Raw genomic sequence first — 122910 nt, forward strand, 5'->3', positions numbered from 1 at the left:
ATTATCAAACTCCGTAAACATCTGAGTCTGCCAATAATGGTGTCACAGAAGTCAGCTAAGTACAGAATGTAAACACTTCGGTTACTGAAAGGTGACAAACTCATATTCTTATCATTATTCTTGTTTTGAATACAATTTATTTGTAGATAATTCCAATCCAAATATTTTGATACTGTGAATCATTCATATTTCGCGTGGGATTTATTTTCACGTTAATACGCGAGGAGAGTCAATCGCAAATTCAAATCCCTCGCGATTATTTGTCCTGTTACCGATGAGTCTTGGAGAGCTAAAATCAGTAGATGACATCATTCAGTGATTCTATACAATGTTTATATATATATAATCTTTCTATGTAGGCATCTTGACCTTCGATAACTCGAAACTAGCTTATGTGCATTGCATGGAACAACGTAGCGAGAAACCAGTGCCCAGGACTCTTGATATACAGTCTACATCAGCACCTGGAAACTTTTACATTTATTAAAGTTTAACTAATCTGTCGCACAAATAACAATAATATAGCATAATCATAACCAAAACCAAAAAGATAGAGTGTTCCGGAAGAGTGAGCATCTTATGCTTCATCAGCGAGACATCTGTCATGTAAACCTAAACCTTGGTAAATCCAAGTAAGTAATGTCACGTTCTGGTATGAGAAAAAGGAAAAAGAAGAGATCGCTATGACAACCATAAAATTTCCCAAAATTTACATCAATCTGCATATTCTTAAATTTTGTCCATCAGTTTATAAGTTCTTGCATGAAAATCGTGACACTAGAAACAAGCCCTTGAATAACGAATCAACTGCGATATGTAAACACCATAGGTTGGGGATGCATGGATATTGCTATCTAGAAATGGAAAAATTACACGATAGGAAAATTGAAATTTTCATGTTAATTGTGGTAGAAAGCTGTCCATGTTATGACTACTCTAATGTGTATAGATTTAAGTAAACGTTGACTTAGGGATATATATATATCTATTTTTCATAACTTAAGAAATCAGTCGTACTTTACTCTAGATTTGTGAAGACAGTTTATCAGATATCAAGCGGTTCATTGCCAAATTTGGGTCACCAAGCCATTTTTATAACTTGTGGTCAACCTGGGTCTGCCAATGCAAATAAGACATGATACTGTCACAAGTTGATATCATAGACCAATCAAATATTGTGTTACATCTAGAATGATTAAGAATATTCTTTTTACTTTGTTCGTCATTGTTTCCTTAAAATTTCTTATTTTTCTTTACAATGTGTTCATTGTTCACGCTTTATATCATATCTTGTCTAACTATCATTATTTTTGTTTTCATCAGCTATTTGTGATCTGGATTAATTGGTCAAATTAACACTATTTTCAAAGTAAAACCAGCCATAATACTTTAAATAACTACCACACGACTTTAAGGTTTTAGTACATCAGAATTTGTTCTGATATACGAATTAATCAAATTGACAAAGTGATAAGATGCTTAGGAAGGGTGTCTGAAAAAATACTGGCGTTCGCAGCTGCCACCACACGACGCAATTGTTCACCCTGTTCTCAACACGCCTACAGATATAAAATGACGCGGTACCAATATCGTATCTAATTCCACGCAACAGACTAACGGTGATGACATCAAATGTTAAAGGTCAGTAACACCAGCCGTTCTATTGAATGTCCGTCGTTCCTATTTACCGTCTGGTCGCACATTGTCCATCATATTCTTTGCAGTTGCAATAGAGCAATAGATATCACTTCAGAGGACGATATGATACATTTGTTAGAACAGACTCCATATTAGTTACACATCTCAAGGCAAAAATCCATATGATACAGCAGCATTGAAGCAAACGAGTTTTAACTAATAATATTAACAGGCCAACGAAATACCGAAGGGCGTGTTCTAGCATACACCGTATAACGGCGCGGTAACATAATCAATTGGGCGGTAAAAAGGTTTCCTAGTTTAATTAAGAGACTGGTCTTGACGGATACGTAAAGGACAGCACTATTGCGTTATAATCCTATTATGTCTAGCGCTGATACTTATCCGCGTGGATAATTAAATTAAAAAAGGCGGATGCAGTTTCATTGTATTACCTCAATAACAAATTACAAATATCCTTTTGGATCGGTCACGGTCGTCTTTGTTGTGTAGTTATCGAATCATAATAAAATATGACTCTGTATATCTTCAAAGGTTTCACTGAAATGTCAATGCGTTGCGTAGGCAGGCGTCTTATGAAAGGAAGAGTTCTTTTATCCTAACATTGAGGGCAAGACGGTTAACCTTGGTTCGATCTGGGTTGGTAGACATCAGGCTCAAAATTGTATGAAAACATCTTCTTAATGATACACGTAATGAACATATATCTGATTTTCGGTGTAATATTATGAAAATACCTTCTGTATGAAATCTTTTTCCTTTTAAATGGACTAGAAACGACGAAACTTTTATTAACGGAAGCATAAGAATGACAACAAAATTTTGTTTCCTCCATAATTCTATCACTGTCGATATATAGAGAATCTTACACAAAAATATTTTTTGGATATAGAAAAGCAACAGAAAAATACAAACATGTAAATATAATCATAATCCGAACCCAAATTCAAAAATAGGGCAACATATGAACAAATGAAAGATCCACAAGGAGACTCCTGTAAAAGTACAAGGATAATAAGACCGTGTGTTCCGGAAGAGTAAGCGCCTTCTGCCTCATCGAGTAATGTAATATAATGTCACGTTCTCAAATTAAAACAAGGCAGACAACAACGGAACCAGCAGGCAAACACCATCAAACACGTCTAGCTTCATATCGCACAAAGAAATGGACGATTTCTTAATGTAATCACTGTGACGACTGTGTAACATCACTATAATTTTCATCAACCTGCATCTGTAGGTGACAAGATTTTGCACGAAAATCGTGATATTAGATACAGACCTTGGAATATCGGATCAAAAACAACATGTAAACTCCATAGGTTGAGGATGCATGGAAATTGCTATACAAAAATCACAATAGGAATATTGAAATCACCTCGCTTATCATACAGCATGGTGGAAAGGTGTCCATGATGGTCTCGTTGTAGGAAAAGATCGAGATAAGTGGCTGATGTGGTAAATTTTGTCGTGTGCTTGCATGATTTACAATTCTGATGGATCTACACTATGGACATAGTAAATAAATATCTTGCTATTTATAAACAAGAAGTGTTCAATATATATGAAAGTGAATTGGACTTTGCAAGATCCTTGTGACCGGATTTGATAAGAACTTCGATAAATTCAGCCTCGTATGAAAACATAAACAAGTCAGTCAATAGAGTGGGGAAATCTAATATTCTTATTATAGAAATGTCTTAAGGAGAGGATCAGCATCACATTAAGTCTATAACCACATTTGACAGTATGAATGGAAGTAATACGTTTGGACAAAGGTTAGGTTGAAAAGCTAGACAAGCCAGCAATAAAGTGCTGTTTACATAGAAATGTTATCTAAAAGAAAACTATGACCAAGGATTTATGTGTTATTCAACACATTATTAGCCTGTTGTCCAGTGAAATTGCCAGGAAAATATTTTTGCAGTTGGCACTAGAGTTATAAACAATGGGACATTTTGCATTGGCTGAGTCAGTCAGAGGTCGGACGTTACGTCTGGAACTGAAAATGATACAACAGAATGGCTGTATGCATTGCAACTCTGAAGAGTAGAACATAACAGGATGTGTTTATGAAAAAACTGTGCCCCCAGTTGCGACAAAATGAAGATCATGTGGTCAAAAATGTTGGTACCGCCAAAATGATCTTTCACAAGAAACACGCATGCCAATTATGAAAGCCGTACCTCTTATACAACAGTTATGGGCAAGGTTAAAGTTGACCAACAAACAGACAGCACAAAACCAATATGTCCCCGATCATAAAAAGACGAATGGGTAAGGGAGATTGAAGATACGTTACGTTAAGCATAACTTATATTTTCACTAATAAGAGGTAATTACAGTTTAAGATGTCAGGAGTTAATATGTTAAGCATCTTATTTATAAAAAAAATGATGTTGTAACCGATTTCTACGGTTATAAAGAGTTTCTATGCCTGATACAGAAATGGGCATATGATGGAACACCTGTAATAATACGGGCAGTTTCTCTTTGCTCCTTTCTCTAACTTTTCAGATTCAAGTCTAAAACACTCACCCAAAGACACACAAACATATTCGAGGACTGCAAAATCATGGATAAAAATAAAAAACAATAGCGGATTAATGATAGATCGAAGTGCCTCTATGAAGATAATGAATTCTCCTAAAAAATGTTTCAATCTTTTAATTCTAGAAAACAGATACATACAGGAGACGTTGGTCAGTCATAAACACATGAAGTTCACCAGTATTGTAAACACGTGACCAGAGATTGGCTGGACAGGAAATGGGATATCGCTGGAATAACCTGGATGTATGAATAACCCGGATGTATAGTCCGTTGGAGTGATATTTTTTGCGACAGGAATTATACCAATCAGTAGGAAATAATGAAATGAAAGAACAAAATCAACATCTGATGACCTGAGAATGTAATGAAAGATAGGACCATGCTTCTGCTTATCAGTCAACAAGCAAAATGGGATTAAATCAATGTCCTAGTTGTATTGCTGCCAACCGTACGATGTCTTCTTCTGACGAGCACGAGACCATCAGGCGTTCGGGTCATGCTTTCTCCTTAAAATGGTTTCTCCTGAGTTCCCTTGTCTACATGCAATATTGCAAACAGTATATCGATAGAAATATACGCCTGGCTTATTTGTATGAAACACAATCGTTGATATATTGATTAATCTAGCCCACGTGGCCGTTTTATTGATTCCGTGTCATTACCACGCTTGATTATTGAAATACCATTTTGAGTAATGTCTGAAACATGACAATAATCACTTGGTTCGGTATTTACGATTCTAAGAAATTGATTAAACCTAACCTTACTGCACTCGTTTTTCCCGTTATTTTTCTGATGTACACCATCTTTCAGACAACAACACCGCATGCTTATCAAGGTCCATTCTGATTTCGTCGCAGACTTTACAAAACATGGCGCTTTATTTGCCTTGCACTACATAACATTCCCCGAGGTCAATATGCACTGTCTGATAACGATAAATAGATGTCTGTATACTTACAGTTCTGTATTTGGAAGCGAAATGATAGTTTGCTAATGTTTCAACGATTTATTCAATCTGGAAGTTATCTAAACTTGTCTTCAGTTTTGCAGCCACGTCAGTACATTATTCAGACTATCTTTTATCAAAGAAGCAGCATATTGACAAAATTGGTCAATATTTGGTTATCATAACGAGCAATAAAAGGAATATTTGAAATGAAAGGTTTAAAGGGAATTAAATATTTATCATTACATGCATTGTGTATTCTGCATCAATCACTATCTAAACCGAATCGATATCTCCACAAGTTCAATAATTACAACCGTTATTATATTAAACGTTTTAATTACGTTGTCAATAATAGACTACTTTAGAAGAACTTTCTGTATTTTGTAGTACACCATGAGGACTATTAACACTGCAATGAAACGTTGAATTGTCGTTTTACTTACACAGAGTGTTTCATGTGTTTTAGGAAGAGTTTATTCAATATTTTTATTAGCGAGCTGAAATAAAAAAAAATAGTGAAGATTGACTTAACTCAAACATGAAACCGAAATTAATTTCAAATCCTTTTTATGACATGTTAAATAGTTTGGTAAACTTTACATAAAATATACTGTTTAAGTTTAGATAACGTACTCTTGATTCTATACATTGTATCAATGGTTTCCATGGTGACATGGCGATTGCGTCATCACAAGTTATATTACGCAAATATATCACCAGTGTATATTCAAGGGGGGCATGGCAATTATGTGATAAATGTGTCTCCGAGAAAGATCTCATGTTGACGGTCTCCTTAAATGTGTACAGCGGGAACGAGAGAAAACGAGCAGTTCCAGTCAGCTGCAACCAAACTCATGTTTTCGTTGCTATAGAAACAGTAAAAACAGACAGTTTACTTCTGTGCAGCATTAAATAAAACTGTTCATCATCATTTAGATAAATTTGATTTATTTTCTTTTGATCTAACCAGCAGTACCGAGTGGGAAACTTAAATACCGCTTAGTATAGAAGACTGTTGACTCGCACTGTCAAAAATAATGAAGTTGGTCCCTTTTTTTTTTGGGAACGGGGGGATAAGTCTAGGAATTGCAAAACTTGTGAAATACAGCATAGTTGTATAATGCTACAAAATGAATTATCGCAGTTTTATCAGATAGCATGGAGTTTGTACGTCTTGAAAGAATCTTGGAACAGCTTGCACGGATAACAGAAATGCAGACTACTGCTTCGCTATCTGTCACCGAATATGATACCGCATTACCTGTTATAAAACGCTATTGAGTGATTTAATATACATTTTGAAAATTTACGCAGGAAATTTTAACAAAGATTGTTGTGTATTTTCAATAATCCTTTCCTTGAGTTTAGTTCATGGGCAATGTAGTACATGACGCCTAGAGGTAACCTTAATGAATAATGAAAACAAGTTGAAAGACTGTCACTGTTTGATGTATCACAGGAACACTGGTGGCAATGAACACCAGCGTATTTACTGGAAAATGCACTTATAGTTATGACAGAAACTCAAGCGAAATGATAAAACATTGCAAGATTATTTGATAAGTATGAACTATCAGATATCATTTTATTGTAGTATTTCATTAAAATTCATGATCAATTTCAATTCATATTATAATTAATGTTTCATCGAATTTGAAACATTACTTCCATCATTTTAAAACATTTTACTGTTATTTAATATATAAAAAGGTTACAACGTATATTGTTCATTAATGTTGTGCATGTGTCATCAAACGGTTTGAATTATTTTCTTTGCTCTGTACTAACAAAACACAGGTATAATACGGAGATATTTTTTTATGTTGAATCTTAAGCAAGTTCCATCGTGCTCCATCTTAATTATCACAGTGAGTGTGATAAGGTGAAGGTCATCTGAAAGCAGAAATCAAAACAGAAAAAAGAAAAACTCAAACCAGAAAGACGGGTATAAGTATATATAATGATCTGACATTACTTACCTGAATCGACCAAGACTCACATAGCGGGTGTTGTAGATAAAGAAGACGCTTACTCTTCCGGAACACCTGGTCTTATTCTCCTTTTACTTTTATTTTCAATCATTTCTTTGTTCATATTTCGTTCTAGTTTTAATGAATTTGAGTTTGGATTATATTGATGTTGACATTTTTTTTCTTAGGAATCATAAGAATCAACTGATGACAAATTGATCAAAGCTTTAAAAATTATGTTAAACATTCATGACCTACAACTTGGACCCATTTAATTGGAAGTTCTTTATGTGTCATAACGTGAAATTCAAACTCTTTGATTTTACACGCACAAGATATATATCGAATTAATTCTCGTAATTGAGGAATTGGGCTAGATGTCACTTCTTCATAATGCTTTCCTAATGCAAATGATTTTCGTCGACTATAAGAAGCATAGCTCTGTTTGTTTATTCACGTGATGTAGTAACTGTTACATTGATTCATGTTGATTAAGTTTAAATATTAATACTAAAAAGGGATATTTCCACAAGATAGTATTACAGGAAGTACGATTTCCAATATGCTAGTTTGTTCACATAAGTAAAGTATAATGAGCAAAGTAGATACAATACCACGGAAGGTCATTATTTTCTATGAAATGTTCTGGAATTATACTCATATATGTTAGGGAAATCAGTGCTACAGATCAACTTTTAATATTTCTAATCGCCTATATGTTGTTGTGTTTTCGTTTTGTTATGTTTGGCTTTTTTCTCCAAAATTTATGTTCTTAGAATCATTGACGAATCTAAGAGGGATGAAACAGCTCTATGATTTAGCATCACTGACGAGTCCTAGAAGGACGAAACAGCTGTATGCTGTACCATCACTGATGAGTCCTAAAAGGACGAAACAGCTGTATGATGTAGCATCGCTGACGAGTCCTAGAAGGGCGAAACAGCTGTATGCTGTACCATCACTGATGAGTCCTAGAAGGACGAAACAGCTGTATGATATAGCATCACTAACGAGTCCTAGAAGGACGAAACTGCTATATCATACAACATCACTGACGAGTCATAGAAGGACGAAACAGCTGTATGAAGTAACATCACTGACAAGACCTAGAAGGACGAAACAGCTGTATGATGTAGTATTAATGACGAGTCTTAGACGGACGAAACAGCTGTATGATGTAGCATTAATGACGAGTCCTAGAAGGACGGAAAAGCTGTATGCTGTACCATCACTGACGAGTCATAGAAGGAAGAAACAGCTGTATGATGTAGTATTAATGACGAGTCTTAAACGGACGAAACAGCTGTATGATGTAGTATTACTGACGAGTCCTAGAAGGACGGAAAAGCTGCATGATGTAGCATCACTAACGAGTCCTAGAAGGATGAAACTGCTATATCATACAACATCACTGACGAGTCCTAGACTGACGAAACAGCTGTATGATATAGCATCACTGACGAGTCAAAGTAGGACGAAACAGCTGTATAATGTAATATCACTGACGAGTCCTAGAAGGACGAAACAGTTGTGTGATGTAACATTACTGACGAGTCCTAGAAGGACGAAACAGCTGTATGATGTAGCATCGCTGACGAGTCCTAGAAGGGCGAAACAGCTGTATGTTGTACCATCACTGACGAGTCCTAGAAGGAAGAAACAGCTGTATGATGTAGTATTAATGACGAGTCTTAGACGGACGAAACAGCTGTATGATGTAGCATTAATGACGAGTCCTAGAAGGACGGAAAAGCTGTATGCTGTACCATCACTGACGAGTCATAGAAGGAAGAAACAGCTGTATGATGTAGTATTAATGACGAGTCTTAAACGGACGAAACAGCTGTATGATGTAGTATTACTGACGAGTCCTAGAAGGACGGAAAAGCTGCATGATGTAGCATCACTAACGAGTCCTAGAAGGATGAAACTGCTATATCATACAACATCACTGACGAGTCCTAGACTGACGAAACAGCTGTATGATATAGCATCACTGACGAGTCAAAGTAGGACGAAACAGCTGTATAATGTAATATCACTGACGAGTCCTAGAAGGACGAAACAGTTGTGTGATGTAACATTACTGACGAGTCCTAGAAGGACGAAACAGCTGTATGATGTAGCATCGCTGACGAGTCCTAGAAGGGCGAAACAGCTGTATGTTGTACCATCACTGACGAGTCCTAGAAGGAAGAAGCAGCTGTATGATGTAGTATTAATGACGAGTCTTAGACGGACGAAACAGCTCTATGCTGTAGCATCGCTGACGAGTTCTAGAAGGGCGAAACAGCTGTATGTTGTACCATCACTGACGAGTCCTAGAAGGAAGAAACAGCTGTATGATGTAGTATTAATGACGAGTCTTAGACGGACGAAACAGCTGTATGATGTAGCATCACTGACGAGTCAAAGTAGGACGAAACAGCTGTATGACGTAGGATCACTGACGAGCCCTAGAAGGACGAAACAGCTGTATGATGTAGCATTAATGACGATTTCTAGAAGGACGAAACAGCTGTATGATGTAGCATTAATAACGCGTCCTAGAAGGACGAAACAGCTCTGTGATTTAGCATCACTAACCAGTCCTAGAAGGACGAAACAGCTGTATGATGTAGCATTAATAACGCGTCCTAGAAGGACGAAACAGCTGTATGATGTAGCATTAGTAACGCGTCCTAGAAGGACGGACCAGTTGTATGATGTAGGATCACTGACGAGTCCTAGAAGGACGAAACAGCTGTATGATGTAGTTCATTCATTTGCTGCTTCTACTATATTTTCAAACAAAGATGCTATTTACTTTTGTGTCTTTGGTATAATCCTTGTCCATACCTTTATATTGGAGTGATAGTAAGAGCAACATCAGACACATTTGGAAAGGTTGTCATGGTATCCAGACAATCTGCGAGATAATTCAGGTGCTCAAGTGTATTGTAAATAACACAATTATTTCAAGATTAAGTGTCAATTTTCTGATATTTCTCCTAAGTCTTCTATATATAGAACAAATCGAAACAACTAATTCAGAAACTAAGCAATGCCAACCCTCTTCTTTACGTGAATCATTTATAGATGTGTTTATTGCATACATATACAAACACAGGGTTTGTAAATAAAATAGGGCACATGTTTCATATACTAGTACCGACTGACATACTTCATACTTGTTCTATTTCGGGTTTTTTTTCGAATATTGTTTTCGTTTGAACGAAATACTACTTCATTAAAACGAAATGACATATTCTTAAAACAAATTTATATTTCGATAAAGCGAATCAATATTTCGAAAAAACTAATTATTATTTTTTAAAAAAACGAAATAAAATAAGTATGTGAAGCATGTCAGTAAACGGACTCCTTCGACTAGGCTCACTGCGTTTAAATCAACTCTACTTTCCTCTTCGCTAGCATAACATTGTAAATATTATTCTTCATAAAACTCCTTTTTTGAAAAACGAAACAGAAGATGCTGACCACCAGTTATGATAATAAGGATGATACGACCATTCTGTAGCCACTTATCAACTAATATGTCACGTAACACTAAGTTTCCAAAATAGCTTTCGGAAATGTGAACAGTTATATTTAAAACTTACATATACCTAGAGAGTTATTGAAAATTTACATCGCGTAATTCACTTTCTTAATTGAAATGGAAAGTTGATTTCTGAAATTTGACGGAAATATTCTGAAGCATATAGATTGTTTAATAAAGATTTGTAACAAAATGGCCGCTAAAGGATTTCTATCAAGCGATGCAAAAACCAAACACACAGCAAGTGTAATTCTTAAACAGTTTTGTGATACAATAGTGTATGCACGCATGCGCAAACAGATAGTTCCTTTAAATTTTCTCAATCGCAAGTAAGTTAGAATATTACAGCATGATATCAGTAAAGAAATGATATTGTAATAACAGAGAGTTTATCCCGCTCTGATTGATATCTTACAAGGATAGAAAAACACATTTTGTGGGATATATTCATTAATATACATCTTTGGATAAAAAGAAGAAAAGCGCAAGTCAGTAAAGATGGTTGTTTGCAGCATATTCCTATTCCTAGATGCCGCGCGACGGCGCATGTGACGTGTCTAGCGGTCAGCCATCTTGGGAAGGTATTGTACAAGCTGTCAAGTTACTACCATGTACAAATTGATGTTCTACAGAATGTGTACCTTATCCGATTTACCTTTGTATATGATAGGGCCTATTCGTTTTGACTTGTAAACATATATATAGTGTTGAGTAGTAGATGTCATTGTAACAGGCAGTGTTTCGAGTAATGATGAAAAGGGGTTTTGAAGCACTATCATTAAGTATTTGAGCAGCTATACTAAGAGATAGTCACTCGCCTGATGTAAGGAGTAGTTTTTTTATTTTGCTGTAACATGCTGTTGTGCACTGACATGTTTGCAAAGTAGTGTGATTGATTACAGTTACCTTTTGTGTTTGACAGTAGTTTTATTTTGGTAACAAAATAAGCAACTAGCCTATAACTTGTACAATACATGGGCTTATTAGTGATGAATACAAAACATGTAGACAGAAGACATGATTTGTTGACTGGTTTATGGTATCAGTGCTGCATATGAAGAGAGTGTATACTTTGTATTTGACTGGTGCAACATAGGACTTAAGATAAAGTAGTTTGCACTTCAAGCAAGGTCACACTGTACTTGTTTTCATTATTGTCATGAATGGTGCGATTGTTGTTGCATAAATTTCAAACAGTTATTGGATTATAGGTTTACCTTCTCTACACATGTATGTGAATGTTCAATGTGAAGGCAAACAACATGCTGCACTTCATTAGAATCGCCTGTAAGAGAGATCCGATTGTATATTACCTTACATTGTTTGGCTGTCGTCTCCTCATTCCTAATGCACCAAAATTCAAGAAAGAAGCCAGTGGGATTATATTATTTATAAATTACTCGTGTAAATATCAAGGCATACTGTTATTGTTTCATGTTTTTACTAAGACTCCCACAGTCACACTGCACGTGACTATATATATTATCAATTAGTTCATCTCATGGTCAGAGGCTGTTAGCTGCAATGTGGTACTTTGCATTCAGTGTTCTGCATGCTGATATAACCTTTAATAGATTGGCAATATGTATTCACACATATTGTTCACTCTACAAATTAAGTGCGTAAATCCTGGGGTGCATTGTTCATTTTTAGTGGGATTTCTAGCATGAGGCCCACTGTGTATCTGGTTTGGCGCTAGCGGCAATACCTTCCCAAGATGGAGGCGCTGCAGACTCGTTGCGTCAACAGTCGCAGATAGGCCGTGCGGCGTCTAGGTTAGATATCTATTGTTTGCAGAGTGACAGGTTTACTTTTGCACCTCCAACTGTAAGGCAATTGAAGAGGTCAAGCTTATTCTGCTGGCCCTATTGCAGTAATGTAATAATCGTTTTTCTGAAGAATGTTTTCTTCTTTTTCCTGGAATGGAATAAAACCAAGAAAACAAAACTAAGTCAAACAAAATCCGTTCCCTATTGTCAACTCTCTTCATGTTTTTTTCTTCATTCGGTCTGGATGTTCGCGCGCCAGGGGTCTTATTGTGACAGGAAACCGCAGTGCTCTAAGAAAGCCCAGGTGTTCCGACATTAACGCCCTACTTTTTCACCCCGCACGGCAAGGTGAAAGGCGATTGGGTTACTGCGGCGCCACACGAGTTTATCTTTTATTATAGTAACCGGTCAATGAAAAGACGTTTTCTGACTTTGTTTATTTACGTCGCTTGTTCTGTTTACACCAGTTTACAGATGTCAGAGCTGTGTTTAAGTAAACAGCTGACGTCATTGACGTCATATGACGTCATTTCAAATTTCAAACAATTCACTTTGGTATATCAAATTGTTAGATGATCTCTGAATTTCCAAGCTGGAAGCTGATGTTGAAAGCTGGAGAACGAGTCAAATTTAATAAATTGTATTTCTTCGTTACAATCGTGTTCATACCATTATTTTACCAATAAACAATGGTATGGACACACTTGTGAATGCTGATCTGAAAAAACAACTACCTTGGATATGAAAACAAAATTAATCGACTTGTCGTTCTCTTTTAAATAGCATTGCATAGACTCACCTAATTGTCTTAAGTTCGCGATGTTTACTTTAGTCGTGTAAATCAATAATGACACGGTTCCGAGAATATACATTTTTTCTCGACTTTGTTAATCTTCCAATATCAAAATTTATGAATATCGGATGACAAAATAAGTGCATCTCACCCCTCTAAATGTTGACAATCATTTGCTTACTTTTCATTTCCAATATCAATTAAAAAAATCACGAAATTGACCTGCCACCAAAATTTCTAAATATATAGGAAATTTTACCGTCAGAATATCACCTTTCACATTCAGGAAAGTACACAGTAATATGCATTCTAATCTCACAGAGTTACCGCCTTCGTTTCACTGTAGTATAGAGACGAGCTTGAAGGCCGATAAGGTGGGGTGCGTGGGGGGAAGCGTAATGGCAAAACTAAGAAAGATATTCCTTTCTGATTTTTATCGGTCTAATGGCAACTCAAACCTACTGACTAACATCCACGAATAATCGGATTTGTCGTCATTTTGTTGTTTTTTATCTGGAAATATTGAATGTTCGCGTTTTGTTTAGAATGTTTATCTTCTATAGGGATTACATAGAGATTTCGCAACGAGTTATTCAACTATTCGGTATTTTGTTTACTCATTTTTTTTTTCAAATAACTAACGAGTTTTTTATATATAATGAATTAAAAACACAATTTTTGGGTGACCTGTTTCTATTACAATAACAAGTATATTTCGAAGTTCATGCGGAATTATATGACCTTTAGTGAAATGCCGCTGAGTAATATATAAAACAGAAAATTACAGAAACGCATGGAGATGTTGTACCATATTACAAATTATGCTAGAAGATTTTTATCTCTCAATCAAAAGAAAAAAAAGAAGAAATTTCCATGATTTTTTTTACATAAGCCTTCGAATTTGAATAACACTGACCTTTTAAGGTAGAAAATATTTTACACTCTGCCTCTCGTGTTGTATATGTACATGGTATTTAACTGTTTGAGAGGAGATTTGACAGTTAACCTATGCGTCTTCAGTTTTACCTGTCGTTGAAACTTTGCTGCAATATACGAACTATGATTTTTTTTAGTATCATAATCATTTAGTTAAAAAAATTATATTAAAATATTAAAACCCACAAGACAAGATCAATGCTAATTTCTTTGCCTCTCATATTATCGTAATTTTAAAACTGACGCTTGGAATGATATTTTTTAATCAGATCGTTCCCGCAGGACAATGAAAGAGCTTAACAATCTGTCTGCAGCACAAACAAAGTGATTAGCTCGGGACAACCAATTAAATCTATTGTTTGACAACAAAGTGGCTTTGTTACGAGTACATCAATTACAGAAAGCAAGATCAATCATTGATAAAAGGCAATGACACGTTAAACAGAACAATCGCCTAGATAGGAACAGCAATTTTACCTCAAGCACTAAACCAACAAAATGCTGAGTTTTTAATTACGTTTTACAGATACCATTATCCTTATAATATATATATATATATCTATTGTCTGTCTTTACTAGGTCAGTGGGCTGTGCTTGCATGTACTCAATATACAGACACACGATAACAGAAAGATTTATTATCCTTATAAAAGAAGAAATCCGATCCATGGATTGACTAACCCACGATCTATGGATTAACTGACCCACTATCCATGGATTAACGGACTCTCGATCCATGGATTAACTGAACCTTGATCCATGGATTAGCGGACTCTCGATCTGTGGATGAACTGACCATCGATCTATGGAATAATTGACCCTCGATCTTTGAATTAACTGACCCTCGACCTATGGATTAACTGACCCTTGCTCCATGGAATAACGGACCCTCGATCTATGGATTAACTGACCCTTGATCCATGGATTAGCGGACTCTCGATCTGTGGATGAACTGACCATCGATCTATGGAATAATTGACCCTCGATCTTTGGATTAACTGACCTTCGATCCATGGATTAACTGGCCCTCGATCCATGGAATAACTGACCCTCGATCTATAGAATAACTAACCCTCGATCTTTGAATTAACTGACCCTCGATCTATGGATTAACGGACCCTCGATCTATGAATTAACTGACCCTTGATCCATGGTTTAGCGGACTCTCGATCTGTGGATGAACTGACCATCGATCTATGGAATAATTGACCCTCGATCTTTGGATTAACTGACCCTCAATCTATGGAATAACTTACTCTCGATCTGTGGATTAACGGACCCTCGATCTATGGATTAACTGACCCTTGCTCCATGGATTAACGGACCCTTGATCTATAGAATAACTGACCCTCGATCTATGGATTTACTGACCCTCGATCTATGGATTAACTGACCCTTCCTCCATGGATTAACGGACCCTCGATCTATGAATTAACTGACCCTTGATCCATGGTTTAGCGGACTCTCGATCTGTGGATGAACTGACCATCGATCTATGGAATAATTGACCCTCGATCTTTGGATCAACTGACCCTCGATCTATGGAATAACTTACCCTCGATCTGTGGATTAACTGACCCTCGATCTATGGATTAACTGACCCTTGCTCCATGGATTAACGGACCCTTGATCTATAGAATAACTGACCCTCGATCTATGGATTAACTGACCCTCGATCTATGGATTAACTGACCCTTCCTCCATGGATTAACGGACCCTCGATCTATGAATTAACTGACCCTTGATCCATGGTTTAGCGGACTCTCGATCTGTGGATGAACTGACCATCGATCTATGGAATAATTGACCCTCGATCTTTGGATCAACTGACCCTCGATCTATGGAATAACTTACCCTCGATCTGTGGATTAACTGACCCTCGATCTATGGATTAACTGACCCTTGCTCCATGGATTAACGGACCCTTGATCTATAGAATAACTTACCCTCGATCTATGGATTAACTGACCCTCGATCTATGGATTAACTGACCCTTCCTCCATGGATTAACGGACCCTCGATCTATGAATTAACTGACCCTTGATCCATAGTTTAGCGGACTCTCGATCTGTGGATGAACTGACCATCGATCTATAGAATAATTGACCCTCGATCTTTGGATTAACTGACCCTCGATCTATGGAATAACTTACTCTCGATCTGTGGATTAACGGACCCTCGATCCATGGATTAACTGACCCTAGATCTATGGATTAAATGACCCTCGATCTATGGATTAACGGACCCTCGATCTATGGATTAACTGACCCTCGATCTATGGATTAACTGACCCTTGCTCCATGGATTAACGGACCCTCGATCCATGGAATAACTGACCCTCGATCTATAGAATAACTAACCCTCAATCCATGGATTAACGGACCCTCGATCTATGGATTAACTGACCCTCGATCTATGGATTAACTGACCCTCGATCTATGGATTAACTGACCCTTGCTCCATGGATTAACGGACCCTCGATCCATGGAATAACTGACCCTCGATCTATAGAATAACTAACCCTCAATCCATGGATTAACTGACCCTCGATCTATGGATTAACTGACCCTCGATCTATGGATTAACGGACCCTCGATCTATGGATTAACTGACCCTCGATCTATGGATTAACGGACCCTCGATCTGTGGATTAACTGACCCTCGATCTATGGATTAACCGACCCTTGCTCCATGGATTAACTGACCCTCGATCTATGGATTAACGGACCCTCGATCTATGGATTAACTGACCCTCGATCTATGGATTAACGGACCCTCGATCTGTGGATTAACTGACCCTCGATCTATGGATTAACCGACCCTTGCTCCATGGATTAACGGACCCTCGATCCATGGATTAACTGACCCTCGATCTATGGATTAACGGACCCTCGATCTGTGGATTAACTGACCCTCGATCTATGGTTTAACTGACCCTTGCTCCATGGATTAGCGGACCCTCGATCCATGGATTAACTGACACTCGATCCATGGATTAACGGACCCTCGATCTATGGATTAACTGACCCTCTATCTATGGATAAACGGACCCTCGATCTATGGATTAACTGACCCTCGATCCATGGATTAACTGGCCCTCGATCCATGGAATAACTGACCCTTGCTCCATGAATTAACGGACCCTCGATCTATGGATTAACTGACCCTCGATCTATGGATTAACTGACCCTTGCTCCATGGATTAGCGGACCCTCGATCCATGGATTAACTGACCCCCGATCCATGGATTAACGGACCCTCGATCTATGGATTAACTGACCCTCGATCTATGGATTAACGGACTCTCGATCCATGGATTAACTGACCCTTGATCTATAGAATAACTGACCCTGGATCTTTGGATTAACTGACCCTCGATCTATGGATTAACTGACCCTCGATTCATGGATTAACGGACTCTCGATCTATGGATTAACTGACCCTCGATCTATGGATTAACTGACCCTCGATCTATGGATTAATTTACCATTTATCTATGGATTGAATCACTCTTGATCTTTGAGAATGAGAAACTTCCTGGAAATTTAATTGCCCTCCTGGACAGGAATTTTGGTGCGGGTTCAAAAAAGATGTCCTTCAGAAACGTCTCAACATTTCTTTTATTTTGATTTCTTTTTCTTACTACAAAAAACCGAATATTTTCAAACAAAAAAAACAACACCTACAAACACAGCCATCAACACTGTTATATATTTTTACAAAATTCTAAGACGTTCATGCTATTTGCCCCACATTACGTTTGTCGATTTCCATACCATTTTCCATACTGTATGTCCCACATGTATCAGATTTGAGTTCCTAGAATCCCTGATTTGAAACGCGACTTACAATTATCATTTTTAAATTCGAGGCGTCTCACATATACCTGTACCAATAATTTCTTCCTGCTTTGTAACATCAGTACTTTTTTAACTGATGTTAATGTAATTTTTCAACTTGTCCTTTTTTGTCTTCCGGGACATCTGGTCTTAATCTCCTTGTACTTTATCAGTCGTCTCCATGTAAATATTTCTTGTTTATTTTTGTTATCGTTTAATCGATTTTGCGTTTGAATATAGATTTCGTAAATAATTTTATCGCGTTGTCTTCACATGCTGTAATTATTAAACAATACTAATATACACTAATATGAAGATAATCGAATAAAATCGATTAATTAATAGTTTGATCTCATCTTATGCGATAATCGGTTGTTTTTTTCGTAATCAATTATCGATACTTTCTTTTGTTTTAGCAAAATACCTAAATTCATAATAAGCGTAATAGAGATGCCATATGCCAATGATATTCATTTTTAAATATGCAAATAATAAATAATGAGGTATTTTAGGTTAAAATTACAAAAAAAGAAAGTTTTACCACAATGAAGAATGCATGAATTTTAAATGAATATTGAACACACAGTCAGTCGATTATGTAACCGATTAACTACATAGGAAAGCCTATCAGATTATAATCGATAATCGATTATGGAGTTAAATCGATTTCCCATCCCTATCATTGCATATATGTATATGTACATACCTATATATTTTATGTATATGTGTGTGTGTGTGTGTGTGTGTGTGTGTGTGTGTGGGTGTGGGTGTGTATCCATACACCTTTATTGTGTGTGTGTGTGTGTGTGTGTGTGTGTGTGTGTGTGTGTATCCATACACCTTTATTGTGTGTGTGTGTGTGTGTGTATCCATACACCTTTATTGTAACTTCTTTTAAATACTACCAAGAGTTCTCCGTCTTATTGAAGTTTATTTGACTTTAAAAAAGAATTATTTACATTTTTATATAAAAATCAGCCTTTTTCTGTGGAATATCTGTAACCCACAACCATGGTTTCCTGTTTCAGTTGATGAAGTAATGTGCTGTACCTGCAGTGCTAGGCCGAGTTTCGTTTTTGCTCGATCTCCGAGTACCGGGTATTGTTCTGACATAAGTAAGATACCTCACACAGTAAGGCCATCCCCTGAAACAAAACGATAATTATACATAGACCACCCAATGGAGGGAGTAAAAAAACTCTCAAAGCTCAAAACAACGTTGGGCCTAAGTTAAATTTATAGTGTACTTTGTCCTAGATACTACGTAATGGGTGTGGGGTTCTTTCTGTTTAACTTTTGATGTAAGACTTTCATAACAGATCATGCCAGAAGCAATACGTTTGAGAAATATCATCAAATCTGTCACCATAAACAATTTTTAAACGGTAACCACCCGAAATTAATTCTTTGAGTAAGGATCGAAATATTTATCAAAACGTCAAAACGGAGGAAAAAACTTATATTAATTGCCTCGTTTTATGTGCAGTATAGATATAAATTTCGTGCCAAATACCTACTGAAAAAAAATATAATCTTCGGTGATAATCAGCTGCGAAATGATGACGTCATACGGTCAACACGATCCACCAAACATCATGATGTAGTGTAGAGTGAGTTATATTGCTTTCAGCTGAAACGAGCGGGCAATTCTATGACGCACGTAAAATATGATATTCAAGCCGAGCATAGCAAGATTATGTTACTGTAATTATTTCTTGTCATATTCATCAATAAAAAAAAACGGAAGTTGATACATAATCGTATAATTATTTCGGAATGAATAGTTCTCTAAGGGGATATTTTTTGTGTTTAAAACGTGACTAAGCATATAAAAATTATCAAAACTGACGTAATACTCACGGCCGCTTTAATATAAAAATGTAGAAATAAACTGCATTTTTAACAAAACAGCTATTCCCTAATATCACATTAATCAGGGTAGATCAAATTCTCATTTATCATCTCCACATCGTATAGAAATGACACAGCACCATGCAGATAATCGTCTTTACGAGACGGAGACGGATTAATATAACCAGAAATACTTGATTCCGAATCCAATTTTAATAATTGTTCTCGTATTGTTAAATGTATATATAAATATGAAGTAAAGTTCAAATGAATCGCCTTTCATCTATATTAGTTTGCCTGGCTGCGTCAGATCAACAAAATATGGCTATACTGGTGATATCGGAACAAAGTATTAATTTATTCAACAATATATATATATATCAGTGAAATGTCTTGTCCCCTTTATGACAGTTTGTAGAGAGTGACAAGACCATTAACTTAAGTACGTTTAGGCAACAGTTCAGTAACCTTGTTTCCGCCATACTCGTGATAACTTATCTGAATAACAGAGGTCCTTATATGACCTAGTTGTCCGCACGAACTCATATATAACAACATATAATCAAATGAAGCTTAATATTGCGATGTTATTTCCAGGAAGTAGGCCATTTGTGTGGACATATATTTTATTGTTCTATGTCCTAGAATGATGTACGAGAGTATTGTAAATACTTCGTCTTCTAATGGCTGGTAATATCCAATGCACAGCTTACTTTAGTCAATAAGCAGAAATATAATTAGGATGAATTATTGTTTGGGTTGGTTTCTTGTGACACATCTTCCTATTAAAAGCCATGGTCATTTAAGGACTTGGCAGGTTTGGATGGTGGAGGAAAGCCGGAGTTCCGCAGAAAAACAAACGACCAGCGTAGGCCTCGAACTCGCGACCTAGAGGTGGAGGGCTAGTGATAAAGACGGCTGGACGCCGAAACCATCCGAACTAGTGACAAAGAGATGGAGGGCTAGTGCTAAAGACGGTCAGACGCCGTAACCACTCGAACCCGAGACCCAGAGGTGGAGGGCTAGTGATAAAAACGGCCAGATGCTGTAACCACTCGAACTCGCGACCCAAAGGTGGAGGGCTAGTGATAAAAACGGTCAGACGCCGTAACCATTCGAACTCGCGACCCAGAAGAGGAGGGTTAATGATTAAGACGGTCAGAGGCCGTAATCATTCGAACTCGCGACCCAGAAGAGAAGGGTTAATGATAAAGACGGTCAGACGCCGTAACCACTCGAACCCACGACCCAGAAGAGAAGGGTTAATGATAAAGACGGTCAGACGCCGTAACCACTCGAACCCAGGTCCCAGAAGAGGAAGGTTAATGATAAAGAGGGTCAGACGCCGTAACCACTCGAACCCACGACCTATCCGACTTGGAATATTTTTGAAAAGTATCCTTAATTTAAAAAAAACAGGAAAGATTCCGTGTCTTTGAAACATCATTTTCCTTCCAAATTGTTTGACTTCCACTTCAAAATCAAAGAAGTGTATTATCACTCGATTTACGAACTCTCGAACATAAAACATTATCACTCAACACATGAACTCTTGAACATTGATATAAAACAGAAAGATTTTGTATCAGAAGATAGATGTATTAGACTCTTGTCAGTAGGCTTTCCTATTGTGTTATTGTTTCTACGTTGTTCACACTTTTGAGAACAAGCTTACTTAGATTAAAAGAGAACCGCTTACTCTTCAGGAACATCTGGTCTTATTCTCCTTGCTTTGTTTCAGATGTTTCCGTGTTTTTGTTGGTTTTTTTTTTTTTTTTGTTTTTTGTTGGTTTTTTTTTCTTTTTTTGTTGTTGTGTTTTTTTTGTTTCATAGATTTTGAAACTAAATTGATACTCCCTGACATGTCGTTATTTTTGTGTTGTTTTGTCACGTGGAATAACATCATGAAATATTTTATCTCAGTTTAATGGTAGTTATAACAGTTTTATCCTCTGTACACATGAAACAAAACCATACATCACCTAATGAAGCTTCAAATACACTGATTCTCTTAATGTATTATTGAACTTTAATTTCAACGTGCATTTAAGGATTAAAATGTGTTCAGTTAATCATTAATAATCAGGATTCTGATCCAAAGTAAGCCGATCATACTTCTTTTATCAGGTACTATGTGCACTCATGGTTTTCTACAAAATCTTTCTAGTCGATAAAGGTCTTCGAAATCACTATACACGAGAACGGCCTACTGTTTCTCGAAAGTAACTCAACAGGAGAACCGTCTTCTCCAAAATTGTTATAGTAGAGAACGGTCTTCTCCAAATCGCCCAGGTACAGAACGGTCTTCTCCAAAATTGTTATAGTAGAAAATGATCTTCTCCAAATCGCCCAGGTACAGAACGGTCTTCTCCAAAATTGCTCTAGTAGAGAACGGTCTTCTCCAAAATGGCTCTAGTTAGAACGGTCTTCTCCAAAATAGCTCTAGTTAGAACGGTCTTCTCCAAAATCGTTCTAGTAGAGAACAGTCTTTCCAAAACCTTCCTAGTAGAGAACGGTCTTCTCCAAATCTCTCTAGTTGAGATGGACAAAACACCAACATAAATACCTCTAACGATATTCTAGGTGACAGTAAAAGAGACATTTGGAACTTTATGTACAAAAAGGTTACCTTTAAATAGTCACCTAAGTATATCGATCGTAACAAACACTGATGGAGCAAATGCATCGACGCATTCTACAGACGGATAAATGTCTGCTTCTTCATGTCATTTTAACATTGAATTGACAAATGATACTTCATGACATCGTTTTAGGCAAGCGATATTGCACTTACGAACTATTTGTGTTTATACATATCCCATCTACTCGTTAGATAAAAAGTTACTTGTCGAGTTAAAACTACAGTTTTAATTATCATTTGCTATTTGGCATTTCATAGAATTAGGTGTAATACATCACATTAACCATATGTTCTAAGATTGAAAATTGACGTTTGTACGTTCACTTCATTCTATTCCTAGATCAGAACAAAATATACACGAGTGTTAATGTAAGCATGCATACATCAGACTTGCTCTCGCCAACAGATGGTACGACTTCTAGTGCCATTGTGTTTTAGTGTATGTGACAACCAAAAACCAGTTTACGTCAAAGTTTAAGAGCCAGGAACGGTAACTCGCTTGTATTGTTTTTCTGTTTTTCGTTTACTAAATAATCTCTCAATACGACATTGCAATTAAGAAATACCTTTAGTGTGTTGCTTGTGTATTGTACTAAAAAACTGCAACTGCTATTTTCAATAAAAGGATGATCCTTTGGTGATTTATAGCGCTATAACTAGCGAACACGATATACAACCGAGCTCTGCGTACTTTAGATGTGAGCTAAATGTGTTACATATGGCCGCCATACGGTGAATTAAACTCGATATCATTATAAACAAACGCTTATTCTGTGTATAATAACAAACAATGTTATTGACGTCATGACAGGTCCTTTATCACAGGTGTAGTTGTAACCTTTACAGATTTTGATATTCGAAACGCTTTTAAAACATGGTGAATCACCAAACATCAAAGCTGAAGTTTTTTGTATTTTGGTCACACTTCTTCTTGCCAAAAGTGTCAGGTTGATGGGAACCACCTTCTGGATAGCATCTTCATGCAATAATAACAATGGATCTTTCAAGGTCGATTTCTTAAGTGTTTTGATTCTCAAACAAATGTTGCGGTGGCTGAACAAAACGGATGCCATAGTTTGTAAACCTGTTTAATTTGCTATTTTCATAACCGTTTCGGATAGCAAAAACGACAACCCTGTGTTCCGTTTTATGTGAAATTTTCATCTTCAAATATTCTTGTTTTCATATGATTTCCCAGAAATTAATATGATGACTTGACATTTTGTTGACTTGCCAAACATTATTTTTATGTATAAATATTTCACAATGACTTCCGTTTTTGTCACCGAATGACGAGACAGATTTTGTTATGTAATAAGCGACCTCCCCGTCTTTACAAATGACGAGAAAGATTTTGTTATTGTGATAAGCGACCCCCTCATCGATACAAATGACGAGGCAGATTTTATTATTGTAATAAGCGACCTAATCATCTATACAAAACCATGGTACATTGTACTATAACACAGATATAAAATAGAGCAAGTCGACTTATAGCGATGCTGCAATATAAAAAGACGTTGATTTAAACAGACCGGAAGCCCTACAAAAAACCTGCTTGATATTGTCCAGACTGTATTTATGTTCTTACGACATTTTGTAACAAGAGGGCTGCACGAATCACATTAAATCATTAAATGAAGTTATGACAGGGCATGACATCTAGTTACATAACGCCTCCTTGCAGTATCTGTGTATTTCATGATTACCTTATCTGTGCAACCTTTACCATATGCTTAATGTGATTCTCGTTTAACTTGTACGCTCTGCTTTCCTCTCGTGAGATTGGACCTGTACAACGCTAGGCTGTTTCACTATCCCCCATAACCCGCCATTATAAGCAATCTTTCATTGCTTGTTCCGGTAATACCACGGATGTAAAGAGCCGATCAGGGAATTTATGACATAAATGTAGTGAAGATAAAAACGAGGAATTTCGAAGTTTCCACCAAGAAGAATGGTTAAGGGGAAATGTTCATATGCAATGGTAGAAATTAAATAAAGATAGCACAGAGACATCGGCCATAAAATACAAATACCGCCATACATGTAAAGAAGATATCATTTTAAGTGCTGATTCAGGGCATCTAGTGCAGAAATATAAGATCACTAGGTTCAAAACGAGTAAAATGTTCTCCGAATCCTCGATGACTGATATGCACGTGCATAGCCTTCTTCCGGTCAGTTGCGATGTTTATGAAGACAGTTGGAGATATTGAATTAGGAACCGCCAAACTCGAGAACTCACAAATATTATTGTTCATGGTTTTCATTGCCGTATGGAGAATACAACAATGAAAATACCGATATGTGAACAGAATCATGATCAAAACCCAAATTCGATAAAACTGGGGCAAAGTATAAACAAAAGAATAATTTACTTTGAAAGTCCTGAAAAAGTACTCGGAGAGTGAAACCAGATGTTCTGAAACGATAAGGGTAAATCTTAGTCAATCCAAGTAAGTAATGTCACGTTCCTAAATAAGAACAATGTTAACAACAAGGCTACCATCAGGCCACGTTTCCTCAAAAGTTGGTTACAGTTAACCAGCGGTTAGTGAAATTGCTGAAAGAACAAGCAAGAGTGTTGAATGAAAAATTAACACTCAAAATATATCAATCTGACCTTTCTAAACGAAACTACAGCCATGAAATGATTAAAAAGCCTTGAAAATTTTAGTATAGTTTATCCAGCCTTTGTGCAACTTGGGCCAGGCATACATACGAAAATCAAAAATGGCTATCTTGATATGCACGAGGAAATAGAACAGTTCTTTATGAGATCATTATGAAGCCGTGAGATTTCCCCATGATCTACATCATCTGTTGAAACCCTCTGCTGTAATTTTGTTTGTCAGTTGCCGACATCTTGCACGAAAACTCATGATATTGGGAACAAGGCATTGAATATTGAATCAAGTGCGACATGTAAACACCATGTGTTAAGGAAGCTTAGATGCCGGTAGTAAAGATACATTAAGAGTCATTATTGCTGGGAAGAATAAAGATATTGGCTGCACAAATACCGATATACGTAGTCTGCATGGCATATTTCAATTCATACCTTTTATTTAAGTAGCAGGTTCAGAATATACTCATGTAATGTTCAAATTATTCTATAATATCAAATATTTCGGAATTTATCATTTTTTTTAGTTTAGTTCACCTCCCAAACCTGTTGTTCTCATGTCCTCCCTTACTTTAATGTATAAATGTTTCTATACTTTCTTATTTAGTCAGGGAAACATTCCTTAAGACAGCGTGGGAAATGGGGAACTTCTAGTCATAGACATCAATCTATTTACGTCTGAAAATATCTTAACATTAACCCTTTATCTTAACATTTACCCCCTTATCTTAACATTTAGCCTTTATCTTAACATGTCATCTTATTTAGACTTCATGTTCACATCTTATCTTATGTAGCCTTCATGTTCACATCTTATCTTATTTAGCCGTCATGTTCACATCTTATCTTATTTAGCCTTCATGTTCACATCTTATCTTATTTAGACTTCATGTTCACATCTTATCTCATTCAGCTTCATGTTCACATCTTATCTTATTTAGCCGTCATGTTCACATCTCAACTTATTTAGCCTTTATGTTAACATATTATCTTATTTAGCCTTCATGTTAACATCTTATCTCATTTAGCCTTCATGTTCACATCTTATCATATTTAGCCGTCATGTTCACATCTTATCTCATTCAGCCTTCATGTTCACATCTTATCTTATTTAGCCTTCATGTTCACATCTTATCATATTTCATATTTAGCCTTCATGTTCACATCTTATCTTATTTAGCCTTCATGTTCACATTTTATCTTATCATGTTCATCTTATCAGCCTTCATTTAGCCTTCATGTTCACATTTTATCTTATTTAGCCTTCATGTTCACATTATTATCTTTACGTTCACATTTAGCCTTCATGTTCACATCTTATCATATTTAGCCTTCATGTTCACATCTTATCTTATTTAGCCTTCATGTTCACATCTTATCATATTTAGCCTTCATGTTCACATCTTATCATATTTAGCCTTTACGTTCACATCTTATCATATTTAGCCTTCATGTTCACATCTCATCTCATTTAGCCTTCATGTTCACATTTTATCATATTTAGCCTTCATGTTCACATCTTATCTCATTTAGCCTTCATGTTCACATCTTATCATATTTAGCCTTCATGTTCACATCTTATCATATTTAGCCTTCATGTTCACATCTTATCATATTTAGCCTTCATGTTCACATCTTATCATATTTAGCCTTTACGTTCACATCTTATCTCATTCAGCCTTCATGTTCACATCTTATCTTATTTAGCCTTCATGTTCACATCTTATCTTATTTAGCCTTCATGTTCACATCTTATCTTATTTAGCCTTCATGTTCACATCTTATCTTATTTAGCCTTCATGTTCACATTCATGTTCACATCTTATCTATTCAGCTTCATGTTCACATCTTATCTTATAGTTAACATATTATCTATTTTAGCCTTCATTCACATCTCATCTTATTTAGCCTTTATGTTCACATCTTATCTTATTTAGCCTTCATGTTCACATCTTATCTTATTTAGCCTTCATGTTCACATCTTATCTTATTTAGCCTTTATGTTCACATCTTATCTCATTTAGCCTTCATGTTCACATCTTATCTTATTTAGCCTTCATGTTAACATCTTATCTTATTTAGCCGTCATGTTCACATCTTATCTCATTTAGCTTCATGTTCACATCTTATCTTATTTAGCTTCATGTTCACGTCTTATCTTATTTAGCCTTCATGTTCACATCTTATCTTATTTAGCCTTCATGTTCACATCTTATCTCATTTAGCTTCATGTTCACATCTTATCTTATTTAGCTTCATGTTCACATCTTATCATATTTAGCCTCCATGTTCACATCTTATCATATTTAGCCTTTACGTTCACATCTTATCATATTTAGCCTTCATGTTCACATCTTATCTCATTTAGCCTTCATGTTCACATTTTATCATATTTAGCCTTCATGTTCACATCTTATCTCATTTAGCCTCCATGTTCACATCTTATCATATTTAGCCTTTACGTTCACATCTTATCATATTTAGCCTTCATGTTCACATCTTATCTCATTTAGCCTTCATGTTCACATCTTATCATATTTAGCCTTCATGTTCACATCTTATCATATTTAGCCTTCATGTTCACATCTTATCATATTTAGCCTTCATGTTCACATCTTATCATATTTAGCCTTCATGTTCACATCTTATCATATTTAGCCTTCATGTTCACATCTTATCTCATTTAGCCTTCATGTTCACATTTTATCATATTTAGCCTTCATGTTCACATCTTATCTCATTTAGCCTCCATGTTCACATCTTATCTTATTTAGCCTTCATGTTCACATCTTATCTTATTTAGCCGTCATGTTCACATCTTATCTCATTTAGCCGTCATCTTAACATTTTATCTTATCATTCAGCCTCTATCATTGTTTCTCCATTTCGAGTGTGATCTTATCGTTAATTTCCTTAGCCACGTTTTGTTTTGTACAATTGTATATATACATATATATAGACTTTATAATTTGATGACCTTATGGTACTAACTGCTTTATGTTTTATTTCCAAGCTGCACGTCACTTTTTTGTACTTCAACACCCCAAAGAACTAAAACTTGGGAAATTGAAAATCATTTTTTTTATATTTATTTTATTTTTCAAAGCATTTTAAACATACAGATAAACAACCTTGCACACCCCACACATCATAGCACTTGTACACCTCATGCATCCTATCATTGTACAGTCATCATCATCATCATCATCATCATCATCATCATCACCATCCCTTGTACAATCAACAACATCATCATCATCTTCCTCATCATCATCTCATGTACAAACATCATCAGAAATTGAAAATCATAACCATCAAAAACTTCACTGAAATAGTCATAATTTATTGCTGGGGAAAAAAAGCAAAAATATGTTGTAGAAAATTTAAAGGAACGATAGAAAATTCAACCAAATTAATACATTTTATAAACGGGCAGTTGCGTATAATCGAGACAGTACAATGAAAATTCGGATTCAAATAGATTGTAATTTCAATATAACATATCACTAATTATTAGATTATTTATTATAACCGACAAAGCAAAGGAAGATAAGGCATTTTACCAAATCATAGGCAAACTCGCTAAAAAATCAAAAACAAAACTTGCAAATAAAGATGTAAAATTGGCTAAAATATATGATAGAAACTGAAAGGCTCCAAATGACATAGAGCTTTGCGCATTAAACATTAAAATAAAGATTCTAGGTAGAATGAAATCGGCATGGTCTTGAAGCAAGGGCATTCAAATCCATACCACGCACAGATGCATGAACTAAATAACGAACAGTTAAGCCTACCAACGTGGTAGTGACAACGATATGATATTGCAGCTAGCAACAGATCAGCCCTTCAGATAATTAAGATTTAAAAATAAAACTGAATATATTCTATCTATGATATATGTTTATCGTAACGCAACAGAAACAGTTGTTTACTTAAAATGTCCGTACTGCGAATTCTGGACGGAAGTTTCATTTCAATTACGCGTGCAAAACACAAAAATAAAGTGCTGGGCGATGCTGATAGCACACGACAAGAGCGCGTGCAGTCCTTGATTTTACTATGTCAGAAAAAGTAAAAGAAGTACATATGTGACTCTTTGAAGATTTAACGTTGTCATGATAAAATAAAACATGGTGTGTTTTAATCTTTCTAAAGGTGGCTGTTTTTAAAAAGTCTCTGCTCAATATTGGTAACTTGTTTATCCTCCGATTTAATACCTTTCAGAAATATCTTCTATCTTTTTTTTTTTTTTTGTTCTATTACATGTATTATGTTTTTCTTTAATTTACAATTATCTGAAGTAGAACCATACAACGAATTAAACTGCATCATGCAGCACGTTCGTCCTTCTAGGACTTGTTAGTCATGTTAAAGGCCTACATTTCGAATTCGAAGCCAAGGAGGAGACTAACAGCATCATGCAGCACGTTCGTCCTTCTAGGACTTGTTAGTCATGTTAAAGGCCTACATTTCGAATTCGAAGCCAAGGAGGAGACTAACAGCATCATACAGCACGTTCGTCCTTCTAGGACTTGTTATTCATGTTAAAGGCCTACATTTCGAATTCGAAGCCAAGGAGGAGACTAACAGCATCATACAGCACTTTCATCCTTCTAGGACTTGTCAGTCATGTTAAGGGTCTACATTTCGAAGCCTAGGAGGAGACTGAGGAAAATCTAAAGTGATCGAAAGAAGTAAAAATCTAGATGTGCACTTAGTTCAACAGTTAAATAAACGTCTTAAAGTTCATGTCTCTGATAATTTTAGAACAACACAAAATGCATGTGTATATTCAGAACAGCGGAACTATTCGAATGTAATTTTCAACAACGATAGAAACGTGTTAAGTTACAATTGATTTGTATTTTGTCCTGCATTGAATCTCTGTTATCAGAGTTGTTTCATTATACCATTCATGTGGAACTCGACTTAGCCGTAGAGAAGGACTGTTAAAAATAGGGTTAATGGATGAAAAGTTTCATACAGGTTTAATTGGTAAAATGTATACGATTACGTGTAGGTTTTACAAGGTTTCCATACTAGCGTCAACGTGCGGAATGTTTATGGTGCGAGTAGGCTTGTTGCAATGGTTTTATACACGTTTAATGGTTGAAATGTTCCTATTGTGAGTACGCTTGTTAAGATAAAAAGTTCTTCTCTCGCGTCAAATCTGTAACAAACTGAAAGAGATTTTCTGACGTGCTGGAGTGCACCATTGGAAGCTATTACCCTACAATATGTTATAAATATCAAGCCTTCAAGACGTGATCTCGATGCGTAATGAATGTAAAGCACTTCTACCTCACGAAATGGCGACAACTGTGACTGAAAGACACCGAGTTTAGTTGGTTCAAGCATGATCAAATGTTCGCGATAAGACAGCATGCAGACAATTGCAAAGACCTTCCATGACACACGGATGTGGTAAGTGTACTAACCCCGACTGTTGACACGCCAGTTTCTTTCCAATCACACGTATAAAGAATGGTTGAAGAGGATGTGCTTACAACAACGATACATGTCACGTGTCGTTACACTGCTTCGTACGACTTCACCGAAAAAAACATTAGCTTTTAAAATCCTTTCGCTTCAGAGTGATTGTTATTTATTTGGGTATCTGATATTTACAAAATAAGTTGATTTTTTTCTTTTGACATCTCAGATTTACAGAATAAGCTGACTTTCAGTGAAACCTTTGATATGTGAAAGCAGTTGTTTTGAACCCTATTTGAGTAAAGTAAACCAAAGACACAAACAATAATTTGTGATGACGTCATAGATCTCGATACCTAACTTTTATTGAATATATGACTTGAAGGATAAAGTTTTTCGTGGTAACCATTATCGTTTTGATTTCTTCGTGTATTAGAGAAGTTTGTAGGTTATCAACCTCTTAGTCGTCATAGCTTAGCACTTTCTCTATATTTTGCCCTAGTTTAATTGAATTTGAATTTGTAGTATGACTCTATTTGCATGTTGTTGTTTTTCTTTTGTGTGTGTGTGTATTTTTTTTAATCTTTACCTACGTCTGTTAAGGGCCGTATAGACATTGTCACGAGTCTGTCAATCATTTCTGTAATCATGGGTGATACGTCTGATGACCAAATAACCTGAAATTGGTTTGTGTGATTATCACTTTGCTAAATAAGCGTTGATTTTCATTCATGTTATGTTCTGACCTCAAATGAGCGAGTGGAGTTTGAACTATGTAAGCCATTTTTACCGTCACCTGTTTGAGCTCAGTATTTGCTTCTTACCGCAGAAAATAATGTGATAATGCATCGGTTTGTCTTGTCTCGGTTGTGGCTTATTCTCAGTGATTGAATTTTGCACTACTTCGGATGTATTTACATTGCTTATTTTTGTTAGTATCTACTTCTACGCTTTCTTTCACGTCAGGAAAAACAGCGAAATTGACCCTTCTCCTTCCAAGAAATTCTATAATTAGTTATGCTGCCAAATATAACGGATAGCGGTTGATGGATGTAATGAACCTGCTAATGCCAAGTACAGTGTAAAAGTGATCATCACGTCACATCTACGCGGCACGAGCTTTTCTTCCATGCGGCACGAGCTTTTGTTCTTATCCAATGTATGAATTCATCGCCAGACATGTGAAATTTTTTCACGTGCTGCGACATCACGTCACATCGGTGTTGATCTAAACAGAAGGTGAACTCTTCATCTCCATGATACTATGTTATGCAAGTGTTTTTGATAAAAGATAGAGTTGGCAGAGAGATAAGAAAAACATTTTGTGTAAACATAGTTGTTATTTGTCGTAAGAAACGAGTAGCTTCAAGGCGGATTTATATATATGTATTAAAAACATCAAAATCATACAACCATACTTTATATTACCCTTTTGTTAAAAAGTCGTCTTGTTTGAAATTTAGTAGTATTTCATATCGCTGTCGTTCTCATATGTTGTGATTGGAAAGCTAGCTAATTGAAAATCGAATCACAAATATATAGGACTTAAAAATCATGAATAAATGATAAAATTGGATGACGTCTGCTGATCACGTGACTTTAAAATTAATGTCCCTGTTTCCTCGAACAGAATTACTCCGCGTGCTCTTCTATTAGCCTCAACAAGAGTTATGAATAAAAAAGTCATAATCTGGGTAATTTGATTTGCAATAATTGATTTTATTTTATTTTTCAATTATTTTATATGTATATTTATATACAATAATGTATATATATAAGATATTTCTAAAGATGATGATTTACAAGCACATTCCTGTTAATTTCTTCTAAACGTAACCAGAGCATGACCAACGCATTGGTATGTTAATTATTCTACTAAATATAAGAATTGTTCCTAAAGGATTTTTTTTTTATCAACCTCGCACGTTCTTCTGACGACAATTTTGATTAAAATAAGCGTTGTTTACAGCGTATGTTGTCGCCATAACTGTTAAAGTTGTTTATCACAGTAGTCATTTCAGTTTTCCTTTGATTCTCAAAATTTAATCAAGGTCTGGCATTTTCTTGTTACGAGTACATAAATTTCGCTGTGCCACAAAAAAAATTGTTTATCAGAAATTCATATACTGAATTGGCAAGAATTAGCGGTATCTTGTAGCGTTGTTTAATGTATGGAAGAGCTCCAACTATTGATAACAAAGGTAAACAGCTGTTGGCTAAGCTAAGTACTAAGGATATTGCGCAAGGATCGACAATATGCGACAATGTGCAGCTTATTTTATCCAATAATTGATAACTGGAATATATTTCTAGAAATATTTCTTTCAAGCGATCATTACTTATAAATATGTCTGCCAAAACTGATGGCGTTGATAGTATTCATATGCACCTTTATTCATTTTGACCTTTTCTTGAAACTATAAGATATATGAAAACCAATAGATTAATAGATCGATTTAATTATGGGTTCGTTAGTTCTGTTTCAAATTGTTTTCGGTCGTCTCTTAGGTTTCAAATTTAAGGCTTTCAGCGTATGATAAATCCTCAAATGACCATACAGGTGTTCTGTACTTTAATTCATTATTTGGCACTGTCGTATCTAATTTTGAATTACCAGATACCTTACTTTTTTTAAGCCTTCACAAACATACAAATCATTTTTAAAAGGCTATCAAGTTACCTTGCCGTACACCAAACTTTGGTTGACAATACAGATACAAAGATTGACTCCTATAACAAAACAAATCCCTTCACGTCACTCGAAATTTCTTAGACAATTTTCGTAAAATGCTTTATGTACTATCTAAAAAAAACTTTATCTCTTGAAAAACCACCTTTTGTGTTGTTTTGAATTGCATAGTCATACCTCGTCCGTTGAAAAAAGAGAGTGAAAGGGATATTGGCATGCTCCAAGATGGCGAAACGCAACACTAGGTTGCACGATTGTTCGGGTGAAGCCAAAAGATGTCATTGATAGCACCATTTTAATGCAAACAGCTTCCACACACGACTGTCCTAAGAACGGCCTACCAAGAGTTACCGCCCCGTGATCGGTTTCGTCCTGCCACCATAACAGCAAGGACTTTGCTTGGTCGACGGGTAATCAGCCAGACACAATCGCACAGATTACCTGGATCGAGGTTGACGAGATCGTCGACGGCTCTTACGACGGTGGAACAATGTCTTGTTCACGGATGAGTTTTGCATGATGTATTGTTTTTGTGTTTAGTCAACCATAAACTTCGTACTCGCTATTCGATATGAACATGTACCCGGTAAACCCTTTTCGTAATCTACGCTTTATGCTATTCTCTTTATTTTACGGCCTACTAGAAAGGTTCCCCTATGGCCCAATAGAATGGTTCCCTTCTGGCCCATCAGAATGGTTCACTAATGGCCCAACAGAATGGTGCTCTTTACTTTATGGCCCATCAGAATGGTTCTCTTATGACCCAGCAGGAGTGGTGCTCTTTATTTTATGGACCATCAGAATGGTTTTCTTATGGCCCAACAGAATGGTGGTCTTTACATAATAGCCAACCAGAATAGTTTCCTTATGGCTCAACAGAATTGTTCTCTTTATTCAATGGCCCATCAAAATGGTTTTCTTATGTCCACCAGAATGGTGGATTTTACTTAATAGCCTACCAGAATAGTTCCCTTATGGCCCACCAGAATGGTGCTTTTTACTTTATTGCCCAACAGCATATACCATTAGGGCCTAAATTTACTATGATGAAATCCTTAATGGTTGCATGTCCGACAAATCACTGGTGATATCAGCTCAAACTTTGTCCCTGTAGAGAGTAACAATGGGCCACATAGATCTAGAGCATGACACAATTCAACAAATATATTGGCAAGCCGGGTCGCCGGATCTATATCCCATTTAGGCATGTGTGGCCATGTTGCGAAAAGCTTTCTAACTCTGCAAAAAACTTTCATTCAATAAAATTGGAGTAAAATATGAACACGAGATTGATTTACACGTAGACTGCTGAAAAAGTACAAGATAATGAGAGTAGCTGTTCCGGAAAAGTAAGCGACTTTTGCTTCATAGACGACTTCCGTCACGTAAATTCTGGTCAATCCAAGGAATCAATGCCACGTTCTCAAATGAGACCAAATTATACAACAACGGAACCAACTTACGAGCATCAAACATGTCCAACATGTCCTCATAATTTTCATCAGTCTACAACCTTATGAATCCTTGTGTTACGAGTTTGTCATTCAGTTGATGAGTTCTCACTTGAAAATCGTGATAACTAGAACAGGCTTATCAAATCAACTGTGACATGTAATCACCATAGGATGGAAATGCATGGATGTTGCTGTCTCCCTTCATTAGATAGGGAGGCAAAATAAAGTAAATAAACAATTTACCTGGTAGTTGATTTCGTTTTGTATATGAAAACCTATTTTAAAATGATTCATTTGACTATCTGTTGTTTTATGTGATGTAACAGAAATGGAAAAGGCCTTTATACAATGTTAAAACAGCGAAATTGACCCTTCTCCTTCCGAGAAATTCTATAATTAGTTATGCTGCCAAATATAACGGATAGCGGTTGATGGATGTAATGAACCTGCTAATGCCAAGTACAGTGTAAAAGTGATCATCACGTCACATCTACGCGGCACGAGCTTTTCTTCCATGCGGCACGAGCTTTTGTTCTTATCCAATGTATGAATTCATCGCCAGACATGTGAAATTTTTTCACGTGCTGCGACATCACGTCACATCGGTGTTGATCTAAACAGAAGGTGAACTCTTCATCTCCATGATACTATGTTATGCAAGTGTTTTTGATAAAAGATAGAGTTGGCAGAGAGATAAGAAAAACATTTTGTGTAAACATAATTGTTATTTGTCGTAAGAAACGAGTAGCTTCAAGGCGGATTTATATATATGTATTAAAAACATCAAAATCATACAACCATACTTTATATTACCCTTTTGTTAAAAAGTCGTCTTGTTTGAAATTTAGTAGTATTTCATATCGCTGTCGTTCTCATATGTTGTGATTGGAAAGCTAGCTAATTGAAAATCGAATCACAAATATATAGGACTTAAAAATCATGAATAAATGATAAAATTGGATGACGTCTGCTGATCACGTGACTTTAAAATTAATGTCCCTGTTTCCTCGAACAGAATTACTCCGCGTGCTCTTCTATTAGCCTCAACAAGAGTTATGAATAAAAAAAGTCATAATCTGGGTAATTTGATTTGCAATAATTGATTTTATTTTATTTTTCAATTATTTTATATGTATATTTATATACAATAATGTATATATATAAGATATTTCTAAAGATGATGATTTACAAGCACATTCCTGTTAATTTCTTCTAAACGTAACCAGAGCATGACCAACGCATTGGTATGATAATTATTCTACTAAATATAAGAATTGTTCCTAAAGGATTTTTTTTTATCAACCTCGCACGTTCTTCTGACGACAATTTTGATTAAAATAAGCGTTGTTTACAGCGTATGTTGTCGCCATAACTGTTAAAGTTGTTTATCACAGTAGTCATTTCAGTTTTCCTTTGATTCTCAAAATTTAATCAAGGTCTGGCATTTTCTTGTTACGAGTACATAAATTTCGCTGTGCCACAAAAAAAATTGTTTATCAGAAATTCATATACTGAATTGGCAAGAATTAGCGGTATCTTGTAGCGTTGTTTAATGTATGGAAGAGCTCCAACTATTGATAACAAAGGTACACAGCTGTTGGCTAAGCTAAGTACTAAGGATATTGCGCAAGGATCGACAATATGCGACAATGTGCAGCTTATTTTATCCAATAATTGATAGCTGGAATATATTTCTAGAAATATTTCTTTCAAGCGATCATTACTTATAAATATGTCTGCCAAAACTGACTTCGTTGATAGTATTCATATGCACCTTTATTCATTTTGACCTTTTCTTGAAACTATAAGATATATGAAAACCAATAGATTAATAGATCGATTTAATTATGGGTTCGTTAGTTCTGTTTCAAATTGTTTTCGGTCGTCTCTTAGGTTTCAAATTTAAGGCTTTCAGCGTATGATAAATCCTCAAATGACCATACAGGTGTTCTGTACTTTAATATATTATTTGGCACTGTCGTATCTAATTTTGAATTATCAGATACCTTACTTTTTTTAAGCCTTCACAAACATACAAATCATTTTTAAAAGGCTATCAAGTTACCTTGCCGTACACCAAACTTTGGTTGACAATACAGATACAAAGATTGACTCCTATAACAAAACAAATCCCTTCACGTCACTCGAAATTTCTTAGACAATTTTCGTAAAATGCTTTATGTACTATCTAAAAAAAACTTTATCTCTTGAAAAACCACCTTTTGTGTTTTTTTTAATTGTATAGCCATACCTCGTCCGTTGAAAAAAGAGAGTGAAAGGGATATTGGCATGCTCCAAGATGGCGAAACGCAACACTAGGTTGCACGATTGTTCGGGTGAAGCCAAAAGATGTCATTGATAGCACCATTTTAATGCAAACAGCTTCCACACACGACTGTCCTAAGAACGGCCTACCAAGAGTTACCGCCCCGTGATCGGTTTCGTCCTGCCACCATAACAGCAAGGACTTTGCTTGGTCGACGGGTAATCAGCCAGACACAATCGCACAGATTACCTGGATCGAGGTTGACGAGATCGTCGACGGCTCTTACGACGGTGGAACAAAGTCTTGTTCACGGATGAGTTTTGTATGATTTACTGTGTTTGTGTTTAGTCAACCATAAAATTCGTACTCGCTGTTCGATATGAACATCTACCAGGTAAACCCTTTTCGTAATCTACGCTTTATGCTACTCTCTTCATTTTACGGCCCACTAGAAAGGTTCCCTTATGGGCCAATAGAATGGTTCCCTTCTGGCCCATCAGAATGGTTCACTAATGGCCCAACAGAATGGTGCTCTTTACTTTATGGCCCATCAGAATGGTTCTCTTATGACCCAGCAGGAGTGGTGCTCTTTATTTTATGGACCATCAGAATGGTTTTCTTATGGCCCAACAGAATTGTGGTCTTTACATAATAGCCAACCAGAATAGTTTCCTTATGGCTCAACAGAATTGTTCTCTTTATTCAATGGCCCATCAAAATGGTTTTCTTATGTCCACCAGAATGGTGGACTTTACTTAATAGCCTACCAGAATGGTTCCCTTATGGCCCACCAGAATGGTGCTTTTTACTTTATTGCCCAACAGCATATACCATTAGGGCCTAAATTTACTATGATGAAATCCTTAATGGTTGCATGTCCGACAAATCACTGGTGATATCAGCTCTAACTTTGTCCCTGTAGAGAGTAACAATGGGCCACATAGATCTAGAGCATGACACAATTCAACAAATATATTGGCAAGCCGGGTCGCCGGATCTATATCCCATTTAGGCATGTGTGGCCATGTTGCGAAAAGCTTTCTAACTCTGCAAAAAACTTTCATTCAATAAAATTGGAGTAAAATATGAACACGAGATTGATTTACACGTAGACTGCTGAAAAAGTACAAGATAATGAGAGTAGCTGTTCCGGAAAAGTAAGCGACTTTTGCTTCATAGACGACTTCCGTCACGTAAATTCTGGTCAATCCAAGGAATCAATGCCACGTTCTCAAATGAGACCAAATTATACAACAACGGAACCAACTTACGAGCATCAAACATGTCCAACATGTCCTCATAATTTTCATCAGTCTACAACCTTATGAATCCTTGTGTTACGAGTTTGTCATTCAGTTGATGAGTTCTCACTTGAAAATCGTGATAACTAGAACAGGCTTATCAAATCAACTGTGACATGTAATCACCATAGGATGGAAATGCATGGATGTTGCTGTCTCCCTTCATTAGATAGGGAGGCAAAATAAAGTAAATAAACAATTTACCTGGTAGTTGATTTCGTTTTGTATATGAAAACCTATTTTAAAATGATTCATTTGACTATCTGTTGTTTTATGTGATGTAACAGAAATGGAAAAGGCCTTTATACAATGTTTTCTTCAACTCATTCCTGGTAGAAACAGAAGTATAAAACCCGAAGGTAACATTTGTTCAATCTGATCAAAATCATATCGGTCATTTCACATCGCTTTCGGTACTTCGTCATGGTGAGAACGGGACATTTCAATCAGATTGCCATAGTTGTGGTTCTCATTCAAAGATGGAAAGGTAAGAATCTTTGACAAAGAAAAGTTGATAGTAAAAATCTTAATTAAAAGTTAGTTACAGAAAATTTACTGAACAGTTTCTTATTCCAATTCAACTCAAGGTTATTAATTTTTGATTGGATTGATATTTGGTACAAATTCTAACGGTTTTATAGTGCTAGAAATGTCCAAAAAGAGGAAAAAGTTGTATGGTTCAGTTTCATCCTATATATGCTTATACTATACATAATATCAAACTGTTATTAAAAAGCATTATTAATGTTTGTGTCTTTTGTGTTTTTACAGTGCTAACACACTGAAACGTTACATATTAATTTTTGACTTAAGTTGTCTGTTCGGTTTCGGGGTTCTGGAACTTTTTTTTGCTTGCAGATCCAACCAGTTGTGTGCTGGACATCCGGGAAATCACTACCAGAAATTAGAGAGGCAGCAGGAGATATGATAAGTGGAAACAGGTGTAGAGTACCTGGGAGACACACAAAGCGATAGCACAATTTTATATAGTTGATAATTATGCACCAGGTAGGCTGTGAAAGTGAAAATAGAAGGCGATTGATGTATTTAAACGTTGTTTTGTTTGATGTGTGATTGAATGAAACAGCTGTTACACTAAAGTTTATAGAAAGTGAGTTAAGTTATTATTATTGAATTCTCCTTCAATTTTCAAAATAATTCATTTTATGATTGTGCAAATGAAGCATCATTCATCTCCAAGTAGTTTCTTCCTGATTAAAACAAATCTAATGCAAAGGAAATGAGTTTGCCAAATTGACAACGTTATTTGTTTAGTCCAATCACAACAAAGGTAGAATTCAATTTCGTTAAAAAAACTGTTATATTTGCGCTTAATCTAAATATTTAATTTGTCGTAATTCAAAAGTCTGCTAATGACATGTTCCTCAATATGATCCAATTATGAAGTGTGTACTTGTTTAAATAAGTGCAGCTATAAGGTGTTTTTATTCAAAGCCTACACGCAAGCCAAATGAACGAAGAGAAACACAACATTAACGTAAATTCTTTAAGTGCTTATATAATGTGTTTTCATTCGTTTCAGAATAAAGTTTTGAAGGAGAAGACAACGTCTAACCCAGAGGGTTGTATAAATGTATGAAGATAGGCATACATAACCACTACCAGAAGCCAAATCAAATGGAAAAAATTATAACCATGGAAATGTCATGAAATAGATAAAGATCAATTAAGTTGCATCAAACTGGCAACAAACCAAACGCTTTCTCAATTTCACACTAAAACAAATACAGTAGGTGTTTATAGTTTTTTCAGGGAAGTCGAAGTTTTGTTTAAAGACTTCAGAAACAAAATCTTTGGAACACAATATATTAGTAATTGCTCCAATTGGAGAAAAAGGCTTCCCCCGTTTGGGCCCCGCCCTTCAAACCCTTGGGAATAGATCATACAGTATCTAATTTTAATTCTATCATTGCCCATGTAATGTTTCTGTGAAATATTATTGAAATCCGTGCAGCGGTTTTCCAGAAGTTTCAAATGTGAAAATGTTGACTGACAACGGACAACAAAAGATGATGGAACATGAGGAATCAGGAAAATGACCTCTGAGCTTCAGGTGACCTAAAAGGGAAAGAATATAAGACCAGGTGTCCATGAAGGGAAGATGCTTCATTACAGACAACCACCATCTAAATCTTGGTTGATCCATGAAAATAAATCTAATGTCAAGTTCTCAAATGAGAACCAGGATAACAACAAAAATCTGAACGACCCTCGAATCGAACACATCTTACTAAATAATACAACTGGAAATATTTCCCAGTCACATAAGGGCAATCCTACAATTATCCTTTCGTCTTAACCTACATCATTTGTCTTTCATCTGCTGGCAGCTTTCATGCATGTCTCTTTGACTTGTAAAAATGATGTTGACAAAAAAAAACATTTCTTTTGGCTCGTTTTGATCCTCCAGAAAAAGGCTGGAGGAAAATTTGTGCCACATGAAGTTCCATTACACACACTCAAACGACTCATGTCACGCGAGCTAACAAATGTTTAAAGTAAATGTGTACGGTTAAGTATAGAACATTTTTGACTTTTTAGTTGAGCCATCCACAATGCATCGTATGTCTGCTGTTCTATGGTGTGAATATAATCTGAAGTTTTCACTACCTCACCTGCCTGAATCTTTAAAACTATTTCTTTTTAATAACATAAGGCCGACAGAATGCTGGTAGGAAGTGGTACCACGTTTGCTCAAATGAGAGACCTTGCAACACTTTCAAGGTAATGGGTGTCAAAGACATGAATATTAAAATTTTAACTGACTTCAATGAAAGAACCTAGATTACCAGGTCATGATGTTGGGTCTACAGAATGCAAAGATGAAGGCTTCGAATTACTTATTTCAAATGACCTTGACCAGGCTTAGGACAATGAAATAGTGATTTTTACTAGCTGGGATGACATGCTACCAGATTGTTTTAAGTCAGAAGGGTTAATTGTATTAAAACAGCCTGATATATTCTTTTCAATATCTTTGAGATTCAGGGTAATGATAGATCTGTAACATGCCTGAATAAAGGAATTAAGATTGTTGAAATTAATTCCCTTGACCCATTTTGAAAGGTCACAGGGGTCAAAGTGTTAAAATATTCAATAACCAAAAGGCCTTGGGACATGATATTGAGCCATTCATATGCTTGGATGAAGGGGTACAAAGTTTGTTTGAGTGAATGACCTTCATGCAATGTCTATGTCACAAGTTTAATGGCGTTAAATATTCTAAACTTCTGAAAAATAACAAATAGGCCCAAGGGTCATGATATTGGGCCTGTAGCATACTGGAGTAAAGGCTACAAAATAAAAATATTTTAAAACTTCTCAATAATCAAGATGCCTATCACCATGATATTAAGCATGTAGCATGCTGTGATGTAGGGTTACAAAGCTTGATCTTATAAGTGACCTTGACTCACTTTAAAGATCACAGGTGTCAAACCTGTTAAAAATCTGAATTACGTAATTTAACCACAAATCAGGTAGAATGACTGGCATTGAAAGTCACAAAACTGTTAGCATACTCCCACGAAAACAAAATTATTTGAACGAAGCAGTTCTGATCAGTATTAACTCAGTAGAATTAACAAAGTGGTCAGTTACCAATTACCTTATTTAGTAAATATTTAAATCAAATTGTCTCGACATTTATTGGACCCTGGCCTTAAGGGATCACATGTCCATCAATTTTATTTGTGCAAAACCATTTCAGTCCTTTGTTCTATGTTTCAAACCTGAAATGTTTATAATTCATGCAGACATTTGGCAAGATCAATAGAATTTAAAGTCTTGTCTCAGTTTTCTTTATTGCACCCTGCCCCTCTGCCCTGGGGGTCACAATAACCAAATTTATATTATCACCTTGTCAAAGTGATGCTTTAGTCCACATGTAAACCTTAAGGAGGAGTATGATTTTAAAATAACTCCCTAATTCCCCTAGTTGGTCTTGCCCTTTGACCCTAATAGTCTGATCGTCTTTCATTTATCCATAATATTGCCACAGAGATATTTTGGACCAAGTGTGTTTACATTAGATATATTTAAAAAAAAAAAAAGATATCTAATATAAGGCCCCTCCTCTCATTCCAAATGTTGAACTGACTTAAGGAAAAAAGCATCCGTTCCCCAAAGACACTTCAGACCAGATTTGATTAAAATCCACTAAGGTGTCAAGGAGCAGTATTTGAAAGCAAAATTCTGAGTTTCTATTTTTGAGCCCAGCCCCCATGTCCCCAGGGGTCAGATCAGCATTTAAATTGATATTAGGAATAATTAACTCCAACAGTAGTGTTTCAGACCAAATTTGATTGAAATCCACTCAGTCATTAAGGGGCAGCGTTTTAAAGCAAATTTAGTTTATTTCTACTCTTGGGGACATGTCCCCATCACTTGAATCGTCCCCATCACTTGAATCAACTTCATTTACTTCCCAAAGGATGTTTCAGACCAAATGCACTTGAAATTGACCTTGAAATCATGGAAATATAGCATTCTTAAGCAAAATTTCACCCCTTTTGGGACCTAACTCCATGTGGACAGAATCAACTTTACGTCACAAGCTATTCACCTTCCCTAATAACATTTGTAACCAAAAGGTGATTAAAATACACTCAAACAATGATAGCAATATGTCATCCACAGCCTACAAATCAATTAACCTTCTAACCAACAGGTCAAAGGTTATACTATTGAAGATGTAGTATCCTGAGAAGAAGAGCTTTCAAGTTTGCATACCCTGGCAAATTGACTGAAATGATGCTGCCAATCAGTTGAGAAATACAGGCCCATTGGGCCTATTGTTCAGTTTGTTGTTCTGACAGCCATACTGAGAGTGTCTAATCCTCCTGATAATGAAAAGAGTGAAACCATCGCATAGCTTTCAAGAAATAAAGATAAAAAAAATCATATCAAATCTTAAAAAATATCTTTTTTTATTTTTTTATTCTTTTTTTTCTTCTAACATCAAATTCACATGTATTATCAACACATGCATTTTGTCATGAAAATCCCATCATCCTCTTAAAATGTCTGTCTATCCCATTACTTGTAACAGTTCTGTTACATTTTGTAATGAGAACTGAACACACAAAAAGTCTGACACTTTTTCCATCATCACTGATTCTTCACACGTGAAATGCCTGTCACATGAGGTCTTTGCTGTCAGAAACATGTTTCTATGGCAAGGAAATCCGTGTCTGCAGGTCCCAATATCTGACACAGAAATTTGTATCAATAACAAGAATCCACACAAACATTGTCTTTCTGGGTGAGATTCCCCTGATCATCCTATGGATGACGTCCTCCATTACTGTAGCACCCTGGTCACGTATGAGATATCGAAATCTTCATTATCTTTGCTGAGTAACATCGCATCAAACTTTTTTCTTCTTAGCCTGAAAATATGTTTAAGTAATTATCAACTTTATTGTTTACAACAATATTTTCCATTCCCTATCAAAAACAATATTTTTTTTATGTTTAAAAAATTAACTGAAAAAAAAAACAAAGATATAACTGTTTTTTGTAACTGTGTGTTAAAGATTTACAAATTTCCTGTGAGGAAGTTTCCAATCTATTAATGATAAAACATTTATACTACATATAAACGTAATCTGTTAATTCCTTATATACTGACTTTAACAATATTCATATCCTACATACATTACTTACAGCGTTATATTGTGCCATTAACTGTGTCTATTATACAACGATTTTCGCTACACAAATAAAGTCTCTTAATGGCAAGTTAGAAATATACTTCAATTTGTTTTCCCGTTAACGACAAAGAATAGTGACTTTGTCGCATCATATCATGACAGGTTGCATGACAGCTTGTGTCTTGTATTGACACTGATAATGCTTTCGAAGATAACACAGCTTTCTACTTAAACCCCACATTTTTATATCTCATTAAGCACAAGCATTAGCTCGGCTTCCATTAGTTTTAAGTATCCTCCATCTTTAGGTTGTCATCTTATGAAAAATCAATTTCCAAGAGACCTTGAAATATATTGAGGATACCCTGATAATATAATTACGTTTTAAGATTTTACATTTAAACGTTAAATTCCTGTAAAATGAAAGTGTTGTTTGAAATTAACAGACTCTGCTTGTCTTTCATTTAACCTCTGTAGGGATTAACCAGTGTTTTAAAAAGTTATTCTCCCTCAGCAGGCTTGTGCAAGAGTGTGGGAAACCAGATCTTGAAAATTTGTTTTCAAGGTTATTTCAGTAATGCATTCACACGTAAACACTCAGTCCAGATGGAAGCATATTAACGTAATTTCCTATCAAAGATCTTAATCCTATCAATTTGTAAGAAATCATGAAATAGCATTTCAAAACCTAGACGCACGAGAAAATTTCCTTCTTTTTTTAAATTTACATTTTTATTTCAAGCGATACCTTCATACATGGTTATCAAAGCTAGTGTTATTAATTAGATAAAAGTTTATCATTAATTGAAGAAACTAGATGAATAAAACTACCCACATTGTATTTAACATGTCTGTCAAGTCACTGGAAATACACAATGACTATTAATATAAGGATACAGTAGACAGACACCTGCTAGACATTTCAGTTTAATTTGAAAAAACATTTCAATGGAAGGAGTTGGTGATACAACCTGGGAGAATGCTGCAATAAGTCATTTTAACTAAAATCTAATTCCACTTCTAGAATTAAAAATAAATATGTTAAAAAAAATTATCATTGTTCCTAAGTAAGTTGTCTTTAATTTTTTTTCATTCTTTTTTTATTTTCAAACTAGAAAATACCCTTCTATACAAACCAGAAAACCAGCAGGTACAGAACTGATGTTATGATGTGGTAAATGTGAAGAATATCTGTTGAGACAATCTCAACATGTATCATTTAATATAAAAACTGGACATCGCCCATAAAATAGTAGATGCACAAAAAACAAGAGATCTGAGATGGATCTTGCTGCCCGCCATTGTTTGATCTTCATTTGCTCTTTGAAAGTTGGAGCTTTTCCCTTCTTTGCTCTTCTCTTCAGTGTTTTTTGCTTCTTAATGATAAGAAATTTGAACATTCCTTTGCAGAAATAGTGATGATTATCTTTACCTGCCAAATCCAAGATGGTTGCCTGGAAGCCATCTTGTTTTTTTTCAGATCAGGTAAAAAATCAAACAGGCACAACAAGGAAAAAGAGAAACCTACATATGAAATTTAAGAAAGATGCATCCAGTACTTCACAAGAAGTATTGATAACAAACTTTCAAAATCAAAATCTAAGATGGCCACCTGTCGGCCACTTTCTTTTTTTTCTGATTAACCCCAAAAATTAGATTGGCACAAAAGAGACCAAGGGGAACCTAAATATGAAATTTGAGAAAGATCCACTTAGTACTCAAGAAAAAGCAATAACAAAAATTGTTTACGGACAGAAAGACAGACGGACTGCTGAAGTAGGACAATTTGAATAACCCAGCATCTGATGATGGTGAGCTAAAAATCTTCCATGCATATGACAATGTTTTTAACTCTACCAGGTTCCCTGATTGGCATCTAACCAGAGACTGATCATTTGATCTGTATACACACAAGTCATAAAAGTACTGTTCTATCCACAATATGATTTAATATGTCATTTTGACGGTTGTCAGCTGTAATGAAAACATGTCAGTGTTGTAGTCATTAACAGCAACCGTATCAACATGAAACAGTTCAACATAAAACAGATCGAAATGTAATGAGAATGTGACAACTTCCACTTCCAATGCATAAAACTATCCTATTTTTCCTTCAATAAAAAAAATCTAGATTCTGACATATAAACTTGATTCCACATCAGGGGATAGGTTTATTGCTGGCAATGAAATTGCAGGCTACTGATCAGGCAAAGATGTCACGAAGCATGGACATATTACAAGATAAATACGGCACAGCAGTCACTTCAAAGACCCAGTTACTGTTGTAATTGAAAACGACAATTTCTTTCGTCTGCTATTAACATTTTGTTTTTAATATTGTGACAAATGTCAGTCAGAAACTGGAACTGATATGTTACAAAATCAAAGTAATAAATTTGAAAATATCCTAATGTGGCTTTTTGCTTTATAATTGATATGCAATAAATAATTGTTGAACGATTTGGTCAGGCGAGTCCAGAATACCAATTCCAAAATTTTGACAGGTTCCAATACTAAGAGATGAAATGGTTTCTCAAAATATGAGTGAGTTTAACAGGAGATGCATGCATCCAAATCTCACATATCCCATTTCCGAATTTATTTTGGAAAAAGCTTTGTTATCTTAAGATTTGTCAACAAACATCTTTTGACCACTTTAATCAATATATTGGTCCAAAAATGAAGAATGCAGATCACAGGACTAAGGAGCATCTACTCGTGAAATCATATTCTAACCTGTCAAGTACTTCTCAAGAAATATTAATAACAAATCATAATTGTCAAAGTCCAAGATGGCTGCCTGTCAGCCATTTTTTCCCCATGAGTTCTGATATAAAATATGTGCAACTAGTAACCAACAGTAACCTATGCAATCAATAAAGAAATAATACAACCTCACAGTTGAAATCCAAGATGGCTATCCGCTAGCCATTTTGTTTTTGCAATCAAACATTACAGCTAGGGACAAAGGACAACTGATATTTGAAATTGAAAGAAAAAATCCATACAATACTTTTAAGAAGGGGCTGAAGGCCATTTTGTTTTCACAATCGGTCATTCAATTGAAAATGTATAACTATGGATGATGAGAAACTTGTCAATGAAATAATTCATTTAGCATTCCGCATGAAGCAGCATAATAATCTATAACCGTCCAATATAATATAGCCGTCTGTCAGTTAAGTCCAAGAATGATCCATTCAGTTCCCGGAAGTAACAATAACAAAAACCATAATTGTCAAAATTCAAGATGGCCACCTATTAGACATTTGTTGTTTTTTTTTCCAATCAGTATGAAACTAGACAATACACTATCAGGTACCAAGGGGGACCTAAAGATGATACTTGAGAAGAATCTATCCAACACTTCAAAAAACAGCATTAACGCACTATAACTGTCAAAATTCAAGATGGCCACCTATCAGAATCTATCCAACACTTCAAAAAACAGCATTAACGCACTATAACTGTCAAAATTCAAGATGGCCACCTATCAGACATTTGTTGGGGTTTTTTCAATCCGTATGAAAATAGACAATTCAATATAAGGTACCAAGGGGGACCTAAACATGGTATTTGAGAAGGATCTATCCAGCACTTCAAACAACAGCAAAAGAACCCTATAACTGTTAAAATTAAGAAAACGGCCACCTGTCGGTAAAATTAATTTCTTAATCAGTCCTAGAAACCTAATAGGACAATTTACAACTCAAAGTAAGAGGGACCTGAGTACTTTTCAGAAAATAATGTTAGATAGAGTAGTTAATGACAGACAGTGGATGGCTGGAATAGGGACAAATGAGGAAGGGTACTTTGAACACTATGTAACAATGGTGAGGAATCTTGACATCAAACCTTGCATGGTCTTCACTTGTTGTAGAAGTTACATGTTTGAATCACAATAGTGGTACAAAACCTGGACTAAAGTTTTTGTCAGTCTAATTCAATCACAGTAACGGTTTTATATCAGAAGAGAGATAAACCTAGGACACCTTTGCAACATTTTAACATTAAGGTCAAAGGGACATAACTCTACCAACAACATCAATCTGAGGAAGAACTTCACGGCTTACTCCAAGCGTGACTTTATTCTGACTTAAGAAAACCTGAACTCACTTTGATAATTTAAAGTGCCCATGTGAAGAGACACAAGAAGGTATAGCATGCACATACACATGATAACAGCTGAACCAGGGGTTTCTTTGGTTACGACAAAAGAAACAGGAAACTAGGGAATCACTGTGAAGCGTGCAAGTGAATGGTCATTGTTCTTCAGCATATGTTTTATTGCATTAATACGAAGAATTCAACCACAGTAAAAAGGTAAAATCCAACGTAGGCCAGACTTAAAAGGGATATCAAACTTGCTTGCCCACTTTGTTGTATTTTAGAAAGACGTTCCCAATTCATAGATATAAATTCCAGTAAAACTAATTTTGTACTCTTAAAATAAAAAACTAAGTTATACAGTTGACCGACCCAATATGAGTTGTTTTTTTAATTATCAATAGATCAAAATGTGATCTATAATCTTCTTTTCTGATTTTTAGTTTTTTAATGCACAATTACCTCCCCCTGAAAATTCTTTAAAAGTTTACAAGCATATTGCATGACATCTATAAAGAATTTTACCAAACATCAAGTTTTACTTACAGATGACAGGGCTGTATTGCCAAAGTCCTGGAAGGACCCAGAGTTTCTTTTTTGCTTTCTGAAAACCAAAATATTATGATTTTTTATCCAAATCTTAACATGACACCATACCATATATATATATTATTTTGTTGAATTAACGATACTTCGCTTTTGTTACATAACCTTCACAGCAAATCTAAACCAGCTTCCTTAGAAATATTCCTTGTAATGAAAGATATTATATTACACAAGACATTAGCTATAACAAGCATGCCATGTTTACAATTACAAATATTCTTCTCAATAACCATTACCCTCTTTAGAATTCGGACATCTGACCAATCATATTCAATAAATAGCCATCAGCTTGCATCATGTTTTTCCTCTTTTCTTTCTGAACAATATATTTTCGGTACCAATAACCGAAATCAATGTTAAGCCCATGACCCCCTTTTTATTTTTTCCCTGACATTTCAAACATCCTTCACCATCAAACAGAAATCCTTAGTTATAGCTTCTCACCTTTCTTCTGCCTTTTCTTCTGGTGGAGCCTTCCGCTTGAGTCTGTGTTGTGGAAATGTTGGCATGAGCTCCGGATCACACGCTGTGTTGTAACACAGAAAACAAAGCTATGAACAAACTAATGCACTTGGACAAGGAAAGTAAGACCCACAGAGGGTTAAATGGACCTTTACTTCAACCCAAGTAAACATTCACTTTTGTTTTTTATCTTACTCTTAGCAGTGACTCATTCAAAAATTTGTACATTCAACTCATTAAATATTCGAAATTGTTTTTAGAAGTGTCTCATTTCAAAACTTGTACATAAAAACCATTTTTATTTTCTTTCAACATTCTAAAATGACAATAAATATATTCAGTATTGTTATTTTCAGACATTCTGAAGTCACAGTAAAAATTCAGTATTGTTCTTTTGTCTTAGTTTTAGCAGTGACCCATTTAAAAATTTGTAAACTGCATTTTTTGCTTTCAACATTGTTTATCATGAAATTATTACTACACTGTGTCCATTATTTTAATCAACCTTTTTCCCATTGCATGAAGAATATTCCAACAACTAAGAAAATATCAGTATTTATTACAAAATTACTGACAGGTATCTCATAAAAGTTTACGTACTTGCCTCATATGCCTGTCACCTGCACAATTATTTTAAGATCATTGCCAATCATTTTTATGAAACACATAGAAAACTTTTTAAAATTACATTTACACAACACAATGTGTAATATTTACCACTAAGTGACAATATTGCTAATTTAATTGAAAATAATCCCCATTCCCCTCCATCCCTTTCCTCAAGTGAAAACACACTGATTAAAAATTGACAGGGAAAATCAAATCAAGCCCTAACAAATTCCCTAGGGATTCAGCAGATCATTTTGTAAGTTGGACATCTCTGAACTTTGACCTTTGACCTCATTTAATGACTAATGATTTGTGTACATATCATGTATTAACAGATTGTTCATTCGACAGAAATCAATTGAGAACTCCGGGGCCGTTAATAGCTCAAGCCAGCTCACATATACACAAATAGGTCAGCTCAAATATAACACTTACGATATGGCTGCTCCTTAAAGTAGGAACTGTCTAAGCTGTCCTCTGCAGAAGCCCTATTAAACATTTAATCATCAATTATTATTTTATAAAAAGTAAACACCGTGTTATGCTATTTACATGGAAACAAATTAATGTTATCTTTATTTCTCCCAGCTTTCAAATTAAATAGGATGCATTTTACATCCAAAAATGGAAGTCTTTCAAAACTTTTCACAATGTACTCGCCAGAAATGAAAGAAGGAACTCATTTTCATTTATCATCATGTCATGCTCACTTTGATCAAATTAAAATTTAAACATACTTCATGTTTGCCAATTTCTTTAAAATAGAATTATATTTCAGAAAATTATCTGTCAGATACCATTACTTGTGGATGGAGGAACAGTCTTTTCCCAATAATAACAAGGATCATGAGACAATTTATGTTGTACCTTTTCATTGGATCATACATGAAGAGGAAGTTAAGGAGTCGTATCCCTGCATCAGTTAACCAGGAGAACACGTGTTTAAGATTGTTGTATCTGTAATAAATAAGGAAGGTATTGTAGAAGGTTACTATCAGTTCTGCCACTTTTCACAGCCTCACCAGTTAATGATGTAATGATCTCTAGCTTGTCTACTCAACATCACAGTTTCGAGTTATGAAATCTAATGTTAGATCCTGTTGAATTAGCTTCAAATAGTGCCATATATGTATATAGGCAAGCGGTATAGTATCACCCTCCCATCCCACCCCCTACAAACCCCCCAACCCAACAAATGTTTTTTTTCTTCCTTACTTGCTTACTAAATTTACTGCCCTTTTAGTTCCTACTTCTGCTTTCCTTCCTACTTAAAGTTAAATTGGTGCAGATTATTAACTCTAATCCATAAGTAGAAATTAAAATTTTATGAGACAAGGTTTTCTTCGGGAGGGTTGATGGATCTGGGGCCTATCTAACCATATTCAAAATTGGTCAAAAACCCCAGAACTTCTCATGGCAGATGGAAACTTACAAGCAATCTGGATGGTGAATATATTCCACTAGATCGACTGATAGACTGACCAGGCGGAACTTGGTTAACCCTTTTTAAGTTGTTTACAATACATGTATGGCTGCAGTTTGATTTTTATAAAAATGATGGCTATCAATGTAATATATTTTATAATTCTAAATTAATTTCAGTTATCAATGTTTAATTATCCGTAACAATTTTGGGTGTAGAAAAAAAAAAGGTTTACTTAAAGAGTCACTATATTTTTTGTATTCGTGTATACAAATGAACTGCCTCGTTTTCAAAACTGTCACATGACATTATCATCTCTAAATCTATGAGGGGTCTCCTGAATAAAGTGAGAGGTCAAACTGGATATTGGAAAATGACTGTGAATATAGGGATAGCATAAAAATGTACATTGAAATGTATAAATCACACACAATTAATACAAAGAATACAGTTTTTACTCTGATGTCACTTTCATCAAGAAAGAGTTACACTGCATATGTTGTTCTTTCTTTTCTGTTGTAAAAAAAGTTTGGACACCAAACGATACCTGACGCAATAAAACTTTCATATTGTTCAGTGTACTAGATTCATCAAGAATGCTCTACACAAAAAAAAGATACTACCTGTCATACATTAAATCTAATGTTAACTTTTGTTGTATCAGTGAAAGGGCTAAAAAGAAAGTTTGTATTTATAACTTACGGCTGTTTCTTCAGATTGATGCTGTCTAGCATGGGTAACTGATTAAAACCCTGTAAAAAGAGAAATTTGCTTTCAGTTATTTTCAGTTATTGGTAATAATATATTTGAAATGATTTATGAAATATATAATTTATTTACTTTTCTTTAACTCTTCAGTTCACACTACTAGATTCTTTGTTTTTTCTTTAGACATTTTTATTCACAACAGTCAAATATATACCGGCCAAATAGCTTCGCTGGGGGTCCCAAACATCTCAATGATCAGCTCTATTTGATGGATGTCAGATCGTCCTGGTAACAGGGGACGATGTGCCAGGAGTTCTCCAAAGATACACCCCACGGACCTTCAAAATGTGAATCAATCATTGTTTTTATTGAAACATAAACTATGAACATTGTCATAATTTTCTACAATAATGTATATATTGATTCTAAAGACCTATTTTCTCAAAATTACCAAATATAAGTTCCACTTGGATACAATGACATTAAAAATTCTGATATTAACCATGGGTACATACCACATATCTATGGCAACTGTCTGTTCTTTGGAGCCCAACAGCAGTTCAGGAGCCCGGTACCTGTGGGTTAGAAATTACAAGATATGTGGTTATTTGATAAAGTTCTACCCACAATCACAAAATATATTGTACTTAATTCAGAAAAAATTATGGAGGATGGAGAGTATTATATACTAATTGCCTGTATAATCTGAATAGGAAGGGTGTCAACAGTTTGTTTATTAATGCATTAATACCTATATACTTGCAAGAATATTTTATGGTTTAAAAAAGACGATATCATTTTATAGTGAGGCAAACATCAATAAAGTGGTTAAATTATCATGCAAGTGTTCCGTTTATAAAATATCTAAAAATAATTTTCTTACCAATTAAATGTGCAATAATGATCATCATGAGACTTACCACAAAGTGACAACTTTTGGTGTCATCGGTTTTAGAGGTAGTCCATACTTCCTCGCCAGACCGAAGTCAGCTGACAACAGAGATAAACATGGACTCTATATCAACTGCACAGATCTACTGTGACAAGTCAATGTCATGTCGTTCTCTCATTAACCCTGGTTTTAATTATATCTCTTTGCAAGTTTTTATTAATATGTCCAAAAACCTATTTAAAGTGTCATTATGCATTTTCTTTTAATTGATGTCAATTAAAGATAACATACTTCAGCTGAGAAAAAGATCAATATTTGCTGGGATAGCAAAGAAATTTAAAAAAAAACAAATATGAATAGAGGCTTTTAACAAAATGTCATAATATATCATTTTAAACTCTCTTTCAATATCCCCTACAGTGGTGAATATTCAAACCTTCAGCTGTAACAGTAGTCTGTAAAATATGGGTTGATCTGATACATAACTCACCTATCTTAACACTTCCTTTATCTGTCATTAGAAGATTGGACACCTTTAAGTCTCTATAAGAAAAGGCAACTAACATTTATGTCTAACTTATCAAAAGGCAAGAGAGCTAACAGATGAAACAGAATGCTTTGAAACCCATACATCAGTTAGTTTCTTCAAACCCCAATATTTGTACAATATCAAATCCAACTGAAGAGTAGTGCATGCAGTCAATCGCAACAAGTTCCTGAGTTTTTTGCTTAAAACTACTGTTCTTAGTTTGTTCCTGTCCCTAAATCTTCCTCCATAAATACCAGGTGGTATATCTAGGCAAGGGATATGAGGAACCAACCAAAGCTAATTAAAGTAATACCCTTGATTCTTCTCGTAAAATCCATAAATTTCTAATTGTCAGTTGTTACTTTATATACAAGGCAATTCAATGAAAAATAAATAAATTGTTTATATTGATTTATCAAAGAGACAAAAATATGTGAATTAAGATACACAGCTAGTAACATCCGACACTTTTTAAAAGATAAATATTGAAAATTTTAATTTTCTTAACAAATAAAAAACTTACCTGTGGACAATGAAGTTTTCATGCATGTACCGCAGACCTTTCAGCACTTGTATCATAATACACTTCACCTGTAAAAATATATTGAAAAGTTTTCAAAACTTTTCTTATTCAACTCATTAATAATGTATTCTTTGTGCAAGCCTGTCAAAAAAAACGTAGAAATGAAAAAGACAAAAAAAAATTAAGATGCTGGAAAATTAGTCAAAATTATGATACACTAAAAAATCTCTAAAACACTGGGAAAATCATGCAAATAAAACCAGGGAACTTTGTTTTAATTCAAAACTGCAACTAGTGTTATTACCTGGGCTTCTGAGAATGGTGCTGCCATGTTGTCTAGAAGTGATGCCAAGTCCTGTTCACAGTAGTCCATAACCAGAAAAATACTACAACATCAAACACAGCTGATAAAACAAACATGTCGGTTTTTTAGAGAGAAACACAAAGTAGAGATTAAACATGAAAGTGTCAGTTACTGTATTTTATAAACAATTTATTAAAAATATTGAAAAATCAAAAAAGAATAGGAGTGACCCTACAATAATTCATCATTATCCTTCGGGGAGTGTCAACAATGACTTTGCACATGTGAGTTGTACGAAAATTAAGAAATCATACCAAAGCATGAAGTTAAAACGAGGCTCCGAAAAGGTCATGTGATGAACTAAGCTATCTCCAATACATACCAAATGGCAGTAGATAATCTTTATCAATTCTTCTCAAACAGTGCTACGATTTTGTAAATATGTGGTAGTCTAATTTTAAGTACTACATCGCTTGCCCGAAAGCGAACAGGAGAAAAGTAATAAAATCTTACCATGTAGTCCCTTCAATAGACATCAAATCCTGGATTGACATAAATGTACTTACTAATATATAAAAATGTATTGATTCTTCACTTAGATCTTGTTTAATTTTAAAAATTCATGTTTCTAATGACATTAATGTCCTTCTGAATGTCAACACTAACCTATCTAAACTTTTTCCAACTGCTACTTCTCGTAACTCCACTATGTTGTCATGGCGAAGATTCAACAGAATATCTATTTCTCTAAGACCACTGATGGGAATACCTACAAAACAAACATATTGTACATTTCTTTCACATCCCTCCTGACAGACTATCTCACATTGAAATTAATGTAACTGTTTGTAAACTTCACACAAATGGATATTTCATATGAAGAACTGCAGAGCTTACTAATCAGTATGTTTAATGTGTGGAAAAGTAAGTATAATATTGAAATACTAATGTGACATCTTGAATATTTATGTTCAATTGTAGGTATTTTCATGCGTGTTTCAAAAACATCTCTACCATACCCAATTCAGACAATTATCTATTTCGTGTATGAAATAAAAAAATCTATTTACCATCTTTTTCTCTTTCCATCCTCATCTTCTTTAAAGCGACGATGGAGTGAGATTTGATGTCTCTGGCTCTGTCTGTAAATAACAACATCATGTATGTCGTGTAGGACTCTTGTTCATGTAAACAAATACAACATCACATCTAACATCTCTGGCTCTGTCTATATACAAAACTGACATCAAATCTTTCTCTCACCACAAACAAACTTAACATTAGATTTAATTTTCCTTTCTCTGTCTACAAACAAACATCAAATTTAATTGTAGTGGTCAATCACAAAAGGCAAAGACCCTGGGTACATCAATTTATGTCGACCAGTCTCACATCAGATTTAATTTTCCTTTCTCTGTCTATAAACTAAAGGAGCGTATCAGCCTGTGATTGGTTAGTTTTCTTCTCTTGGAACAAATAAAATTTCTTCACTTGTGCTTTCAATCTTGTCATGACATATTCCACAGCTACAGCCAGTGTAAGTGATGAAAATCGCTGGAGTATTGAGGATAAGAAAATGGTTATCTTACACTTACAGACAATTCCATATGTGCCTTCTCCCACTCTGCTTAACTTCTCAAAGTCAGTCACACTGCGGCATTTCCCCAACTGTAACAAAAAGAAAACATTATTGGCAACACATAATGAAATTTCCATGAAATTGTTCAGAATGGCAAAATCAAATAATTAATGAAGTCAAATTAAAGTTTATATCAATAAACTGTTTGTGACTAATTACTGCTCACTATATGAACTATTAAGATATCAGTGATCAGCTGACAGACAAAGTGAATAACCTGATGATTATTGAAAGACATATACCAGCCTCTGTGGTCAGTTATCTTACCCTGGCATGCTCAGGAACCTCCTGTAGTTCTCCATTTAGCATTGATACAAATGCCAGTTTCTCTGTACTAGTCTGACGTTCCATCCCAGCCATAACTTTGTTTCCTGATAATATATTTGTTCCTTTAATCCAACATGATGGTCATCAGTCTTTCACTAATATAAATGAAGTGTACTTCTAAGTGTAAAACATGGTACAATTACCAGAAGCTGAATGGAAAATCTGAAATTAAGTAAGATGATACATATCACTCAATGCATCTACACAAATAAAGATAATATTACTTTGACAAACATATTGCTTTCTATCCTACTGGAATGTGGATTCAATACTGATGTGGCTATTAGCATGGAAAGACCTATAATGCTTAGATTGTCTGTAAATATGTTTGTATATTATATTGTGATAATTTACAGGAATTTCAACGATCATAACACATACATTAATTATGACTGAATACCAAAATATTGTGCTATATGTTACGTCACTTAATAGTTCACAGTGTAAGGGTAATAAGACTTAAAGACAAATGTTTAAAGAATAAAGAGTATGATTCAACACAATTAAAAAAAACAATCGAAAACTGAGGCTCATAATGACATGTGAAAAAGGAAAAAAACAAGCTATTTCATTCAGAAAAATAATACAGTATTTCTCTTAAATCAGATGATGCAAGCAATCTGGTGCTAGGAAACAGCATTTAAAATGCACTTTATGGGCATTGTTTGAAGTATTAAACGATATTTGTGAATAAGTCTCCAGACTCCATAACAGACCAAGACAGTACAGCTCCAGTGATCAAGAGAGTGATGAATACAGATGTAACGGGATTAGTTTTCACGTCTGTATTTTCATCCGTCCAGCTCCGCTACACAGACACAGTTACGTAGTGGCTTGATTACATTCCGATGCCATTTTACTATGCATTGTTTTACAAATCACTGGTTCGTTATGATGTTGTCAATTATGAATGCTTGGTGTACATTTTACAATAAGCATTAAGAGCGAAATAATTGTAAGTCGAGCGGCGTGCACCTGTATTGGAACTCTCCTGTCACCGGAAGTGAAAAGAAAGGACCCGCTGTTAATTACTAATTTTTAAGATCGTTTACCATTTGACTAACATCGATGAGAACCAATTTCACATAAATTTAATTATATTTTTATATTTTTAACCAAGCTGTCGTCCTATGTCAAACAGTATTTCCTGATTGATATACACCATTTAGAGATGTCAATAACTGCTCCCCACGAAGGTCACCGGCAAGATGGCGTCAAGACTTTGCAGGCTGATTCGGCCTGCGGTTACTGGACTGGCTCGATGTAGCCAAAGTAAGGTTTTCATAATTTTGTCACCTTGTATATGTCTCATCTACTGATTTTCACTTCCAACAATGTTAATCGTTTCATGAATTATTTATGGTACCCATCGCAATCAGATCTGTGCTGGTTACTTCGGGCACCAACATCAGACTGTTTATGACCATTTTTGTCAATGATGTACTTTTCTGCACAACTGGTTACGTACCTCTGTAGCACAAAAGACCATTAATTCCGTACTGCGTACATGGGGAATAAGTTCTTAGCTACTTAAACGTCTTTTGAATTCAAGTAGGTTAATTCTGCTTGTGTGCATATTTTTCTTCATATGTTTAAGTTAAGGAGAATACACTCTTTAAGTTTGCATAACATCAATATGCATAATTTCAAAAGCGTAAAGAAATCCGTATATCAGTTAGTAAAAGACAAAAAAAGTGCAATGTGTTTGCAAGTCCAAAAGAAAAATATGTGCTTCTGGTTTCAGCATGAAAACAGGTATCGTCGGTAGGTAGGGATTTTTTTAAAATTCTTATTATGTTTTTGATGGCCTATAAAAAGAAAATGATAACAAAAATAAGCAAACAAGTAGTTTGGTTAATGTCTGTCTAAGCAATGCTGAGTTATCACATTCTGATTCAGAAAAGACACATGAAAGATGAATACTTGTCTGAAAACCAGATCTTACCTTTGGTTTTTTATGAAAGTTCATAATAATATATGTGTAAGTTTAGGTTTTTGTTTGGGTAATTCCACATTCATTATTTACGGAGAAAAATAATCAGACTCAAGATATGCATTTGATATAACTTGACTAACATACCATTCAAGTTGTTTTTTTCACCAACCATAATAAGAAAACTAGATTATAATGTCCTTGTTACTTTTAATAGTCTGACGATCACATGCATCTGTCTGTAAGATATATATGTCAAGCATCTAAGTGATTTTGCCTCAGGTTACTGATACTTGTTAGTAGCCAAAAATATAGGCATTCGGAAAACCAGAAACACCTTTTATTCTTGCATTTGGGTGATAGTTACTGCTTTTGAGTAATAAATAACAATTATTCAAATACAGGATCATCTGAAATTGAAACAAAAAGTTCTTCTAGATATTTGCAACAAAAAAAGGCATCATATTTTTCACCTAACTCGATAGCCAATATTATTGCCAAAACTACATTTCACTTTCACTGGAAAACACAATCTGCTGTGGGTAGGGAATATCAGCACCACATACCTGGTACCATGGAAATTCACCTGAAGTTATATACGTCAAAGCTGATAGAGTTTTATTGTGGCTCTGAAGTTAGTTATGTTTTATTATTACTGTATAACTGCATTTTCATGTTGTTTGCCATGAGTAGAAATGATTTTTCAAATAACACCCAACACCCCACCCCCCCATCCCCCCCCCCCCCCCCCCCCTAAAAAAAAAAAAAGACAAAAATGATTGATTTGAAGGCCAGTCCCCCCATTATATTTGAAAACACTGCAATTGTGTATGTGAATTATCTCCCTTCAACCAGCATATATAGAAATAATATGGAAAGTTATATAAAGAGGACAAACGCATAGCATTTTCAAAATTATAAACATTCTCTTCTAAATCCAGATTTATCAAATACCTGTAAGAAATTCAGTGATTTTATAAAATTTAATGTCTCGGTTTTGGTCTGTGAATGATATTATGAGCTATATGTGTAAATATGTTCTTCAAAATTAGAAATTTATGGTGTGATTTTTCTTATCAAGATGCCTGACCTTCAAAGAAACATTTTGATTTAATGTATCATTTGAACTATATCATGCAAATTGCCAATATCAGAAATTGAGTTTTACATAATGATGCATTTACATATATATGTGTATATGTATTCATTGCACTATAATTGACAATGATGTTTTTTTTATTATAATAGTGCCAAGACAAGCACCTGCTGCCATACAACATTTCCGGTTTGAGAGTACCTCAGCTGAGTCCTTAAAACGTAAGAATAAATTTTTATTTTTGGTTATGATAAATGACATGAGACTATAAAAATGTTGCTCTTTCATTGTTATCAAATTCATCAACTGCTCAGTTTGCATTTAATATATATGTCAGTGATTTTGACATTAAGTATTATGGTGTAGTGTGGAAATTGTATTCACTTCTGTCATAAATTTTTGTAACTTGATTTGAAGTAGAGGGACAGTTTTGAACTGATCTCTCTATAACTTGGTATAAGCATAATCAAGGTAGCATGAGGTGAAGTTTTGTAATCTGGAATGGTGTTAAGATTTGACTGTATTTGATAGAGTTGTTGCCCCATAGTTTGTTTGTTTGTTTGTTTGTTTGTTTTTAGCAATCTAGGTCTTTTCCAAGATCAGATCACTCAGTTTCCAGCTCATCTCTTTTAAACTTGGTTGGCTTTAACTTATTACCATTGCCATGACCTGAAATGGTAGTTCTGTGGAAATATATATGTTGGTTGGGGAGGAGGGGGAGGGGGGTGGGGCATTTAAGTCTTGTCCAGAGATCTCTTCCTCATGATCAATTTTCAGCCCATCCTTTAAGATTAAGTAAAGACTGTCCAGTGATAGTAGGGGCTCAGATATTTGAGTTCTAGAATCATGCGTTACTACAGGAGACTTTTCATATCTGTATTCATTTCACTACAGTAATATATATATATATATTTCTCTTTGACATGATTCAGTTATATATCATTCAGGATAGATTGTATGATATACCCGATAGAACAATACTCCCTCTTTTAGAATTGTTTAAGAAAAAGTTTTTCAAAGGACATTTAGAAAAAAAAGACTTTATATGTTTATAGGCAGAAACAGTGATGTTTATTATAATTTTTGTTATCAGGTTATACAAAAAATAAAACACTCTTTTTTTCCAGCCACAATTAAGAAGGTCGAAAGGAAGGTTGAGACAGACCAGCTGAAAACATTTGGACAATATGTGGCAGAAAATATTCCCAAATATGTTCAGGAAGTGCGAATCACAGCTGGAGATGAACTAGACATTCTCGTTCACCCTGAAGGGATCCTTCCTGTTATCTCCTTTCTGAAGAATCACCACACAGGCCAGTTCCTTAACATAATAGATGTTACTGCCATGGATGTCCCTGCACGAAAGTACAGGTTTGAGGTATGTATTAGTCTGTAATTTATTTGACGTTGTATACTGTATAAAGTTACAGTGTTTAGTTTTCAACTACAATATTAGTTAGATTATCAGAACTCTGATTCCTCGAAAGGTGTCGTGTTAATTTTGCTGATTAGTATTATTGCTAAAAGACTGCCCATCATTTATGCCACATATAAGCTGCTCCCGCATATAAGCTGCATGCCCAACCACCGAGGAAAATAGACGCAGCTTATAACCTTAAAAATACAGTACTAAATATTCACTAACTGTGAAAACATCCAGTTTTTAAATGAAAAAGTTTTAAGATTTTTTAAATGATGTTTTAATTAGATAATTATATTCAAATTCATCACATGTTTCTTATTATAACAGAATTCCATAGTTAAAAACTTTGTTGATAGTCCTATGCCCAAACAAGGGGGGGGGGGACCATAATACTCCACCTGGAACCAGTGGGAACTGGAGGGAACTTAAGTATCCCACCAATAGAGGGGACTACAACTTATTACAAGAACTCAACTCATGGGATGTAGGTTCAGCTTGGTGAGACGGTGTCACATATTTAAAGTAGGTCACTCTGACCTACATTTTGACCTACATCAAAAGAAAATTTTGAGCTCTATCTCCAGCACTGCTTGTCAAAGGGACCTCATACTTGATGTATGTGTTCATATTAATGAGGCGGTGTATCAGAAGGGAACTGCAGCGTTCCGGGTTATTTAGTTTCAAGTTCTTACATAGGTTTTCAGTAAATGGCCTGGTAGGACATTTGGTGTGGGGGAGAAATGCTATTTTATAAGGTCTAACTCATTACTGGATTTACATTAGAGCTCCCAAATTTAAAGCTGTTTAACAATAGCTTTGATTTTGAAGTAGTTTTGAAACTGTAGAATATTTCAGTTAAATAAGCACACTTACATATGTGGATATATTGATATATGGGCTTTGTTGAGTCTCATCACCTGTTGATGAGAGTTCTGATATCATTTTCTCCACCATAGTATCTCGTTGTAGATAGAGTGTTAGGTACAAAGCCGGTAGTTATAATTCTATCTTTAAGAGTGTTAGGTACAAACCTGGTAGTTATAATTCTATCTTTAGTGACTTTTTATATTCCAGATGATTTACATGCTCATGTCTCTGCACTTCAACTCTCGAATCAAGGTCAGGTCTTACACAGATGAACTCACTCCTGTGAGTTCAATCACCTCAGAGTTTCATGGTGCAAACTGGATGGAACGAGAGGTAGGATTTCATCACTTTGTGTTATTATCATCACATGGTTGTCCATATTGATCAGAACATTGATAATTTTTTTGTTTATCTTCCAGGAATCCATTACTGTAAAGATACATGTAATGAATTTTAAAAAAATATATACTGGACATGCGTTTTTGCTTTCTGGCCTCAGTTTCACAGTTTCCTTAACTTAAGAAAATACCATAGAAAAAGCATTACATAAGTTAAGGGAAAACTGAAATTCAAAGAAATGTCCTTAACTTATGTAATGATTTACTGACTGTGAGGAATTTTCAAGTTTAGGAAAATTCCTTAAATTAAGTAAGATCCGTGAAACTGGGACCAGTAGATTCTGCTTGAAAAAGATCTTTTGAAAAAATTACAAATAATTTGATTTTTATTTTCCTTTGGTAGCACACAGAAGAATGTTTGGTTATGGTGTGAAGTGTGTCTGTATGCAATTGATTTATAAATTTTACATACATTTTTTCTTTATAATTCAAACACAAAGTCGCTTATACTTTGAGATGCTTTTAAAACACCGCCTAAGCTAGCAAATAGCAGATGTTTTGTTTATACAAAGAAATCGAGTTTCTGATGTGATCAGATATTACTAAATCACTATCAGACAGGGTGTAATTTGTTTTGTACTGTTACAGGTTTGGGATTTGTATGGTGTGTTTTTCGCCAACCACCCTGACTTGAGAAGAATCCTGACTGATTACGGGTTTGAAGGTCATCCATTCCGGAAAGACTTCCCACTGTCTGGTTATGTTGAGGTACGTTACATTTCCAATCTATTAACTTCACTATGTTTGACATTGCACAGGAGTCTTGATTTCTGGGTTTTAGGGGGTTTATTTGGAGCAAGAGTTGTCCCCCTTGGGGTTATGTGATCAGTGTTTATTAAGTGGTTGGCTGTCTGCTTTTGACTTGCTCTACTGAAAAGGATACATTTACCATATCCAGTAATGCATGTTATCATTTTAAATGTTTTAAACGTGGCCTATTTCATTGTTGTGTGACCTTTTCCTATAATTTTTGTCGTTTAACTTCCTTTCAGGTACGATATGACGATGAGGAGAGACGTGTGGTAGTTGAACCACTTGAGTTAGCTCAGGAGTTTAGGAAATTCGAATACAGTAGTCCATGGGAAACTTTCCCTAAGTTCCGACTCACAGAGGGTGATCAAGCCTCAGAAACACCCAAGGAACCAGAAACAAAGTCGTAAGATACACAACAATAGGAGATGTGTTAAATGAAATTAAGACAATAACATTGTAACTGTTGACAGTGAAGTAGTGATAATGAATATTTGGAAAACATTATATGTGGTGTGTTTTTACCAGTGTTTGTTACTTCACTATGTAAATAAATTTGTGACAAAGAATTGTTTGTTGTTGTGTACCCGGCGGTTTGATAATTGATAAATATGTAGGATAAGTCTATTGTGGTGATGAACATTTTTTTACCCACCATATGATCCACTCTCATCAAATGCTGGGCTATTCAAATCCCTTACGTCTGTTGTCTGTGATCTGTCCGTCCGTCTGTAAACAAATTTTTGTTATCACCATTTCTTGAGAAGTGCATAATGGATCTTTCTCCAATATCATATGCAGGTTCCCTTTGATGTCTAGTTGTACTGATTTGATTTAAAGTCAGATCAGAAAACAAAATGGTCAACAGGTGACCATCTTGTATTTTGACTTTTTAAAATTGTTAATGCTATTTCTTGAGAAATATTGAATGGATCTTTCATAAATTTCACATGTAGGTTCCCCTTTCTCTCTAGTTGTGCCTGAGTTTGGGACTGAATAGAAAAAGGAAATGGCCGACAGTCAGCCATCTTGGATTTCGCCCTGTAAAGATTGTTATCCCTATTTCTTAAAAAGTACTGAACGGATCTCTCTCAAATTTCATACATATGTTCCCATTAGTCTCTACTTGTGCCTGTTTGATTTTAGCACTGATTAGAAGAAAAGAATGTCTTCTAGACGACCATTTTGATTTGGCAGGTGAAGATTAACATTGCTATTTCTGTAAAGGAATGTTCAAATGTCTTATCATGAAGAGCAAATACAGAGAAGATAAGAGGAAAGATCCAAAAATCAAAGAGCAGATAAAGATCAAACGATGGTGGCTGCCAAGATTCCACTGAAGCTGTTTACATTGTGTACCTCAGTATAATACATGCTGAAGCTGTTTACATTGTGTACCTCAGTATAATACACACTGAAGCTGTTTACATTGTGTACCTCAGTAAAATACACGCTTAAGCTGTTTATATTGTGTACCTCAGTATACTACATGCTGAAGCTGTTTACATTGTGTACCTCAGTATAATACACACTGAAGCTGTTTACATTGTGTACCTCAGTAAAATACACGCTTAAGCTGTTTACATTGTGTACCTCAGTATAATACACGCTTAAGCTGTTTACATTGTGTACCTCAGTATAATACACACGGAAGCTGTTTACATCGTGTACCTCAGTATAATACATGCTGAAGCTGTTTACATTGTGTACCTCAGTATAATACACACTGAAGCTGTTTACATCGTGTACCACAGTACAATACACTCTGAAGCTGTTTACATTGTGTACCTCAGTACAATACACACTGAAGCTGTTTACATTGGTGTACCTCAGTATAATACACGCTTAAGCTGTTTACATTGTGTACCTCGGTATAATACATGCTGAAGCTGTTTACATTGTGTACCTCAGTATAATACATGCTGAAGCTGTTTACATTGTGTACCTCAGTATAATACACACTGAAGCTGTTTACATTGTGTACCTCAGTATAATACATGCTGAAGCTGTTTACATTGTGTACCTCAGTATAATACATGCTGAAGCTGTTTACATTGGTGTACCTCAGTAAAATACATGCTTAAGCTGTTTACATTGTGTACCTCAGTAAAATACATGCTTAAGCTGTTTACATTGTGTACCTCAGTATAATACATGCTGAAGCTGTTTACATTGTGTACCTCAGTATAATACACACTGAAGCTGTTTACATCGTGTACCACAGTACAATACACTCTGAAGCTGTTTACATTGTGTACCTCAGTATAATACATGCTGAAGCTGTTTACATTGTGTACCTCAGTATAATACACACGGAAGCTGTTTACATTGTGTACCTCAGTATAATACACACTGAAGCTGTTTACATTGTGTACCTCAGTACACTGAAGCTCAGTATAATACACACTGAAGCTGTTTACATTGTGTACCTCAGTATAATACACACTGAAGCTGTTTACATTGTGTACCTCAGTATAATACACACTGAAGCTGTTTATATTGTGTACCTCAGTATAATACACACTGAAGCGGTTTACATGGGTATACCCTCAGTACAATACACACTGAAGCTGTTTACATTGGTGTACCTCAGTATAATACACACTGAAGCTGTTTACATTGGTGTACCTCAGTATAATACACTCTGAAGCTGTTTACATTGTGTACCTCAGTATAATACACACTGAAGCTGTTTACATTGTGTACCACAGTACAATACACTCTGAAGCTGTTTACATTGTGTACCTCAGTACAATACACACTGAAGCTGTTTACATTGTGTACCTCAGTATAATACACACTGAAGCTGTTTACATTGTGTACCTCAGTATAATACACACTGAAGCTGTTTATATTGTGTACCTCAGTATAATACACACTGAAGCTGTTTACATTGTGTACCTCAGTATAATACATGCTGAAGCTGTTTACATTGTGTACCTCAGTATAATACACACTGAAGCTGTTTACATTGTGTACCTCAGTATAATACACACTGAAGCTGTTTACATTGTGTACCTCAGTATAATACACACTGAAGCTGTTTACATTGTGTACCTCAGTATAATACATGCTGAAGCTGCTGAAGCTGTTTACATTGTTCCTCAGTATAATACATGCTGAAGCTGTTTACATTGTGTACCTCAGTATAATACATGCTGAAGCTGTTTACATTGTGTACCTCAGTATAATACACACTGAAGCTGTTTACATTGTGTACCTCAGTATAATACACACTGAAGCTGTTTATATTGTGTACCTCAGTATAATACACACTGAAGCTGTTTACATTGTGTACCTCAGTATAATACATGCTGAAGCTGTTTACATTGTGTACCTCAGTATAATACATGCTGAAGCTGTTTACATTGTGTACCTCAGTATAATACACACTGAAGCTGTTTATATTGTGTACTTCAGTATACTACATGCTGAAGCTGTTTACATTGTTCCTCAGTATAATACACATTGAAGCTGTTTATATTGTGTACCTCAGTATACTACATGCTGAAGCTGTTTACATTGTGTACCTCAATATAATACATGCTGAAGCTGTTTACATTGTGTACCTCAGTATAATACAAGCTGAAGCTGTTTATATTGTGTACCTCAGTATACTACATGCTGAAGCTTTTTACATTGTGTACCTCAGTATAATACATGCTGAAGCTGTTTACATTGTGTACCTCAGTATAATACACACTGAAGCTGTTTATATTGTGTACTTCAGTATACTACATGCTGAAGCTGTTTACATTGTTCCTCAGTATAATACACGCTGAAGCTGTTTATATTGTGTACCTCAGTATAATACACACTGAAGCTGTTTATATTGTGTACTTCAGTATACTACATGCTGAAGCTGTTTATATTGTGTACCTCAGTATAATACACACTGAAGCTGTTTATATTGTGTACTTCAGTATACTACATGCTGAAGCTGTTTACATTGTGTACCTCAGTAAAATACACGCTTAAGCTGTTTACATTGTGTACCTCAGTATAATACACACTGAAGCTGTTTATATTGTGTACTTCAGTATAATACATGCTGAAGCTGTTTATATTGTTCCTCAGTATAATACATGCTGAAGCTGTTTACATTGTGTACCTCGGTATAATACATACTAAAGCTGTTTACATTGTGTACCTCAGTATAATACACACTGAAGCTGTTTACATTGTTCCTCAGTATAATACACACGGAAGCTGTTTACATTGTGTACCTCAGTATACTACATGCTGAAGCTGTTTATATTGTGTACCTCAGTATAATACATGCTGAAGCTGTTTACATTGTTCCTCAGTATAATACATGCTGAAGCTGTTTATATTGTGTACCTCAGTATAATACAAGCTGAAGCTGTTTATATTGTGTACCTCAGTTTAATACACACGGAAGCTGTTTACATTGTGTACCTCAGTATTATACATGCTGAAGCTGTTTACATTGTTCCTCAGTATAATACACACGGAAGCTGTTTACATTGTGTACCTCAGTATAATACATGCTGAAGCTGAAGCTGTTTACATTGTTCCTCAGTATACTACATGCTGAAGCTGTTTACATTGTGTACCTCAGTATAATACATGCTGAAGCTGTTTATATTGTGTACCTCAGTATAATACATGCTGAAGCTGTTTATATTGTGTACCTCAGTATAATACATGCTGAAGCTGTTTACATTGTTCCTCAGTATAATACACACGGAAGCTGTTTACATTGTGTACCTCAGTATAATACATGCTGAAGCTGTTTATATTGTGTACCTCAGTATAATACACACGGAAGCTGTTTACATTGTGTACCTCAGTATAATACACACTGAAGCTGTTTATATTGTGTACCTCAGTATACTACATGCTGAAGCTGTTTACATTGTGTACCTCAGTATAATACACACTGAAGCTGTTTACATTGTGTACCTCAGTATAATACATGCTGAAGCTGTTTACATTGTGTACCTCAGTATAATACACACTGAAGCTGTTTATATTGTGTACCTCAGTATAATACACACTGAAGCTGTTTACATTGTGTACCTCAGTATAATACACACTGAAGCTGTTTACATTGTGTACCTCAGTATAATACATGCTGAAGCTGTTTACATTGTGTACCTCAGTATAATACATGCTGAAGCTGTTTACATTGTGTACCTCAGTATAATACATGCTGAAGCTGTTTTCATTGGTGTACCTCAGTATAATACACTCTGAAGCTGTTTACATTGTGTACCACAGTACAATACACTCTGAAGCTGTTTACATTGTGTACCTCAGTACAATACACACTGAAGCTGTTTACATTGGTGTACCTCAGTATAATACACACTGAAGCTGTTTATATTGTGTACCTCAGTATAATACACACTGAAGCTGTTTACATTGTGTACCTCAGTATAATACACACTGAAGCTGTTTACATTGTGTACCTCAGTATAATACACACTGAAGCTGTTTATATTGTGTACCTCAGTATAATACACACTGAAGCTGTTTACATTGTGTACCTCAGTATAATACACACTGAAGCTGTTTATATCACAACAACTTATTACGCGCTGAAGCTTGAGTACCTTTTGTCGAGTCATACTTTATTGTAAAAACGTTTTGACTCAGAATCACACAGGGCGTTTTCATTGTACGAGTATAAACATCAGCGATGTTAAATTGCCTGATAATTGATCCAACGTGTCACATCAATTGATTCACCAAATTACTTTTACCAAATAAAAATCCAGGTTATTGACCTGTATTTCTTGAAGTTTCTAATTCTTCTCCTGATAATGTTTGTAAATTTGTTATTTATTGTCGGACAATATCCCCCCCCACCATCTGAACACTCTCATTTCCATAAAGTTCCGAAAAAATAAAATGTAATTTAATAAATTGAGATAAATTTGATAAATTTACGTATATTTGATTAATTAAAGTAAATTTAAGAAACTGAACAACGAACAATATCCCCCATCCTCTGAACACCATTATTTCCAATAAGTTCAAAAGAATAAAATGTAAATATAATCAACATAAGTAAATTTGATAAATTGAGGTAAATTTGATAATTTGAAGTAAATTTGATACATTGAGGTAAATTTGATAAATTTAAGTATATTTGATAAAGTAATTTTAAGAAACTGAACAAATCATTCCGACACTATATTTTGTTTACTTTTTATTTTAGGAGTGCATGCACTCGTATTAAGATAAACATGAAGATGTTTTGTAACAGATAATATTTATAGTGTATGCTTCTAGTGTGAAAGAAACCCATCCGCCCGGTAAGGCAATGCACTTCGTACGTGATGCGTTCATTTACTTGAAAGTTGAACGAGAACCCAAACAAACGTATATAGATATTTATCGAAAAATGTGTAGTAGATACATATAAAGATAGCTACCCCTGATTTGTAATGAGCATGATGATGCACCTGTCGTGATGTAAACCCACGCCCTGTACACGTATTTCATAAACAAGCTGATTAATTCACGGAAAAAAATACGTAAATTACAATGTTGTAACAAAAACAGGATAGTCGGAAAATAAGAATGTAAAAATTCTGTTTCAGAACGTTTATAATATATGCCCATGTGACCAGTCAAGGGAGATTATCTGACGTGTGTGTGTATGGGGGGGGGAGTTATTTGACCGATTCAATTTGTCCAGTTTTTGCAAAATCTTCACCAGTTCTTCGTTTTATATATGTTTGTGTGGTTATCTGGATCCTAAATTAAGAGTATTTGTAATAAAGACTAAATTATTTTCAATAAAGATAAAACTTTTTTTAATCTGAATTTTTAAACGCTTAACTATTTTGTACCTAGCTACGATACGCTGTTCACCAAGGACATTAAAAAGACGACTAAAGACAGCATGACGTTTATATTTTTGATCTATATTTTAATTTTTACTTACATACCTGCACTTTAAAAAAAACGGATAGATTTATGACACTTAAGTTTCGTCATAACACTTACTGTTAAAATTTGACATCAAAATGTAATTTTTTTAAATATGAAGTTATCCGTCCATGCGTTTGAAGTGATTATATTTATGAAAGGTAGTACGTTTCATCTTGGTATATTATTAGTTCTGTGTAGTCGAATGATTACTTATGAAAGATATTTATCGAAAATTGTTGAATTTTTAGTAAAATTACAGGTTCATAACACATTCATTATACGAAGTATATGGGATCATTGAAGCTGATACAACCTCAGTACACGTATATATTCCTGGCTAAGATCTATAAAGAGGACTGTCTGTGCATCGACCAAAATACCAAAATACAGACGTCCACCGGTCCATCTGCTCACTTATAGTAACGATACAACTTTTAAAATCTATTTTCTATAAAGTAATAAATTAGTAACACAATATCAATGTACAATTGGAAATTATAAATATTAAAAACTTTTAGTTAGTATTTTCTTCCCGATATTATTTTTGTGAAAGGGGGGGGTGCAATGTCTTTTGTTTTGGACACATTCGTTTCGTTTATTTATTTGATTTAAACATATTTTATTGCCACAGAATAACAAAGGGATTGGGCACAAGTTATATCAAAATTATCGACGCCCTCTCCCAAAACAATTACAATATACACAATTTGGCAAACAAAAGTACAGGTCACATTAAGAAAAATACAAAACATATAACTGTTGGCATTGCTCTCCGAAACTAAGATAATAAGATATATAACTATAGATATAAGTATAACCTGTCCAAACTTGATCAAAATGCTGGCTGGTTTGTAACAACTATAAGAGAGAAAAGTCTAACAAAAGTAAGGCCGGAATAGACAATGATCCGAAATAGACACGGGTCGGTATGGACCGATGATACTGTATTACTTAATTAAAGAAATTAAAATCTGTTGCTGGTTTTAATAAAATGGTGCACATTTCTAAAAATCATAATATTTGTGTCTATGAGTAGATTTTTGTTTCCTGAAAGTAGTAAATTTATATTAATATTGACATGCATACCATCAAGACTATCAAATAGAACACGCCTCTTAAGGTCAAAACGAGGACATTCAAAGAAAAAGTGCAATGCATTTTCACACGGGTTACCACATACACATTCAGGATTTTCTACAAGATTTACTCTAAATAAATCATATCTTAAGGAACTGTTTTGGTGACGTAACTTTGTATGAATAATGTTGACTTTCCTATCACCAAATCCAAAATACTTAGGCGGTTGTAACTGCTTTAAATCAGGTGTAATAGATTTTTTAAACATCGCAAAAGAAGGTGCAGATGTAGAGGAATTTTCGTTTATTTAAGTTGGGTATCAAACGTTTTATCTTTTTCAGTATCAAATTTTTTTTTTTGTGTTTGTCCTTGTTTTTTTATGTTTTTTTTATTCAAACATATTTTATTGCCATAATTATCATAACCAGGATAGGGTACACGTTATTACAATATTATCTAAGCCCTTTCCCCACAAAAATTACAATAAAAGCATTTGGCAGAGAAAGATTATATACATACTGGGAAGTTACGCTGATCACCAAAAAAAGACTCCAGCTTTAATAAAAACATAGTCAGGAAATATATTTGAAATCGATACTTTTTTACTTCTATTTGAAAGATCGTTTTCTAGACAAGCCAACAAGTCTCCTGTTATACCATAAGAGCTTAACCTAATGAAAATTACCCATTGTGCCAAACATGGTCAAAAGCTTTAGATGTATCACAGAACACTTAACAGACATGTTTTTTTCTCTTTAAGAGCAAATATGATGATAAATTTCAATAAGTTAATAAACAGTGGAGCGATCCGGCATCAATCCCGTCTGTTATTTGTAATAATAAATTGTAAAAAAGAATTTTTTATAAAATAGTTATGGATGTAATTAAATATTACTCTCTCGAATACATTGCCTAAATTAAAGAGTAATGACATAGGTTTATAACTTGTTGAAGAATGCCTGTCCCCTTTCTTAAACAATGGCATCACTGTAGCAATCTTCCTAATGCCGGGAGAGGTTTTAATGTTTCATGTTTCGTGTAAAAATGAGATGTCATACATGTGGTTTTTTTTAATTATTTTGTATCGTGTATAAGTTGGTATCAAACTTTGTGTTTTCTTTTTTTCATTGTACGCTAATGTTTTTTTAACATCAATCTTTTTTTTTCTCTTCATTTCGCTCGTCATATAAATAAATTTCATCTACTTCTCATTCGTGACGAACATTATGTAACAACGAGTCGAGTTAAATTGACGATGACAGCGACAACTTTTCGGGTAACGACATTAAAAACTCCAAGAGCAGGTGCGATGGATGTTGTTTAATTATGGGTGAAAAAGAAAGTCGAGCCACTCGTTAAAGTCGATAGATTCATCATACCGAAAGAGAGAGAGAGAGAGGAGAGAGGAGAGAGAGAGAGAGAGCGAGAGAGAGAGAGAGGAGAGAGAGAGAGAGAGAGAGAGATGGAGAGAGAGAGAGAGAGAGAGAGAGAGAGAGAGAGAGAGAGAGAGAGAGAGAGAGAGAGAGAGAGAGAGATAGAGAGAGAGAGAGAGGGAGAGATGGAGAGAGGAAGAGAGAGAGGGGGGAGAGATGGAGAGAGGGAGAGAAAGAGTCACATTCAATCAAATCCCTATTTTTTATTTTTTGCAATTAAGAGATATTATGATTTTTGCTTAAATTCGGATCGCCGTATATGAGTAAATCTTAATTAACTACTCAACGAGAGGTTGTAACTGTCTAATTAATAGATTTCGATTCTGAATATTTAGGGGATAAACACAAAATAGTTATAAAAATCATCATATGGGTTGCTGCATCTACATTCAGCTGTATTACATTTTGCTCTAAAAAGTCAGTAATCAAGAGATCTGGCACGCGTAACAGATAAACTGAAGTTCTAGTGATTGGAAACCACGTGAGAATTAAAAGATTAATGTTAAGATTTTCAGCTGGGAAAAAAATGTCAATTGAGGTTTCGATTCAAGGACCTTTGGAGACGAGAGCGAACAGCTAACTACTGTGCTATCGATACGTTACACATGATGAAGTGAAAATTTAGAAATCTTAACAAATATGTAGTTTTCTCCAACTATTGAACATATTATGTGTTTGTATTTGTGTGGAATGCAAAAGACGAGTCAAGATATACAAAGATGACAATGATGTGGTCAGTACATTTAAGACTGATTATGCTAAAATGCCAAAAATTCAAATATCTCCACATCATCAAGCTCTGCACCCCTAGACTTACACTAAAAATCACCCAAATGATATAAAAGTCTGAGCTTTTATTGAGAAAATAAAGCATCTATTCGCTAGTGTTTTTTTTCTGTAAGTGTACGTTAAATGTCGTACAACAAATAAGCTGTTTTACACTGTAAGATGACGCCTGCAGTATGTGTTTCACATTTTCTATGAATTATGTATAATCGTTACAAAAGCTCATCTTGGAATCAAACAATGATTACTGGTTAGTCATGTATCATTCAATGAAAATAAGCAAGTTCATTGCAACATTTTACTGCGTTGCGATGATAAAATCTTGAACGAATAGTGAAAATGTAATAAATAAGTGTGCTTTTCTCGATATTCCAATCACCAGCAAATTAAAATCGAATTCATTTAGTCCATGTTGATTACTTGCATAATAAGTATATCTTGATCAAGCGTGAATGGGAAAAATCCTATTTGCATATTTAAATAGCTCATTTAAATATGTTGTCAAATTTGGACAAAGTGACGTTTAAAGGCCCCCTTTTTTAAAGCAAAGACACTCCCATCATCCTCCATTTAGCGCATTTCTTATATTGGTGTCATGACGTCGACTATATGGTTTTAGAGTCATTTGCATACATGGTGTTGTTTCACTTAAAATTCAATGCAACGAATAAAATCAACGTGTTAGGAGGTATTCATGTTTAAAATAACCAACTACGTGGCAATATTTTCGCAAAAAAACTGAAATATGGTGAGATTTTGAAGCTATTATTCTCTTGTGTTGCGGGTCTCTTTCACTTACGTTCTATATACGTTACCTATCCTGTGATACCTAATGATAGCATGTAAAAATAATGAAATAAAATAAGTTAAACGGAGATGAAGACCGAAATTTATTACCACAATTTACAAAATGCAATGCCCGACATTAGTTCACTGTCTGATTTCATTGGTATTCTGAAATGAGTGCATTTGAAATGAATAGTTTGGAAACACCGCGATTAAGATTTGTCCTGTTGTATATATACAGAATACAAGAGCGTGTTAAACACGTCTTCAAAAAGAAGCCAAGTGTGATTTTCCTGTCAAGCATGGGTTGTCACAAGAGCAAAGCTCCCTGAAAGAGTGCTCCGCTTGTGCCCATTCCTAATCGCTTCTATAAATGCGGTCTTGACATGTGCGGTACGATATACTGAGGTTTTGTACACTTTTAGAGTTTCTTCTGAGCACACGTTAACCGTGTCTGTATGTTTTGGTATTAATGAATGAATTTCCGTAATTGTCTCTGCAAAAAGTTGATCTTTATGAAAATGCTTGATTACAAAAGGTTCTGTCTTGAATTCGTTTATTTAACTTTATATTATTTGTTGTAAATTGCATCCTGTCGATGTAATGTATGTTCTAGGGCCCCTTAATATGAATGTCAAGGTTATATAACTCAGCTTGGTCTATATAGACATGTTTGATATAACCTCGAGAAATAGTTGATCATGACAGGTACTTGTTTTCAGCTAATACAAATAGACTTCTCGGACAATGGAAGAATTGGTATTTATGAAGTTTTGAACAAAAAAAAATAAAGGAATTTAGATCAAATGATATCTTAAGTGGAAAGAGAGAGAGAGAGAGAGAGAGAGAGAGAGAGAGAGAGAGAGAGAGAGAGAGAGAGAGAGAGAGAGAGAGAGAGAGAGAGAGAGAGAGAGAGAGAGAGAGAGAGAGAGAGAGAGGAGAGAGATGGAGAGGGAATCTAAATACACTCTCAAAAGTAAAAGTTGTGTTGTTTTCTTAACACAATTTTGCTGGTGAAATATCAGAAGTTTCATTTTGATAATAACGTAATATGATATTTAGTCCTGATTTAAACAATTGTAGACGATCTTTTATAATCGGCAATGAAATATTGAATTTATCAAACTCGTTATGTAATTTGGTAAGTCACGAACCTTCATGTGATTTAGATATAAAATTATCTAACGATTTTTACAGATTTTATATAACATCGATATGGGTGTGGGATTCAGTTTATCATTTAACATGTATTCAAATGTTATCTTTAACAAGGTCCAAAATTCGCTGAGAAGGGGTTTGAACATAACGGTTATATTCCATATATTAGTCTTGAAGTATCGGTAGCACTGTGTACCTGAAGATAGACAAACGGTGCCCTTATATGGAACACCGTGTGTTCATTTATTGGTGCTATATATATATATATAGTTGCAATAAGATCCGTTCAGGACATTCAGAGTGAAACTAAGTTTTCTGGTTCAAGACCATAGGTCTAAATAACCACAATTTATTGCAGTGAGGCTTCATGCCTTCCGCTCGATCTTTGGTAGTGGAATAGACAATGATTAAACTTTTCTACCATCCATGCTTTTAAGTGAAACGTTTTGTGCTGTTACCATACCTAGGTGTCTACCAAGCATAGGTTTACATCTTTAATTATGCCTTATGTTGTCAAGAGAGAGTCTGGCATGTTGTCAGAACTTGCGCCCAATCCCTTTGATGTTTTGTTTTTTAATCAATACAATATGTTTGATCAAACATAACATATGGCGCAATTCAAATGTCTTATTTCAGCTATATACATTATAGAAATCTTTTCAGTCGAGTAAAGTTCAGAAATGGATTTTCACTGAACCTGGATTAGAAAGGAGTACAGGCTCCGAGGAGTTTCAATCAAGCGCTAACGACGTCATGAAGTAGCTTCTTACACGTTCACCACAGCAGCTGCAATAACTGTCGAATTTTTTCCTATTTTAATCCTGTCGATTTTTCAGATCCGCGCGACTTCTTCGCACTTAAACCCATTAAACTTGGTATTATGTCATCACCACTCGCATGCTTTCCGTCTTTAGGAAGTTTTTTTATATTCACTATTTCGCCAGTTACTGCCCCTTTGCGTGTGTAAAATGGCTGTGCAGTCTGTCAGGAGGGGTGTGGCGCGAACCATTACAGTGGCTGTCAAAATGTCGTCTGCTTCTTCTTCTCCCTTGTGTTCATGGTGATCTCCAATAACACTTCAAGGGCAAAGATCTGTATTTTATTTTCTTTCCATTGACCATGATACGGGTCGGTCACAAACACGGCTAAAACTCGGCACCTACGGAATTCCGGAATTTAATTAAAACCCGGATGTCTCGTTAAAGTTTCCTCGAACACGTGATGACGGGATTTGCTCGTGTGAGAATTTTCATCTCGGAGAGGAACCACCATATGGTGCTGCGATGCGCATGTCACTGACGTAGTCAGCCCTTATTGCAAACCCATGGGTCCAATATTTTAACGGCAGGAGGTTTCTTTTCGAGGTATAAATCAAACGTTAAACGATGACGCATTCCAAAGTCATCCGTGGTCATCGATCCCCAAATTGCCCTAAGTCATTAAGAAGCTTTAAATAAATAATGTAGTCGATAGCGACCTTTGACATATGTGTTCGATGTATACAGCGGAAATTCAAAAAACAACATCCATTCTACTTGGAGGAACCAAGATAATTTAATTTCATTATACTGAGCGCATTCCATTAAAATCTCCATGTGGCAAAAATGTTTGCTGTCTCCTTGGTAACTGTTTGCTCTTTCACCTTATCAGACGCGCGCTATTTGTTATCCTGAGAGTGGATGGTCGCTTGCTGTCATGGCCGTCGAGTTGTATCGAGCACGGCGCGGCGCTAATTGAGTGTTCGATGTCCTAATTGTATAATTCGAGCGGCGCTTCATGGATCATATGTAATGAACTATGTTAGCGCTTTGTTTGCCGTCAGTTTTATCTAAATGGAATCCATATCTGCGACTGTGCTGCCGTCGGAGAGCTGGCCACATGTACCTGATGTCTGAAGGGGATAACAGATATGGAACATTGATCACAATTAGAATTTATCATACGTCTAACAGACTTGTTGACTCTTTATAGATGAGACTCAGTGCGAACCGTAATTTAATTAGAATTTCCAGGACAATACTTAAACACTAATCATGTATTTGATACATGTATTTTCCGGTACATCTCAAAATTATTCATTTTTACAATATACAAATCAAATAACATTAGCGAAATGACTGGCGAGGTAAATATTACCACATGTTTTACTATAGAAATTATAAATGTCAAAATACCTGATTGCTCTCTAATACAGCTTAACTCGATTAAACATAAACCGCTTTGTTCCACTTTCTACACATGACGATAATATATTGTCAACTTTTCATTTTGTCCTCAGCGATGCTGAATACCAAAGAAATCAATAGAACATTGGTTGATACTGAATTTCTGTTTCCATTTGCTAAACAAACCTCCCTGTTGATGGATGAAAGAGCCAGTTACAGAAATTATCAAATCTGGATTTGTGGTTTTTTACACGAGTAGTAATATTTAAGATTTATCCTATAGCGTGGCAATATTTGATACCATAATTCGTGAAGCAGGTCGAGGAGATAAATAATATATGTCAGGAAAGCATTCAATATCAAAAATCATTGAATCGAATTTAACCTTTAGTACTTTCATCATCTAGTTTGTGACATGAATTACGATTTCCGTATTAACCTTTCAACAATATAAGTCCCTAGCATCACTGATGAGTCCTACACGAACTAAATAGTTGTATCATTCAGTTTGAATTTATGTAAAGCTCATGTGAATTTCTTTCGTACAGCCCTCCTGTCTACATAACAGTCTATACGTCTACAAGATTTTTCCTCCGGCTCCTACACTTCATTCTGCGTTGGATCTTCCTATTGCGAATTTTCTGTCTAGATATGAGCAATCCTGCTTGCCTAATATATGACGTTAACATATCGAATTTAATTTGATATTCAGGAGTATTTGAAAGACTTCCGCGCTAGATATCAAGAGGTGAAAGACACACTCCAAATTCGAGGTTTCCAGAGATGCAAGGTGACAAAGACTATAGGGGAAGTATAATGGTGATCACAATGACGTCACTGGGAAATATTTCTTTGTGCGATATGACGCAGGATTTGTTCGGTTCCCGTTATGGCTTGTGGTTTAGTTGTTTATTACATTGTTCTTTATTTGGGAACGTGACATTACTTACTTGGATCGAAAAGAGATTATCATGGACAGTGTCCACAGTGAAGCAGAAGACGCTTACTCTTTCGGAATATCTGGCTTGTTCTTATATGCATTAAATCAATTTCCATACAAGTTTTCCTTTGTTCATGTTTTGCCATAGAGTCCTCGTGTTTTGAGTTTGAAAAAATAACTTGATCATACGTCGGTATTTTCTTCGCTTTTGACATGGCTGTTTGTGTTTCTTAAGACACTGCAAAATGATTGGTCTGTGCTGTCGAGGTTGTGTCCATAGACAAAACGCTATACTCCTATTGTTGTGACGGTCCTCCCGTATGTTGTTCAGTGGCTATCTTGTGAAGTAGCTACCAGCTACTACAAGGAGATGCTGTCTCAAAATGACACCTGCTGTTCACTGGGCGATATCCCAACAAACAAATTAACTGTATCATTAGCAATTTCTTAATTTCTCACAGACATCTTCATGTGTTTTTGATTTGTTATTTATGATGCATGTCATGAACTTGTACAAACCTTTTGTGGTTACGTTTCGATATCATATATATGTCTGTTTTTTACGGTTTCAATGCTATTCCTGTCTAATCTAAACATTAAACAATTTTCTCGGCTCTGTGATTGGGATATCTCAACACAAGACGCAATATTATAGTACTTGGCTATAGTAAGTCGTCCAGATTTCATTTGTCCAATGGCGGGCGCTAATTTGCTTACTTAATGTTTAAAACTTGCACTAGGTAGCTGCTTTCCTTGACAAAGACGTGGCTTCAATTTGTACTTAAAGACAGTATATGTTGTGATTCCTTGTCCTAAGTTTAAATTTTTCTGGTATTGGGAATGTAACAGAGGTCATTATTTGTTCCAATTATGTCTCCGCTAGGATTCGCACCTGGGACCTCTCCTTACTAGTCTGACACTCAACCGATCGAGCTACAGAGAGGTTCTCTGTAGCCGAGCGGTATAATGCGACTAGAATGTACCAAGGTTACACAAATCACGTGATTGTAAGGTTTTATGGTAAAACTTCAAAACGAGTTCAACAATTTGCAATGCTTGGTTACAAAAATAAAACATATACAAATTAAATTGAAGACATATTTTAATGAAAAATGTGAGAATAGGAAACAAAAGTAGCACATGACATTGTCCTTCACGTGTACGTAATTTTGAAAAGCAACTCGAGTAAGAAAGCAGTATTAGAGATTTGAAATATAGAACAATTCGTCATTGATGCCCAACAAAAAAGATAAACTTTACAATTCAGTTCCATCATAAGTCAAATCTAAAAAACTACTGAAAAATCATTAATTTTCGTGCGTTTTTTAAATAATAAATTATCCATACAATACAGTCGAACCTCGTTATCTCGAACTAAATAACTGTATGTTATATCGAACGTATAACATGAAGAACCGTTTAATTCGAAGTATTTCTTCTGTCCCGGCTAAACTTTTCACCAGACTTTTGATCTCACTTAAATCGAATACTTGGATAACTCGAAGCTTCCGGCCATGACGACTTCGAGATAACGAAGTTCGACTATATTTGAGTCCCAGGGAAATATATGATTATGCAGTATTTTAACGCTAGTAGTTCATTAAAATACTATTCCGATCTAATTTTATAGAAAATGCACACCTTGATTCAAATGTTTGTGTTAGTGGGTTGGTTTTTCGGGACAAAAAATAACAATCTTAATGGGCCTTTGAAACTTCAAGTTCGGCCGAGAAATGTGACCACAGCAGATGACAACATAACGGTTATGCACACCAGTAAAAACGGACATCGGAAAGCAACCCAACCTGACAATGCTACTGTATATATGTGGAACACATCTCGATAGCTACTGGAAAACATACAAGACAAACCACGTAAATACGTAAATATATAAAATTGACAAGAGGTACAAATAACAATTCAAATGTAATAGATTCTTTATAGCAAATTACGACAAACAAATGATAACAACTTATTCCTCTAAACGGGTACAGTCTTTTTAAAGAACAGACATTACAAAAATGCAACAATATTTAAAATTGAAGTAAATTTATAAATACAAATACTTGTACACATACAATAAAAACAAAGAAACCGCTGGTCCCTGTAGACTTTTTTTTTCAAAACTGTATACATTCTGTAATATTTGACGAAAACACGGGTTCCTGTTGACAATTCAACCCAAACTAATGTAATAGGTTCTTTGATAGATGCGAGTATTTAGTAAATTAACATAATATCGGTTTCTACTACGCTTCGATCACATTCAAAATTCACTTATGATTCATTTTTTGAAAAAAAAAGAGAGATCAACGATTATTCAAAATTAACGTGTCTTGCGCACAGTTGATGAACTCACTGCTATTGGTTGTGCAGGACTTGAATATAAATAATTACTGTAAAAAATTGCCTAAATAATGAAAGAAAGTCACAATATGATAAACAGAGGGTGCAGAAATGACAAGTTATTTTCTAAGAAATCACAGAAAAGAGTATAGATTTAGGAATGGTACAAATTGCGACATTTCTAATAAAAAAAGATAATTAAAATCACGATTGTAAATATGAAAAGTGATTAAGACGATAAATGGATGTGCGATGACGACGATCAAAGGATAGTAGAGACGAAATTGTTATTTATATAACAATTTATAGTGAGTATAAGTGTCCAGCACCTTTTACCCAATCAAACGCAGGCGATATGCGCTTGCGCAGTGGTGTCTCTACCATATGATGTACCAGCACCTGGTTTCAGCACCAAACAGCCTCAATCCGTAAATGTCGAACTAGAGAAGACATGTAGATGTCTCAATTGTCGTAGATGGAATTCTATTGGATCAATAAACATAACTTAACGGATTTCGAACACATTTGTGTGTATGTATGGATTGTGATCATGGTTTCAAAACATTAAATACGTTATTCAACTTCATACGTCTCTGTTACGACAACAGCAACATGCGAGACACCTCTTAAACAGGGCTTTCGTGTCCTTTCGGAAGTTTACATTGAGGAAACTGTAAATGACCGGGTTGATGGCGTTATTGATGAAATAGGACTTTGAGCCGAATTTATACGCTACTTCTCCGGCTGGATCCAGGCCAGTTTCAAAGTCTCTTTTAATACTTCGCACGACCATGAATATCAGAAATGGAAGAAAGCTGATTACGTATGCCACCGTGACAGCAAATAAAACCACTGTGGTTCTCGTCACGCGAATCTGATGTTTTTGGCCACGCTTTTTGAATACGTTCCGTGACGCGGTGGAATTCCTGCGCGTGTCGTCCCAGTTTGCTTCCTGGTCTGACGACATTTCTGTGCTAATGGGATCCGAGGACACACGATCTGATGCCGTACTGTCATTGAATGTCCGGTCTTTGCTTGGAGGAATTTCCGGTGCTTTTTCACCTATCTTTATTTTCTTCCTCGACCATATAACAGAACCTATTTTAGAGTATATTACGGTGAAGAAGATAACACACCCCACGAAGAGAAGGAAGAGCACACCGTAGTATAGTGTTGGGTACAAAGTGTGTCGCATGGAATCATCTGTAGAACAGTCCACACCCACGATACCTTCAACGCCAACGTCGACCGTCTTCTCGCCGAAAATGATGCAGGCGGGCCATGACGTCGCCACTCCTACGATAATGGCTATAACACAGATGCCTTTGGCCGTTTTCACCGAGATCTGTTTCCCCAGTCTACATATTCTGTAGTATCTGTCGAATGCCACAGCTATGAGGGTGATGGACGACCCAATAGTCGATACAGATTCGCTGAAGCGCAAAAGTTTACATGCCGCCGGGGCGTAGAACATATACGGGTATCTGAGATCTGCCACTTCTGTTGGCATGCCAACTAAACAGGTCAAAAGGTCAAGGACAGCAAGATTGAGAATGAAAAAATGCGAAGAAGTTTTTGTCTTCTTGTTCCAATATACGAAAAACACAACAATGTTGCCTACGGTTCCGACTAGAAGTAGCACCATCATATATATAATCACCGGCAGATATTGTAAAGCCTTCTGGTCATTCAACTTCCGGAGAATCACTTCCGTTTCCTCCGCACTAAGAGGCATGGATGAATTATTGGAGGGAAACATGGTTGTATTGTTCGTGTAAGACGCCGGAGTGAAAGCCATAGTGATTTAATATTTCCCAAAGAAACGGATCCAAAAGTTTGTCTCAAATCCGGATATGATCAGTTATCCGCTCCTACATTCACCATCTACAAAATAGGAAAAATTAACGTTAAGATCTAAACAAATTAATTCAAAGCATCATTTCATTCCAAATTGTCAAGAGTAAAAAGAGCCCACACGTAAATGTTATATCTGCACATTTCGTGAAGGACCTTCTTGCCGTCCACAAAGTGGATTATCGAAATTCATAACCGAAATTTCTCGATGATGGTTCTCAACGTTCTTAACTCAAAACATTATCAGAAGAGCTCAATATAGGGGGAGTTTTTAATATGACAGTGTGTTACCCACAAACAAAGCTGTTTATGCGCGGATTTCAAACATATTCCTCATCAATGATTGGCCAATAAACATACAAATCTCTTTGTCTGTGGCGTTTCACGTCGGAAAACATCAAAATAAATCATAAATAAATTTTGGCTGACAATGTCCCTTGCATTTTCTGTATTTTTTATTTATAATCGCTCACAAAGTACCGCGCTGTTGTCCATTGAGACCTCGCCGTTAAATCAATATGTGCATTACTGAACAAGCAAATGATATCACGGCGTAAAGTGAAACGCCAGCTAGACAGATGGTCAAGTGTCCGAAGCGTTTTAGAGAGTGGACATCCCGACAATGACTTCGGTCCGGGAGTTCTGCTATTTAAACCCGCCTCCCGACACTACCGGGATGACACGTCGTTTATCAAACAGATAGATTGTACTGTTTTTATATACGACCTTTTATATAGAAGAGTATTCTGAACTCAGTGTCTGGTTCTGTTTTAAACCAAACATGAGCAACGTTTTGACACTCGTAAGTGTACTAAGGACACGTCAAATTATCATCGACAGATTGTTTATAAGGCAATTTTCGCGTGAATGACAAACGAGGTTCCGGTCGAGTTTGACTCACAATACATGTTTTGTTATACAATTTCCCGGTGGTTTTCGCTAAATGAATAAATTGTTGTAATGGCTAAGCTGAACATTCTTGTAAATTATACTAATGCAGCGTATTTTAGCATGTACTATATATTGTAAATATATAACAGTGTTAAGAGTTGTAAGTGCTTACTGATGGAAATATATTCTATTTCAAAACTAAACAATAAAACAATATGTTAGTAAAACCTTTCGGACTTATTCACAACTAAACATGTACCGAAATTTCAAATTCATTTTACCGGAAATCAAACCAAATTGTGACAAAAGTTTTGTGGTTTCAGAATCTTATCATCCCACTTCGACTAGAGCCTACAAAACAAATATGTCAACATAATCATAATCCCAACTCAAACTCATTAAAACTAGAGTAAAATATGAACAAAATAAATCTTTAAATGGAGACCCATGGAAATGTGTAAAGAGAATAAGACCAATTGTTCCGGAAGAGTAAGCGTCTTCTGCTTCATCGATGACCCGCCATGTAAACCTTGGTCAATCCAAGTCGGTAATGTCACGTTCTCAAAAAAACAAGGTATCCAACAACTGAACCAACAGGCAGACTAACGAACATCAAACACGTCCAACTTCATATCACACGAAGAAATAGAATATTTCTCGATGAGTTAACTTTCACGACCGTATAACTTCCCCATACTTTTCATCAACCTGCATATTTTGATATCCTTTGTTACGAGTTTACCCGTCAGTTGATTACTTCTTATGCGAAAATCGTGATAATGGGAACAGGCCCTTGAATAGTGAATCAACCTCGACATATAATAACAATAGGTTGAGGATGCAGGTATGTAGTTATCAAGAAATGGAAAATTCACAGGACGGAAATTGAAATCATCAACCTTATCATACAACTTGGTGGACAGATGTCCATGTTGGTTTCGTTGAAGGAACAGATCGTGACGTAACTGCCGAGCCATAGTTAAGACACAAGTAATAATATAAAACCACAAAACATCTTTGAAATGAAACAATACCATGCTTAATTACTTTTCTCACATACTTTACACGTGCATTTCATCTTCAATTATGAACGGTCGATCTCCCGCCTCGCCTAGTGTATCCCGAGCAGCGCAGTTAAATACAGACTGCTACGGTAATTATATACGACCCCGTCATTGTATAGTGCTGTAGAGTGAAAGATTTAAGGCGACCTAATATCTGATGATATATACCGCAACGATGAAACGGACACCTGAATAGATGATTTGGTCAGTAAAGAATGGCCAGGACTCCATAATCACCATATGATGTATGAAAATCCTTTGTAAAATACCAGTCATTCAACTCCGGGACCTTGAGAAATAAAGAACGCCATACTCGTGGTCAATGATAAGTGGTCGTTTTGGACATGGTCAAGCGATTTCACTGAGGAAGAAAAACAGCAGGTGCTTTAATGGACAGCATCAGTGGTCAAGACTTATTTGTTGTATCGGTCAGTACTGCCCGGAGCGCCACCTTCTGATCGTGCACCACAGGACATCCAGTCTATAAATTATCTTAGTGTTCAAGATGGCCTCGTGTCGTATGTATCATCACAACTACGGATTGGGATGTCTAATGTAGCGGACACAATTAGATACTTAAACCCCTAAAACACGAAGACAGTGTACAATACGTATACTCGTTACAAACACACTCCCATTTAAACTAAACAGCAAAGTACAATGACATATTTCACATTCTACTGAAGTTGAAATCATAGCGCAGGTTTCTGCTATCAATATGCCTTATACTCGCGGATATGTCACACATGACCTCTGTGAACGTCAGTTTATCGAATGTTACGAGTTCATAATTAAATAATTAACATATCACAACGGCTCAGCGATAAAACATCCGGACTTCGTATCAAATTTTCTTTGGTCAGTTTGTTTTGCTCGGAATTAATCAAATCATATTGTAAACCTTCGACATTGAAAAAGGCTTTGTCACATCGCGCAATCTTTGTTCGCAAGTTCTTGCCTGCAAAAATAGCATTTTTATTGAAGATTAGGACACAAATGTGTATATTCAACAGAAAATAATTTTAAAAACAATCAAACAGCTATTCATTTGTCAATAATAAAACTTTAAACACACACAATACATAAAACTGGATCAATATTGCAATTTGTGAAGTGAAAATGGTGTATGGAAATGTTGGAAAAAAATATTATCAAACTACTTAAGGAATTTAATGGGTATCTTTTAAATCTTGCCTTGGTATGAAATTCTCGGCGTAAATTCAATACAGCGATAGAATAGCAAACACTTGTGACATATAACTTAACAATATTTCTGAAACTGTAACTGTATACCCACAAAAACGTCAGAAATTTGCTACTTTCACACACAATCCAACATGTATCCACGAAAAATGAACCGTTCTTGTGACCAACTCCGATCACTCAGAAATAAAACACCAAGGGTTTCAATTATCTTAATGCACAGTTTGATACACAGTGGTTTGCGCTATCCTAACTAAATAAAAAGACCTGATTTCTCGAGACGATCGTAGTTCCCATTCATAACGTGTTTTGACATTTTAAATATTTTCTTTGAGAGTTCGGTTTGTCGTCGTTACACTTTGCCTGAACTTCAAGCTTACTTATACATGTATAGGTATATATATCTTGTTTGTTTTAATACTTAAATATTGTCGATATCCGTTTGCTAATGTGAGGACCGATTTCTTGTGAACAGTGTAATATGAATGATTTTAAACGGACAAGCCGAAGCGAGTTATCGATCTGATTTTAAACGGAGATAATTTCTTTCGAGAGTAAGCAATGGTTTCTTATTACGATATTTAACGTCTTCGCAACAGCCAGGACCACATATGTAAGGGTGTCGAGAGAAACACAAGCGGTAGAAAACAAAGAACAGAAACGGGGGCAGACAGTAAAGAAAGGAAGGGGGCAGCAGAGATCAATTTCCCTTTGGACCCCAAGAGGTATGAGGGAGTAACGATACATCATGCCAAAAGTTCCTTTGTTAACTCAAAACCAGAGTCCAAACTAATTATAAGATGTGTAATACGGGCAACCATAGACAACTTGTCAATGCCAATGCTTTATTCGCAAACTTATCCAAATGAAACCGGTTAAACACTATTGAAAATCCGAGAACTTAACCATCATGATTTTAGTAGACTAAACAGAAAGAGTATTTCGTATATAGAGACTTGGTCTTAAAAGTCTGTACCATTTAAGCTAATGAGAGGCTTTACCCGGGTACGACGGTTTTTTCCCGCTTAAACACTCCTCGCGCGCTTCCATACAGGCTAACAAGAGAGATTAGTATAAGCTTAACGCTTGTTTCGCAATTGTTGTAAAATTACAAAGTTTACATTGATATTTAGTAGGTACCACTTTCAAACCGTCAATCAATTAATTCTGTTGTAAAAATAGACCAATCAGATATGCCATCAAAACAAATATGTTTGATATAATTTCAGAAACATAGTTTCATATCTGTAAAATAAAATGACCAACCAGAAATGTTATAGATACAAACCAATCAAATATGTTATAAGAATTAACCAATCAGATGTGTTACAGATATGAAACATGTCGATATATCATGGAAATATACAATTCAGATCTATTGCGCAAATTGACCAATCAGATCTTTATAAGAAATAAACTGATCAGATCTCTCAGAATAATTAACCAATCAGGTGTGATATAGAAATGAAACAGCGCGAACTGTTTTTAAACTTTCATAATCTATAATTTCGGAAGTCTGTATACAGACTGTGTATAATTAATCTTTGTCGCAAAATACATCCGTGTTGGGGTTATTTTCATATTTTGATACGGTAAAGGGGTGTTTAAAAAGGTGTCCCAAGACTTGAAATTCCATTTGCTGATGTATGTATTCGGGTCTATATAAGCTCAAAGTTTGTTTTTCTATCCCAAATTGCAAAGATATGTCTGTCTATCTTGTTCATATATTTAATAAAAAATTGTGTTTAAACTGAAATGGAATTGCGTGGAACTTTTGTACTTTTATCGGCTTATCTGTTAGTGGTATATATTACAACACCTTCCAAATAAAGAACAATGTTATCGAATATTTTTTAACGTTTCACAGAGATAAGATAATTTACGTTTTAATTTACCCTAGAGAAGGGCGTGGAGACAACATATACCTGATGGAATTCCCCAGAGTCAGATCGGTAGGAAATTAAGAACTCTTGAACCAATATCACACCCACATTGATAGCATACCATTCCAAGTGAAAAAAACAATTCGTATTGTATTTTATACTCCCGATAACCCGACAATGGTGTAAGTTACACAATGGAAACAAACCGCAAAGATAAAAATAGATTTCTCTTTACGGACTCCGAGTCACACAATAAACGATATCTATGTTGTTTATTACCTCGTAAAATTCTACTTATCTGTTTCTAATTGGAAAATCTATACATGTGGCGCTGTAACCAGACATTCTATCTCAACACTTTTTACTTGGTACATAAACCGAAACAACACGCATCAGGAATGACAACATTTCAAAATCGAAATAAAACGAAACGTTTCATCCGCATTTTTTGTTCAAACCAAAATTAAAACGAAACGATATTTTGGACGACTTGTCATTTTCAAATGCATTAAGACTGTGAATATCTTACCTTGTAATGCAATAGTTTATCGCAATTTTTCATGTCTATCACTCCGCAAATCCTTAAATTTTAGGAACATAAGCTTACCGTAAACACGGAGACTGAAAACGTCATACACTACCTACCGATATATAGTATTACTGTAGAGACCATCCACCAACAACCGACTGCGAGTCTCCAGCATGCCTTGACGGACATGCTGTACAATATGATACATACAATGGGACAGTCCCTATAGCCTCTGTCTGAGATGATACTTCGAGTGCTTGTGAGTATCTCGCTTTATCTCGGTTAAATGTTTCAAGTGTATGAATCTCCTTTTCAAACAACGCTATTGCCCATTACTGGAGTGTGGTATACAATAGAAGACATCCTTAATAACTAAGGGACAACGCCCGAGGAAACATCTTTTACAAAATTTCTGAAAATTTTAGGAAAAAGATCATATTTTTTCATATATGATCCTAAAAACAAACCTTATCATGGACCTGTTAGTCTCACTATTGAAACAAAATGGAATTTTTAAGTGTACTGGTAGAAATATAAATCATGGCGGACTACGATGGACGTTTATTCAATAATAACTAACAGCAAACGTTACCGCTGAAATGTCATCGCCGTTACTTATCATCGAGTACCTACAGATGAATTACATGATTACATATTTATAGCAATCCTATTATCACGGACTTAGATATAGATCCAGGCAGAAAAATATTGAATATATGTATTACATTTCTAAGTGTTTCGAATTAGCACTTGTTACGAATTTCACCAACGCTGTTATTGATACTTGATCTATTTAAAGTGTGTGTTGATATTTGTATATTACCTCCAGCTGTTTGACATCGAGTTTTAGCGAAACTTTTCCAACTCAATAAGAATTCTTTGTAGCTTAAGTATAATGTGTTCTGTTATGTTTGATATAAGAATAATTTTACACTAAATATCAGTACAGTGCTAGTAAAACCATCCTGAACTATTTCAAATGTTTTAGTACTCAGTGAGATGATAACTGTTACTACAGGGAAATATTAATTACACTTGTCGTGACATATGGTTGATCAATCCAGCCTCGTGGTCAAATTGAGTTTTTTTAAAGCGCGTGCCTAGTGAAATGGAGGGGGGGGGACACTAAAGTGACCTTTCGTGACGCCGCATCGTAAAAGTGTATTGTCTACCAGTTAAGTGGCTTAAAGTGCCCAGACCACTTAAGCTGCTTGAACATTCTCAATCTTTTAAAAATGACAATTTGGAAAAAAGAATATCAAATTTTGAATGCGTGATAATTCGTCTAGAATGCAGTGTCCTTGGTCAACAACGGGAATTGTTGCGTGTCCGAGCTTGATGACGTAATGCTATCTTAATCACGATGATAGTGTAAGTCAGAAGCAGAGTTAGTTGTGCTTGTGAACATGACCAGAAGACACTTTTCAAGGGACACTGAAATCCTGTAAATAGTTCGCGAACAACTGTTACCATTATTACATTTTACTAGTAACCTAAGGATGCCGATCCGTAAAAATACCTCTCGCGTATCCTTTCTACTGACTGTTAAACAGAGTGCATCATGAACTCTTTCTAGCGGCCATGGTGACACGGTCTGGAAACAGAATCGTTGACTTCCTTATATAAACAAGGTTGCATTAAAAAAGACATCAGGGAGAAAAAATGTTCAGAATGAAGCTTTTCGGACAGTAAACACCGCGAATCTTTAGAACACTGAACATAGGTGACCTATTCCACATTTGGTGTTTCTGAGCGAACTAATAGAGTGAAAATGTGAATATGTTTGGAATATTTAATTTCGAACAATACAAACTAGGACTCGTCAAGATTTGTCAGTATCCAAATTAATGTGTATGAGAAAACTGTCAATGCTATGAACTCATAATGATAAAAAATTGTTTAATTAAAACCATGTGGTTTAAAGTGCGGTTATCTGTAATGATCCCTATGTTGCAGAATTGCAAATGGCCGGTAGTTCAGCATGGTTTCGGTAAAATGCGCACTGATTCTATCAAAGCAAATAAATCACTGTTAATTTACGGAAATATGGAGCGCACACGCGTTCTCATTTTTGAAGTTTTTCTTTTTACTGTTTACAACCGATTTGTACGCTGTATGGTGCTGTAAGGACGGAAAGCAGGCAGTTTATCAGCCGGGAGATTTACAACATAGGAGACCTGCTACAGAGAAAGTTTGTAATCAGTTGTGCTGAGTGTGATAACATCAGACTTGTTGTAGTACAGCCAAAATTTGATGTATTAACATAAGATATCACAAAATACGGTAGCATAATATATAATATATAGGGTGGCTACTTTACGGATTGGAGACGTCTCTCGAAGTCAAGAAGTATTGTGAAGTTGAACGTTTAGAAAAGTTTAAGAAAATAAGTACTGGATACTATCAGAATGATTAAACTGTTGTTGCTAGAGAAAGATTATTGAGAAATTAAGTGAAACTATGTAAAGTAGGATTATTCATTAACAACTTGCCCTTTTCGAAACAATACAATATACTGTAAAATCGTATTTTTTGTGGTGCTCAATTTTCGTGGTTTTTTTACCATTTCGTTCATGAACTCTTGATTTTCGTGGAAAATTAAAGTTCAATAAGTATAATCATACAGAGTTCCTGAACATATAAATTCGTGGATTACAAATACCCATAAATCAACGAAAATCATTTATTTTACAGAAAGTAAACTTTGATATCTTTGGCACAGCTTTAATATATAACATGTCATTCTAGGATTTTTTATATCTGTAACACTAGTAAGGGCAAGTTTTGCTGGAATTAAATTCTTTAACAAACTTTTGTATGTAACTGAAATTGAAATATTTGCATGAAACAATCGGGTTACGGATTTGGTTATAAGAGGATCGATCAGCATATTTAGCAAAAAAGCCGGAATGATCGGTTTATCAATTATAACATTACGACTTTGAATTCAAGTTCAGTCTGCCGAATATTGCGCAGAACTTTTCTAGACACACTGCATAACCTGTGACGTCACGACGTCAACAAGTGCCCGCCCGGGGGAATGATGGCAGACGATACATCACGGGTTAATTCTGATACCGGTTTACCTGTGTACACTACCTAGTAACGAGACAGGGATTAATTGACAGGTACATATTGGAAATCTCGGGAATGTGATTACCTGACTGGATGGTTAAATATATTTCAAATATAGGAATATAACATTAAAAGGCTTGATTTCATTGTTGTTTTACGTCCTATCAACAGCCAGGGTCATTTAAGGACGTGCCAGATTTTATTGGTGTGGGACTTTAAAAAAACACACCGACCTGCAGCCAGTACCTGGAGACTCGCGTAATCCTCGAACCCGCGATCCTGAGGTGGAAGGCCTGTGATAAAGATGGTGAGAGGCATTTGGCCACTTGACCACCTTATTACGAAAAGGCTGCACCACAGTTTGTTAACTTGATACAAATCGAGACAAATAAATAATACCGACTATTTTTGTCAGAATATAAAACTAGTTCCTAGAAAAAAATGATTATTTACAAAACGATACATGGCACATATGGCACTGAACGTAACTTTAATAACTAGAGCAGTTTGTCCCCGTCACCTCTTTTTCTCCATTCTTATGTTTATGAATCACGCCTCGGAGATTTAAAAAGATGTCACCCGTTCAAGGTGAAGATGGCAATAAAATTAATTCCTAATAAAACCCCGATAAATCTGAACAATTCAATCGCTCTTCTCTCTTTTTTATGATTCTAATGCCGAGGAGATATTAAATCCACGGTCTGTCATTTCCGTACTCCCTTTGGCATCGCGGATTTCTTCAACAACCCAACGACATTGAAATTTCCTGCGACTGAAGTAAAAAAAAAACACAAAAAAAAAACCGCTCAGCACGAGTACAGATGGGGAAAGCCTGGTGTGAGGTTTAGTGTGAAATGTAGACGTGATTTTTCACCCCATAAAGTTGATGACTTTGGGCGTAAGGATCATAAAATTATCATTTTACGCTAAGTTTAATTTGTCGTAAAACAGTCGCCATTATCATAGCGTGGCCCCACTATCTGCGGGGACGTAACTATGGCCGTTAAGTCTTTATCGGAAATAACGTTATCTTATAAAGTTACCACTTTAAGCTTATTTGTTAACAAAACAGCGTAGTTCTAAAGCAGTTTCTCTAAAAAGAACCCCTCTGTTTTAGATACCCGGAAAAATGGCATGGAAGAGATGCATTCACCCGAAGATCATCCATTCTAAACGAATATGCGGACCCCTCTATTGTTGGTACCTATAAAAATTGCCCGGATGAGATTCATTCACCAACAGACCTTTTTTTTCTAAAACACTAAGCGAGCCCCTCTCCTGCTGGTACCAGACAAGAAATGACTCGAAAGAGATGATTTGACCTACGGACATTGCCATCAAACCACGAAGTTTCACCGTCGCTGTGACCTACTCCCAAGCACGTGCACACGTGACCTTAAACCTTCGAGTACCATCTTACCAGTATGATAGTACAGCCATGTACATATTATAACCAACTCATTTCATACTTAGAGAAAATTTCTTCCAACATAAAACTTGAATATTACCTTGTAACTGTACCACGGGTCCAACATGACTTATATATGTGATATTTTGTCTACTTGTCCAGGCATAAATCACATTTCTTCATGTGTTTGCTCCAGTTGCTATATACAAATATAGCGCGAGATGCGAGATGTTTAAAGTCATTCACATTGGAATTATCGTACCGTATCACGTTTCAGACGGAGCAGTTCAAAAAAAAATTTATAAAGTTGAATGATTCACACATCCTAAGTCATCATGACTGCAAGAATATATGCAGTTATTACCTATTATCCGGAAAAATTAGTTGATGTTCATATGGCCATGAACTGCATATGAAAACAGTGCAGTGTTGCCCAGACATCATGAAGTCACGCACTTCTTTAGCGTAAAAAGTTTAACGATAAATGTGTGAATCATTTAGAATATATCAAACGTCTTTAAGTCGATACAAATGCCATCCTCTAATTGTATTCATGGCTGTGATGAAAACCTTGAAAGGTCTGAGCGTTGTTCATCACCTGCGGCCGTGACAGCTGTGTGATGCTCGATTTTACAACATGTCACTAGTGTGCATACCAAATGTCTGTTGCGGTGTAGTGCCGTGCTTGCAGTAATTGATTTTAAAGACTGGATGAAAACGATATGCATACAGCTTTACCTCCCGACACGCAGTTCAATTACATTACGAAATACCAAAACCTAATATTCAATTCATGTTCAAAGTTACACCCTGCTAAATATGTTCGATTCTGAAAATTGAATATGAAAAAAGTATTCATGCATGTTACGTCACTTTCTGTCGAAACAGAAAATGCTATTCAGCTCGTTTAATTATAAAATATCTAAATGGACAAAGATGTCGTTTTTTTATTATTACAATGGTTCTTGGGTAACACCTTGTCGACGATCGACAGCGGTTGGTACGCACACCATGAAATTGAAAGTTGAAAATCAATCACGATTACATAACATATGTTTCGTAAACCTATCCATCGCATTAAAAAATGACGATGTCGCATCGACGCTGAGAAGCACGTGCGCAAGGATCACGTTGTCCCCATACGAAAGCGATTTCGTTTTCCCTTTCGTCTTTAGGGAGTGAGTGAAATGGAACGTGAAAAGAAAAGTTACGCCCAATCCAGACTTAAACAAATCTAAATAGCTTTCACATGCTTCGTTAACACAATTTAATATTCTGTAACATAGAAAACCTTACTGCATAACGTTTTGATAACAACATAATATATGTGCTTTTGTTGAAGTACAGTAAACAAGCGTACCTAGATTTTACATGCAAAGTGTATATGTGCCACGTCCGACCTGTCTTCAATAATGTTTACCTGTTTGTCCTTGGTCTGAATTCATACCTAGTTACAGGGCAGAAAAGACGGTAAACAGAAGTGTGTGTAGGAGAGAGAGAGAGAGAGAGAGAGAGAGAGAGAGAGAGAGATGCAAGTTATAATGGGCATCAAGTGCGGTAATGAGGACATCAAGTGTGCGAGGCAAGCAAACGACATACTATGGCTATTGTATGTGTTGTATTGATAACAAGTTCGTTACGAGTTCAAACAAATCTCGCAACTCGTCAAATCGTTAGATTCTACTGTCTCAGTCTTTTTAAGCTTGTTGAACTTTTGGCCACCAACCATTAATAAAAATGTCCGTACTTTAAAAATGTCCGAACTTTAAAAATGTCCGTACTTTTCGATAAACATTTGGAAAAAGAAAAACCCCGGCCTAAGTATAAATTACAGTTTACAATAAAGATGTATGTTTCAAAGTACTGTAAATCATTTTTTCGCGAATTCTTTTGTTTCGCGAGCTTACCTGTTCAGACTCATTCGCGCATTTATGATTTCGCGAACGCTGATCTAGAAATGAATTTAAATTCGCAAGTGATGCGATATTTGTAACCAAAACACTTCAATACTCTGATATCGGTAACAGGTTTAACATGAGTTATTTTCGTACAAAAAAAATCGCGAGAGATTTGAATTCACGATTGACTCTCCTCGAGTACCAACACGAAAATAAATCCCACATGATATATAAGTAATTCTACAGTATATAAACAAGAAGCTATACCAGGAAAAATGGAAGATGCTAGCTTACAGTGAATATCTATCAAAACTTTTCTGTCAACTGAAACTTACTTCACACTCGTCGTCTTCAGAATCCAGCTTCATAAACGACCTACCCGATACTGTCAGAGTACTGTTGAACAACTCACGAACACTGACAACTCTATTCACACTATAATTTCCTTTATTGGGGCAAAGGTCACTTAACAGGAACCAGAAAGTGTGGAAACGGAAAGTAGTATTCACAGTAACACTCTTTGAAGGAGCTATTGAACATGATAAGGTTGGTGAGAGTTTTCCGCTAATTAAAGCTGTGTTCTATTTCACGGTGGTCGACAGCTTTTTTTCACATACTATGTAGTAGTGTAACAGAATTGATTGGGTAATTGTGAGAAACGAGATCGGCAAATGGCTTTGTATGGCTTCTAGAAGTGAGGGTGATGGGGATGTTTTAACAAAATAAGTGCTGAAATAATGGTTATCTAATAAAGGGAATCATTTTGAAAGCTTCTCCGGTTTTGCTTTTAGGGAAAAAAACGTGTAGCAGTGATGACGGATGTTCGGAACAAGAGACAGCAGTGTGTCGATAAATGGGACCACTGTCACTAAAATTTTCTAATTGGCTTCTACAGAGGCACAGGGTCCCAATCCTACTCTAGACGTCCCCTTGTGTCGCAGACGACATGAGAGCGTTCATCAGGAACGATTTCATAGACAAAGACACACAACACACAAAACGCTACATCTTAAAAAATAACAACTGACAATCAAAATACGAAACTAAAACGTGGGTTTGATTGTTATTCCAAAATCATATAACAGTGAAAAGGACAAAAGCAGAACAGTATTAATTTGTTCCAAGTTTCCTTAAATTCCCATTTGAATAACTACAGGTATATTACCTTACGGAAGTTTTTGCCCCGTTGATAATTATCTTTTCTTCGGTTTTGAATTTCGATTAAATGAGTCATTAGGGAAGATATCATATTTGATTAATAATTATAAATTCTATTTCCATTGTACACTCATCAAGAAAATGTGTGGTCAGCACGTGACATTTTTGACCAAAGGCTATTGGTGCCATCTTCGGTTCTTTGCAAACTTCCGGCTTGAGGTCAACTTAGAGGTTAACCAGCCCTTCGAACACTGAGCCATCGCAGCGGCAATAGTTCCCAGCATAGGGGTCACGATCCCATTAAAACACCTTTGTTATTGGAAGCCCTGATTGCAGAGAGATATGAATCTTTTATGAGAACAGATGTCGCGAGAACCTGCTCGCGTTGTGTTAGGCCTATCATCTTCACATCTCTTATCTTTAAACTTCTGAATAAAATCGCCGTGAAACCGCCAATTATAATGAATCATGGATGAAGTTTCATTATCGAACAAAAATTGTTTGTTTTTATCAAGCTCCTTAATTTTTACTTTTCAAGTTAAGATTGACTTACTAATGAAGTCTGGGACTTAATTACTCACCTACAATCTGTTACTGATGTGAAAATTCTCATATTGCTTTCGACAACATCCAGTGTTAGTTCATGGTAAACTGATGTTTCACTCCCTATTCCGTCAACATCCTCGTACAAGTATCAACACTTTCACATTTAGAGACTCCAGGCTTTAGATGTCAAAAAAAGACTAATTTGACTCTGTGACATATCTCTGGTGCAAACATTTTTGATGTAACATCCTCGGCTATACTGTTATGGGTCCATACAGGTAGTAAGCTGCAATCACAGGTACTGCAATGTCAATTGCAAACTAAAACATGCACTATCACAGTTGTCCGGACTCGTTTGATATGCTTCCTGATGCTACAAGAATTACGTGTTTACCGTAAGATATAACTAATTCCCACCTGTACCATACCTGTACGAAATAAGCACTAGACCCGCAGGTAGGTGATAAAGTGTGAAAGTGAGCGCGCACCAAATCCGGTGTAAATTACTAAACGCCTAAGGACCAGCTGCCGTTCTGACCTATGTTTATATACCAACTACAAACACATCAATTCTTGTGTACACGGAGATTACGATCGATCTACGGAGAATAGGCCGACTCGTTTTCACGTCAAATAAACAAATTACATACAATATTAGAGAAGCGGGCCTTTAAGTTTAAAGTCCTGCTACCTAACGAAAATCTGTACTGAAGAAGCATATGAAAATCACTCATGCGTAACGATTTATTTTTGCTAGCGTGTATCTGTATGATTCATACTGTTCATGGATCGGTGACCGCAACCGTAGCATACTCGACGTCTGTCCGTGGCTTTAACACAGAGTTAGCGTGGCATGACGCATAGCAAAAACAACATCATGTACCAGGAATACAATAGCGAAAACGGTTATTTATTTATTTTATTAAACGAGTTTCTAGTCAATTAGTACGTCCTTTCGTCCATTCAACGGACGTGAAAAGACAGGGAAGTGAATAGAGATAAAACAGCGATGGAGGAGAGTAAAAAAAAACTACCTACATTCCCCTTTATGGGTATACTGCTATAATCCTTTCCTGTATCGCTAACAGGAAGAGTCTGTAGCTGCTTACTCGAGTCAATACTAATAAATGGGACGACTGTAAAGCTAGCTGTTTACCCCTAGTCTACACCCAAAACGGTGGACAAATATGTAGCTTTACCCAAAACTGGGGAAGAATATGTAGCTATTTACCGATTCTATTCCCGACAAAGGGGACGAGTATGTAGCAGTTTACCAGAGTCTGTACCCGATACAGGGGACGAGTATGTAACTGTTAACTTGAAGCTGTACCCGATACAGGGGACGAGTATGTAACTGTTAACTTGAGTCTATACCCGATACAGGGGACGAGTACGTAACTGTTTACCAGAGTCTGTACCCGATACAGGGGACGAGTATGTAACTGTTTACCAGAAACTGTACCCGATACAGGGGACGAGCATGTAACTATTAACATGAGTCTATACCCGATACAGGGGACGAGTATGTGTACAGACTCGGGTAAACAGTAAAGTCGTACTCTTTTCAAAGTAAATTACAGTGGAATTTAGAACATGATATAGGATTGTAAAACCATTTATTTGACTATATAAAACGATTGCCTCATCATTCCTGAACTCGTCAGTGATGATATTGGCAAAAAATGTTAATAGGTGACCGAGAAAAACCTAAATTGACCAAATAATGAAATAGCCAACTGAATTATATGATTTCAATTCAATAATTCGATATTAGCAATCAGATCGGTTCCAATAATGCATCATCACATCAAGACCACTTTTATGCGTGGCCGATCTTTAGTCTAAACTATACGAACGACAGAATTACACGTTCCTACAGGTTCACGCGTCCGACATACGAAAGAAAATGTACATGGGAGACACATTTAAGTTGGCGCCAGTTTAATGTTTAACCCCCATAACCTTACAACATAATAGATCACTATTACAAATTCAGGTTAGTTGTTAAGGTTGAACCAATATGTATGCTCCGGGATATTAAGGAACTAAATACAGCTATTGAAACTCCACACGATTGATATTTAAAAGATAATAACCGAATATTTCGTGAATAAAATTTAAAACATTTTATACGAACTGTGATATACCACCTAACTCCCGAACTAAAGCCCTATTTGTGAGAAGCCAGAATTTGCACCCTATCATATGACGTTACTTTCCTATACATCATAAAACACTGACAATACAATATCCTATCTGAGTCATTTGGTTAACATTTTGACACATTCGCCCGTTCTTCACCCTCAGATAAAGCTACCGTTATCCGAGTCATTAGCACTAGTACCACACGTCCATGCCTGGTTCTGAGATTTTATCACCAAAATGTATCGGCGATTCAAAACATTCTCAAACGTTTGGAGTATAATTTACAAAGTTAAAGAAGACGTAGTTTGTTATCAGGTTTACTGATAAACCATGCGGTAACTCACCTTACCAAACCAGTCACGGTTCCTGACAGTCAGTGGCCACCGCCCTTTAGTAGTTTCGAAATTCCCAAAAACATATATATCTGCATGCCTTTGAATTTAAAAAAAAATATCCTCGGGGTGTGAAACAGAACTCCATATAGCCAATGTTGACCTTGGTATCATGTCGATTATAAATGACTCTTTGAAATCAAATGTTTATAACATTTAAATACTTCGACAGATATATACTATCAGAGCTTGATACGTCATACATGGCTGGCCTAATTACATATGGGAAAGGTGTGTAGACTATGTTAAACCCATATCAATTTATCTGTAGTCTTGACGCGTAATGGAAAGTCAACAGAAGGTGTCGAAATGTATTGACGGAACACTTATATAAAACTGTAGTTTAATTCATTGTGTTTCAGGTTTTGTAGAAAGTTATTTTCTTAACAAGACAAATAGGTGAAAATTCCCCGCTGGCTCCTATCGTGTTAGCGTGTTGAAGATGTGTTACGCATACCAGAGATTAAAGCACTGCGATTTTAATCAAAATTTTAATTCATTCATGAAAGGAAGGCTTAAGTAGACAAGGACGTATTTTTTTAACCTGGACGGCAAATTAGACAAGACATGGAAACTGTTTGTTATTTTTGTGTTCACACGCGTCTACGTGACATTAAAGTACAATTGTATTGTAATTAAATAGGGAAACAGATACAAAACAAGAAGGACACAAAAGAAATCGTGATGAATATAACCATTAAGTAATATCCCCCCTGTATTTATGTATAAATATATATAATTTCTATCATCATATTCTGTTCACGATAGTCGCAATGCATCGTCACTTTAAAACGTAACATTTGCTTTTAAATAGCTAGTTGTTTCTTCAATCAAATGGAAACAAATATTTTAGTCAGTTTTTAAGAAGTACATGTTCAGGTGCATACTTACCTTAATGATTTTGACGTGTAATGATTTGTATATTCCCACTAACAGTCAGTCAGTCATGCACGAGCGACTCACAACGATTACTGTGTTGCTGCTGACTACTGCTGCTGCTGATACCAAAATACACGGGTCACGTGACACATCTCGCTCTGTCGCCGTGAATCACTCGTGCAGGCCTAGCTGTCCTCGAATGCGCGAGCGACGACATCGTCAGATCTGTGATGTCACCAACCGCCAGTTCGCGTTCCCGAGAGAGTCGAGATCACGCTACTGCAAGGTACACTGTACGGGTAAAAGTGCATGGGAATTTAATCATCCGTCACGCATGCACGTGCTTGTGTAATTGATAATAATGGGCAGCCACTGTGATGCCTCCTGTTTATAAATCATCTGTCACCAACGGACAATAGGGTAGAGGTTGAATTGTACCCCTGATAGGGTCTCCTAACGGTACATAGGAAAAAGTACACGATACCAAACTCATCAAATCACTTTATGAATTAATATCACGAAAACATAAATGAAATCCTATTAATTTTTCTGTATAAGTTCGGGTAGTCTTGTTTCGAGTCCTGTCAATAACTCGTTGACCCCTATTCATCATAGCTTCCACCGTCTGTCTATCTTGAAGACGTGGATTTTTTTTTCACAAAATATTCAAGCAAATCCGAATTTCTACAATAATGTTGTATATAGTAACAACAACACCAGCACTGTCCAGTTTCATCATTTCTATGTATGTTTTACATATGTTCTGTACTGACCCACCGTATCTACTAAATAATTAAAGACATTTTAAAGATTTTTGTCATTTTGCTTTCTTTTCTTTCAAATCTTTGATGATTTCACCGTGAAACCTTCGGATGAACATGACTGGTCTTCCTCTGGCTCAGCTCGATGCTATCCTTTGTGAAAATTGAAACGGCGATGACGTCACCGTCAACCACCATAACCAGCTGTTGAAACTTTCATTGTTTATTTTTATTGATCGTAAATAAGAGAAGAGTGACCGCGTGTAAGTTGGATTATGATTCAGTAGAGTGATTGATTTTGTTTAACTGTAAGTAACCGAAACAAATACCTGTTTCACAGTGACAATGGAGTAGTTATAATTTGATATATCGAGCTTTACTATGGTAGGTGCGTAGAGTGTCTCGATTTCACCATATACAAGTTTACAAATGACAATATTGGCAATATTGATAATACCGACATTTTAAAATGTAAACCATCAGCTTAAACATTTTTCATGTTGAGTGAAACAAAGGAAATGTATTTAATACTGGCTACTGTTAATAACTCAGATAGTTTCAGAGTATCTGTCAAAATTTATTTTCAAATTTATCATGATTTTTTTTTCTTTTTATTTCAAACATGACTCTTCTTCGCCTGTCGTGACAATACTCTTTGTTTTACTTTCAAAGGGTATATTTATAATTCCAGTTTTTTTCGTTTGTTATATACTGCATACATTTTGTCAAGTCATAAATCCCAGACTTCCTGATAAAAATCAGGTTTGTATGTGCTTAGGATATATAAGCTTATGTATAACTTAAACTCCGTTGTTCGTTCCTTTGTGTTTATCTTATTTTGATACAATCTTAATACCGGTAATGCACGCGCCCCGAGCCCGCCAAAACATGCACGAAAGTCGGGTAGATGATGAAAGATATATATCGGCACCTGTTGAGATGTTGATACTGAAGACGTGTATAGTAAAAATCATTTCATCTTTCTACTTCATCTATGGCATAAAAAAAAACAAAATATTTAAAATTAACATTTAAAAAGTATCTTATAGTAAAACAATATATATAACAATGGTATTTTTACAATGTTACGTAATCTCCCGGACTAGATGTAGCACGTGTAAAACAAAACGCACAAGATCAAGGCAGATTTGCAACACAAAAACGTCTGCCATCTATGTACTATATATGTGTTTTCAGTGTTTTAGTCTAAATAGATTTCTCGGGATAACGAGGTTACATTTTTCTGAGGTCGTTTGTATATTTGTGTAGTATTACACACTGTGTCTTGTGCAAATATGACGGAGTGTTGAGAGTTTCACTATTAGTAATAGAATACTCTCTAAAACTTGTGACATATATAACATGCTGTGCATACAATTCATAGGTATAATTTTGTATGTTTTATCCTGAGTTCTAAAAGTGTGAAAGGGATAGAAAGAAAATCAGATATTAAGATATCAATCTTTGTCCAAGTAGGCACTCAAGAACATTTAAGTGTTGTTCGAGTTCCTGACCTTTCCAGTGAATGGCACGGTTACAATAAACACGGCTCATGCGATCACAGATGGAAAACGTGGCTAGTTAAATAATGCATCATTTTTTTCTAACTCGAATGCGAATAACGATCAGTCATAACTAGAATCAGGATATTGACATTATCATGCAGTTCTATCGAACAGCCATGACGCAGACTAAATCACAAACCAGCGCCGGTCAATGATATCCGGATGAGACAGTTGGTCGAGATTGTGAGATAGGGAGACTAGTTTACAAGTGGTAGCCATCGACTGTCACCATAGTGAGGTTCAATTAGTGTAGAAATGCACGTTACATTCTTAACTTGTATTTTCATTACTGTTTTATTTTCTGTATGGAAGATATCTTTTTATAAAACACTTGGTATCCATGACGATTCCCGTTTGACAATGCTGACTTCAAAATACTCGATGACAAATCAATTAATTGGATCGGACACTGCACGTGCACAGTGAGAATCTGAATTATGCGACCGTGAAAAGCGAAGAAATTCAAACGAAGACGACCGCACATCTTTATGACCGAAATCATTGTGATGGTTTTAATATATTCATCATAGGGAGGGTATAATCACGCCGGGATTGATGTGCATCCTCCAGCCCTTCTGACCATACTTGGTAATTATCTGTCCGTGGAGGGCCCTACAGGGGAAATTGAATTGTTAGTCCTCCCAGGAGGATGTCATTTGCGGATTTAAATTGATATATTTAATGAAGCTTGAGCCATGTGCCTCGTCTTCAATTGATAACCCTACAAAAAATATCAACAACATCGTTCAGATCTTTTACAAATAATTTCACCAGTAAACAAATTAAAAGAGATCCCGCGCGGGAACAAAATTATCATATTAACAGACAAATCGGATTATATATATCATTGTTGAATAGAATACACATCTACATATTGATAGTTTAATGTATATAAAACACATCTACACACTGATAGTTTAATGTATAGAATACACATCTACACATTGATAGTTTAATGTATAGAATACACATCGTCACACTGATAGTTTAATGTATAGAATACACATCTACACATTGATAGTTTAATGTATAGAATACACATCTACACACTGATAGTTTAATGTATAGAATACACATCTACACACACTGATCGTTTAATGTATAGAATACACATCTACACACACTGATAGTTTAATGTATAGAATACACATCTACACACACTGATAGTTTAATGTATAGAATACACATCTACACACACTGATAGTTTAATGTATAGAATACACATCTACACACTGATAGTTTAATGTATAGAATACACATCTACACACACTGATAGTTTAATGTATAGAATACACATCTACACACACTGATAGTTTAATGTATAGAATACACATCTACACACACTGATAGTTTAATGTATAGAATACACTTCTACACACACTGATAGTTTAATGTATAGAATACACATCTACACACTGATAGTTTAATGTATAGAATACACATCTACACACACTGATAGTTTAATGTATAGAATACACATCTACACACACTGATAGTTTAATGTATAGAATACACATCTACACACTGATAGTTTAATGTATAGAATACACATCGTCACACTGATAGTTTATTAATGTATAGAATACACATCTACACACACTGATAGTTTAATGTATAGAATACACATCTACACACACTGATAGTTTAATGTATAGAATAATGTATAGAATACACATCTACACACACTGATAGTTTAATGTATAGAATACACATCTACACACTGATAGTTTAATGTATAGAATACACATCTACACACTGATAGTTTAATGTATAGAATACACATCGTCACACTGATAGTTTAATGTATAGAATACACACCTACACACATTGATAGTTTAATGTATAGGATACACATCTACACACACTGATAGTTTAATGTATAGAATACACATCTACACACACTGATAGTTTAATGTATAGAATACACACACATACACATCTACACACACTGATAGTTTAATGTATAGAATACACATCTACACACACTGATAGTTTAATGTATAGAATACACATACACACTAGAATACACATCACACACTGATAGTTTAATGTATAGAATACACATCTACACACACTGATAGTTTAATGTATAGAATACACATCTACACACACTGATAGTTTAATGTATAGAATACACATCTACACACACAGTTTACTGTGATAGTTTAATGTATAGAATACACTTCTACACACACTGATAGTTAAATGTATAGAATACACATCTACACACACTGATAGTTTAATGTATAGAATACACATCTACACAGCTACACACACTGATAGTTTAATGTATAGAATACACATCTACACACTGATAGTTTAATGTATAGAATACACATCTACACACACTGATAGTTTAATGTATAGAATACACATCTACACACACTGATAGTTTAATGTATAGAATACACATCTACACACACTGATAGTTTAATGTATAGAATACACATCTACACACACTGATAGTTTACTGTATAGAATACACATCTACACACTGATAGTTTAATGTATAGAATACACATCTACACACTGATAGTTTAATGTATAGAATACACATCTACACACTGATAGCGAGCGCTTTATGGTATTGTGTGATAATTCAACTCCAACAACCTGTCCATACCATCAACTTTAAACGGAAGTGTGGTTGGAACTTTGTACCCACAATACACTTGCCGCAGCACACAATGAAAACTGCCGACCCGTTGAATGGATTAAAATGATTTTGACCGACAAAATATCTTTTTATGCTTCCATATGGAAGTGTAATCATACTAAAAGTCTTACGTAATACAAATGAATTTAACAAACATTTACATTAATGGTTTGAAAAACATATAAAAAATGTCTCGTTGAAAAATTACAATTTTGACCGTTCAAGATGAGAGCACGTTTGTTCTCCGATGTACCTGATTTCCGGGTTGACCTTCGGGAACTTTCGTTATTTTTCGTTAGAGATCGTCTCTTACGCGGTAGCAGTCGAAAGGTCCCGATTTGGCGAACAACCTGCCCCGTCTCTCAACTATATTAATTTTGCAAGATGTGGATGTTCTTTCGATAACTATTTGAAATTTATTATGATCAAGTATTTGGGGCTCCAGAAAAATGCAGTTTATGTTATAAATTGTGACTTGAATAAGAATTTCATTTAAACATTTATATTGATATTGATTTTCTGAATTACAATGTATAACAGAATAGTCTCAACAGTGATTATAACTTTACCCTCTTTTTGCTTAAAGCATATTATGATTTGTTAGTTAACAGAACGAAAACTCTCAATAGCAAAGAGAAAAGAAAACGGTGGGAGAGAACATTCTGATTTTAATAATGAAAATTTGTTAAACATATAAGCACCGCCTTTACAAATCCGACTTAAACTATAATATATTGTCTTTCACCATATTTTGACAACAAAATCCTTTCTTTTTTAAAGCAAAGACGACAGATAGTCCTCTCTGCAATATCTGTAACTCTAAAAAGGAAACTCTTGTGCATTTATTTTGAAGATTTTTTTTATCAATTTTTTATAGTCTAGATATGTTGTCAAAGACTTTCTTAACACACTTATTGTTACCATTGAAACCGATAACCATCACAAATTTCTGTTTTTCTGAGCCAATACTCTGACAATGTAATTGCTCAATACTGTTTACACTTATTAAGCTAGTAGTATCTTTTGCTATGGGGAAGTTCTCCATTTAGATGCTTTTTATTGGTACATTTGTATGTGCCGAAGTTTTGTTAAAATCTTGCGAAATATACAATAAATTAAAAAAAAACATGTTTCAGTGCCGACATGGATCAGGCTGTTCAAAATGTGCATCTTGTTGGCCAACTTGCGCTCGCTTCTAGACAGTGCCTATTTCATATTAGTTGAATGTATATCATTGTTGTATAGAATACTATTTTACATTTACAGAAATACATCTCCCCCCACCCCTACCTCCAACCTTCTTCTACAACACCTCGAATGTTAATTCTCGAAGTATGCTTCAGAGGGCCAGAAATAGCAGGTGAAGTATGTTTGGACGATTAAGAAAATATCCCTGAAGAATTTTGCTAAAATATTTCTTTCAATAACACGCCCCGTGAAGTCAGCCATTAAACAGCCATTCGGCCTAATTAATGTAATTCCTTACATGCAGTAAGACCTAAATACGCAACCGAAATACCTTCCGCCATCATATTTGAAGGACACTTATTCTAATTACGTTAATCAAAGTAATAAGTTTTTTCGTATAAGAAGGACAGTTGTTCTAATTTTAGATATTAAATTATCTGGCAACCTGTCTTGAACAAGACGGAGAGGCGTTGTTCTGAAATGCACCCAGATTTGTAAATATGAAACAGGTTTTTTTTCACATAAGATAATTATGACTTGAAGTCCATGGCCTCTCGTGAGATTAAAAGTCAATTCTTGCCTAAGGCGCCCGAGCAAAGCTCTACACCAGTATCATATGTAAGACCATGTTTCGTTCACGTTCAAGACGAGAGGTCCCAGGACGTGATCTATCCGAGAAAACATTCCTCCGGAAGAGAATCGCATCGAGCACCCGTAGACTGGATTTACTGCCGTAATTTTTTGCTGTCTGCTAGAATTTGCTTCAAAAATACCAGCTGTCTTAGTTTCAGCGAGCGAAATCTAGCGGAGAAAAATTGTAAAATGGGCAGGTAATCCAGTTAAGGAATATCCGGAAGTGAGCGGTGAGGAGCATAGGTGCTGTGCACTTTACTCGTAACCTAATGTTAATCAAATCTAATATTACAACCTTCTCGTTTTCCTGAATGTGTTTGACTTTCTTTAAATTTTTACTCGACATGAATGAATTTACACAAATGTAATTTGTATAAATTTAGATTTCTCCTACTTTACGGCGTATAACGCCTACCAATATCATTACGTCCAACACATACACAAGCACATAAAACGTCAACGTCATATAATTGCGCGATCTGTCACTCGCTGTAGTGTGGCAAATTTTCATCATCTCTTGAAGCACTAATCATATGACCAATTGGTGTTTTATTTTCTTGATACTTTCAACCGAGAATGTCATTGTGGTATATAAACTTCGCTCTTTCCAGACTAGGCCTGACTCATATTATATCTATCTTCAAAAAAAAAAAAAAAGAAAATGTGAAAAGTATAGCAACATATTTTAAACTTTCGTACAATTATCGCCTAGTTAGTATACGGTGACGTCATTACACGTCCTCTCAGGGACACTACCCTTTAAAAACGTAAACTCGCTCCCAGTCCATCCAACTTCCTGTTGTCTCGTCTCCACACCCTGTGTTCGCCGCATTGCCTGTAATTGTCCACCATTTTCTGACTTGGCACGAGATAAGCGCGTGCAAACACCACATCTACAAAGGGATTATTACACATCACCGTGTAAATATCATCAGCTGGAACAAAGAGGTGTAGTCTGTCATAATCCGATACGATAACAATTTACAAATCGAGACGGATTCGTTTGAATCGAAAAATTTGATATGCACATTGATTACAGTTCATTGCATGGTTTGACGAGACTCAAACAGGCTCCCTGTTGGCAAGGCTGTCATGATCTGATAAAATTATTGTTAAATTCAAAATACAATATTCGGAAAATACACGCAATAGTCATGATTTAAGGGTTTAGTACAACGAAAGCATATTATAGTCACCTCGGTCTGTTTTAAAATTGTAACATTTTTGTGATTTATTTCCACAAACGAAAAACTTGTTTTATTTTTGCCATCTTTTATAAATGTTGAAAATACTTTAAACAACGACAAGCAGTGAAATTTGATTATGAAATCAAGTGAAAAAAATTGGAAATATACAATACAATTTTTTACAATTTTGCATGACATTATTGTATTGGTCACGTTCAAAATGCCCGTGGCATGAAAAATGCTAAACTAATCCCGTAACTATGACAACCAAATAATATTTCCTTGTACACTATCTGTTGAACGGAATCCGTTTTCATTGCGTTTACGGTAAATGCAGTTGGAAAAATACCAAAGATGAGGCACAGTTGGAATAAATGCGCGTGCTGCACTTCAAATATGCCCGTGCCTAATTACAAATGCACTTTAGAACTTTTTTCAGTTGATTTAATTTATTAACGTGAGAGCTATGTAATAACATACATACCACCCTTTTTTCTAGTTTCCATTAGCCTGTTTTAGGTTATTATAATCTTTGTTACGTAGAAATCCATCTGCACCAGGTCATCAAATTAAAAACATCTACAGTTTCATCGTGATATTATATCCTTGATTTATTTATTTGGACTATGACAAGTCTCTGAGTGAATAACGTCTTCCCATACAAATTTTCTGGGAACTTAACTGCATCAATACATCCGGTTCGTCTTTTTAGGACTCGTCAGTGATGCTACATCATCCAGTCGTTTCTTCCTTTTAGGACTCGTCAGTAATGCTACAACATACAGCTGTTTCGTCTTTTTAGGACTCGTCATTTATACTACATCATATAGCTGTTTCGTCTTTTTAGGACTCGTCATTTATACTACATCATATAGCTGTTTCTTCTATTTAGGACTCGTCATTTATGCTACATCATATAGCTGTTTCGTCCTTCTAGGACTCGTCAGTGATGCTACATCATACAGCTGTTTCGTCCTTTTAGGATTCGTCAGTGATGCTACATCCTACAGCTGTTTTGTCCTAGGACTCGTCAGTGATGCTACATCCTACAGCTGTTTTGTCCTAGGACTCGTCAGTAATGCTACAACATATAGCTGTTTCGTCTTTTTAGGACTCGTCATTTATACTACATCATATAGCTGTTTCTTCTATTTAGGACTCGTCATTTATGCTACATCATATAGCTGTTTTGTCCTTCTAGGACTCGTCAGTGATGCTACATCATACAGCTGTTTCGTCCTTTTAGGATTCGTCAGTGATGCTACATCATACAGTTGTTTCGTCCGTTTAGGACTCGTCAGTGATGCTACATCATACAGCTGTTTCTTCCTTTTAGGACTCATCAGTGATCCTACATCATACAGCTTTTTCGTCCTTTTAGGACTCGTCAGTGATGCCTAAATTGTGAAACCAAAGAGGCGCCTGAATGAAGTCAATATTGAAGAAATGTCAAAATTTTTCGTAATTTTCTGATAATTTCAGAAGAACGTCAAGTACATGTGTACATTCTGAACTGTGCCACTATTCTAATGAAATCAAAAGGGGAATGCAGGTTACGGCAAACCCGCGAGACTAAGTCCACCAGCAGTGTCTACCACTTAATACAAAAGACTCATTTCTAAGGGGCTGCTTGATAAATACCACCAAACATGTCATAAAAAGGTGACATTGACTTTGGGGAAAGGGACATACCACCACCAAGCGGACTTAGACACTGATTGGTATCCCTTTGTCACGGACAAGTCCAGGCAAATTCTTAATTAAAAAGAAGAACAATTACAAAAAGGTCTTGTAGAATAGCTAACGGCTGCTAATAGAATGGCTTCGAGGTAATTATCAGCGACAATCTGCCATCTTCTGCTGTCAGATGGTTTTCGGAATTTCAATCATAAGTACTTCCGCATAAAGATTTGTAATGTTGTCATTGGAAATTGTATTTTTTCCTATTTTTTTCAATCTGAATTGGGTTTGAGGGCTGATGTAGAATTTGATTTTCAGATCACGATTTTTTTGCAAACTAATTTAGCCATATTTCAATTTTCAATTTTTGATTCAAATTTGTCTAAAATAACTGGAGGTTATAAAATTTCAGAATTCGACGGCGATATTCCGTCTTTAGGCAAATATTTGGATTTTTGAATGATTTGCATCTCAAAAGCAATTACTCATTAAGACTTTCGAAGCAGGATGTGATATTAACCAAATCTTAAAGGTACTTCCCCCAAACTTAATGATTAAATGTTGTTTGATCAAGAAATTAAATTGACATTTCACATTTTTTGTGTATAAAGTGCTTGTGTGTGTCACATAATCAGCATTTTAATGAAAATCAGAAATTGAAACATGATTCATACCTCAGCCCCACGCGCTAACAGACGGTGTCAGTCATTCCGTGATCACGCGCTCGCGTGCAGCAACAAGTTCACAAATTGATAGTTAGGCACGGTGTTCCTTAGTCATCAGCTACTGACTACTTTGTTGCACACAGGTAAAACAAAATCATTATTTTTTTCATTAACGCGAGACTTAACCTGTGAAAGCATACTCAGCTTAACTACACCGTTAAAACTCTATATCTAATCCAGAATCTTTAAAACAAATGATATTTACTCATGATGTTTAAGACCATTATACAATTACTCAAAGACAAATATATTTACATATTTTTTAAATCAATATCTTAATCTTATTAAGTTTAAACAATATTTATTCAATAATCAAACTATATTGACCATACACTTATACTTTCAATTGGGATGTAAATTTTCAAAATATTAATATTGAATTTGTCACGCACTTTGTGACTGCTTTAAAACGTGAATATATGCGACATTTACGATTTTTCATGGCAACTTGAGACAATTTTCTGTCAGTATAACAAGGTAATCTGATGAGGACACATGTTATTTATTGCAAGTACTTAAGTCACCCCCTTGTGGACGTCACAACGATATCAATTACATTTCTGTTACAGAGCTGTTTGTCGTTGTTATCGCTCCTAAGTAAGGACTTCTAGGAAACTGTACTGGACAGCAAGCGATCGATGGCCATAAAACACCGACATGTTGTATCATATCTGCTTATATGGTGCCGGAACAAAGGATGGATTCGAATTGTTCGCTTTTATCTAGACAGGAAATGACGTAGTAGGGCGTATAAAGTATATCGTAGCCATCTTTATGTTGTATTGAAAAGCAAGTGTACGGGTTCGTTAAATATTTATAGAAATATTGGAACTTGAGATGAATCAGTGTTATGACTAAACCATGTACGGTAGTTTCATACGAGACAGAGTATTATTGTTATCCACATATGGTATGCTACCATATTTGGAATTCATAGTTAGCAAAAAGTTAAAGAGAGTGAAAGTCGGGCTATATTTGGTACCTAGATCAAAGACATGTCTGCGATGAAATCGAGAAAAAAATCAAAATCCAATTTATTACTTCAAAATGTATTATGATTTTTTGAGTAATATTCAAGGGAAAAGTTGTCCATTGTGCGATGATCGGGTATCATATGACGTCATCGCTAGACAAAGGTAAATTGCGTGGATGTTTGCGTTTCGTATACATCATTATTTCGTAAATTAGCCGGATATCAACTCTCACAACAGCTCCTAAATTTTTAAACTTTTTATAATCAAAGTTATTCAAGTTAGATTTTAAAATATGTCTGTTTCATTTTAAGGATATCATGCAAAAAATTTTTTTTTAAATGGATTTACCTAATGCTATATATCAAGAACAAGTTTTTTTTTTAATTTGAGTTGCTTTGAGGAGTTTTGGTGGATGGGGGCGGTGAAAACATATAATGAGCTAATAAAATAAAAAAAACAATATGTTTTAGAAATTTAACGTTTAATATTCAAATGAAATTTAGAAGGTTTCATAATTATATCATTTGTGACCGGGGTCAGTCCGGGGTCAGTTTTTCTAATATGTAGCACTAATAGTGTGTTCTGTTCTAGCTGGGAAAACAAAAAAGTAGATTCATATACACTTGTTTCAAACATGTTTGGTCGGTTTATACTATTGCACGTCATCGTATCACAGTTTGTTAAAAACCGCACGTGTGACGTTAGTCCCATCCCTCACGGATGGGCGGACATTGTAGAACCGTCCACATGTGTCCCCGATATAATAATTGTTCATCTATTTTTAGTTGCCGTTTCTTGGTCTTTAATGATCGAGGCTGTTTCCAGTCGTGTCTGTTTTATCATTCCCCAAGGATGTATGATATAATGTTTGGATAATGATACCATATTTCAGTGATAAATCTTTCCCCTTAATAATTAATGGTAACCGTTAAAGAAGAGTTCTTGTTCCCCTGGGACCCTCCACTACTGCATAAATGTGTGTTCATTTCACCGTTCTGTTACGGTTGATTTGTGTCATAGATAATTGTCAACCACATCAAACGGGTGGGATTGTCAAGGAGAGGGGGCGGGGCGAGCACATGTGTAGGAGAGCGGAGGGGAGGTTTGATACACGATATCTTCACGACTCTCATTAAACATACGGGTCTTAATTAATGATTTTAGTAAAGGAACTTTGTATTCAGCCTCTGTAACAGTATACAACTTCAGAGACAAGCGAGTACCAGAATCGGATTTCAAAACAAAACGCCTAATTTAAGGATATTATCATTAATATAGATATTTTTAGATTGCTGGGATGATTCTGGATATCAATTGGACGCATCCGGTTTATGAAAATAACAGGAAGCTTAATCTTGACATCGAAACCCGAATTATAGTTATGAGTACTTATAGAAGACATCTAAGTAGGAGACCATCTGGAGGAGTTTTGTGTTCCTACTGCAGTGTAAAGGACTCTCAGTGGACATTATTTTAGCGGTGTTGTATAAAGTCCTTTTGTCACTATCTGTAAGAATTTTAATCTGACGTTTCGATGACTTTCAGTGGGCATTATTTTAGCGGTGTTGTATAGAAGTTCTCATTTCACTATTAGTTAGATTTTTGTCCTATCACGTTTCGATGACTTTCAGTGGGCATTATTTCAGCGGTGTTGTATAGAAGTTCTCATTTCACTATCAGTAAGATTTTTTTCCTGATGTTTCGATGACTTTCAGTGGGCATTCATTTAGCGGTGTTGTATATAAGTTCTCATTTCACTATCAGTAAGAATTTTAATCTGACGTTTCGATGACTTTCAGTGGACATTATTTTAGCGATGTTGTATATAAGTTCTCATTTCACTATCAGTAAGATTTTTAATCTGACGTTTCGATGACTTTCAGTGGGCATTATTCTAGCGGTGCTGTGTATAAACTCTTATGTCACTCTCAGCAAGATTTTGTTTACTTACGTTTCGTTGTCTACAAAATCACCTTCATCAGAAATCACTACTGGCATCGTCCATTGTCTGGTAAATGTGACAGTGAAGTCATCGAAACATCACACATAATTTCTTACTGTTTCTGTATACAAAGTTACCAACCAGAAGAAAATGTTCAGTATTATATCAGCGGTATTAGTGTACTGGTAGAGATATAAATACATTTTTGTGATTTTTATCATGATTATTTCATTGTGTCTGAATATCTTCTCCGTGGATCTTGATAAAATCTTAATGTTTGAAAAATTGTGTAGTCTCCGTGATAATGAAAACAAGGATCCTACGAAAATTGAATGTTTATTGAAAGACGTACATGTATTTATGTTCGATATAAACGTTTGCTCTCTCTCTTTCTCTCTCTCTCTCTCTATACCTCCCCCCCCCCCATCTCTCTCTCTCTCTCTCTCTCTCTCTCTCTCTCTCTCTCTCTCTCTCTCTCTCTCTCTCTCTCTCTCTCTCTCTCTCTCTCTCTCTCTTTCTTTCAAAGAGACTGACTTGAAATCAAATTGGAAAAAATTATTTAATGAATCATATTAAAGAGAAACCTGTATCTTGAGAATGGCATTTCACTGGAATGTTTATTAAAAATCTGAATATTTTATAGAATTATCTTTCATTCATTAAAACTAAGTTGAATGCAAGAAATGACAGCTTTTTGGGGTAACGAAAGGACTTAAAGCAACATGTTTTCTCTGAATAATAAATATGATTAAATTAAAACCATTAATTCAATTAACAACAGATTAAACATGTGAAAATCAGAAACTATGCAGATTTTTAAGTTAATCATGTATATCAACCGCCGAATTATACCATCTGTGACGAATCTACAAGTATTGTAGGAGAGTGCTATGTCTGAAATTATTTATTCAATTTATGAAAGCGATCGGGAGGGGTTTCATTCAATAACCAAATATCAGTTTAAGACGTTTAGTAGTTGGCTTGTTTGGGTTTCGATGTCCTCTCACTAAAGGTCATATGGTTGGAGACGGATTGTGGAGCCACTGTGACACGCTTTGAGAGTGTCATAACACTGATGTGCCATACCTATTTAGGATGGCACGGCACTTCACTAGGTCACATTATATAACAATATAATACCATATCAATATGATAAATGTTAATTTCCTTGTCGCACGTGAGAAACATAAGAGTACATACAAAAATTTGACCGATATACGTTTACCTACAAAAGTACAGCCGGATTTCGTTTTTTTTTTTTTTTTCGAAATCGATGGGACAATTGGAAAACTTAAAGATATTCAAGCATTCGATCGAAGTGAAAATGTTTGGTGAAAAATTTGACCGAGACAAACGAAACACTTCGAAGTAAACAAGGTCTTCGAGTTAAACAAGTGCAATATAACGAGGTTCGACTCCACATGAAGGTTTCGTCACTGTTTAGCCCTTTTCACCCTTCTGGCCAATTTTTGTGTTTAATAACCAAAAGGTCCGGAGTACTGATATATCTTTAACATGCTGAAATAAAGAAATGTCAAGTTTGTTCAAATGAATGACCTTGACACATTTTCAAGGACACAGAGGTCAAATGTGTTGAAATCTTCAAAGGGCTTCTTCTCAGTAGCCAAAAGCGACATGGTACTCCTATTGGGTCTGTAGCATAAAGGGATGAAAGGCTAATAAGTGTTTTCAATTGAATGACCTTGACTAACTTTCAAGGTATCACGTGGGAAATTTCTTCAGAATTTTTTATAAAGACATATGCAAATTTCACAAATATAAAATAAAAATGAAATTAATTATAAGTAGAAAAAACAAATTCGTTAATAAAATTGTTAGACAAAACCTATGAATCAACGAATGATTCATTATTCTGTTGGTCCTGATCTGTGCGGATATGTCGAAGATGAAATTATAAACAACTGTCACCTTTTTAGTTACTCTTGTATTGCCGTTTTAGTGGTACGGGCGGCAGTTACAACTGATACAGATAGTATTTCATTGCACTTCCGTTGAATCACTGGACGATGTATTATCATACAACGATGGCCTGCAAGTCTGTTGACTGATGGCCAAATGAAAGATAGGTTTAATGGACAAGTAATGGTAGATTGTTTGTTAAGATTTTAGACAATTTATAGTCTAATTTGCAAGGACTTTAACAATATTTCCGACGATTAGATAAATTATAAACAAGTGCCTTATTTTGTTCGGAAGGAAATACTGAAATTTCAAACTTTGAATAATCGAATTCTCTGCATTGAAATATTGGTGTAATTTACTTTACAATCAATATTCTAATTATGCGCAAACAAACTAATAGAAATGATTTTATCGCGAAGCAAAACAACAACAAAGAGAATATTTCCAAAATCCCATTAGTCACCCTATTCAGCATATGGTTCCCTTAACTTTAATCTCACAATCACTGTAATAAAAAGTGGTCTGTGTTAAAACGATAGTGTTCCGTCTCAGTCATTTCAGAAAATATAGCAATGAACGAAAAACTGGTGATATCAAGAATCAACTTCAAACCAACAAACCTCAAACAAGGCTCAAAGACAAAGGAAACCGGAGCGAACCTTGCGGAAACGACTATTGGTGATTAGACAGTCATCAAACATTCAGATGACACTGATTGAGGATCCATCACATGCTTGAAAAACACCATTAAACGAAAGGGTAATGATGACGATAATGATAATCCGAGATATTTTGAAGCGTTTCACATGGGATATTATATAATCGACTGGAATCTGCGGCTAAGATTGGGTCAGATTCCAGAGCACAAACCAATTCTTCCCAAGAAAAATGCTCCACATCTCGGACACAGGTTCATTGAATCGCACGATGTATATATGCACTTATCAACGTCGGGTTATGTAATATGTCGTTCAGCGAAAAATGGCCGCTTTGATTCATCACAAGTATAGCCTACATGTGTATGTCTGTCATCTCTTTGTCTTCAGCCATCAGAAATGCTCTTTGGGGACAGATATATAACGGATTTCGAACTAATTTGAGAAATGAAGTCCTAACTATGGCTAACTCAGACATGAAGAGTACATGGTATCGATCTTTTCACAGGAAGTTCCGCAAACAAATGTCAGTTTTTGTATAAAATATGCCTTCTTTACGTCAGGTTTCAAGTGATTAAGATTATTCTGGCGTATTGCTGATAATGCATTTGAAACCCCACATAGTCATATGTCCATTATAACTCTTTAAAAATTATATTTTATATCTAAAAATATGCAACGTCGACGTTTATGACGCTGCAAAACCAAAGTGGTTTTTAGTTCGTCTATCACGACAATTTCCACTTCCTTAAAGAGTGAGATCACGTGTCAGGGCGTTGTCACGTGGTTCGTAAATCCTTGACGTGGACACCCTGACTTGGCAAGAATTTCCAGCCAACGGTCCATGTAAGTGACAAAAAGGTTGAAACTCTCGAGAAAGGAAAACTAAAATATCTTTTTTTATTATTTATATTTATTTATTTGTATATCTTGGTGTCGCGCAATTATCTTTCCGACGACAGACTGAGTCAGTTTTGTTTCATAAAGATTTGGAAGACAAATACCGTTTGATATGTTTGTATGTGGGATTGGAATACTACACCCTCGGGGCTGGCTGATTGATGTAGTTGGTTGGTTGGTGTAGTTGGTTGGTTGGTGTAGTTGGTTGGTTGGTGTAGTTGGTTGGTTGGTGTAGGTTGTTGGTTGGTGTAGTTGGTTGGTTGGTGTAGTTGGTTGGTTGGTGTAGTTGGTTGGCTGGTGTAGTTGGTTGGTTGGTGTAGTTGGTTGGTTGGTGTAGTTGGTTGGTTAGTGTATTTCCTTGGGATGGAGTAGTAGGTTAATTGATGAATTGGTGTTTGGTTAATAAATGTACTTGATAAGATTAGTTTATTTTTGTAGTTTAATTAGTTAATTAGTTGTGAGTCAGTTGGTAGGTGAAGTTTATTACTGTGGTTTGGGTGATTGGTTTAGTTAGCTGCCTAGTTAATGTAGTATTTCAGTTGGTTGATTATATGTTTAATTTGTATACTGCTTAGTTGGTTGGTTGATAGTGTAGTTACGTGGTTGATTTTTCTAGATTGTTGGGCAGGTTGGTAGATTGGTGGAGTTGTGATAATTGGAGGAGTTGGTTAGTTGGTTGGGTTAGGTGGTTGATTGTATGGTTGAATGGTTGGTAGATTGGTCAGTCGGTCGGTTGGTTGGTTGGTTGGTTGGCTGTATTGCTGGTTGTAAGGTTGTGTCGGTCGGTCGGTCGGTCGGTTGATTGGTTGGTTGGTCGGTCGGTCGGTCGGTCGGTCGTAGGGTGGGTCAGTTGGTCGGTTAGTCGGTCGGTTGATTGGTTGGTTTATTTGCTGGTTGTTTGGTTGGTTTGTTTGTTTGTTGGTTGGTTGGTTTGTTTGTTGGGTTGATAGGTTGTTGGTTCGGTTGGTAGGTTGGTTGTTTGTTTGTTTGTTGGTTGGTTGGTTTGTTTGTTGGTTGGTAGGTTGGTTGTTTGGTTGGTTGGTTGGTTTTTGTTGAAATAGTTTATTAAGTTAGATTGCTTATTTAGTATATATAGTTGATTTACCAGTTTTAATCCAACTTACTTATTCTACACGAAGATTGATATTAACTGTGGGTAGTGCTCGGTTTACTAGGGGTCAGTGGCAAATATATATCCTATGAAGCTGTTTCCTTCTGCTCCCCTATATAAAGCCTAACAAGCAGTTTCAGACACACTTGTGTGTGGCAACTTTGGTTCATAGACCACGTAAACGTAATAGAAAAATTTGTAAAGTGATACTGTATACCAAAGTAATTGTCATGTAATATTTGTTCTTCACGAACTGTCGCTTCCCAAACGTGTGAACGTAACCTTTAGTACGAGCACATACAATAACCCACAACACAGTTGTTGCCGCAAACTACTTTATGTGACATTTGTGAAATTTGACACACCAGATGAAATGCATTTCGACTTTTTCTAACAAAAGGAATCAATTTGTCGTCAATGATTTATCTTCAAATAGAATTTCGTTTTTTATGATGAAACAATTCACAATAATTTTTTTTCTTCACTTTTTTTCTGAACAGCGCATGACAGATTCCAGTAATAACTGGTATTTTTCTGTATTATGGAGTGGGCGGGGCGGACAGGACACGTGACGTTACGACATTTTGATTAAGCTCAGAATCTAGCCTCATCCAGAAGGCTTAGTCAGACCCGTAATGTACTGTCTATTGAAACAATAAGGGGCCTCTCAAGCTGGTTTAAACATGCTCCGGTAATTAAATTCATACCAAAGATCCACGGGTTTTGAAACATTTTGAGGAAAACTAGCAAATTAGACAATGCCCTCGTGCAGAGTGCTTGTGATTCTGGTAAAATGGAGGTGTCGCTAAGGGAATGACACAGACTGGAACAGGAAGAAAAAGATGGGTTCTGTGATAGCTGATTAAAAACATTTTAAAAAATTTTTGTAACAAAAGTAGTAGAGAAGTGACTGTTCATTCACATCAAATCAAAATAAGGAATATATACGTAGCTTGTTTAAAATTTATACATTAATAAATATTTCTTTAAGTCATTTTCCTATCCTTTTGGAACCTGTCGACTCTGGCACTCGGTTGTGTCTTTAATTCCATCTAATTTTGTTTAGGCGTCATACAGCGAGAGCATGTTCATAATAGAAAACACTGTTGTCAGATTAGCATGCTTTTAAGGCTGTCATACGGATTTAAATTAAAATTGTTTTGGTTATTTTATCAATTTTTATGACAGTATTGTCCAATATCGTAAAAGATTTCCTTAATGAAAAACGTTTCGCACTTAATTAGATAAAAACAATGTCATATCGACATGACACACTATCTTACTAACATACATTCAGGTGGGACTACCGAAATACCATTGTATGATGGACATGACAGTCTAGCCTTTATTCACTAACAACTACGTAACCTTTTACATACATAGTGTATATGAATACCTCAAAATGGCACAGAAATATTATTAGAAGGTCATAATAGCGTGGCGTGTGTCCGAAACAGGTTGGAAAATCCTGACGAAATTTTGAAAAAAAAAATTGAAGTATAATGTCCATCCCTACATTCCGTGATAATAAATCGGTTTCAAGATTCTGTACTGAAATAGCATATTAAAGAGCCACAGAGCACAAACACCTGTATCTGGAACGTAAAATCTCTGCCAAAATTCCAGTCCACTATATATAGGTATATGTATAGTGCATAGTGGACCTTTTTCTACTTGTTTTTACACCTGTTCATTGATTAAAAACTTGTTCAGTTCAAGAAACGAGAACGGCCAAGAGCATTCTAGGGACAGATGTTGACCTTCACAAGTAATGATAAAACATCATATCAATATATTTTTGAAAATTATCAAGAAAACCCGACTCTGCGCTTTATATCCTCAAAAATACCATGTATCCATCATGTATATGAAAACAAATACAGAACTTGTGTGTACTTGGCTTTAAATATGCGAAACGTCTTACGAATGATTGCCATATGCAATCATTACGCAAACCTAAGGCTTAAAATTTGGTCATGGTGTTACATTGAATTGTTGGATATGTCACAAAGCGCCTTTCCAAATTAGATTTAAACCTTAGCCTAAGAAACATGCTGGTTCATACATGTGTATGACAATACCACGATATAACTCATCATAAAGAACTGTAATTTAAGGTAAGATAAATGCCATCCAGCACGAAAACTGAATGTCGTCGCCATAGTGGTCACTAGAACGGCGACGGCTTCCGGTCAAATGGCTGTTCCTTTTGACGGATCACACAGTCGATAATGAATGATGTGTTTTACTTGTCGGCATAGGCCACAACAACATAGGGGAACCTGCAAGTAGACATCAAACTGTCTTTTGTGACATCCATTCATGTGGAGAAAAAGGCTCGCTTATCTTGAGATAATGACGTATAAATATTTGTGACGTCATCAAAATATGAGATGCGACTAACATGAAAACAGAGGGTAGGAGGAGGGTACAAATAGATTTTTCTTTATTTTCTTACCCCGTATTCAATATTAGACGTGGAGACAAAACAAAACTTAATTTCTTTTTAATTGTAAAATAATATCTATGCAGTTTAATGCACGAGCATGTAAATTTATGTTATTTAATCGACGATTGTTCAGTAGTATTCAAAATAAATTCGTCTGTCATATTTACATTTAAACTGTGTTAGACTTTCTATAACTTCACAAACGCTCATTTTGATGGCCTCTTATACATTAGCGATCAAATTATTATTAAGAAAAACGTTTGTACGGTGACACCGGGTTCAGAATATCTATTAATGATTTTTTTTCATCACACCGTTCCTGCAAATTATAAGTCTGTTTACCCCGTTGCTGGCCCCTTCAAGTTTCGAGCACAAAAGCGATATTAACCATTTCAAATGTCGTAGGAACCTTCAAATCTGCTTCTTCTTTTCGGTATTGTTTCCGGAAACTGAAAATATCGAATCGGTTCTGTATATTACATACGGCGAAACTTGCCGTTCTCGAAGAATACGACCCAGTAATGTCATTCATAGTAATCGAAAACGGTGATACCTTGCCATTTTGTAACATGACGACAAAGATTGTATACCACTTACCGCTCCAGTTGTGTGATTCTCGTGGGAACCGCGAAAAAAATAATATAATTATTATTTCTTTTATATCAATGAATACGAAACGGTGTCAGGTATAATAATTGCCCGGTCCCTTTAATTTAATTTCAAGAAGGCACTAGTTCTCTGTTCTCCTCCAACCCTTTATAGTTAAAAAAAATCAAGATGACGAATATGCAAATTAGGTGTGCGAGCTTAATAAAATGATGATAGTATTCGGAAGACAGATATGAAGCGATCTGTCTGTATGTTATATTTATTTTGTGGTTGACTTATTTAGTGGCATTTGAGTGATCGATGCAACAGTAGATCTTGATCAATGGCAAGTCTATCGATCAATCATCATATTTTGGTTTCGCGGGGAAGTGATTTCGTAAAGGGAGATAATCAATTATCACTGCTACGCGTACGTGTTTGAACACACAAACGCTTTGTGAGCACTTAAAAACCCATCACCAAACGATTTCAGAGTAATTTGAACAGGAAATAATTAAGATGTAGGTCCTTGAGACGACTTGAAAGTTGTTCTTGAGAGTGCTACAAACATTGATGTATATCTCGCCTATAACAGATAAATACTTAAATCCAAATTGACATATTGTGTCAATATCATTAGTGATGTAATTAATTTTGACAAATTGTGAAGAGAGTGTTAATAACTTAAATATTCCCACATTGGCTACACATTTAGCTATCTTAAGATTTTTAGGTCAAAAATACGAACAGAACATTAGCTACATTAAAACAAAATTAAGGTACCGTCTTCATACAGCACATTTTTTGAGACGAAGATTACTCTTTATGGATAGGCGAGACAGCTGATAAGTTTTCACCAGTCAGATGTTAGTAAAAGAAAAATGTGAAGTTTTTATTATTACATTGATTTTTTTGTTATATTCCATGTTTGAGGTGAAGCATGTCAAACAAACCCAATAAAATTTTGAATTCATTTGATTAGCCACACCAATTCTAAATACGACGGCATAATCCAAGAGGAATGCCGGTAACAAGATAGCGATCCAGCGTCTGTCGAGTCAGGCCAATCGGTGCATCACATCTTACGAGGAATCAGACATGGATTTCTGACAAATTCAACAGAAAATAAATAATTCAACCCATCAGCGTACAAACGTCTCGTGCTCCCGAACATTCTCCCCTCACGATCGCCCGGGGACTCACGCGACATTCCGACACGTCACCGCGCGTATTTGCACATCCGTACGACTTCATTCTAAATCTTCTGACACAACATAGATTACACCATTACAATTCAGATTTTTTCCCCATTCTTCATTACACTTGTTAGTTCCACCACACTACGAGGAAATTTATGAAACCATTTTTCCTCTTTGTAAATTACGAAATACGCAGATTGAAAAAAAAAAAAAAAACTGAAATGATAACGACATGGAGATTTATGCAAATTATAGAAGATCTGTTTCATTATGGTCAAGGGGCCCTGTTACGTGGGATTCTAGCAAAAGAATGTCGCGGGTATTCCACATCCCTGCTGCAATCAATCAATACATTTTCACGAATAATGGTATTTACGATTTTAAACCATTTGTTTAAATGGTCTGGCAAAGTTGGACTAATAACAGGCATCATCAATTAAATGATAAACAGGTGTCATAATCGACAATCAAGTAATTCGGAAAATATCTGGAAAATGTTTACTCTGTGTATTTTTTTCAATTTTTAATAAAAAAAAAGAATAATAAAATAAAACTGAGAGAATTAAAAAAAAAAAAAAGCTGACTTTTCCCCTCTTCTTTCTTGTCCTCGTTTTCATATCGGGTTCAATTAACCGAAGAGCTCATCGGACCGAGACACAAGGTCCTTGCCAAGTCCTGCTATTTCCCTTTTTTTATATATTAATGACGTCTTGTTTTTAATCAGAAAACATTCATTGACAACGTCCATTGTTTTTTTTCTCACCTGAATTAGAAATCAAGGACATGGCAGACTGCTTCCTACCACAACGAAACCAACTGTTTCCTACCACAACGAAACCAACTGTTCCCTACCATGACGAAACCAACTGTTTCCTACCACAACAAAACCAACTGTTTCTTACCACAACGAAACCAACTGTTCCCTACCATGACGAAACCAACTGTTTCCTACCACAACAAAACCAACTGTTTCCTACCGCAATGAAACCAACTGTTTCCTACCACAACGAAACCAACTCTGCCCTACCACAACGAAACCAACTGTTTCCTAACTACAACGAAACCAACTGTTACCTACCACAACGAAACCAACTGTTTCCTACTACAACGAAACCAACTGTTTCCTACCACAACGAAACCAACTGTTCCCTACCACAACGAAACCAACTGTTTTCTACTTCAACGAAACCAACCGTTCCCTACCATCACGAAACCAACTGTTTCCTACCACAACGAAACCAACTCTTCCCTACCACAACAAAACCAACTCTTCCCTACCACAAAGAAACCAACTGTTCCCTACCAAAACAAAACCAACTGTTTCCTACCACAATGAAACCAACTGTTTCCTACCACAACGAAACCAACTGTTCCCTACCACAACGAAACCAACTGTTTCCTACCACAACGAAACCAACTGTTTCCTACCACAACGAAACCAACCGTTCCCCTACCACAACGAAACCATCTCTTCCCTACCACAACAAAACCAACTCTTCCCTACCACAGCAAAACCAACTGTTTCCTACCGCAATGAAACCAACTGTTTCCTACCACAACGAACCAACTGTTTCTTACCACAACGAAACCAACTGTTCCCTACCATGACGAAACCAACTGTTTCCTACCGCAATGAAACCAACTGTTTCCTACCACAATCAAACCAACTCTTCCCTACCACAACAAAACCAACTGTTTCCT

General features: G+C 35.6%; 3 protein-coding genes across 4 annotated transcripts; 1 reads left to right on the forward strand and 2 right to left on the reverse strand.

Annotated features, from left to right (window-relative positions):
• Positions 1 to 43204: 43204 nt before the first annotated feature.
• LOC132543239 (cyclin-dependent kinase 10-like) lies at positions 43205 to 57061 on the reverse strand. Its single transcript, XM_060206722.1, has 17 exons — positions 56800 to 57061; positions 56024 to 56245; positions 55713 to 55785; positions 55188 to 55259; positions 54784 to 54886; positions 54118 to 54199; positions 53814 to 53881; positions 53252 to 53304; positions 52790 to 52859; positions 52385 to 52444; positions 52084 to 52207; positions 51864 to 51913; positions 50606 to 50695; positions 50174 to 50226; positions 49112 to 49193; positions 48608 to 48665; positions 43205 to 43690 (listed from the first exon to the last, which is right to left on the reverse strand). The coding sequence occupies exons 2-17, from the start codon at positions 56114 to 56116 to the stop codon at positions 43670 to 43672; spliced, it is 1152 nt and encodes a 383-aa protein (XP_060062705.1). The 5' UTR covers positions 56117 to 56245; positions 56800 to 57061; the 3' UTR covers positions 43205 to 43669.
• A 217-nt stretch (positions 57062 to 57278) lies between these two features.
• On the forward strand, positions 57279 to 63119 carry LOC132543240 (NADH dehydrogenase [ubiquinone] iron-sulfur protein 3, mitochondrial-like). Its single transcript, XM_060206723.1, has 6 exons — positions 57279 to 57355; positions 59265 to 59333; positions 60240 to 60490; positions 61610 to 61735; positions 62389 to 62508; positions 62793 to 63119. The coding sequence occupies exons 1-6, from the start codon at positions 57292 to 57294 to the stop codon at positions 62958 to 62960; spliced, it is 798 nt and encodes a 265-aa protein (XP_060062706.1). The 5' UTR covers positions 57279 to 57291; the 3' UTR covers positions 62961 to 63119.
• Positions 63120 to 78885: 15766 nt separating this feature from the next.
• LOC132543237 (orexin receptor type 2-like) lies at positions 78886 to 99152 on the reverse strand. Of its 2 annotated transcripts, none has more exons than XM_060206719.1 (2): positions 99085 to 99152; positions 78886 to 82031 (listed from the first exon to the last, which is right to left on the reverse strand). In XM_060206719.1, exon 2 carries the CDS (start codon positions 81943 to 81945, stop codon positions 80731 to 80733), a length of 1215 nt encoding a protein of 404 aa, XP_060062702.1. In that variant the 5' UTR covers positions 81946 to 82031; positions 99085 to 99152; the 3' UTR covers positions 78886 to 80730. The 2 variants fall into 2 exon arrangements, with proteins under 2 accessions (XP_060062702.1, XP_060062703.1); XM_060206720.1 differs by lacking the exon at positions 99085 to 99152 and adding an exon at positions 94288 to 94300.
• Positions 99153 to 122910: the final 23758 nt, after the last annotated feature.

This window comes from Ylistrum balloti, unplaced genomic scaffold (genome assembly GCF_031769215.1).
Source record: "Ylistrum balloti isolate Yb309-2 unplaced genomic scaffold, AGI_CSIRO_Ybal_v1 Utg369746, whole genome shotgun sequence".
Taxonomy (NCBI): Eukaryota; Metazoa; Mollusca; class Bivalvia; order Pectinida; family Pectinidae; genus Ylistrum; species Ylistrum balloti.

Bases quoted from the DNA above. Each gene is read 5' to 3' on its own strand.
- LOC132543239 (XM_060206722.1), bottom strand. From the start codon at position 56,116: ATGGCTGGGATGGAACGTCAGACTAGTACAGAGAAACTGGCATTTGTA. The intron at 55,786-56,023 runs GTAAGATAACTG...TTTTTGTTACAG, and splicing joins AGGTTCCTGAGCATGCCAGG to TTGGGGAAATGCCGCAGTGT. The intron at 48,666-49,111 runs GTGAGAAGCTAT...TTTGGTTTTCAG, and splicing joins GAAGAAAAGGCAGAAGAAAG to AAAGCAAAAAAGAAACTCTG.
- LOC132543240 (XM_060206723.1), top strand. From the start codon at position 57,292: ATGGCGTCAAGACTTTGCAGGCTGATTCGGCCTGCGGTTACTGGACTG. The intron at 57,356-59,264 runs GTAAGGTTTTCA...TTATTATAATAG, and splicing joins ACTGGCTCGATGTAGCCAAA to TGCCAAGACAAGCACCTGCT. The intron at 60,491-61,609 runs GTATGTATTAGT...TTTATATTCCAG, and splicing joins CACGAAAGTACAGGTTTGAG to ATGATTTACATGCTCATGTC.
- LOC132543237 (XM_060206719.1), bottom strand. From the start codon at position 81,945: ATGGCTTTCACTCCGGCGTCTTACACGAACAATACAACCATGTTTCCC.